The 138,234-nt window shown below is 37.2% G+C and overlaps 1 protein-coding gene across 1 annotated transcript; it reads right to left on the bottom strand.

Moving 5' to 3' along the window:
• Positions 1-16,881: 16,881 nt before the first annotated feature.
• On the bottom strand, positions 16,882-97,204 carry SLC15A5 (solute carrier family 15 member 5). The gene is given in 10 exon segments (XM_028531688.2): positions 16,882-17,308; positions 21,950-22,058; positions 48,889-49,020; positions 56,465-56,653; positions 64,809-64,995; positions 71,220-71,284; positions 71,287-71,433; positions 79,149-79,318; positions 90,616-90,835; positions 96,844-97,204. Coding segments are annotated over 10 exon segments (1,728 nt in total). The 3' UTR covers positions 16,882-17,160.
• Between the last annotated feature and the right edge of the window lie 41,030 nt (positions 97,205-138,234).

Genomic DNA, 138,234 nt, shown 5'->3' with positions numbered 1-138,234 from the left:
TATCCCTGTAACTCCTCGTTCTGAACTAAATCTCAAACTCAGACCTTTTCCTGACCAAATTCATCACTAGAATTAAATTACTGCTAGTGAGTTCCAATCTTGAGTCTAAGATGCTGTCACTGGGGACAGTTGGACACATCTCTTTTTGGCAAAACCAAGCCAGTGAGATCACTCATCAGGAACTTATCTGCACAGTACACCGGTCAACTCTATGTATTCTCCGTCCGGGGAAGTAATTCTTGGAGAAGTGAGTTCTAGGCACCCAAGCTGGCTGTAACTATTAGCATTAATGGTTGAAAGGGTTTTGAATACATATATTGTCTATGATTTCTATTTACCCATTTCCACTCATATCACTGAAAAGCCTGAAAGTGCCTGGCTCTCTGCTCTGATATGTGTGTGGCAGAGCAGAGCACAAAATGGGCAAACTCTTTGGTAAAGCACAAAAGTGTGGCTTCAGCAAGTTGAAAGCCTTCAGAATATAGACTCTAAAAGGTTCTAAGAGAGTAATAATGTCAGAAGCTGCCAAGATACCTAAAGACTCCAACAAGGTTGTCTGGTAGTGGTGTTACCTGAATGGGGTGGTCTTGGGCATGCTGGGAAGCAGGACCCTGACAGTTGGTGGCCTCACTGTGGGTACCTGCTGCAGCTGTGCCAGTAAGAGCCTCCTGAGTGGCTTTTTAGCAGTGTGTGTGTGTTGAGGGTGGGCACAATAATCGGTACTCCACATGGGGTGAAGAAGGCTTTTCCATGAAGAGTTGTAGGCCCCTCAGGGTAAGACTTTGAGTAGAGAAGATGCTCCAACAATCGCAGGTCCAGGGGTGAGTTGGACAAACATGGTATATAACTGGAAATGTGATTTTTATACTCCCTCCTCCACCTCTAACACCTCAGCCTCCTCTCTCTGACCACTTCTCGTCCCACAGCTGAACAACCACTTGGTCAGAAGTAAAATTTCATGAGAAGTCTGAATAGAAGAGAGCTAAAACAGTTGGGGTGCTGGGAACTGCAATATTTGAAAGCAGTTCTTTCCTAAGAGTTAGAAATAGGAAGGGCATTTTGGGGTCCAGGTTAATGTGATAGTAAATGTATGATGATAGTGGTAAGAATGCAAGGAAAACGCAGGGAAGAATGCTAATATTCTGGAACATGAAGATAAGTAAAGAGAGATTAAGGAGAAACAGACATTGAATCCTGATGCAGTCACGAGCTTTCCATAACAGCATATCAAGGGACCAGGACTGGTTTTATGGGTGTAAGTCCTGTGCAGATGCCCAAGGCCCTGTGCTCAGAAGGACTCTGTGTTTGGTTTAATGCTCAGCTGTTGCGATCTTGGAAATCTTAAAAAACTTTTAAAAGAGATTTTATTTATTTATTTATTTTTAGAGAAAGGAAGGGAGTGGGAAAGGGAGGGAGAGAAACATCAATGTGTGGTTGCCCCTCACGCGCCCCCTACTGGGGACCTGGCCCTCAACTAAAGCTTGTGCCCTGACTGGGAATCGAGCTAGCGACCCTTTGGTTTACAGGCCAGCAGTCAATCCACTGAACCACACCAGCTAGGGCATAATCTTGAAAATATTAATACATTTTATTTTTCAACTTGTGGTTTGTAAGTGAAGTTCAATGAGACAACAGAGCACACGTGTGAACAGAGGAGTGTACGTAATATATGTCTGCCATTCCTTGCCACCTCTTCTGCACACAGCATTCACAATGAACCAAAAGCACAGAATTCTAGTGAGCCCCACAATGTGTAGAGGTTCAGTGAGACTGAAAGCAAGAACAAGGTAAGCCTGTCATGTTTATGACTGGGTAAGCAGGGGTGCTGACAGTCCTGAGAGGCCAGGCTTTCCCTTTGAATTGGAATTTACTTTGAATGCTGAAGGAAGGCAGTGGCATTCTAAGAAACACAAACGACCAAAGCACCCTGTCAGATCGTCTCTTACTTGTGTGTTACTCCCCTGTATTAGTCAACCACTTACACTGAAAGTTATGACAGAAGAAAAGAGAAAGAGAGGAGAACCTTTCTTCCTTTTCCTTTCCATCCGTCCATGCTTGTCAATAAATCTAGGCTAGCGAGTGCTGGTAGAATGTGTAGCAAGAAGTGAAATAAACACAGTTAAGTTCATTTCTGCAGTGTTTCCATTGTCCTGGTGAGAATGATGAACATACACATGCATGCACAGGCTACAAAAATCCTAATTGTGCAATATTGGTGATCCTGCATGCGAGTTAAATGTCTCTGCATTTACATTTAAAATTGGCATTGTACAGTGTAGAAATGAATGGTAATCTTCAGGCTAATAATTTAACATTTTAATTTTCTCTTCTTGGAATCACTTAAATGGCAAAACAAAAGACAAAAACATTCAAAACACCCAAACAACAAAACCACCATGATACGTTAGAGGAAGGCTAGAGAAGAAGTGGGGAAAAGCGTAATGTTTCAGCACTTTTAGTAGCAATTTTTATTCCTGCATTTTGAAGCAGAGGCACAACATTTTCATTTTTCACTGGGTTTTGTACGTAATATATTCAGCCCTGCAAGGGACTTGTATTATTTGCCAGGACCGCTATAACAAAACACCTACCAGACTGTGTTACATTAGCAACAGAAATTTATTTTCTGGAGGTGAAAGACCAAGATCAAGGTACTTTCAGGGTTGGCTTCCTCTAAGGCCTCTCTCCTTGGCTTGCAGGTGGCCGCCCGTCTGCTGCCTCTCCACATGGCCATTTTTCTGTGCGTGTGCACCTCTGGTGTCTCTTTATGTGTTCAGATGTCCTCTTCTTAAAAGGACACAAGTTAGATTGCCCATATGACCTGGTTTAACCTTCATCACCTCTTTAAAATTCCCATTTCCACATTCGGTCACATTCTGAGATACTGGGGGTGAAAGCTTGAACATACGAATTTAGAGGTGATATAATTCAGTCCACAGCTAGACTTTTCAATGGCATGAGCCAATACATTAATCTCCCCTTTTTGAAAGATTTTATTTATTTATTTTTAGAGAGAGGGGAAGGGAAGTAGAAAGAAAGGGAAAGAAACATCAATGTGCAGTTGACTCTTACGTGGCCCCCACTGGAGACCTGGCTGCAACCCAGGTGTGTGCCCTGACTGAGAACTGAACTGGCAACCCTCTGGTTCATAGCCTGTGCTCAAACCACTGAACTACACCAGCCAGGGCACATTACTCCCCTTTTTTTAATGCCAAGCATATTGGAAGGCCTGTAGCTGGTGTATTAAATGAAGAGTTTGCAGATTATGACATGCTTGAATGAGGAGTCACAAGCTACCCAAATGGGGTTGGCAGGTAGCTCCCTTAGCATCCAAGCTTCCACTTGGGAGAAGTGAAAACTCCTGTATCATTTTGATTGAAGGTGCAGTTTCAATCACTCATTCAAAGAAAGTAAAATCACAAGGTTTATTAGAGACCCCAGAAATGAGGTGATCTGGGGCAGGGTTGGTAGGTGCAATGAGCCCAGGGAAGGGTCGTCTTTTGTCCCAGGTCATGAATGAGCAGGAGACAGAGAGCAGGGTAGCAAGAACGCATTACTTATAAAGTGGTAAAGGCAGAGGTCACTAACTTTTATTGGGGCCCAATCTTAAGAGGTTATTTTAAAAAGATAAAAAGGATGTGATATACTCGTGTATACACAATGGAATACTACTGGGCCACAAAAAAGAATAAAATCTTACCTTTTGTGACAACATGAATGGACCTAAATGATATTATGCTAAATGAAATAAGTCAGACAATGAAAAACAAACGCCATGTGATTTCACTTAAATGTGGAATCTAAGAAAACAAAACAAACAAACAAAATAGAAACAGATTCATAGATAAAGAGAACAGACTTACGGAGGGGAAGGAAGGTTAGGGGATTGGTTGACAAAGGTGAAGGGATTAAGAGGTATAAACTGGTACTTACAGAATAGTCACAGAGATGCAGAATATAGTCAATAGTCATGGTGGATACATGTGGGGCCAGATGGGAGCTTGAGGTATTGGGGTGGGGTTGGAGGTACCACTCTATGGAGTGCGTGGTTTTCTGGCCACTTGGCTGTGCCTCTGAAGCCGATGCAGAATGGTATTGAACACTAACTGGAATTGAAAATTTAAGAGATAAATATAAAAACAGAACAATGATAGAAGAAAGGTGCCTTGGGAAAACCAAATCAGGAACTTGTTGGGGGAATCCTACACTAAGGTCGTTATCTAAGTGTTCAGACTCGGTGTGCACAGTGTTGTTGCACTGTGAAATGCCTAGGCAGCAATTCAAAATCACTGTTTTCTCATCACGTCAAGTTAGGTTGTTTGTTTGTTTTGATACTGCATCCCAAGTGCAGACTCTCAGCTCCACTCCTTGGTATTCTGCTCTCCATGACAAAACATTTTTAATGCCCTTAAGAGAATTGGAAATAAGGGACAAGGGACTCGTAAAGTAGCCATAAGTGCATCCAGATGCTTATGAAAATATACCTTCACACTTTGAACATAAAGCTCCAAAGATATCAGTGGTAGTGGTGATTAGGTGTGCACTGCTTCATTTTCACAGATAATGGAAGGAAAGCTTGGGGAAGCCAAATTAAATCCAGACAGTTTGGGAAGCAAATACTAGAACCCACATCTTCTGATGTCTAGGATTCTTTCTATAATACTCAATGGTATTTACCTTAATTGTTCAAAGTACAGAAATAAAGAGTATAATTTTGACCCCTGATTAACTCTCCTGTTTGATTAAAACCTCACCTCTCTGTAGAAGCCAAAAAACCTGTACATACAACCCATTGACATGAACTAAAGGCGGGGGGGATGCAGGTGGAAGGGGACGTGCAGGGCAGAGGGGAATAAAAAGGGGAAATGGGACACCTGTAATAGCATAATCAATAAAATATATTGAAAAAACCCCTCACCTCTCAGGTGGTGTTTGTTAATTTCTTTAAACAATGATCATTTGAATGAAATATGCAGTGATGTGCAAAGATTCCTAAATGAATTCATATTAGCAAAATATGTGCTATAGAACAGTGTTTTCTCATTCATAAACAACTTTTAAAATGTATAGAAGTAATGCAAATAAATGCATTTCTCATTCAGGAAAAAAATCACAAATGCTACAATTTAAACAGACCTTTGTAGATGTGACTTCAATTACAGTACGTGAGGGGTAATCAATAATTATAGAAGGCAATTTCTCTGAGGCAGCATTGGACTTCAGAACCAGGATTGAGATTTGAAATGTAGAACACCCTCTACCCATCCCTGGAGTCAATCCACATGCATGTCATAGACTTTGGTCTCAAGAATGAACAAGGAGCAGAAAAACACTATTTTACTTGCATAATTTTCTAAAGAGGAATCACGTACAGGGTGGATGGATATTTTTTATTTATTGAATGTTCTCAGCACATCATATTGGTGTCTCTAAGCAGCAGAACTAAGATCAATAGGAAGGCATAAAGTTGCAAGATGGGAATGAAAAATGAGATTAAGAGCAACGCTCATAAAAATGCAAAGATGCCTGTATGAGAGACAGTGCAGGCTGTAGGACCCAGACTCTCTCTGGCTCTCCTCTGTTCTTATATGACAGCACTTATGCTGTGGCTTTCTTGAAAAAGCTCTTTCCAAAGTGTGGAGAATTATAAGATTCTGGAGACTGAGACAGTGACAGAGAGCATGTGATTTCAAGGGAAATGACCACTCAGTCAAAGTTGAGAAGTTTGTCACTGCCCTAAATATCCATGACTGTAAAATAATGTGGCCATTTTTTCGGATTGTTTCTTGTTTTTCACAAGTATACTAATTCATCCAAATGAATGTTTTCATTCAAAATAGTCATCTTGACAAATATATGTATTGCAAAACAGCAGTCATTGCTTAAAACAACTTTGGGATTGCTTTTATTCTTTGAGTATTATATAGAGTTAATAAACATGATGTGTTTATTGAATTTTGGAAATGGCCTGTGCCAAGCTTTGGCGAATAAATCCATGATTTAAGCAAATCATTCACTTTCTCTTTTTTTTCACTTGCTTTCTTTTATAATTGGTAATCAAACATGGAGAATCAATATAAACTAATGGGATTGATTTCCCTGTATGGCTTATAAAATGATGCTGAAGGCTTAAGAAAGAGTTTGAACAATGACAACATCATAAATAGAACCTCCCAAGGTGGTAATTCTGAAGGGTCCAATGTTCAAGTACATTTGGTTATGTTTGTACACACACACACACACACACACACACACACACACACACACAGCTTGTATACAGATTGTAGTATCTTCAAGTGTCTTCATTGTATTAAAAGAGAAGTTAGCTTTATATATTCAAAAAAATATACATTCAAAGACACCATTATTCCCTGCTTATAAATAACACAATCTAGGTCAGTTCTGCATTTTCTTTATTTCTGGTTTAAATTCCATCAAGTCATAACTTCTCCTTTTTCCTAGGACTAATCTAAGCTGTAATGCATTCATAGTCCTAGAGCAATAGTGAAGAGATAGTACTACTCCTTGGTCTTCACTTGTCCTGCACTGTTTTCTCCCAAGATACACAATTCACCCATTTGGTCCTTCATGCTACTTCCTGCTTCTGTACCCTACCTCATGACTGTAGGGCCCACTGGGCCCTTGTTCTCTCTCTCTCACTCTCACCTTTCTTTCAGAAATTACTTCTGTAACCTGAAAAGAAGGGAGTAAGGGAAAGGTCAGTGTGTCTCCCACATTGTCTGGAGTGCTAGAGACTTGGAGAAATGTTGGGACCTCTGCCCCAGCAATCCCATGAAGATGTCTGACTCCACTGCTGCCTTGCATTAGTGGCTAAAAAGAAAAGTCCTATACAGATGTTCCTGGCACCCAAGGGTCCCTATGAATATCGTTGATTACTGACTGAATGGATGGATGCACATGCTGTTTCTTAGGGTTCTAGAAGGGATGCAGGGGGCCTATTACTTCTTTTGGAGTCCCCAAATTATCCAAGAATTCTATTCTTTTCCCCATTCTTTTTGAAACTAATCCTGGAATGGGAGTGGAGAGAAGAGGATGAGCTCCCTGCCAAGAGACTTTGCAAGAATAATTCTAGGTTTCCAAGGACTTCCTATATCAATGTATTTACTTGAGGAGGCCACCAAATGCCCCATCTTATTGGGTTAAATTATAGCTGTCTTTTAGGGTTTAGATGAGATCTACCTCTTGATTTTTCTCTGGACTGTGTGCCCCATGAGTAGTCTAGTCTTTCCTGTCTCCATCACCTTGGTGTTATTAAGTATTGAGCTTGGTACATAAGCAGTAAGTATATGTCTTTGAAATAATATGAACAGAATAATTGAATTATTTAAATCAAGCTATTTTGACATTTCAGAGGGTTACTGGTGCTTTCCAAGTTTTGCTAGTTTAGTTTTCTCAGAAGACAAGAAGTATTGTCTTGGTCCTGGCTACATCTTTTCAAATCTGAAGATAGGGGCTTAAGAGAGTATTCCCAAGTAAAGATCCCTGACACAGCCCAAACATGGGGAGATGATCTGGTTTTAGGATGTTATTTATTTAACTTTCCAGATAATGGGTCAAAAATTATTTTTGCACACATGTAAGGTCCTATTAGAGTGTTTTGGGAGAACTTGAAAACCGACAAAGGCTGTAATTGTATGTAAATTTTTGGTTATATAACCAACAATCCATTTTTTAGAGTTCAGATTCCTCAGTGACCATAAATGACTTTGAAAGGAAAAGTAATCCTCACCAACCACTACAGGGAAATCTCCAATGGGCAGTTTGCACAGTGAAGATTAAGAATGGCTGGTAAATCTTTAATGGGCAATTGGCTCCACTCTTCCTGGGTTTATGAGAACATCTGCACCAAACTTACTAAATTGAGATGTTTTCTGCATTCTTCTAAGAGAGGTCAACTTTTCTGTCTTTCTTTCCTTTCTCCTTTCTTCTTGTCCTTCCTCCCTTCTTTACTTTCTTTATTTTTACTTTCTCCATTACATTTCCAGCTCCCATGTCTTTAACCTACTTAACTAGATTTGTACATTTAAAGTAATTCTACTTATAATTGGTGTGTGGGGGTAAGAAGAATACTTATTTCCACTTGTTAAACCTCATCCATGTCCAATTCAGCTGTACATAAGAGCGATATAGCCCTGGCTGGCATAGCTCGGTGGATTGAGCGCAGCCTGTGAACCAAAGCATTGCAGGTTCAATTCCCAGTCAGGGCACATGCCTGGGTTGCAGGCCAGGTCCCCAGTGGGGGCCACATGAGAAGCAACCACACATTGATGTTTCTCTCTCTCTTTCTCCCTCCCTTCCCCTCTCTAAAAATAAATAAATAAAATCTTTTAAAAAAAAGAGCTATATATATTTAGGAATGAAGAGTAAAAGCCAAGGAAGATATCAGTAGACTGGGATTTCTTCTGAACATATATATGTCTTCCTTATATCAGGTAGCAAAGACAGAGAGTTATTATATATCTTCAGAGTCAAGACAAAAGTTCATCATGTGCATGTAATATATATTCTTTATTAACTTGTGTTCATCACAGGGAAGCAGCACAGCCAACAGGAAGGATGGAATTAGAAAATGCTCATCTTCTACTTTAGATTAGGGCAGATTATTTAACTATAGTTTTGAAATCTGGAGCTTCTTTCACTAGGTCAAATATACACATTTAATATTTTTTCCTACTTCCCCTTATTTTTGACAGTGGATCTTCCAAACATTAGATGAAAAACACTGGGTTATTAAGAATCCTCTATTAAGTACCTCTATGTCACTGACATACTGATAGCCTTATAACCAGGCACACTTTAAACAAATTGTTTTTGGTATGGAATATTTCAAACACACACAAAAATAGTGAGGGTGGATTACAACTCTTATGCACCTGATACCAACTTCAACATTTATCAACTCATAGCCAAGTTTGATTGATTTCAACTCCTACCACTTTCCCTCACCCTAAATTATTTTGAAGCAAATATTAGACATCATGGTATTACATCCATCAGTATTTCTATGTGGATATGAAAGGATGAGAAGTCTTTGAAGAAAACATAACCACTGTGCCTTCATTACATCTAAAAATTAATAATAATTTGTTAATATTATCAAATATAGTCAGTGTTCAAATTCACTCCCATATTTTGTAGTTTTCAGTATGAGTCTTTCATCTCCTTATTTTTATTTAATTTTGTTGCTATTGTGTATGGGATTCTTTATCTAATTTTATTTTCAGAAAGTTTGTTTTTAGTATATAGAAATGCAACTAATTTTTACTTATCAATTTTGTAACCTGAAAATTTATTGAATTTGTTTATTAGTTATAATAGCTTTTTATGGAGTCTTTGGGATTTTCCACATATAAGATCATATCATCTGCAAACAAGGACAATTTTACCTCTTCCTTTCTTGGTTGCCTTTTATTTCTTTACCTTGCCTACTAGCTATGAGTAGGATTTCCAATACTATGTTGAATAGAAGTGGAGACGGTAGCATCCTTGCCTTGTTCTTGATCTTAGAGGGAAAATCTTTCAGTTTTTCACCATTGAGTTGTTAGCTGTGGGCTTTTCATACATCGTCTTTATTGTGTTGGGGCTATTTTTTTTCTATTTCTAGTTTATTGAGAATTTTTATCATGAAAATGTGTTAAACTTTGTCAAATGATTTTCTTCATGCATTCCGATAATCAGGTGACTTTTATTCTTTTTATTTTGTTAATGCAGTGTGTCAAATTAATCCATTTTCATATTTTGAGCTATCCTTGCATCCCAGGGATAAATCCCACTTGATTTCAGTAATCCTTTTAATGTACTGTTGGATTCAGGTTGCCAATATTTTGTTGAAGATTTTTACATTTATGTTTATGTGGCCATACAGCCCCACCAGCATTTCTAATGAACAACAAAGAAGACCAGTGCTGAAAAATGTTTTCTGGGTAAAGAATTGTATGTCCACAAGGATTTAGAAAACTCTGAATAGCAAATACATTTTTTTAGTGATTCTCAATGTACATAATAAAGTTTCTGTGAAGTCCAGAAGAAATCATACAAAATTGATAGTTAAACCCAGAATTTGACTATGGACACTTTTCTTCTTCCCTGATAATTCTTTGGAGAACCCACACTCTACTAAGCTAAATTGTGAGTAGCAAGTCCTGGAAGCTTTACCAGTTAAACAGGTGTTTATCTATGAATGAGTTGCCTCACCTCTGTCGACCTACGTATCTTCATTTGTAAAATAAAAAATGTGGCTAGATATTCCTTACGGTCTGTTTTAAGTATAAATACTTGATGATTCTGAAGATAGTAATAATTCCAGGATCATAGAGTTAGTGAAAATTATATGAGATGATTAAATCCACAATGGAAATTCAATGAATCGTTTCTTTTTATTTCCCTGCTTTCTCTGAATCTCTTAGGTTCTTCCCCTTTTCCCCATCCACAGTACTGCCATCCTAACCTCAGATCTCACTATCTCTTACCAATATTCATTCTATATCATCATTGACCTGGGTTCACTCTTATCTAGTTCTGTCCAACTTATCCTCTACTTTTTTGAGTGAGTGATCTGTTTGAAACACAAATTTGTCATATTGTTCTGTCCTTGAATTTTGTGCTCCAGTCAAACAACTTTTTGAGTCAGAGGGCCAAATGACTTGCAGCCGTCGGAACGAGCTGTGCTCTTTCACACTTTGCTATTTTGCTTATGTTACTTCCTGATGGTAGTTGAAGAGCTCCTGCCACTGCCCTTTGTCTATCAGATATCTGTTCCTCTTGGAACTTAAAATGCCACAGCAACATTTCTGGTCTTAGCTGACTTGCTAGAATCTTGCTCCTTCTCATCCTGTCATGGAGCCTATTTTCCCTTTCCTTAAATCTAGTCTGGACTTTTTGATTACCTCAAAAAAATAGAATGCAGAAGTGATGTCTTGTATCCCACAAGGCTCAGCCATAAAAGGCAATAGGATTTCTGCCTGGATTTCTTTTGAGGGGGTGATGATTGCCCTGGGATAGCAGCCACCAAGCTCGAAAGAAGCCCAAAGTAGCTCATGTAGAGAGTCAATATGAGAAAGTCCATAGGGAAAGCACAAAGGCTCATAGTCAATAGCCAGCATCAACTACAGACTGGAATTCTCTCTCTCACTGTATATGTATATGTATATGTGTATATATATATTTGTGTAGACATATAGATCCACAAAAATGTCTGCCTTTATGGACCACAAATCCTCTCTAACCTTATGACCATGTGTAGGAAATAAGGATGCTGGAGAAAAAGAGATGTCCTCAGTGAGGCAAGAAGAAAGTATCATTTTAAATGGACTTACTTATTAATGTGAAAAATCATTTACAATTTAGCATAAATTAGAAGAGAAAGCTGGAAGGAGAGAAGCCCTTGGATTTTTTCCACCTGCTCATCTAACCAGTGAACTTCATGGACAGTGATGCATTCAAGCTTCTTTGTAATGTAAGCCCTCTGTGTGCTGCATATGTCGATCTGAGCTAACCGTCTGGGATGTGACTCCTGCTTCAAGAGAAATGATAAAGTTTCTAGCACTCACTGTGGTTGTGGGAAGCAGACTGTTCTTAAAATGTTATTATTAATGAGAATTACTGCTGGACAGCTTGAACTACAGGATAATTTATTCTCCGTGAACTTCTAATTGCAGTAAAATGGTTCATTCACTGCCACACTTGTCCATCTTGTTTGTTCCTGTCGTTCAGGCATGGTTGGCTGCAATGAAATAAGGCAGAATTGCACACGGTGCACGAGAAACAAAAGTCTGCATTTCTGGAGACGCCGTGGAACCTGGTAGGAAAGGTTTAATGCATGTAAGAGAGGCTTGGGGAAATGGCCAAAAGCATTCTGGCATGCTTAAGGCGGAATAATGAATTAATATGAAATGAGGCACCTACTGTGTGCAATGTGTTATGTCAAAATGGGAAGTCAGTGTTTCCAGATGGCCTCTCACTACTCTCTCTTTTGAAGCTCATGCTTTCTCACTAGCATTTCTGATAGAGAGCTCTTTCTCTTATTTTTAAAATATAGCATATCCTCTCCACTGTCTTTATCATTTTGCTTCAAGAGATTGCTTTGGGGAAATGAAAATTGTCTGTGATAACATGTGTGCTTTCTTAGCAGTGTCTTTGATGTTATGGTGTCTTCCCCCTGATTTTTGCCAAATTTCTGCCTCATCTTGATTCAATTTTCCTCTGTCTTTTATGTCCAATAGAACTGTTCCCTGCTCTTTGCATAAATGTCATGTAATGTGCTCCTGACTAGCTGCTACCATGGTAATAGGCACTTGTCATAGGTTATTGACTCATTACTATATTTATATGAGATTTGGTCACTTGTGGTTTAGCAGGCTTAAGAAGCAACCTGATTCGCAGCCAGTAAATGGATTCAAACCTGTCTAAGATGGATGATAGATTGGGGTTTGAATACTATCATTATTTAATAGTTAGTATGGTCTCTGAGTAGACGAGTGACAGTGTAGCACCTTGGGGATGTGATCTTGGCTGTCAAATAGCATACATTCTAGACAACCTTAGTGGGACTCACAGCCAGAGAGAGAGAGAAGGAGGGAGGGATGGAGAAAGAGAAAGAGAGAGAGAGAGAGACAGACAGAGAGAGAGAGAGAGAGAGAGAGAGAGAGACTGAGTCCTGTCATCACTATCCTTGGTTATCTTTGACAATTTTATGCTTACTGGAGAACAGGCCTGGAGGAATTCCAGGGAATGTCTGCGTAGATGCTAAGGAAGCAAAGAGCCTAGTTGGCCTCAGGTTCCCATATTGATTCAATATGATGTTTATTTGAGGAAACATTGGCTAGCCCTGCAATTTAAAGAACACTGGAAAAGTATGCATACAACCATTCTCAGACACACTCACTCCTACGGAACCTGAAATTCTGTCTTTAGAGTCATAAGGTTGACTTTAAGCAGAAGACAGTAATTATTCATGAAATGGGAGGGAGGGGGCACAACCTAAGGGTGTTAAGAATGGAAAAGTGGGGACAATGGTAATTGAACAACAACAAACAAAGAATATTGTTTCAATTGAGTAAATATTAGATGGAAGGAGTCATATTCTTGTTTGTTGGGATAGCAGAAGACTGAAAACTATTGGACCAAGGCACTGTATTCCCTGAATCCCCTTGATGATGTATAAAAACCTATTGTAGACAACAGCTGAACTAGAGGCAGTTATGAAGAAAGGGGTAGCTCCTGGATTTTGCAGCCAGACTCTCTGGGTCCAAATTTTCACTTTGTCCATAATGCCTGTATAGTCTTTGGAAACTTATTAATTCCTCTATGCTTCATGTTTCTCATCTGTAAAATGGGATTAACAATTGTTCTTAGCTCATATGGTTATTGTGATAATTAAATGAGCTGATATATTAAAAACACTTAGAACAGTGTCTCTTAGCAAATGCTTCAGGGGTCATCACAATTATTAATAATATTTTTGGGTAAATTTTTTTTGGCCAAGTTGTCCATTTTAAAGACACTTTGGGCTGATTGTTGCATCTCCAGGGTGTTTTGAGGAAAAGGATGTTTTTGAGCCTGAGATGTCCTCCCCACCCCCCACAGAGCATGGTCAGGTTGAGGGGGTCTCTTCAGTGGGGTGCTTCTGACAGACTTCAGTCCACATGAGGTCAGTGCACAGCCTCCCAGGGAGACTGAGTGAGGGGAAGAGATATTAGGAAGACACTTGTTTTTGTTAATCATTCCATCAAGGTCTCCAAGTCCCAGAGGTCTTTCCTTATGGATAATGTAGACAGTGTTTGGCCTAAGTGTTTGGCCTAAGTGCTTGGGGATGATCCAGTGTTGGTGACACTTTGAGTGCTGTTTGGAGAGGACTGGAGCTTCAGAGACAGACCAACGTTCAGGTCCTGTCTGCGGCATCTACTATCCCTGTAACTCTTGATTTAATGACTTGGAGCTGCAGTTTCTCACAAGATAGGCATGCCAAAATGTACCTACCTCCCAGAGGGTGGTGCTAATCAAAAGTGATATGTGCGACAGCACCTGGTAAACTGTAAGGGGACATTCAAGCAGACCTGAATTTCAGCAGCACCTGTATGCTGTCATCACCTGGCTGTTGATTATATTTGAAGGCTTCACTCATCAGCCTGTGACCAGTCATTGTACTCTCGCTTCTCTTGCAGTGGAGACGGTATTTGCTCATTGCCAGACTGGTTCAGAGCACGAACACTGAAGCTCCGTCCCATAAGACAAGGACACTTGATAGTATTCAGGAGGGGTGATTCTCCCTCCTTCAAATTGTAAGTCACACAGTATTAACAGGAAACTTTGGAATCATGAGCTGTGTTTTGGTGATACCATTAATCTGGTACTAAATAACACACTTTCAGAAACCAAGAGAATTAAAGGTTGGCTAGGGTGGAATGAATGGTTTAAATCAAGATTACCTGGAGGGGATATGAGAGGTTAGGGATTAAGCCAAGTAAAGGGATATAACAAGAAGAAATATCCAAGAGCTTGGAGAAATTTCTGAGGGCAGGTTTCTGAGTGCAATTTAAAAAAATCACTCTGATGAAAACATTTCCATGTAGTAAGAATAGGGTTTTCTTGATTTTTTGTGCACAGGCTCAATGTAGCAACTTCTGGTTGCATTGGATCACAGTGCTACAAGAAAAAAAGAGGAAGAGACGTACGTCTCTGTTAGCTGTGGACAGAATCAGATGGGGTTAGGCCTGTGCTCTGTGGGTCACAGAAGATGTTCTCAAATACCTTGCCTTTCAGGTCTCCATCATGGGCAGAGAGAGCTCACAGAAGGTGCTTTTAGGGAAGGCTTCATTTTCCCAATCTTTCACATCTGAAAAATAGAGCAAATGAGTGGCTGGGTACAGACCCTTGGCACTGAGTGGCTGGGAGTAAATGGAACACTGCAGGGACACAGAACTTTGCCTGCCACTGAGCATATTACCGGAGAAATACAGTACAGACCCAGCAGGCTTCTGCAAACAACGCATCCCTTTAAGTTAATTGGTGTTATATAGAAGCTGAAATGCTCCGCTTATTTACAAAGCTACAGATTTATGTAAAGCAAAACCAATTACACTTAATGCCTAAACTATTCCAGGTGCTCAATGATAATGTTGCTAGGCACTGGAGAAGAAACTGCTGTGTGAATGCATCCCGTTCCGAATGGAAGCATGTGTAGTTACTGCAATTTAGCTAATCACGAGTGTCAACTCCAAAGTGAGAATTCTGAGCTCTTTTGGTGTTTGCTTTGGGTCAGCTTTATAATTCTGTAGCTCTCTTTTCATCTCCAAGGGTGAGTGAAAGCATAACAGGAGCCTTTTTCTATTATGATGTAGAAATTAAGAGAGGAAGGCACATTTGTTGGGGGGGGGGGCATCAAAGTAAGACAGACCCTTTTTCTAATGGTGAGAGAGACTGGTAGATCTCACTTGTATTGAGGTGAGGCATTTAAAGTTTTCTTGATCTTTGGGGTGTTCATTAAACTTAAATTGTAAACTTTGCATTTAACCTTTTGTACCAAAGAAAGCATCTAAGGCATATCAGGGGTTGGCCTTGCTGTTTTGTCAGAGAAAAAATGCTAAAAATAAGAAAAGAGAGAGAAGGATTCTAGAAAGTTACAGGGCAAGACTTTATGTTTATAAGAGCCAGTTTCTTCACTTGTCCTCAAACAAGCCAGCAAAAAAATTACAGTTTGAGTAAGAGAAACACCTGGCACTTTACAGCTGCTCTTCTGCAATTAAAAATGCATATCATACCTAATCAAGATGAATAAATCTTTTATTCTACAGATCTCAAATAATTCAGGCATACACAAGGGAGGCACTTAACAGCAGAATCATCCGCAATCAGTCGATAGACCCTCCTATCCTGTCCTGTCCTATCCTATCCTATTCTATCCTATCCTATCAACAGGAACTGTCCAGAAAGCAGTGGTGCCCAAACTTCAGGGAGCGCAGGACTCAGCCGGGTAAGTCTGCTCACACCACTGATGGCTGGAAGGAGATCTGGGTAAAGGCAGTCTGTGGTATGGGCCAGGAAGTGTACCTGAAGAAGGTGGTCTTCAACCAGACTTTGCTATACAGGTACTGCCACAAAGATACAGGACGTTAGTTTCATTTACTTTTGTTTTTTTTTAGAAAATTAGTTTCCACATTATTTTGATTAAACAGGAAAAATCTCTTTTGGGAGATGATTTTCTGAATGTCTTTGAATGGGTCACAGTAGTGACCCAAAGATATCATTTGGGTTAGTGGATCCTTTAAGCATCTCTATTTGACTTGCCAGTTGCTCTCCTCTCAGCATTCATTTAACCTTCCTTAATTTTCTTCTTTCATTTAACCTCAGTAATTCCACAGTTTAAATGTATTTTACAACTTTCTCAGCATGTGGATATTTGCTCTTTCTTAAGGTCCTCTATTTTAGTAATATTCCTTTTCAATTATGAGAATGTCAATATCAAATCATATGTAGATTTATTCTTTGCTCAGACATAGTATACAATCAAAATTGCATATAAGTGCTCAATAAATATACCAAAAGGAAGAATACAACATACTGTTATTTTGATTCTAATGGCACATTAAAGCTAAAAAAACAACAACCCCAAAACAAACCAATATACAGGGTCCAGCACAAATAATGCCTCCTTTTTTATTATAAAATCTTTTATCACAAAATCATAAATGTGTAATTCTGTAACATAACAATGTCATACTCAAGCACATCATATGACACTTTAGGTGAAATTTTCAAATTAAAACTATAAATTATTTCACCCATATTATTACCTTACCAACCACACTCAAGCAGGTGTTACTTCTGCTGGACACTGTATGTTGCTTTTACTGACCGAAACATTGTAAAAAGTTGTAAAATATTGTGCTGTATTAGGAAACTGTCATTTGGTTTTGCAATCACCTAGACTCTGAAATTGCTTTATAATTTTAATGCATAGCATATTAATGCAAAGGCATAATAGTTTATTAGAGTCATAATTAGTCTCTGTAGATATAGTGCACAAATAGTGCTCAGAAAGCCACTCCTCTACATACTGGCTCAAACTGAAATGCATAAAGTGTTCAGCTGAAGACAACAATGAGTATTTTGCTCATAAGACAGGTGGAGTCAAATACAGTTTCATAGGGCTGTCTCCCAAAGATCGATACTTGAAGAAAATTCCTGTGTACTGCCATAAAATTTCAGAGACTTTTCACGGAGGAGAAGTGTTTCTTCCAGATTACTCCCATTGATGTTCTGAGCATTAAAATGATTTAGAATACAATATCTAAAAAAGAAAGAAAGAAAACTTTTTTTTAGGGCCAGATGTAGATGACTTGATAAATCATTTGCTTTCCTCCTGAGAATGTCTACTTTTTATTATGGGCCCATATATACAGGCCCAACGGTGACGATTATTTAAGAGCACTGCTCACCGCGACAGTCTTTATGAAACAACAAAAGGAGTTGTAGAGTGTATGAAGGTGTCTCATAAGGACCTTTAGATGGCGCTATTTTACAACACACAGTGAGTCTGTTAGTGAGAATGCGAAGTCTGAAACTCGACCGATGTTGTGGATTTCAGGGCGGCCAGGGCTCACAAAAGATTTATCAGACGTGGGGATTTGTAAATTTGGTGCCGAGACTATACGGAAAAAATCATCGTCGAAGAAATCCAAGAATATATTTCTACAATAGAATGTGTACCCTTGCCCCAAGAAAAACCTGCTTTTCCTGAGTGCCCTCTAAGTGCCAAGCACCATGCCGGGGTACAATACTATACTCACCCTAACTTACTGAGTTCTCACTGCAGCCCTGGAAAGATGGGGTCATCCCATTTCACAGGTAGGGAAACAAGTTCTAGGAGGTGAGATAACTTGCTTAGGTTTCATATGGATAGTAGTTGGCAGAGTCTGGGTTTGGATCAGAACTCGCCGATTGCTTGGACTCCTGGCCTTTTCCCTCTGTGACATGCTGCCTCTAAAGACAAACTATTTTGTTGGACACTTCTGAGTAAACTCCGGGGTAGGAGTTTCAGACTGCCTTACTCAAACTGCTGTATTCCTAGTGCCTCGACCAGTACCTGGTACACAGCAGATGTCCAATTTATGTTTGTTGAATGAACAAGTGAATATGGGTTATACGTTCAGTTCTCTCAAGTATATATAAGTCTTTGGGATCAGACATCTATTTTTGAGTTGTGAAGGTTTCCAAAGATGATTTTACCTTCTTTTCCTTCTCAGTATATGGCTAAAAATAACTGCAAGAGAAGACTATGCATAAATAACTGGTCATTTGTATCTGACTTATGTTGCTTTCAACGATTGCTTTGGACTAGGCACAAAAGGTTACTGGTATCATTGACAAAATAAGTGCAATAATACATGCCAGCTCGATAAGATGTGTTTTGCAGCATTGGAGGGACAGTGGGGTTGTGATGAAGCACCTCCCCCCTGGAAACATCTATAATACCTGTTAATATTAGCATTCAGTGAGGACTGTATATTTGGAATAAGTACTAATGAGATGCTTATCTAATACTTTTTCAGCAAGAAAAAGACTTCATTCATACTTTCTTTACCCACAACCTGGAGATCCTCAGGTATGACATGTTCCCATTGCCCTATTCAGATTGGATTGAGAGGAGGACTCTGTACAAAGATTTTTTTTTTTTGTACAAATGAAAGGTAAGCATGGCCTGACATTCACAGATAATTCCTACTTGTACTCAGGTGGTCACTCAGTGACCCAGACAAGACTTGGATGGTTTTAGGACTTATATTACATCAGGATTGCACCATGCTAACATAAACTTGGCAGTGGGAGTGGTGTCTGGTGCTAATACAGACCCAGTGGCACCTATGTATTGATGACTGTGCTTTCTCATAATTAATCCATCATCCTCAAAGTCTTGGGGACACAAATAGCTTGAGACTGTGCTGTTCTTAGATGTGTCACTGTTATCTGGCCCTGAACACCTTTGGGTTTGGTAAAAATTGGATTGTGATGAGAGGTGTAATGCAGCGTGTTGCAGTGTATTGCAATCAAACACTATCTGACTCATAAATAATATTTTCAATAATACTGTTCCTGAGACACCTGTGTTTTCTCCTGTTTCTTTGCATAGTTATTGCTTGCTAGTGCTTGACAATAGCAATCAGTATAGAAAGAAATCAGAATCATACATTCCTCACTGAAGTCACTGATTTTTCCACCTTAAATTCTATACAGTTTCTTGCATAACTCTTCTGAGTCGGCCCATTTCATCCCAATGGGCAACAGATACTCAAGGCAATGGGTACCTTTGCTGTAATAGTTGGTTCTAGCTACTCAATCTCTATAGGTGAAATTTTCAAATTCTCCTTTCTTCTGTTAGCTGATACCCATTCTTTTCCTGTTGAGTGGCTGATTAACAGATGGTGGTGGTTTTAGTTATTTTAACTGAAGGGACTGGTTTCCTCCTTACCTACCAGAGTTAAGGGGTAGTGTGTGTGTGTGTGTGTGTGTGTGTGTGTAAGAGGTGTAGGAGGAGAGAGAGAGCAGGTAGAGGGCTCTTCTATGGAGCTCAGAAGTGGCAGAGTATAGGAAAAGGTGTATGGGCTTTAGACACAAACTTGGGTCTGAATCTCAGTTGTGTGAACTTATTCAATTTACTTATCTCTATTCTCACTTTATTTTTTTTAAGCACAGTGTAGTAGGGAGATGGTAGAGATTAAATGAGATTACTTTTATGTATCTAGCCATGCACATTAAAAATTAATTTTTTTCCTTCTTGCTTTTTTCATCCTCTCTTTTTCCCCTTCCCTCAAAAAGCATGCAGAAAAAAAGAGAACAGACAGTATGTAAAAGATTAGGAAGATTTGGTAAGAATCAGATTCATTTCTAAATAAACCCTATATTATCATTTAGTCCCTTCACATCTTTGGTTTCTCCAGTCTCTGGTGCTTTGTATATTTTTATTCTTGCTTCGTCTGCATCCCACTCCACCATCTCTTACTTCATAGTAACTCATTTGCTTGACAACCACAGAGAAAGAATCACACTTACATATTTTAATTTGAGAACTAAATGTTAGCTTCATGTAGACTGGGACTTTGCTTTATTCAGTTCTACTTTTCTAGTTCCTTGAACAATGCAAAGTATGTTGGTTGAATGAGTGGATGAATGAATAAATGAATGAGTAAATCCCTTAGCTGATAGTTTCTGGTTCCAGCGCTAGTTCTACCTGAACTCAGCTCATAATCGTAGTCATCTTGGCCACACCCACCTCAGCATGAGTCTAGAAGAAGAATACAAAGGAGGAAGAAGGGAGCCTCAGGCAAAGTATGAGGCTATTATTACCAATGTTGCTAACTTTCTGAGCACTTACTCATCTTCACAACTTTATGATACAATTGCTATTTATATTGTTTCCATTTTACAAAGGAAGAATCTGAGATTTAGCAAGGTTAAACAGCTTGCTGAAGTGAGTGCAGCTAAATTGTGGGACTGAATTCAATGGGGCTGACTTCAGGGACTGGCTTTTAAACTACTTCAAAAAAGACAGGGGTCAGATCTTACACTGGGGGAAAAAGTGAAGATTGAGAACTAGTACAAGTTTGTGAGGACTGGCAGATGGGCACCAGTGATGTGTTTGCAGGCAATTGATGGAGGGAGAAGGAACTTGCTTCAGCTTCAGATTTTGTTGCTTACTCTATTTTTACTATAAAGCTGGGGACATTCTTGCTGGATCCTTCTGCAAGACTTTGATATTTTAATTTTATTTTCAATCTAAGGATGAGATAGAAATTTTAGGGGAATTACACATTGTGCAGGGTCAATTTGATAACTTACACACTTTGGCAAGTAAAAATTAGAAAATTCATGTAGCCATTAAGACTTTTTCATTTGTTTTTTGGCTCTTTATATTAATTAAATTAATTGAGGTGACATTCATTAATAAAATTATATAGATTTCAAGTGTACAATTCTACAATATGTCATATGTATGATTTTGTCATTCATCCTGCCTCTCTTATACTGGTCCATAAGCTCTGTGTTAGCAGGATCACATGGGACACTACCCATTATTGACTTACTGACTTTGTATCCTTCTAGCTGACTACGGTACTTATCACATAACTGGGGTTCCAAAAGAAATTTATTAGACGAATAGAAGAATGCTACAGGCAGGAGTGAAGTGGCCATGGATGGGATACATATGAATAAATAGACAAATGAATGGAGAGAAGTGAGAAAAATGAGTATCTCTTTTGTTCCCACTATATGATAGATGTTACTCTTGGCCCTTTATCAAAATTCATCTCCCTAAAGCCCATAAAAGGTTGGTATGCTTGTTTTTATTTAACTGAAAACAGAGGCTCAGAGATGTGAGACAGTTTGTTCGAAAGCACACAGCCATCCAAGAACATGCCAGAGAGAGAGAGGTGCACTGGCAGTGGGTGAATGGCAGATGAAAGATATTAAGTCACCGAATGGTCTCAGGTGACTTGCTAAATGATTTTACCCAGTATATTATTGACCTTGAAATGGTCACTGCTGATTTAAAGGCCTGAATAGAATCGAAATCTTAAGCATCATTAGATTTCTAGCTATTTATTTAATGATATTTGCTTTTAATGATAATGATTCATTCATTTTTATTTCCAATATGGTTATTTCCAATTCTAAAGTGGTACTACATAATGAAGAAAATAAGTTTTCTTTAGACCATGTTTTAGAATCTAGTAAAGCACTGTTTTTATTATAAGGATTGATTGAAAAAGTGAAGTCTAAATGGGAATTTCTTGCCCTGGATATAATGTTAAATTTTTCTAATATGCTAATTTGCTTAGTCATGGCATACGAGATCCCTGTTGACTTGGTGGTGGTTCCCAGGTCAATATTTCATGAACTCAGAAAGTGGTCACCTCACCACACACACACTTACCTTTGTGAAACACTCCAGAATCCCAGGGTGTTCAACAACGTTAATGATGCCAAGAAGAAGAAGAAGCTTTCTAAATTGCCTTTGTTTAATGTGTTTGGAAACCAATTGCCTGTTTGGAACAAATGTAATTGTTATTCAACTGCAGAGTTGTACGTTTCTGAGAATATTTTATCATTCCACGATTCATAGAGCTTTATTCGCTTCAATAATATCCACAAAGCAAAAAGGCTCATCTGAAACTCATTGTCAAAATTTATTTAATTCTGTAAATAACAGTAAAATGACAAGCAAAACACCCCAAGGTCAGAAGAACTTAATTTTCATAACACAATTTAGATGTCGGAAGAGCTGGACTGTAAAAGTCACGCTGGTTATCCTATTAATTTGCAGGAACCATCTTTGTCTTATTCATTTCAAGTGTGTAGAACAATGGCTGGCCTGTAAGAATTGTTTAGTAAATATACATTAAATGAATGAAAAAGACTTACCATGACCAGGTAGTCTGTTTCATATGCTAATTGTAAGGTTAGTAAGATAATATGTGTAGATGCCAGATGTTACATTTATTAGTTTATTACTAATTAATCTAGTGTTATCTTATAATGTTGATCAAATTACTTGCAATCTCTGGTTAACAGGAAGATATTTTTTGAACTGATGATCAATTCCTTCAACTTAATACTTCAAAATACTTCCTTCTGGTGTTGAACTAGTACATATGAAACCATTAAATAAGTATATATGAGACAATTTAGGATTCAAGGTAATTGTTTTTACTTTGCTCCTAAATTTTGACTTTTTCTTTGGGCCTTTGCCATAACTCTCTCTTTCTCTCTCATTCCACATCCAAATCTCTATCTATGTCTTCATCTCTACCTCTATGTCTCTTTCTCTCTGTCTCTGTAATCTCTGTCTCTACCTACCTCATCTATTTTCGTCTATATCAATATCTATATCTGTATATCCTTCTCCATCTCAGCACGCTCAATTCCTTTGGTGGGTTTTGAGATTTAATACATTATATGAAATATATATTATATAACAACACTTATTTTTATGTAATACTTTCAAAATAGCAATGGTATCTTAGTATCAGCTAATATATTACAGATTATATATACGGATATATATGTGTATATATATGTGTATATATATATATAATCTGTTATATATATTATATAATCTCTCTATATTATTATTTTATATATATAGTATTTCAGAATGTTTAAAAGGGCGTTTAAAAGCCAAAATCTCTTTTCATAGAGAGAACTTTAATTCAATTGGAGTTCGGCATGTGCAGAATATTTCCAAATAATGTTATGCATTATGAGAAGAGGAATCGATCATCTTTGAAAAGTCAGATGTCAAGGTACTTGGCATTTTATTTTTCATAGGAGCAGCTCCTGCAATGGGTTGTGGAGAGGCGTGTGGGATCAGAGCAATCAGTCTGTATGCCAATAGACTTGATTTCCAGTGCCATCTTTGGCACATGGGTTGTGGGTTGCTTCCTGAACTAGAAAATGGTTCTTGGCCTCTCCTTTGACAGTGAACACTTTTAAATGGGATTTGAATTAAATGCTCTGTTCAAGGTTGATAGTCAGCAAGTGCGTAAGTATGACAGTTGTGATTAATTGTGCCACTTCCCATTTAAAGCTGTTTCTCCTCTGTCATTTAGCTTCTCAATGACCATTATTATGGATCAACCATGAAAATAAGCTTTTGTCCATTATAGTCTTGGACCTATAAATGAAACATGGTATTGAGTTTAAAGCTATTTTGTAAGTTCTACTTTCCCATTTTATTAATTTGTGTTTCATTACAATAGAAATTTATGGTTTTATTGCTGTGTTGACATGATGCCTTCATCGGCTATTTAGGAGCAGTTTCACTGAATGTTTCCCTCTGTGTCTGGCTATTGAATATTTTGTAACCCTCTTAATGTGCGTGTGTGTGTGTGTGTGTGTGTAGAAACTAAACACTTAATTGTGCTTAAATGGGAGGGAGTTGGGGGCAGAAGCCAAAATAAATTGAGATAATATCACACATTTTCAGAAAGAGTTAAACCATCTGGTTAAGCCAGTTCAAACAGTCCTATTTTCTTATTAGTCTTGAATTAATATCCCAATCATATTTCTGCCCTTTTCATTTCACATCAGCACTTTGCATGTCATACAATTGTATCATTTGATCACTGTGTGTCTCTGACTAGAGTAAGAGGAGTTTGCACAGAATATGCGAAGCCTCAGAATTAACATGACATTAATTCTTGGAGCATGAATTTTGGTCCATAATAAGTAATAGAAAAGACCATTTTCATATTATAACAAAGTCAGATGAGAGAAAAGAATATAAATTCTGTAAGCTCTTTAAAGGTAAAACATAATATTTCTAAGAAAGTGTGCACTTACAGCAAATACTAGCCTATTGGGAGACAGCACCAGGCCCCCTGGGCATGCCTGTGTGCCTGCCTCTATCATTGGGGACACTGCGGTGGGCACAAAGGAGAAGCACAGTGACTTGGTATTATGGGCATGGGGGGTGACAGAAGAATGTCTTACTAGAAATGTTAGAAGAAGGCAGAGGAAATTTATAAGTAACACAAAACATTTTGTGAGTGGAGTTATTTAAAATTAAAATGAAAGCTTGCCATATCACCTATTTAAACTCTTGTAACACTCACATTCCTTCTGAAATATCGTTTTTAGAGTTCAGCTTTCTTTCTAATGCTGATCTTCACTTTAGCCCTATATTTTTCCTTACTTAGCAATAATTTAACATTCTTTGTGTAGCTAATTTACATGGAAAGCTACGCGGTAAAGAGAGCCATCTCCTGAATTGATAGTGTGGAATAGACACTAGCAGCAAGTTAGGAAGAGAGATTCTTTAGAAAACCTAAAATTTGCTTTATTTATATAGAGATTATCTATGTATGCAAAGAGATAGCACTGGGTACAAGAAACTATAGAAAGAGTCTGGGCTGTGGAATCAGAGAGACTTTTGATGTCAAACATTGTCTCCATTATTTAACAGTTTTGTTGGGTTTTAGCCCAACTCGACCACGTTAGCCTTGATTTCCCTTCTCCAAAATGAAAACAAACCTCTCTCACTGAGCTGTTATGGGAAGTAAAAGAGATAATAAAATCAACAGTTGGACACGGAGGAAGTAATCCATGGACATTAGATTACCGTTTCCCCATCCTTACTTTTAAGTTAGCTCACCCAAAATCATGTAGCCTGAGTTCAAGCTTCGGCCCATCAAGATCAAGCTCAGATATTTCCTGTCAGATATTTCTTCATGTTCCGTGTGCTACTTTTTTTTCTCTCTTATCATTATCCCAGGACTGGTTGTAAAATGTTCCATTTAACATTGTCAGTTGACTCAGCTCTTAGGTACTATAATTTTATTTTAGGAGCTTATAAAAATTATAAACTTTTATTGTCATAATTCACATTTGTGCCATTTCTCATCTGACACTTCTAACAGCTGATTGAAATAAGGAGTATCCTTGTAGAAGCAGATAAAGAGAACACTTTGGATCCAGAATGGGACTAACTAAACTCCAAATTGTAGGTGGGATGGACAGGACGGTTTACAGCATAAGAAGAAAATGCGCCACATGAAGAGCCTGGGGATCACTAAGTGACATTCACTAATGTTCACAGTGAAATTTAATTAATTAAACACTTTAATGGTATAACCAGCTGGTAAATAATGAGTTTAGGTCATTGAGATAATACAACCCACAAAATATTTGGACTTGATTAGAGGTCCCCCAAATATTTCTTGTTCAGCTGTCGTTGTTTGTTCATTTTCAAATCATTGAAGGAATGTTCATGTACTAGGAAATGGACATTTCAAGTAGCTCAAGAAAAGAAACTCACAGATTAACAGGGGAGATACACAAACAAGGGATTACTCTGGAGTATTAGACTTTATAGATACTAAATATAATATTCCTACTTAAATTATCATGATCATTTTAGAAACAAAAGGACTGTAGATTATCTAGACTAGTTCTGGTATTTTACAGATTAAAGGGGGAAGGTACAGAGAGGTAAAGTGAAGCATCTCTCAGTAGAACGCTCAACTTCTTAACTGTTATAACTGTAACACTTTTATGACTTTTCTTAGCATCTTCTCAACAGTTTAGGAATGTTTGGACAGCAGACTTTGAAATAGCTTACCCCAAATATCCTCTAAAATACTTAAGACAACATTTCCACCTAAATCCCAGGATTGACATTCAACCTATTGTGAAAGTCTTAGAGTCATTTACACTAAGTTTAAAGCTTTTGAAATTGGATTGAGAAACATATGGTGACTTACACAGGCTGTGGTACTATTATATAAACAGCACAGAGTTGCTAATATGAAAGAGGAATATACTTTATTCCTGTACCACATTATGCCCTATATTGTAAGGCCCAAAAGTTCACATCCTACCTTTATGTCTTTGAACTTCACAGGGCCTCAAATGCCTAACCTTGTTATGTCCCTGCTCTCATCAGATATGCTTCCCATCCAGTGGGAAATTCTGTCCCCTGGCTAGTTTCCTTATTAGCCAGACCAGCTGCTCTCTAGCCAGTCCGTCCTCAACCTAAGAGCTTTCACTTCCCTGCCAGACTTGTTATTCAACAACAATCACATGCTCCTGCAGGAAACAGGGGGTCATCTCATTGCTTTGTTACCACAAAGTTTGCCTTTTACAGATGCTGCTTATTCAGTCTTCTCCCCAGTGCAACCCCCATGTCAGTTCTAGACAGAATATTAGTAGCTGCTGTTGCACTAATGCAATCTTCTTCTTGCTGCAGCTTGGGTTTTGATGGCGGCACTTTCACAGAAGACTTTAGCAAAGACATAGAAAGACTATGGACAGAAGACTATGGGCTAAGGGAACCCACACACATTCTCAGTTGGTAAATACTACCTCTCAGCAAATCTCTTCTTTTGAGGATGAGTAAATAGAAAAAAGGCCAATATGAGGAAGAAAAAGTGACCATAATACGTATTATATTGGGTTGGTCAAAGAGTCTGTATTTTTTTTCATACAATAAAAGACATTTTTTTCATTTTCACCAATAACTTTATCGATTTGAATATCTTGAGTATGTTGACTATCTCCGCTGTAGTAGAATGTTGATTGTTCTCAGTTAATGTCTTGATTTAATCACTATTAACTTCCGCAGGTCTACCGACCAGGAGTATTGTCCAGTGAGAAATCTCCAGTGTGAAACTTTGCAAACCACTTTTGACACATCTGATCAGTCAGAGTGCCTCCTCCGTATACTGCACAGATCTTTTTTTTGCATTTCAGTTGTGTTTTTACCTTTCTTGAAATAATTAAGCATAATATTTTGGAGATCAAACCCTTGTCCAAGGTATCATTTGCAAATATATTTTTCCATATGGATGGAACTGGGGTGCATTATGCTAAGTGAAATTAGCCAGACTGTAAAAGACAAATACTATATCATCTCACCTATAAGTGGAACCTAATCAACAAAACAAACAAATGAGCAAAATATAGCCAGAGACATGGAAATAAAGAACAAACTGACAATAACCACAGGGAAGTGGGGAGAGGGATAGTAAAGGAAAATAGGGAAGGCTCATCAAAGAACATGTATAAAGGACACATAGACAAAGCCAAAGGGGTAGGTCTGAGGGTTGGAGGAGGAGATGGGTGAGGCTGGGCGATGTGGTGGGAGCAAAATGGAGACAATTGTACTTGAATGACAATAAAAAATAAATAAAAAAGAAAGCATAATATACTAAAAATGTTGTGTCATGTTCTTCCATCTTCAATATTAAAATGACTACAGAAAAATTCACCAATTTTGATGTCTCTTTTAAAAACATAAACCGATATGACAGCCATCACAATACAATCTAAGAAAATTGTTTTGAGTGAAGTTAAAGACACCTAAGCACTATTAGAGTCATCTTATGAAGAAAAACAAAAGAACTTTTTGGCCAACCCAATAATGGTTGCTTACCAAAACCACATCTAAAACAAGACGACAAAGGCAATAATAATAATAATAATAGAATTAGGAACAGATAAGGAAATGACAAAAATAAAATAGATAGTATTTATTTTAGGCAAAGGTGAATTTGTAGGGAAAACTATGTCAAAGGGGCACTGAGTATCTTTATATAAAGATAATGTTTCCAACATAAAATCTGTTGGAAACACAAGAACAAAAACAGGGTAAACAATTCTGGCGAATAATTATATCACACTTTGATCAGTTTTTGATAAAACTGTTAAAAAATAAAATGTAGGGAATTAGAATAATATGATTGATAATAGTTTAATAAAGATTACATTGTTTAGTACAAAAAGAGAATATACTCTTTTATAGAGCTTCAAATATTGGGTTGGCCAAAAAGTCATTTGTTTTTTTCCATAAGATGACTCTAGTAGTGCTTAGGTGGCTAACTTCATTTGAAATAATTTTGTTAGATAGTATTGCGACAGCTGTCATATTAGTATGCATTTAAAAAAATATCAAAATTGGTGAATTTTTGTGTAGCCATTTTAATATTGAAGATAGAAGAAAACATACCACATTTTTGGCTTATTATGCTTTATTATTTCAAGAAAGGTAAAAACACAACTGAAATGCAAAATAAAGATTTGTGTAGTGTATGGAGTGGGCACTCTGACTGAATCAGATGTGTCAAAAGTGGTTTGCAAAGTTTCATGCTGGAGATTTCTGAGTAGACAATGCTCCTGGTCAGTATGTTACAAGGTGCAGCTAAGAGGGGGGCCCCAAAAAAGGGATTTGGAGTGGGGTCCAGAACTCAAGGTGTCCAGGAAATATTAAGATGCCCTCCCCCTTCCCCCCACACAGGTGTCAGTTGGGGGAAGGGACAAATGGAGCAGGGCCATTGAGAGCTGTGTTGTATAGCAACAGCTTTGCAGCTAACCTCTGGCATGGTCATTTAACATATCTATAACATTTAACTGGTTATTTAGATATGTTAAATAGCTGTGGCTGTGCTCTGAGGCAGGGGGATGGAAGTAACTTTGCCCCTAAGATGTAACTGGGAGGCAACTCCCCCTGGTTACAGCACCTGCATGAGAGCTTGGAGATGATTGGCTCCATGCTATGGGGCCATGCCTGCCCAGACTCACGATAGCAGCCCAGAAAAGCTGGAAGGAAATGAGAGTGCTGGCAAGTGTAGCCAATTCTGGGAGGAGTTGGAAATGGGGCTACAGAGGATGATTGGCATGGGGATTTAAACCCAGATGCGGCAGCCATTGGGGTGAGGACCACAGCCAGTGCAGGAGGGAGAACCACTTGGTCTTTAGCAGAGTGAGGACTCCTGCAGCCCTATGAGAGAGAATCACCATGCAGCTTTAGCAGAGAACCCACCTCCTCACAGCCATTGCAGAGAGAGGACTACAGCCCTGGAAAGGAAAACTATGAGGCTTTGCCAAAGTGGGGACTCCCATGGCCACACGGCTATAGCATTTCAGAGAATCATGTGGCTGTGGCAATAGAAATGAGAGCCATGTGGCTTTGCCAGAGTGGGGACACCCACAGCTTTAGTAGGGGGAACCACCATGTGGCTTTAGCAGAGGACTACCACTCAGCTTTAGATGGAGATCCTGGCGACACAGCTGATGGTGCCGGGAACCGAGGGAGGTCTGCCAGCCAAGCAAGGATTACTGGGAAGAACCGGGGGCTGCCTGAGCCACGGACTTCTGTTTCTTTTCCTGAGATATGGTACCCCTGACTGGGCAAAGGGGGAAAGGAAGGACTTTGTGTGTTTGTGGGTGTTTTAAGGGACTTTGGGATTTTGATGAAGACACTAGGTCACTACGTTAAGTCTGTACAGCTTTAAATAAACATTTCCTTTCCTTTTCATGAATCTCTGGCATTGAGAGATGTCTTTCCTATAAGGTGGCGGACATAATGAACCTGGGAGGTTCCTTTTAGTAATAGTATATTGCCCTTTGGCCCCCTATGTTCTGTAACAGGTAGGCCAGTTGAAGTTGGTAGTGATCAAATCAAGACATTAACTGAGAACAATCAACATTCTACCACATGGGAGAAGCCGACATACTAAAATATTCAAATCAATAAGGTTATTGGTGAAAATGAAAAATGTATGTTTTATTTTATGGAAAAAACCATACAAACTTTTTGGCCAACCCAATAACATCAATAACGAACCAAATCTCCTAGAAATTAAAGATACTGCCTCTAATACTGTTGGTCCCTGAACAACGTGGGCATTATAGATGCTGACTCCTTTTTCAGCCAAAAATCCACGTATAATTTTTTGAACTCCCCCAACATTTAACTGCAGTTGGCTCCAGATATCCATGGTGATTATTTCCATGATCCCCGTGGATACCAAAGTCCATGGATACTCAAATCCCTTATATAAAATGGCATAGAATAGCACACGCAGCAGGCCCTCTGTGTCTTTGGGTTCCCAATCGCAGGTGAAAAATATTATTTTGTATCCACAGTTGGTTGAATCTGCAGGTGCAAAACCAACAAATAGGGAGGGCCAACTGTGTTCATAAAAAAAAAATCATGTATAAGTTGACCAGTGCAGTTCATACCTGTGGTGTTCAAGGATCAATTATAGTTGGCCAAAGAGGAAATAAAACCAATTGCAAAGTGTTTAGAAAATAAAGAAAGTGAGGAAATTGCATTTACGAGTTTAGGGGTACAGATGTAAATTCTACTCAGAGGCACATATAAAGCACATATGTTTGTAATTTTAAAGTAAGGATTGTTAAACACACACACGTACACACACAAAACCCCAAGAGACCCAACATGGAGCTACTTGCCCCAGATCAACAAACCAAAACTTAATTTGGTTCTCTTAGGAATTTGACCTTTAACCAGTCAGTCAACCAGCAATTTCCTGACCAGCATTAGGTAATCTGCATGATAGCCTCCTACCCTTCCTCCAAAAGAAGACTTTGTCTGAACCGATCTTTTCTTTTGCTAATAACTTTCTTGTCCCACCCCCTTCTAAGAAAGGCATATATTTTGAACAACTCCTTAGAGTTTCTTTCTGTGTACTAGATGGGATCTGCCTGATTCATGAATCATTGAATAAAGCAAATTAGATATCCACATTTACTCATTGAGTCTTGTTTTTCAACAGATTGAAAATAAATGGACTCCACATTAAACACACAAAAAATTAGAAAACAAATAAAACAAGTCTAAGGGAAATAAAATGAAAGGAAATAAAGATGAGAGAGGAAAGTCAATATATTAAGGTATATTAGATTGAATAGTTCTAAAAGCTGATTTGTTACAGAAAAAGTGTAACAATGAAAGCCCTTGACAAATCTATTTAGAATACATAACAAAAGTGTTTAGCTGTGAGCATTGTATATTAGTGTCAAACATCTTATAGAAATGGGATAATTACCTAGAAAAACATTAATTTCCAAAACTGAATGAAGAAGAAATAAAAAATATTAGTGGCAAGAAATAATGGGGAAAAGTTTCACAGAATTATCTTCAAAACAGACATTAGGTCCTGAATGTACCTTTTAATTTTCATGAAAGAAGTGAACCTTTCCTAGATCTTTCCAGAGTGTAGCAAAAAAAAAGATCATCAAGTATTGATGCTGTCAAGTATTATTTATTCCTTGTAGGTAAAGATGATTTAATATTGAAACATCTATTAATTAAATATACTATAATGTCAGGAGCAGTAAGAAAATCAAACAGCTCTTGAGAAGCTGTTTAAGAAGCATTCAATAAGATTTAACCTGATTTGTTTAAATCTCAGATAACAAGAAATAGAAATTTTCTTATGCTAAAGAATATCCTTTAAAATTATCTTTACAAATCTACAAATATGCTTCATAGGAAAATAAGAGAGGTCTTAATTATGACCAAGATAAAATGTGATTGTCTTCTGGTATTACAATTGCCCTAGAAGTTCTGTGTCATGATAAAAGCACAAAACATAAGAGTTAATATTAGAAATATGGATAATAAATTATATTTAAGATCAAATAATTTTGCTTTTAGTTTAAAAGATTAACTGAAATACTCTCATAAATTTGCTCAGGAAGTTTAAAAAGTTCAATGCAAGATGAAGACAAACATTAATAATCTTCTTATATAATAGTGATTATCTCATGAGTTGTAATGAAGGGAAATGATTCAGTTCACAACAGCAGAAAGAAAATGTTCCTACAATAACTCTGACAAGAAATGTTCAGGATACATACAAAGAGAAGAAAATCTTGTTGAACTGAATTTTTATTGACTAAATAAAAAGTTATGTCATAGATATAGATGGTGCACTAAGTATTGTAAAAGTTTTATTTCCTATAATTAACAAGTTTTACTTATTAGAAATAAGATTGGGGAAAACTTATATAATCATTCTAAAATTCATCTGGAAATATAAACTATAGGAAATATTATCTTTATTACTAAAGAATAAACCATAAGGAGAAGTACAATTGGTAATAACTGATATGTAATTTAAATCACCAAAATGTAATACTTACAAAGAGGGTGATACTAAGTGAAAATCAAGAGGCAGCTGAAAGGAATAAGATAAAAATAGCTCCACAGAAGTCCTAAGATCACCTGAGAACTGAGAATGTGTTAAAATACACATCATTAACTGATTGGTTTCATTCCATACCTTTCATGTTTGAGTAATATTTTTGGTTTAACTAACTTTTCACAACCTACATCAAATTATGTTGTAAAACTTGGTTACCTGAAGCAAATAAATTCTTTCCTTGCTTTACACAAAATAAAGTACACATGGATAAGAAAATTATATTCAAAATATTAAACTACTAAAATTCCACAACCATAGATAAATGTACTAAAATTAATTACAATGAAAATGGTTCATAGATTTGATGACACAGATCAGCAAAATTGTGTAAGACAAACTCAGCTATAAAATTATAAGGTGAGTTAAAAGTTGAAAAATATTAGAAATAAATAGGACTAACTGATAATATCCTTAATGTGTAAATAATAAGTACATAAATAAGAAAAAACATGGTGAAGAAATAGAAAAAAGGGAATCCTTGTATACTGTTGGTGGGAATGCAAACAAATGCAGCCACTCTGGAAAACAGTACGGTCCTCAAAAAATTAGAATTACCTATGACTCAGCACTTTTATTTCTAGGTGCTTAGCAACTCAAAAAGATATATGCACCCCTAAGAAATCCAAAACAGCAACTCTAAAAGATATATGTACCCCTGTGTTTATTACAGCATTATTTACAGTAGCCAAGATAGGGAAACAACCTAAGTGCCCGTTGATGACACATGGGTAAAGTAGAAGTGGTACATATATACAATGAATATTACTCAGCCATAAAAAATAATGAAACCTTGCCATTTGTGGTAATATGGGTGGGCCTAGAGGGTGTTATGCTAAGTGAACTAAGTCAGACAGAGAAGGACCCATGCTCTATGCTTTCACTTATATCTGGAACCTAAAAAATAAAATAAATGCATAAGCAAAAGTGAAATAAGCTTATAGAGAATGAATGGATGGTTGCCAGATGGGAGGGAGTTTACAGGTATGAGTAAAAAAGGTGAAGGATAAGAGGTACAAATTAGTAGCCACAAAAATAGTCATGGGGATGTAAAGTATAGCACAGGGAATAGAGCCAATAATAATCTAATAGCTGTGTATGGTGTCAGGCAGGTATCAGACTTCTCACAGTGATCACTTTGTAAGTTATATTAATGTCTAATCACTATGTTGTAAACCTGAAACTAATATAATAATTTATGTCAACTGTTATTAAAATAATAACATTATTAAGAAGTAAACAACTACCACCAAAAATAAAACAAAGCAAAAAAGTATCCCCAGAACAAATACAAGTCTACCAAAGGAAAAATGGGCAAGGAATATGCTTAACCATTCCATCAATGGAAGAAAAGTAAAAACGTTTATGACATTCCAAATTTCAATTTCCTGTTCAAAAAATACAAGTTAGCTCTGGCTAGTGTGGCTCCAGTGAGTTGTGTATGTGGTCAGTTAGTTCTTGGGATTTTGTGTGTTCCTGGGGGTGAGGGGTTGTCTTCAAGGTTTCTGGTGCCAAATTTGCACTCGCCTTCTGTTTGCGGGGGGGGGGGGGGGGGGGATCTTGTTCAGAATATGGTCTTTTCAGAAGTGTCATGGTTTTTGTGCCCCTCAAACTCCCTTCTATTTGTGGTGTCAATTTTCATTATAATGATAATAAACTGAGCTTTAGCATCATTCTCTTTCCTTCATCTTGGATTAGTCTAAACTAACTGGTTTTTGTTATCTAGCTCCCTGACAATGATGATTTAAACCATCTGCTCTTATGCATCTTCAGTTAGGGAGGATAGGGTCTTGTGATTTATTAGTTGCCTATTAATTGCTTAGCCTTTTGGCTGTTGGGAACTGACCTGACTGGTATCAGAAGCTGAAACCCCCACCTAGGCCAGGGCTAAGGGAACGCCCTTGGAACCGTAAGCCAGCAAGGAGACAAAAGCTTATCTCCCTGGCAGGAATGCTGCTTCTGCTGCTTTATTCATAACTGAACCCCAAAAAGCTTGGTCGGTTAGCCAAAGACGGGTAAGATTCCCCACGGGGGGGAACGACCTAAGACAGGCACGATCACTTTGGGAGGCCCCCCAAAACAAGGACTTGGGGGGCTGCAGCAAAAGGGGGTGATGGACCCTCGCTCCTCTGCTTTGACATAGCCTGAGTTCTCATCGTCTGGGAGAAAATCTCCTTATCTCTTGGTTGCCTTAGTTCCCTTGCTCCACCTAAGCCTGAAACAATGACAGGGTGGTGCAGCTCTATGTTGAAAAGGGCAGATTCCCCGGGTGATCAGGCCTAAGAAAGAATATGTAAATTACTGTGAAACCTTCTTTGTTTAGAATGCTCTCAGTTGAATGAGAAGGGTCCAAGGAGGAAGTTAGTTTGTTCCTCAAAGTCTTACAGCTCTTTGACCCCGACTCAAAATAGACGGGCAGAGTTCCTTGTTTTCTATAGTTCCTTACTTCCCCTGATGAGTACTGTACTTTACCTGAATTATTATGCAAAATGAGCCCAATAAAAGCAGGTATGGATGGTAAATCGGCATGCTCCCCACTAGGGGGGGTGGCCATTTCATCCCTACTTCCCTACAGAAACTAGTTTGTCTCTGTGCATGTTTGTTTCTCACGTGTTTTTCGACAAGCCATCCACAGCGTTCCGTGATCACTGCTGGCCGGTGACCCACACGTATCATTTGGCCATTAGTCAAACATTTGTCTCAGTTTCCTCATTCCACTTGCCAGGGAATTTTCCTAGTTTCTTACTAACTTGCCTCAGAAAAAACAATCCCATTTCCAGGATTTATTTCAAGGGGAAAATAAAGGATGTATTTAAAGATTATACAAAAGAATGATAGTAATTCATAATATTTATAGCATTGAAAAATTGGGTAGTGTGGAACAAAAAAGAAAAAGAAAATTGGGAACATCCTAAACATTTCTTAAGAAGAAAAAGGCAAATTATTATTATTATTTTAACAGATTTTATTTATTTATGTTTCTAGAGAGGGGAAGGAAGGGAGAAAGAGAAGGAGAGGAACATCAATGTGTGGTTGCCTCTCGTTCGTCCCAGCTGGGGACCTGACCTGCAACCCAGGCATGTGCCCTGATTGGGAATGGAACCAGTGACCTATGGTTTCACAGGATGGCACTCAATCCACTGAGTCACACCAGCCAGGATGGAAGAAGCAAAGTCAATTAAAATATATATCCATGCAATAAAATAAACCATATAATTGTTAAAAGTGAGCTGCTTTTTTTTTTAGAAGAATTTCAAATGGTATGAAAATATGTTCACAATATTATTTAAAGGAAGAAATAAGGTAGATACTTGATACAAATTTGATTATTAAACATTCAGTAGGGTTTGTTCAGACCCTAATTTAGCATAAAATCCATATATATATATAAATTTAATACCTACACATGTGCACACAAATGGAAAAATACTGTAAAAAATTAAACAATAATTGTTATCACCTTTTTGAAGTCTTCCCCCCTCTCCTTTATAGTCTAATGTATTTCATCATTTACAGCAAAAAAATAAAAGAATATTTTAAGATCACTTCATCAAACATACTTTTGAAAATATTTGATTTTTAAAAATCATTTCTGACTTCCTGTAAAACTTCAGAAAAGGGTGGTTTTCCATCAAAACCAATTCTTCTTCAGCAATTGAAGTCCTGAATTACAACCTGAACACTGTAATTTGGAAGTTTTATGCTATTTATGAAACTGTCCTAAGATGTTCTTTTGGACATCACGATACGACAAAGTAACAGCAACAGTTGATTCTCAACCCTAAGATTCACTCACTTCAGTATACTGTGTGCTCACCTCAAGCACACATGTCATTATTTTCAGTGCTAGGGTATATCGCTTTTGATTCAAGACAGATTTCTGCCATCTCTTTTTAGAGGAAAAATAATACTTCCTCTTTTTTACTAATTACTGTTTTATTTTTAATCTAATGGAAATTTGAAAATCTTAAAATGTGCCTTTTGGAATTTTTCAAATAATAATAGTTGGGCATAGTAAGCAATTCTTTTCCTCAGACTTCATTAGTATTCTTTTCTTTAAAGTTATTTTTCATGGTGCTGGTATTTATCAACAATCCAAAATTGTGGAGACAAAATTGAAATGGATTTTATACTTGCTTTATTGTAGACACAGCTATGCTTTTAGGGTGGGAGTGAAAAAGTAGACAATTAGAAAGATGTAACAGTCGCTGCCTGGGGCGGCTGTGCCTGTGTGTCATGGGAAATCGACACTGGGCAGTGAGAAGAGCTTTGGTCTTGGGAATCCACCACGGCTACATGATTTAGGCAACTTATATAACTTTCTGAGCTCACTGTCCTCTCATATGTATGATAGGGCTACAAATATCTACCATCAAAGAACCGCTGTAAAGATTTAATGAAATAATATCTTTGTGAAATGCATACAGCAAGGTCTGCATATAACTGACACTTAACAAATGTTAATTTCTTTCCTTCCTCCTTTCAGTAACCTGATTTAAATGCTTCATTTGAGATTCATAGCTCTCCTACCTGAGTTAATTTTTAAAACACATTAATTTTCATGATACCTGAAGGAAATAATACTTAACAACTATTTCTACTTTGACTTTCTATCATCTTTTATATTTATCTAAGAAGTACTCAGATTATCATCTGCAATTTACAGACAAGGAAACAGAGGCACAGAAAGGCGGGGGCTGTATTCTGAAAGTCCTGTAAAGGAGGCAGAATAAATATGTATTGAATAAAATGGGTGAACTGAGATTGAGCCCCAAATTTGCAGGAGCTCAATACTCTCCTCTCATAACAATGTCTGTGTGGAGACTTTAATTTGCATTTCCACTTCTTGGGAATTGTGGATTAAAGTAAAGTCAAGTTGCTGTTTCTGGGAAGGGACACTGTGCCTTTCAAAACTGTAGAGAAATTGCTATGCATTGTTCACCTGAACTGTACAGAGAAAGGGCATCGGTAATATTTGGGATAATAAGCTTTCTTACCCCGTGAGTTCCTTCTCTGGAAGAGCACTGGGAGGTAAAAACCCATCAAGATAGTGTGTTCTCGTGATGGTTTCAATGAATTATCATGGAAATGAGTTTTAGAAGAGAGGTAATGCTTTGTGATAATAGCCTGATAATGTCATTAGCTATGAACTGTAATTGTAATAGCATTAGTCAAATGAATATATCTGATATTAATTTGAGTGTCAACTATTTCTATAAGGTTCTCCTTGTTAATTAAACATCAGGTTTGGTATTAATTCAGTACTTGCACATAGTAGGGACCCAGTATGTACTTGTGAAGTGAATTAATAAGTCAATCTTTAAGTGGAGCTACTTAAAATAGTAAAATATTTAATTTAAATCACATAATGGATATAGCAGGAACTGATTAGTCTGTTCTCTTATTGCAACTCCAGGTAGACAATAGTGTAAACTTATTTATTTCAGAATTTGAGAAGTTTTCTCATTTTTTTTGCATATTTGGAAAGAAATGACCTATAAGATTTATCCAAAATTACTTTAATTTAAGAGTAAAATTAGTACCTTTCTTCCTGTGTCTTATAGTCTTTAAAAATCTACCAGGCAGCTTCACACCTGCCTTGAGCACTTGAATATCCCCAGGCAAAATCACGCTTCAGGTAGTTTGGTATTATTCTTCATGATCACCAGCATTAACCGGACCCTCAACACTGCCACCAATCTTACCATTTCTCCTCTAAATCAGCTTTGCTCACTTTTATGATAAGTCAGTTCATATTCCCCTGTTCTTCCTATTCCTTTGTATCGTAATCCCCTTTTGCTCTCAAAGAAAATTGGGAGCTTTGAAAGGAAGGGTCCAACATCTTTCCCAAACGAGAACAACACATCTACTCACACCCACACCTTCCTCTCCTTTCTGTTTCAGTGTAGAAAAGAAGTATCCGTTCTTTGAGAAGTCAATTTTCCTTCTTTAACTTGCATTTTTAACTTCCCCAGATATTTTCATCACTCACATATGCCCAAGATCTCTCAAAATAAGAAGCTATCTTGAACCCACATCTAAGCTTCCCTGATCAAATACATGATTCACAGTTACATTTGAATTTCAGAACAATAAATTATTTTTTAAGATAAGCATGCCCTGAATATTGCACAAATAATTCCATGTTTATAGTATGTTCACCATATTGTATGGAACAAACACAAAAAATTGTTCACTGTCTACCTGAAATTCAATGTAACTGGGCATCCTGTGTTTTTATCCAGCCGCCATTTTATCTCTCAAATCTTCAGTGCCAAGTTCTTCAGAAGAGGTGTTTAAACACAATGCCTTTATTTCCTCACTTCATAGATGTTTTTTGCCCAACTCCAATTTAGTTTTCAGTCCTTTCTTACCACTGAAGTGACTCTTACTAAAGTTATTAGTGATCATAAGGTTGCTAAATCTATGACTGCTTTCCATTATTTTATTTGATCTCACAGTGGTATTTAACACAATTCATCACTTCTTACTTGAAATAACCTCTTAAGCTTCAGTGAAACATATGCATCTGCATACACACGTACATGTGTACATGAATGCACACACATATGTGTGTGATCTAAATTTTTCTCCCACATCTCTGGCTGCTAATTATCATTCTTTGGCAGACCATTTCTCCTCTATCTAACCTCTAATATTGAGGTTTCTCAGGTCTAGGTCCTGGGTTCTTTTTTCTTCTCATTCTTAATATTTACACGAGGTAATTTCATTCATTTCTATGGGTTCAAATGCTATTTTTGTGTCAAAGATACGTACTTATATATCTGACCCAGATCTTTTTCCTGAGCTCCAGATATTTCTATTTGGATGTCAAACAAGTACATCAAATTTAATGTGCTAAAAATGAATGGGTAAGATGCATGGCGGCAGCAGAGTAAGTGGAAAATACACTCACCTCCTCCCAGGACCAAACTGGAATTACAGCTAAATTATAGATCAATTATCCTGAATAACCAACTGGGGAGCAGATGAAGAGGAGTCTGATAACCAAAGATTTACTGAATGGATAAGAAAACAAGACCCATAGTTATGGTGTCTACAAGAGACCCACCTCCTAATGAAAGATATACATAGACTAAAAGTAAAGGAAGGAAAAAATACCTCATGCAGATAGAAAGGAAAAAAATCTGGGGTAGCAATACTTATATCTGAAAAAATAGACTTTATAAGAAAGGCTATAGTAAGTGACAAAGAAGGACACTGTATAATGGTAGAGAGAGCAGTCCAACAAGAAGACATAACCTTTGTAAACATTTATGCACCCAACATAGGAGCACCTAAATATGTAAAGCAAATCTTGATGGGCGTAAAGGGAAAGATTGAGGATAATACAGCTATAGTAGTGGTTTTAGGACCCCACTGACATCAATGAATAAATCTCCCAGACACAAAGTCAATAAGAAAATGGTGACCTTAAATAACACATTAGATCAGATGGATTTAATAGATATATTCAGAGCATTTCAACCCAAATGAATAGAATATACATTCTTTTCAAGTGAACATGAAACATTTTTTAGGAGAAACTACACATTAAGACACAAAAGAACCTCAATAAATTTAAAAAGCTTAAAATCATATCAAACATCTAGGAATAAAATACCTAGGAATAAATTTCACCACAGATAGAAATGAACTATACTAAGAAAATTATAAGGCACTGAGGAAGAAAACTGAAGAAGATAGAAATAAGTGGAAGCATATACCATATTCATGGGTGGGAAGAATTAACATTATTAAAATGTCCATACTACCCAAAGCAATCTATAAGTTCAACACAATTACTGTCAAGATACCAATGTCATATTTTACAGAACTAGAACTAAATATTCCAAAAATTTATATGGAACCACAAAAGTCCCTGAATAGCCACAGTGATACTGAGAAAAAAAGGACAAAGTTTGAGGGATCACACTACCTGATTTCAAAGTATAGTACAACACTCTGGTGATCAAAACAGCATAGTACTGGCATAAAAACAGACATATAGATCAGTAGAACAGAATAGAAACCCCAGAAATAAACCCACACCTTTATAGTCAATTAATATTTGACAAAGAAACTAAAAACACACAATGTGGAAAATATAGTCTATGCAATAAATGTTGTTGGGAAAATTGGACAGATATGTACAAAAAATGAAACTAGTCCACCTTCTTACACAACACACAAGAACAAACTCAAAATGGATTAAAGACTTGAATGTTAGACTTGAAACCATAAAAATCCTAGAAGAAAAAATAGACAATAAAATTTCAGACATTTCTTATAGCAATATTTTATCTGACATATCTCCTTGGGCAAGGGAAACAAAATAAAAAAAAATAAACAAATGGGACTACATGGAAACTTCAACAAAATGAAAAGACAGCCCACTGAATGGGGGAACATATTTGCCAATGACACATTTGGTAAAGGGTTAATATCCAAAATTTATAAAACTCAACATCAAAAAAACAAACCATCCAATTAAAAAATGGGCAAAGGACCTATGCACTTCTTCAAAGAGGACATAGAGATGGTAATAGACATATGAAAGGATGTTCAATGTTACTTATCATCAGAGAAATATATATTAAAACCACAATGAAATATCCATTCTATTGTATTCTCACACCTGTCAGAATGGCTATCATCAACAAACCAACAAATATGCACTGTTGGTAGTAATGCAGATTGGTGCAGGCCCTGTGGAAAGCAGTATGGAGTTATCTAAAAAATTAAAAATGGAACTGCCTTATGGCTCACCATTTCATTTTTGGGAATATATATGAAGAAATCCAAAACACTAATTAAAAAACATATATGGACTCCTATGTTCATTGCACCATTATTTACTATAGCAAGGTTTGGAAGCAGCTCAAGTGCCCATCAATAGATGAGCAGATAAAAAACTCTGATACATTCACATAACGGGGATGAACCTGGACAGTACTATGCTAAGTGAAATAAGTCAGCTAGAGAAAAACAAATAGCATGTGATTTCATTCATATGTGGAATCTAATGAACAAAATAAACTAACAAAAAATAGAAAGAGACTCAGATACAGAGAACAGATTGACAACTGTCAGAGGGGAGGGGTGTTGCAGGGTTAGGTGAAAAGATGAAGGGATTAAGCAAAAAATAATAATAGCCCTCATCAACAGATAGCTGGTTGGTGATTACCAGAGGGAAAGTGGGTATAGGGAGGTAAAAGAGGGCATAGGGGTTGTACATGGTGATGGAGGAGACTTGTCCTAGGGTGGTGAACACACAATACAATGTACAGCCAGTGTATTATAGAATTGTACATCTGAAACTTACATAATACTACTGACTAATGTCACCTTGATAAATTCAATAAAAATATGAATGCGTGACAAGTTTTTTAATCCAGTCATCTTCTAGTGTTCTTCACTTAAAAAATAGAAGCTTTGCCTACCCAGTTGCTCTTGGCAGAATCTGGGATGCCTTCTTGATACCTGTCTTTTTCTTGCCCCCTCGCTCTATCAACACAATCACAGAGGACTTGATTCTACCCTTAAAATCAAGATTACATCCATTCATTTCTCTCCATCTGAGTCCTTCCTCTTTAGTTCATTACTATCTAGATTTTCCTGGGTGACTTTCATTGTATTCTTTTTGCTTCTCCCAAACCATTCATTTTCCATTCCAAATGACATTGCCTCCACAGTGATCCTAAAACCAAATTGATCATGTCACTAGCCTGATGCCTGTGTGATTTCTTATTACCTTCAAATTAAATGAAGTCCTATAAGCCAAGCTGACTTCATGTGATTCTCTCCTCATATTCTCTGTTCAGAAAATGTTTGGTGAGTATTTTCAGGTTACTGGTCTTTGTGTTCTTCTGATATACCCCATGGTTCTCTACTTCCAAGCCTTGATATATGTGCTCCCTATAAGAAATACTTTGCTCCTATGCTCAACAGGCCAAATACCACCCATTCTTTCATCACGTTTCCAAGCACTCAGTGTGAATATGGATGTGATTCTAACTCTACCTAGACTTTGAAGTTTGTCATGCAAAGGAAGCTGCACTAGTGACATGGGTCCATGGGACCAAGAAGAATCTCAGAGCACTGATTTATTTCATCTCACCCCAATGTAGACCTGAAATTGAAGTTCAATAGGACAACTGAGCTCTGTATTTATAGAACACACTCTTTTCTGCAGAATTACTAAAGTGTCTTCCCAGAATAGCATATCTATGATAAACCTTGTGCACTCAGAAATTATTGCGCTCTCCCTCAAATTACAATGACAACAAAAATCCCTTTTTTGTGCTTTTATTTATCTGGTGCTTTATATTTATTTCTTCTTGTCCTCCTAGAATTCTTGGAAGTTATTAGTGACATTCTAGAGGAGGAGAAACTGACACTCAGAAAAGTTATATAATGTGCTCAAGACCTCACAGTTTTTTAAGAGCTGAGTTGAGTTTACATTCAGATTTGTCTGACTCAAAGTTGTGCCCTTTATATCTGTTGTGAGCCAATAGAAATGAGCAGTTGTTTTCTGTAGCCTACGGGGTAATTAGGGCTCTTCCCGGATACTGTTATGAAATCTAAGGCCTCTGAGTAGCATCAAGGGTTTTTTTGTGGAGCCAAAGGTTGAGGGTGTAGAGTAAATTGTTTCTGAAATATGTAACCCTGTTGTACAAGGAGGACTCAGTATCTAAGCCTGACTGAGGACCATAAACAGGGTTTGCCTGTAGGAGCTGCTAGGGGCATGCCTAGTTAGCCACAGGAATTCTGGCACTAAAGTAGTTCATACAGTAGAGTATTGGCTGACTGAAAGTTTTCAGGAACATCTCTAAAGGGCACCTGGGCAAAACCAAAGGGGGTTGGGATGAAGGGTAGGAAGTGTGGATGGCTGGGGTGGAGGGGGGAGTGGTGAGGGGAAATGAAGACAACTGTACTTGAATAATAAAAAAGTTTAAAAAATAAACACTGCATATATATTTTAAAAATAAAGATAGGTTATGGGGTAGTGGGCCACTTCTTTTTCCCTTAGGATTTAAAAATCTGCCATCTGAAAACCCATGCAAAGTTGGACCTGAGGCTTTGATCTGAATTTGAAGAAACATATCTCTTGGAAAATAAGCATGGGCCTTTGAAATCCAGGTGAACACCTTTCCAGATGCATAAATATTTTCTTCCACGTTTACTGCAACTGCAAACTCCTATTTCAAGAGCAACTAGGTGATTCATGCTGATGTGGCTGTCAGTGGCCTCAGTTCCCACAGGCATTTAACTGGGTTTAAAAGATCACATTTTTTAATCTAAAATGATCTTGCTTCTTTCCAGAATTCTGTGGAGGGAGGACTAGCAGGGACACAAAGAGGTACACTCTGACCTCTTCATTCTGTCCAACTACACTTCCTCCCTTGGACGTTTTGCTTTGGATCTTTCAATCACCTGCACCTCCGTAACAAAGATGTCATTTTTCACTGAATGCTATTTTGTTATTTTTGTCAAAAAGTAAGCTCGAACTCAGGAGTGTGAGAAAATTGATCTGGTTGCTAATGGGATATAGTTGAAATAAGCAGTTTGACTGACTTCTTCACTTCTTTATATTAGCATTGCTACTTTTAGATAAACTATTCCTGAAATGATTAGTGTAGGAGGATGGGTTTAGTCTTGTATCTTCTCTTTTAAAGCAGTCAGAGTTAGAGATCCCAGAAGGATCAGTTTTCTCACTTGTACTGAAAATGTCACTCTAACAGTTATCTGTCTGCACAGTCAAGTTTTGAGAAATCTTTTGAATTTACCGCATTCACACCATTCTCCATCATGGTGCTAAAAATGACTAATGCAGCTTGGAGACTGGGAGACTGTGATAGCTGATTATCTTTTCCAATCATGCACTAACACTTACACACACGCTCACATACACACATGCTCAGCTGACATGAATCCTTAAAGGTTTAAAATATCCTATGTGCTAAATGGAATGTGGAGGCGTGTGGGATGCTTAAGCACATAGTAATAGTGAATAGTGCTGGTTTCGTTGTGGTCTGCTCAGTGACAAAACTGGTCTGATTGTTTGACTAAATAGAGTGATTTTTTTTTTAAACCAAATGGACCATTATAATATATGACTTAATTTTGTATTTAAGATAATCTCTGACATTAAACTTTTCAAAAGCCTTATTTAATTTTATCCTTTTATCATCTCTGAGCAAAGTGAAGTGTGGCATTTCCTCTTATAAATAAGAGGGAACAGTCTTAGAAACAGGATGAGTTACCCAAAATCAGGCATAAGGTCAAAGGATCCCTCTCTTTTAAACGGCCTTAATTAGTCACTATAAGTCAGTAGAAGGTCACTAGAACCAAATTATGTAGATGAACTTCATTTCCTTTCTTGGCGAATGCTATTCTGATGACTAAAAGGACTGTCACAAACACAGCCATATCCTGTTCAGAGAAAAACATATGACAACGTGTTCTGTGTACATCAGGGAATGATGGAGAAGTATGTGGGCTGAATATAGTGATTAAATGCAGTGGGACCTGATTAAATCCAAAAGGGAAAGTTTAGTTGATTGTCATTAACTTGCAGTGAGGTCTTTAAGAATTTTCCATAGGCTCTATTTTTGGTTGTATCCAATTCAACAATTTATCCATTGCCTGGAAGATGTAGAGGTACTTGCTTACTAAATTTACAGATGACACAGAGTTAATAAAGAAGTGAAGATTAGTAATTCAATGGATGACAGAATCAAGTTTTAAAAGGTGTTATTTAGGATGATAGGCTGACATTTATTAAGGATAATGATAAATTCCTGCATTTAATTAGAAAAAAATTGTGATGAGGGGAACTAAATGGAGGGAGGCTGCTAAAAATAGGGAAAAACTTAAAGTTTTAATTGACCATAAGCATGATGCAACTACTTAAAAAGTCCACAGAATCCCTATTGGCATTCAGAGAGAAGGACAGGGAGATGGGGAAGAAGAAGAGAGAGGGGCTAATCAAAGTGACATATCTATCCACCTTGAGTATTGTGTTTGATTCTGGACACCATATTTTAAGAAAGATACTGACAAATTGTTGCTTGTTTAATGAGTGGAGGGACTTTTATAGTAAAAAATCCATGTAGTCACGCAATGTTAGAAAACTGGGGTGGTTTGTCTATAGCATCATAATATTTATCTTTATTGAGCACTTACCATGTATATTAATTGCTTAAACCTTAGAACATGCTGAATTATTTATTGTCATTATTGGCATGGAAACTGAGGACACGTAGCTAGACTATCTGGATTCAACTCCAGAACGTGCTTTCTTAACCCTATGCCACATTATTTCTCTGAATATTTATTAAATGTTTCGAGAGTTGCTATGTAGGTAGAAAATTAGACTTATTCTGTGGCACATAGTTCTCAACAGATGGGCAGACTCAGGTTATATCTCAAAGTAAGGTCTTTTTCTAGGTACTAGCAGATTGGAGTACATCTACTTTTGGGTACAGTGTTAGACTAGATGACCTCTAAAGTAACAATAGGATTCTAACTTACTGGAATCTGATTTGATACAAAGAGATTATTATGAACAGGAAAACTCTTCAGATAAGAAGTAAATGAAATTAACTAGTGGTAATTTACTCGGTGTTCTCCTAACACAAGTTTAGAGTGTCCGTCCCACTGCACATCTGGTGTGGCTAAGATGTCCTCGCCATATGTCCTTAGTAAACCTCCCTTCAGACTCTGCCAGAATTACATAAACTTTCGTTTATCTAGCTTTTCCTTTATCTAGAACATTATCAATGACATGTTATATGCAGACCCCCATCTGAGGTAGTCCTAATAGCTGTTCGGTGTGTTGTGGTCAATGCTGGCATTGGTTTCAGAACCCTGACAGGGTCAGAGCTGTCCAATTCTGGTTGAGATAACTGGAGCATTTCACTTTCTTTCTGCCTTAATTGTTACATTTTAAAACAAAGACCATAGTATCACCTTTACAAGATTGTTGTAATTAATGCAATAATGTGTGCAACAGCTCCTCCCATCTTTTGCAAATTCTCAATCAATATTTAGGCTTTGAGTGACATCGTTATATGTAGTAAAGAATTTGCTTGGCCTTGTCCCTGGTCCCTAGGATGTAAATTCTAAACCTCTTGCATTTCCTGAGTGATTGGAGTGTCTTTATTATTCGTGGTGAGCCTCCCAAACCTCACCTGATGCTAAATAGATGACTGAGAATGGAGGCTGGCCAGCCAGGAAGACCAATCATGTGATTAGAGGATTGCGGCTCTGAGACACACCATATTGGCCCAACCTTTGCGGTGGGAAAAGATGCTGGGAATTAAATTTAACCATATAGCTAGTGATTCAATCAACTCTGCTTATATAATAAAGACTTGATAAAAGCGCTGGAGCTCAGATGAGTTTCCCCAGTTGGTAGCACTCTGCATGCTGTCACACTGACGTGCCCGTTAGGTACTGACTGTGTCCCTGAGGGTGAAGAAAGTTCTACTTTTGGAACCTTTTCAGACCTTGTTCTAGGTGTCTCTCCCTTTGGCTCATTTTGATTTCTATTCTTTTCCTCTCATAAAAATGTAATCGAAGTATTGTGTTTTTCTGAGTTCTGTGAGTTCTGTGCTTTTCCTGAGTTCTAGAAAATTAGGAAACCTGAAGGAGTCTGTGGGGACCTCCAAATTTACAGCCAGCTTATAGAAGTGATGGCGGTCGTGGGATCTCTGAACTTGAGGTTAGTGTCTCATGAGGACAGTCTTGTGGAGAACTTAACCAGTGAGGTTTGGACTCACTCTGCGTAAGTTGCTTAAGCATGCAAATGAAAAATTTAGATTTATATAAAAGATAAACTGATATTAATATTTGACTATAGTTCTAGAGCATATCAAATATGGTTTGATAATAGAAATTTACATTTTTAGCAAGAAACATCTTCGTTGTGTAATGTGAAGAAAAAGCCACGCATTCTTTCTACCTAATATGTTTCAGGTAGAAATATAGATAAGAACTTTTCCAGTCTATTATAAAATTCTAATAACAACGCTTTATTCCTTGTTTACATATAAAGAATCTAATCACCAGAAAAGTTAACAACTTGCATTGTTCATACAGTTGGTTATGACAGTTTGGATTTGAGCTCTTTGAGGACTGGAACTGTATCTCACAAAATTCAATGTAGTACAGGACCTGGCACACAGTAAGTATTCAATACATGTTTTTGCTTAACTTGCTCAGTTAACTGGGACCAGGGCAGGGTGTGATCTTGTTAATCAGTCATGGATTGTATATTTGTTTCCTACAACTCTATTGATTGCATTTATCACTGTTGATTTTATTGTTTCCTTACAAACCTAGAAATTTTATGAGAGTTTGGAAGTATTTATTCTGCTTGCTACAGTATCATCAGTGCCCATTTTGGTGCCTGAAAGAAAGAGGGTCCTGGATAAATATTTTTTGAATAGAGACCTACTGTTAAAAGGAGTTTCTCATTTATAGCAGTTATTTTTTTCTGTAGTTCAAAAGTAATTAAATTAGATTTGTTGGTTACAAGACTACACAAATTCACTTTTTTGAATTATTTTAAGTGTACAACATAATTATTTTTTAAAGTAAAAAAGAATAAAGTTTGTGGTTATTTTCCATAAAATAAGCAAAAGTAAATTAAAAAATTAAACTATGTTAACATTTTAGAACAAATAAAGGAAAAAGTTTGTGGATTTAAAATATAGCCTACAACATTTCACTGTGACAGCTAATCATTATTTGTATCATGTCTGATTTTTCTATCAGGACATAGAAGAAGAGTACTTTTTATGTTTGCATGTGATTTTTTGTTTTGTTTTGTTTTCTTCTGACCAAAGTTTGCATGGGAAAGAATTTCCAAGATCATTTGTATTCATGCACAATTTCTCTTTTGTTGCACATGCCAGACTTCTGGCAAATTGCCAAATCACCCCCCAAAGAGATAATCCAGATATTTCTATTTACACAGAATTTACCTTTTCTGAGGGTTATCTATGCCAGTTCTGAAACACTACTGAATAAGGCCTAATAAGATTATAATGACTAGTTTGTTTTAAAATACACTAGAGAAAGACAGCAGGTGGGGTCTCATGATAAGTGACATTCTGTAATTACCTCTTCCTATATATATAAAAAGAACAATTCTCAGAAATTAGTGAATATAGCAAGAGTCTATTTCCTACCTTAATTGCAAAAGTGGATCAATTGAAAAAGAAAGACTACACTGGCAAAACCCCTCTTAAGGTTTTGTCTCCCAATTCTCTAGTCACCAAGTGTGTGTGTGTGTGTGTGTGTGTATGTGTATGTGTGTGTGTGTATATATATATGCATAACATAAACCTGTTTTTACCTTCTGAGATGAGATATACAAATTCGACCAGCAGTTCCCCCATGAAGTAAACAAATCCATTGAACAGGATAAAAAAATTCGTAAGGTTTCCTCTGACGGTACTTGGAACAAATCTGTACGATATTATAGAAACTGAGAGGAAAAGAAGTCAGAACTTAGAACAGTCTTTCTAACATACTTTCATAGATACTATTCAAATTAGTGTTGCTTATATTTCAAAGAAAGTATACTGGTACAGTTAAAATTTTGGTTAGACTTTGTTAATATTACTATAGTAAGATATATTATGATCCTAAAATTTATATATGTCTAAAAATTAAAATATGGGAAAATATATCTTGTATAGCCACAAGAAAAATTTGATTGATTAGTGGTTGGGTGTCCCAATATACTGCTCAGCCATAAAAAAGAATGAAAAATTGCCATTTGTTACAACCTGCATGGACCTTGAGGGTATTATGTTAAGTAAAATAAGTGAGACGGAGAAAGACAAATGTATATGATTTTACTTATATGTGGAATCAGAAAAATAAAGCACAATTTATAGATATAGAGAACAGAATGGTGGTTTCCAGAAGGGGAAAGGTATCGGTGGGTAGGTAGAATTGGTGCAGGGTGTTGAGAGGTACAAACTTTCATTATAAAATAAATAATAGGGATGTAATGCACAGCAAGATGACTGTAGCCAGTAATTTTGTAGTGCATGTTTGAAAGTTGCCAAGAGAGTTGTTTTAAAAGTTCTCATCATACACACACAAAAAACCCCCACCAAAATTTGTAATTTTGTAAGGTGACTTATGGTAACTAGACTTACTGTGGTTACACTAGATTATTTTGCAGTGTATACAAATATTTAATCATTAGGTCATATACCTGAAACTAATATGTTATATGTCAATTATCAATTATACCTCAATGAAAAAATTCAATTAAAATAATTTTTGATATCAGAAATTGATGAAAATAAGTATATATGACTTTATGCATACCATATTAACATAACTCCTAAAATATGCATGGTAATCTTAGGCACATATGCTAAAATATTTACAATATTTATTATAATATATCTGGGATGTGCTTCAACATTGCACCACAAGGAGGAAGTGGGTGTGCAAACAAGGGTAGAGATAAAACACGTTTGGATTTGAGTCAAAAATTTTTGGAGCCGGAATGTGGGTACACCAGAATGGCAAAAATTTAAAAGAAAATACATCGAATAACAGAAACAGTTTTAGCCTAGAGTGCTTGAATTACTGGATCTATAATTTTTCTTCTCCTTGCTCTTTTGTGCTTCACAAATTTTTCTACAATGAGCGATCATAAATAAACATTAAAGCTCATTTTAAAAAGTGGTGATAGAAAACCGATATACTGTGACCACTAAACCTTTAGTTTCCTTGTCTATAAGGAGAAAGAGATCTTATCGCCTCCCTACTTTACTCCTGGAAATATATTTGGCTCTTTTAAGCCAACTTACTAATACATAATGTAAATGCACTAATGTTCTTTCCTGCATTCATTTAACATTTCTGTTTTGCTTTCTGCATGTCTTCCACATGTTTTTACTTATCATCCAATAAATTTTGAAAGGTGTCTCTCTATCTGTGCCCTAGGAAATGTGCTGAGTGCCGGGGCGGAGGGTGGGAAAAGGCATGGGTACCTCCTTCCTGGGTTTTAAACTCTGAGAGGGCAGAGAGCAAAGATATGCACAATATATTAAGGGCAGTGCTAACCAGGCACTTAATACCACAAATACTTATTGGAGATAAAGATAATAATGGTGATAAATACAATACTGTGGAGAAGGGCTTCACGTATCAGCGGCCAGGGGCTGTGGGTACCCCAGGTTTCTTGGGCTGTGCCAGTTACCAGCAGGAGCCTGACACCAAGTTGCAGGTATTTTCAGGAAGATTCAAAGGTGGGGAATGAGGGAAACGCTAGAGAGGCATTGGAAGAAAGCATTCACAGTTATAAAAAGGACTTGGCTTATGAACTTTCCTCACTATAAATATAAGGAGACAAACAATGGGCAGGAAGACTAAGTTGGCTGATTTCTTTCACAGAGAAAAAGCGGAATGTAGGAGCCTATTATTACTCTGCTAGTTAATTATTAATCCTACGCTTTTCTCTTGCTAGAACTTCTGGTGCTGTATATAATTCATGAACACACTTTGCCAGCCTCTGCCTGCTGGTTAATCTCTCTTTGGTGTCATTTTAGTTGTTTTGAAAGCCTCTTGTTCCCTTTCACAAGACTTCGCTTTTCAAGTCCTTGGCTCTTCATATTCAGGCACCTTCTTGCATGCTCTGATCTTTTTTGACTTTAGTGATCATCGACTTGATTTTTTGTACTCCACAATGCTCCTTTTAGCACATTATGCTATAGATATAATCAACAAGTCTTCCCCTACTCTAAAATTCTCATTTTACTACAAAGACACAGGAAAAATTACTCAAGTGTATGTAAAAGCTGGTTTTCTTGCCAATGATAGCTGAAATGTGCCTCCAGGTGGAGGCTGATTAGTGTTTGCAAAGATGTCCCATCACAGCATCTGCAGAACCTACAAACTCTGGGGCCATAACCACCTTCCCGAGGCCCCTGGTACTGGGGACTCATTGCTAGAAATCACTTTTACTCCAATTGTTCTTAAACAGTTAAGGTGTGTTGACTGTGTTTGGTGAGAAGTTATTTTGGCCATGCAGAGAAATGCCACAGTCCAGAAACTGGAACTCTATCTGATTACCACTTTCAGATCTTTATTACTTTCTCATGCCTAAAAAGCTTCAGATCTGAACCTCAAATTATCTGATTACATGACCTAGTACTTACCTTTTGTGTTATCATCTGCCAATTTTTAAACCATTTTCCTCCATTATCTAGTTATCAGCTCATTTCTCACCATCACACCCTCCAGTACTACTCCTGCCTTAATTCTGGGCACTTTTAACATATATAAAGAGGTCATCCTTTCAACCTTCCATTCCGCCAAATCTTGGTTTCTCATTCCCTGACCTCCTGTCCAATCTCCTGTCCTCCACTCTACTTTGACCATTGGTCACATTCTGAACTTTGTACCCCAGACCAGGAGTTGGTGAACTATGGTCAGGCAAGATCCAGCTTGACACATTTATAAGTACAGTTTTATTAGAACATAGCCACATCCATTCACTATGTCCACAACTGCTTGTGTATGACAGAGTTGAGTAGTTGCAACAGACTGGTGTGCAAAACATAACTATTTATTATCTGACACTTTTCAGTAAAAGTTTGCCAACCCATGCCTTAGACCAATAACTGTGAGTACTCCATAATCTCCACTTTGTGCACTCCCCTTTGACTACCAGCTCTGGCCTTCCCAGCTTCCTCTACACTACGTCCGTACAAACTGTGGTACTCCTCCAGGGACTCCACTCCGTCACTCCTTTTATTACTTTCACCTCTTTCGTGCCCTTATGCCCTCACTACTCTTTTTGCCCAAGTTAAGGTTCATGGTCAATTGTTATCATCACAATCATTTACAATACTCTCATTCCCTTGTCTATCTCTTGCTTTCTAGAACTTCATTGGCAAAACAATTCACTGTCTGTCATTTCTGCTTCTATATCCATACAGCTTGATGTGTCTGAAGAAAATTCCGTAACCATGTTGTCCAGCTCATTTTAAATTCCTGCCCCAAACCTCAAATGGCCTCCTAATGCTCCCAGAAAACATTTCATATCTCCCTAATTTGTTCACTCTCCCATTGTCCTAGACAACAATTTCATACCTCTGCATCCTACTTCACGGAAAAAATTGAGTCAGCCAGAAGAGAATTTCCACAGAATCTTCACGCTATATTTATGCACACATGAGTTTCTGAACCTACATACTCTGCCTTCCAAACTGTTACTGTTGATCAAGTATACTTGCTACTATTTAAAACCAAATTCTCAGCTTGTAAATTCGATCTCAGCCTCTTTCTCTCCAGTATTTCCCCTCTCCCTGGCACCATTAATGTCCCTTCCCTGTAGAATTATTCCCACAACATACTGTATGATTTCATTATCTTTCCTTCCTTAAAAACAAAATTAAAAAAACAAACCTTTGCTAACCTTATTTCTTTGTCAGCTACTTTTCCATTTCTTTGTTTCCCTTTGAAACAAAATCCTTTGAATGAATTGTCTCCAATTCTTCCTTCCCAGAGTCTCTTAAGTTTATTCTAATTAGGCTTTTGCACATCCCTATATTCCACATGAGAAAGCTTTTGTCAAAATCACCAATAACCCAGAAGTTGCTTAATCTGATGGTCAATTCTCAGTCCTCATGCTGATTGACCTAACAGCTGCATTTGACAAGGTTGATTGCTCCCTCTTCCCCAATACCTTTTCTACATTTGACCTCTAAGATAGTACTCTTGGTTTTCTTCTTTTCACACCAGTCACTTCTTTCCCCCCACCAACTGTTAACATTATTGTTCTCACAAAAAAACACACCTCAAATATTATTTATGGTGAAATTGTGATGTACAAAAGTGTTTCATAGCTATGTTTGACTTGGGAAAATTGCTCAGCCTCTCTGAACTAAAGACTTTTCTTTAAAATTTTTAATTGAATTTATTGAGGTGACATTGGCTAATAAAATTATATAAATTTTAAGTGTACATTTCTATGATATATCATCTATATATTGCATGGTATGTCTACCACCCAAAGTCAAATCTCCTTTCATCACCCTATATCTGACCTCCTTTACATTTCATTACCTCCTTCCTACCATCCTTTCCTTCTGGTAAGTACCATACCATTGTCTGTGTCCATAAATTTTTGTTTATTTGTTTGTCAATTTATTCATGTGTTGCTTTCAGTTTTATATCTCACATATGAGTGAAGTCATATGGTTCTTGACTTTTTCCATCTGACTTATTTCACTTAGCATGATATTCTCAAGGTCAGTCTGTGTTGTTGCAAATAGCAGTAGTTCCTCTTTTCTTATGGCTGAGCATTGTATGTTTGTACCGTATCTTCTTTAAGTCACTTATTTTTTATCTCCTTTGCACATTTCTCATCTTCTCTGGAGTGTCTTAATGATGGAGTGCCTTAGGGCTCAGGTTTTTAATTTACTTCTCTGTCTACTCAGACTTCCTATGTACCCTAATTCCTTTGGTGATCTCAACCAGCTTTAAATACTATGGGTATGCTTATGACTCTCAAATTTACATCTATCCCTTATTTCAATACCAAATTACAGACTTGGATATGCAATCCCTATTTGATATCTCTATTTGACATTTTATTCTCAATATGTCTAAAACTAAACTTATGATCTTCTTCCCAAAACTTGCTCCACCTGTAGCCTGTTATTGCTCTGTAGATGGCAACTTCCTCCTTCCTGTCACTTAGGTCATAAACTTTGATGTTGTTATTAACTCCTCTTTTTCTCATACCCTATTGGTTCTGTCTTCGAAATAAAAATAAGCTTTTACTATATCTCACCAAGCACCCTGCTGTTTCCCTCCTCTGAAACCCTTGTTTGTCTTCCTTGGATAGTAATAGTCTCAACTCCTTTAGCCTTTTCCTCATTATTGTGCATTCTCCACACACAAAGAGGGGTCCATTTAAAGTGTAAGTTATATCATGTCGCTCCTTTTTATCATTTCCTCCAGAGCCCAACTCAAAGTCTTTATAATGGCCTTCTACCTCTTCTTTCATTATTTTTTCCTTCCTCACTTTCCTCCAACTGCACATGACTCCTTGCACTTTCTTGCCAAACACACTTCCTCTTTGTATGTATTGACTCCTCCACCGGCAATGATTTTCTTTACAGATATCCTTGTGGCTGACTCCCTCAACTTTCTCCAGTCTCAGCTCAAAAATTACCTTTCATTGAGGTTTATCCCGACCAATCTCTTAATGTTACAACTTTCTACCTTCTATGCATGGCAATCCTAATTCCCTTCTCTGGCCCTACTTTTTTTTTTCCTAAAGTACTCATCACCTTTTAACATGCTGTAAATTCCACAGTGACAGATCTACTTTAAACTGATGTGTCTTAAGCATCTAGAGCAGTATCAGGCATATTGAAGATACCCACACAGTATTTTTGGAATAAGTAAACAAGCACACGTTTTGAAATAGTTGGTCTACATACTGCTATAATTAAGACTTAATTTGAAAGATTTGTTTTTTTTCTTGTAGATCATATCCAATATGTGTGACATCATGTGATCTGCCTCTTGTGTATTGACCCAGTGTTGCTAAGTTGTTAAGGAATTTTCTGACTGTATTCACCTACCACCTTTATTCACTCCCTTTCTTCCTACATAGACTACAAACTTTTGGCTGACTACTTCCAACAATTTTCTGGAAACAACATCAGGAAAGTCACAAACATTTATGTAGTGGTATTTTTTATACTTTTTTTTATTCCACACAGTGTCAAATTACATCCACATCTTAGACTCTCATAAAATAATTTATTTACTCAAATATAGGCAATGAGGTGATTTAAAATTATAAAAAAGTCTCACACATATGGCTATAATTATACAAACTTAATTTTATTTTGACATTTCTCAATGAATTGCTTTGGTATATATGTATGTATGTACATATATTTATATACATATATCTTTATTAAATACATCTAGTTAAGAAATTTGAAAATAACTCTGAAGATAATAGAGTAGTTAAAGTTTTAGACATAATTGAAATGATTAGAATTATCATTTAGTATGATTACTGTAAAGGTTGTGTGCTGAGTGGATAGAATGTGAGAGATATTGAAAGTGGGAAGATAAGAAATTATAAAAATAATCTTGGTAAAGTATAATTGGGCTTGAGTTACAATCAGAGTTCTCACTTCAGGGAAATATAAAGAAAGTAGAAATATAAGACAATATATTACACAGATAAATATACTTAGACATACACACACATTACTGTATTTCAAGAAGTCACTGAAATATTTTGATGAATTTTAAAGTGCTATCTTAGTTAATAACAGCAATCTAGACAATCCAGACAACTCTTGATATTTAATAAAGTTATTTTGAACCTGTCTTACGAAACTCTACTGATCATACTTAATTTAGTGTAATTTAATTTAAAGACACTGAGTTGTCTGGAAAATTGCCTCACATTTTCATTTCATTTGCATGTTCATAGACTCCCAAAGTACATTATAAGTGTCATTTTTGGAGGGAGTATATATGTGAATTCAGCTATGAGTGAGAGGGAGGGAGGTGAGAGGAGGGAAGGTAGAAGAGAAGGGTTTTCATCTGAGTGTATTGGAGTTTTCTTTTAGGTTTTAGCAAGATTTTTTTTCCCCCTCCTCTCATGTATCTGACCAAATAGTTACTGCTTTTAATGAGGTTAGTAAATCTTTCATTTTATTTACTTTTGGTAGAACTAATAATTGTTCTGTATGTGATAGAGGAATGAAGAACAATTAAACATTAAAAAAGGAGGGTGATAAATATGCTTGTTTTGAAATATGGGCAATTTTCAGTCAGTGAATAGATTGCCAGCAGCTTGAGGAGGTGTGTTCTGTGTAAAGACTCAGTGTGTTCTAACACAAGGCAATAAAATCGTAACTCATGTGCTGGGTGGACCCGTGTTTCAGCCACTCCCAGTAACGTGTACCGAAGAACCAGGTAGAGACAGGGTGTGGAGGAAACAGTGAGAACTTTGCCTGGAAGAGGCTGCTCCACTGGAGGGAAGTGCTTTCCGTGTATTTCAAAGAAGCCAGCTACCATCACAGACAAGGCATCAGATAGATTTCCAGAGACTGAAGGAAAAGAGTGCAAAAGGAAAAAAAAAAAGAGAGCCCCAAATCAGTGTAAGTGGCCATAGGATTTCTTACACATTGACTCTAGGGAATGTTTATTTCCTCAACATTTTTTTTTTGTCCTGAACATATTCAGGTGCCAACTAATTGTGTTGTATGACTGTCCTTTGCTTAGGCCGTGGTAGGCTGTGGCTGCATTGCCCCCCTATTTCCCTACATAGTGGTTATGTGACCTCAGGCAAGTTTTTTAATCTCATTGTCACTTTCCTCAGCTCTAAGGTAGGGTTAATGACTCTTACTTTGTAGGGTGGTTGTGAGATTTAAATAAGATAATGTACTGGTATTATTATAACCAGTCCTGTTAGTAACCAGTAGCAATTATTATTAAAGATAAAGCAATAGTTTCTAACTTTTATCCTGAGATATGTCATTTTTTATCACTTTTTTAGCTATATAGGAATCAAAAATAATTTGTGGGGCATTTAAAATAAAATTATGTCTTCATAAGATTTTAAGAGTTATTTTAAAAATGGTTTTGAAATAACCCGTAGGCATTATCAGTCTTCAGTTGTCTTACATTCTCTAATCTTTGCAGAAAAAGTAAAGCAGCTATTAGAGAATTAAAGACTAGAAACTTCTCTATAGGAAAAAAATATTAAAGGTGAATTAACTAGGTAAAGTGTATAAATGGAAGCAATTGTTCAAATGGTGGTCCAGCTCTCTCTTTTACTGTTAAAAAACTATCTAGGGAATTTTGGTTGAAAATGAGTAGGGGTTTTGTTACAGTCTTGTTACAGTTTATAACTACTGCAACGATTCCATTTCTCCTTCATATTACTGGAATTAATCCTGTCGTTAAAGCATAGGCAAAATTTAGTTTGATGAAATTCAGTTGAAATTTAGAGATAGTCACATTTTGCTAATTTGCATGATATTTCAAATAAGACAAAGTTTTTAATTCAGAAAAAACAACTTAATTATTAAATAGTATAGTGTTTGTCTTGGGTTAATAGATAAATTGGTAGGTAAAAATTTTTAAATTATATCTCAGTATTTAAATGTATCCACAAAGTCTGTTCTTTAATGAGTTCCCAAGAAATAGAAGGTGTAAAAATAAGGAGGAAATCTGCATAACAGTTAGACAATTTGGGGGATTATTTATTTATTATTGTTTTATATTAAGTTTCATAAAGGCCCATTTAGAGTGAAGTAGAGATTTTGATTTTGTAAACAGCTCATATAAAAAACATGAATTTCAATATTATCTACTTTTAAGCTTAAATTCCATTACATAATTGCATTTATCTAGATTACTTGGCACATTATAGACTCATCAGAAAGAGAGCCAGTAGGTCAATTCAATGTAATATTTACTCTGTTTTTGCTATAGACAAGGTATTATGCTAGGTGCAGTGGGGGATATATGGTAGGATGAAAAATACCTGTCTTCTGTCAGTGCAGACCTACAGTCTATTGGGGAAAATAAGAAGATGAACTTATTTCAGGTTGGAGAGGTGAGAAGAATCATTTTATGCTTTAAAGGAGGAAGGCTTCAATATGAAGAGGTGAAGGCAGCACAAACCACGTGAGCAAAAGCACAATTGTGAACATCAGACAAATTTTCAGGATGGTGAGAAACTCAAGTTATTGGGAATCTTGGGAGAAGATAGTTTGAAATCAGATTATCAGTCATTTAGTATATTTTTGAGGGATTTTGAAATTATTCTGAAGATAATGGAATCGTTGAAAATATTAGATACAGATAAAATTATTAGAATTGTCATTTAAAATGGTTACTCTAAAGGCCACGTGCTGGTTGATAGAATGGGAGATATTGGAGGATGGATGATAGGAAGTTAAAAAATAGCCTGGTGAAGTATAATGGGGCTGTAATTACTATCAGGGCACCCACTCCCAGGAAACACAGAGGGTATAAACACAAGATACAACAGATTCCACTGACAAAACCATAGCACCTGAAGCAAGTAACAAGGAGGCCACAGATGTCAATGTTGACTATGAGTTCAGGTGATTGAGAAGGTGGTAGTGGCAACCATATAAATGAGACCCACAGTAGGCATGGAGAAAATGGATTTGCTTTTGAGTTGAGTTAGAGGTACAAAAGGTTAGATGAAAAGTTAGTCTGTGACAATCTTCTATGATACTCCTCATTCTAACTAATTTAGGGTAATCTAGATAAAAAAAATCATGGTCACTCACCCCCCCTTTTGTTTTTGTTTATCATATGCAGTGTGTAAAAAGGCTTATGTTTTATTCAGGAAATAGCATTAGAGGCAATACTTTAGACAACAGATCAGCAAAAAAATTTTTTCTGTAAAAGGCCAGTAACAAACATTTCAGTTCTATGGAACAAAGACAAATTTTGAAGATACGTAGGTATTTACGTAACAAGAGATAGAATAAAGTTCTATAATTTTTTTGACTGAATTCAATCATTCAATTGGTGTTCAAAGTTATTATTTCTTATCATCAAATTGCCAACATTCATCTCTTAAAAATTTCTTAGCTTGCAGGCAGCACCAAAGCCAATGGCTGACCAGACTTGGCCCACGAGTGCAGTGGTTAAGCCATCAGCTTCTACTGCCTACTCTTGAATCTTAGCTCTGACCTGATGAGAAGTTGTGGTATCTTTATGTGGGTCATGACTGCCTGCACATAGGTATGAGATGTGAGAGAACCATCTTTTCCTTTTCCTCTGTCCTCGATATAAAGTGTAGTCCCTGAGCAGTAGCATAAGTATCACCTGGGAGATGGCTGGCCAGGCAGATTTTCAACCTCCACTGCAGGAGGACTGAGTCAGATTTGCATTTAAACAAGATCACTGGAAGATTCCTATTCACATTAAACCCTGAGAAGTATTGCTCAAGCATAGATCACCCAGAGAACTGATCTAGCAAAATCCAGTGAAAGACAGTTCTCCAGACAATTTCAAGCAAAGCACAAATATTTAACTTATTTACCCAGATGTTTTAAGGCAAAGCATATTTTACCTGAAGGGTCTAGATAACCACATTTGTGTTTTATTTGCTACTGCACTCTGGTGCCAGTGAAAAATGACTTTTTTGAAATTCAAAACAAAGTGTGATTCCAACCCAAATTTAATCTGCTCCATTTTTATTCTTAACTTCTATGAGATCATAACTCATCCAAAGCAGAGTGCATTTTATCAGAATGTACACATTTTAAACCTCTAGCGGACCTGTATTTACAAGATAAAGCACATGGTTCCAAAGGAGATATTATACTCAGATAAATAATGTATGTTTTAATATTGGCTGTGTAGTTGTAGACAAGTCCATAAGAGTATTGAAGCTCTTACAGTTTATTCTATCCTACCATGTAATAATTTTCCAAATTAGACCACAATTAAAGAAAAGAAAGTTAGAATTTACTCAAACATCAAAGTTGCACTTGCTATTTCATGCTGAAGCAAAATCTCATACTAAAAAATAAAAATGTTAAGATTCTTCAGTTACTGGTTAAATTACTGAGAAAAGTATGGGTTTTTTTTATGGGTAGGCTGATGTATGAGTCTGTGATATGTAACACAACCATAATATGAAAATTCTATTGAGTTCTTGAGAAATTGTCCTTGGATCCATGATTTTGGCAAATTTCCAGAATAAGAAATTTGCTCATGTGAGAACATCCATAAACCGCTCTCATAGAGACAGCGATATTGTTATTGTTTTATGTATCTGCTGCCTTTGTGGAAGGTATTTCTTACCAACTGTTAGAATGGCATATGTTTTTTACTTTTATTGTTTCTATGGTTAGTGATGTATTTCTCTGTTTGAACTGAGCTATCCATGTCCTGTCTCTCATTTCTCTTTAGACTACTGGAACTCATCTTAGGAGATTCAACTTGTGTTTTAATTTCTGAAAAATGGAACAGGTAACTCATGTATTTATGTGAGATCAGATACATGAATGTATCTATAAGCCATCAATTATTGTTTCAGATGGTGTACTGCATAGTCTACTTCACCTCAAATATAATAACAGTATTGGTCAACTTTAAGAATAAGAACCTGCCCTGGCCAGTGTGGCTCAGTTGGTTGGGGAGTTGTCCCATAAACTGAAAGGTCACATGCCTAGGTTGCTGGTTGGGTCTCCATTTAGGACACATACAAGGCAACCAATCAATGTTTCTTTCTCACATTGATGTTTCTCTCCCTCTGTCTCTCCTTCCCTTCCTCTTTTTCTCTCTAAAATCAATAAGCATGTCCTTGGGTGAGGATTTTTTTAAAAAAAGAACATGAGAATATTAATGTGTTTTTATTAAAACAAATTAACAATTGAGAAAATGAATTATTCAGACTAGTTATTCACACATGCTTTCTTTTAGTGTTCACACAGTTCCTCCCATCCAGTATGTACTTGCAATGGGTATATACTATGGTATTTCCTGGAAAAAAATCTATCAGTTTGGAAACTATAATAGAGAAAAAGTAGTTTTGCTGAAGCAATCCTATTTGCAGTGAAGATGATTGCATCCCTGACTCGATTTTTAGTTTATCAGGCAACTTGGATCCTACCAAAAAAGAAAGTTTGTTTTACTGCCAACTATTAGAACTAGTAGAAGTTACTGGTTATGTAACGATGGAGCAACACCTTGGTTGTAGCTACATCATAAAAGACTTAGTTTAAGAATTTGAATTTTCAAGTTTTTATTTTAAAGAGGAAGGTCTGGCAGATATTCAAATGTACTTCATCCACATTTCAATTTAAATGTCATTTAAAAGGCAAGATAATTGCTACCTACTGTGTTGTACACTTCTGCTTTGTGTAAGGCTTAATAACAATCTTAATTAGGCTAATTTTAGTCAGATTAATACTTGTGTGTGTCAGCACTAACTACTAAATGCCACATACTACAGGATCTTAATTAATGATAAAGAAAGGAAATACTCATGATGTAAACATTTTTTAACAGAAAATGGCTAAAATGAAGTATATCCAATTATGACATACAGATTAATGAAAATGGTCTCACTGATTCTAAATATTTGGTGAATTAAGGTTGACTTTTAAATAGATAGATCCCCTCATATGTAATGTTACAAAAAAATACAGTCTTGATAAAACACTGCCTGCACATCAAGCCTTTGTCTTTCACAGTTCTGGAAGTCTTGGAGATTTTTGAAAAATAGTTGGTACTGTTATACACTCCTTGATTTCTTTAGCTGATTAAACTTACGAATGGCATGCCTGGAATCAGAAACCCTTCTTTTGTTACATTATTTATAAGATAGATAAAAAGAAGTACATTTATTTTTTCCTTTCTTAAATTTTTACTTTGACCAGCTGAATGAGATTTCCCCATTCCTCACTCACGCGTGGCCTGGGCTGTGACTGTGATGTCCTACATGAGGCGTTGACTCTGTCTGCACCATCTGGCTCCTTGAACATCATGGTCCCTGGAGGGACAATGACTGAACTTGGACGGGGTGGCCGTCTAAGGAGTAACTATCCCTTGTGGTGGCAAAATAATTTTTTTTTATTAACTTCAGGGTCTTATTTAGAAATAACAGTAAGGATACCAAATTAACACTGATAATTTAACTTATATAACCTAAGCCCTGGCAGGGTGACTCAACTGGTGAGAGCATCATCTTGTACACCAAAAAAGGTTGCGGGTTTGACCCTTGGTCAATTCTCAGGAAGGATTTCTTCTTATTCTCAGGATGGATTTCTAAAGTAATTCTTTCAGCCATGTTGTATAGCATATTTTCATAAAGTACCCAAGCTAAGATTTTTTTCTGTAATCAAGCACAATTGGAAGCCCAGACTGGATTTTCATGGTATTGCACAAGACTGCAAAAGTTTTGGCATTTTGCTATAGATCTGCTTCCATTTAGTCCCGCATTTATTCTGTTTTAGTAGAGTACTTGCTGATGGCATGTACATCTTCAAATAATGCTGGACATGCACTAAATACTGGTTTTGGGATTCCTACATTGGCACACACAAATGCTCTTTAAGATTTAAGGATCCTTAAAACCTACTAATATTTATAGTTCACCTAAACCCATTACAATAAATAGTATCAGGGTTTGGCTTAGAAAATGAATCAGAAAAGTTTATGTACTGAAGGCCTCTATCACTGAAGACAACAAGATAATATAAACCAAGTCGAGTTTAGTCGCTTTGAGTTCTTTCCAAAAAGAAGTCTGCCCTGGGATGTGATCTGGTGTAATTTGTTGATGGCCTTTTTTAGTAGCAGGAAGCACACACAGTGCAGTGTAATTTCTATAAGCAGAGAGATAGCAAAAAAATATAATAGTGGTTACTGGAAGACTCCATGGTCTCCACAGATCTCTAAAAAAGGAGGATTAAGAACTAAAACAGGTTAATAAAGAGAAGAGAACCTTTGAAATGCCTGGCCCTGACTGTTTTGATGAAATTATTTCTCAAGCAGACAATAAGACATCAGGTTATCATCACCCTGGGTGGTGTGCCCAGTGGATTAAGTTCCGACCCACGAACCAAAGGGTTGCTAGTTCAATTCCCAGTCAGGGCCTGTGCCTAGGTTGTGGGCCAGGTCCCCTGTTGGGGGTGTGTGAGAGGCAATCAGACATTGATGTTTCTCTCCGTCCCTTTTCCCTCCCCCTAAAAAGAAATAAATATATTTTTTAAAAAGCATCTTTAAAAAAAGACATCATGTTACCATTATGTGATATTTCTTAATAGTTTCCAACTCCGATTACTTTCTGTTTATGCTTACCAAACAATTGCAAATGATGACTCAATACTTAGCCAATGTTTACAGGGCTTTCACTGTGTGTCAGGACCATGCTCCAGGCACTGGCATCATCCTGAGTGATTTCAAAAACCTTACAGAACAGAGGGACCTACAGTTTATCGAGGGTATGCCTCTCAATGAAGATAATGAGAGAATTAGAAGACAAGAAGAGTGGCTTTTCAAAGTTACCCAATGGCACCTGAGTGGCAGAACAAGGGCTAAGGCACAGCACTTGGATTCCTTTAGACTGACCTGGTTTTACCAGACCAGCACCTGTCCTCTTGCTCCATGTCAGGACCAGGGGTCCACAGCGAAGGAGAGGCAAGGAGAATGTGATCAGAATAGACTTCAGCTCCTCCTGTCTCATTTTAATCAGACAAAAGTTATTTTATGGTCCATTAATTGTGTTCTAAGTAAGACAAACTAAATATTTTTTAAATAAAACAATGAGAGTAGAGCTTTAAAAGATTTTATTTATTTATTTTCAGAGGGAGGAGCAGGGAAGGAGAGAGAGAGGGAGAAACAGAGGGAGAGAAACATCGATGTGCAAGAGAAACATCAATAGGTTGCCTCTTGCATGGGCCTGGGGACCTGGCCCAGTAACCCAGGCATGTGCCCTGACATGGAATCTTACCAGTGGCCTGTCGTTTTACAGGCCGGCACTGGGTCCACTAAGCCACACCAGCCAGGGCACAAGTAGCGCTTTAATGCTCCCAGTCACAACAATGACAACAACAATAATGATAACAACAACAACAAAGTGATCATTATGTGTGGTATGGTATGTGTTAATTAACTTTTCCCTGGTAGACATCTTGCAAAATGTGTACCAAATTATCACATCCTATGCCTTAAACTTACACAATGTTTTATGCCCATTATAGCTCAATAAAGCTAGAAAATTTTTTGAAAATTATTGCTATATACCTTACTACTTGAAAAAGTACTATTCTGAACCTGTTAATAAAAGTACTAATTTTTAATAAATGTTGCTACTAGTTCAGAAGTTAATGCCTCCCAAGTACAGCCTCACATTATTTTTTTAGGTTCATTACTTGTGTTAATTTTTAAGGGCATACTCAATATTGACTTAGGAGTGAGGACCACCTTACCTGAAGAAGAATAAGCCATTTGGTGCTGAAAGTTTCACCATGTCTTTCTAACAGGTGTGTCTGCTGAGGAAGCATAGAAGCATGGGAAGAAAATGGCACACTGATGTCTGCATGGAGACTCGGGAGGCTGAATGCTATCACTCTCAAATTCACCTTCCTCCCAATTTGTCAAAATTGAACTTGCTGTAGAGCCTATCACTAGCTTAGATCTTAGTAGGGTGTATTTTTATTCTAAAAGGTTGCAAATCATTCACTTGTGATGGTAAATTGTACTTACTAATGCATGCCAATAGAAATGATCCATCTCTGTTAGCAGAAAATAAGCAGGTCCTGAGATATTCCATACAAGGAGCCAGAATTAATAGTGGTAGGGTGTTAATGACATTCATTATTGCAATTGGCAGAAGAAATCCATCCAAGTTGAGGTTGGAGTTCATGGTCTGCAGGTAATATCCTGAAGGAACCTATATTTCAGGGGCAAGGGAGTCATGCATTAGGACAGTGGTTTAACTTGAGAGAGAGTCCTGCAGCAGATACCTCGTTTCTCGCACAGAGTCTCTGACAGGCGGTGCGGTGTTTCCCAGGTCTTCATGGCCCCACTTATGAGCTGTCAAAAGGCAGTGGGAGCTTTGCCTACTAATTCTTTACAGAGGCATCTTTTGTCGTCTAGTCTAGCTTTTAAATTTTCCTATGAAAAGTAAAAGTGGCCCTAATTTTGTGCTTAGGATGACATATAAGAAATCAAATAATTTTTGAATTTTGCATGTAGCTTTTTATGAACAATAAAGCAAACGCCAGTAGAAAGTATTAAGGATGTTTGTTTACACTCTGATAAAAGAAGAAAAAAAAAGGTCGGGGCTAGAATAGATTCTTTAAATAGCATCTAGTTCAGTGGCATGTTTTTGTTTTTGTTTTTCCTAAAGAAGAGCAGCCCAGGGTGGAAACACGTTACTTGTTGGAGGCTTGTTTGTGGGCTCCCTGGATTGGCCCTGTTTCTAACACGAGCCACGCAACATGAGAAAAAACAAGACATACTTGTGTCTATACTCTCTTTTTAAATCAATCATGTAGAAAAGGGAACTACATGAAGAAGGTTTGCAAAATAAAGTAGCAGATAAGAAATGAAAAAACAAACAAACAAAAAACTTCTGTCCCAGTCCAAGTCCTCAAAGTCATGTTAGAATTTCATTTTTAAAATAACTCGAATACTGACTAAAACTCCAAGCCTAACTGGGAGCCTCTTCATATATTTCAAACCTGTTTTTAGGTTTTAATGTCAGAACTAAAGTCTATTGTCACAAAAATTGGGTCTCTCTTCACTTTTCTAGTTTTTGAGCTTTGTTGGAATAATCACGTCTTTATCATTATTAGCAGCATGGAGCATTTCTTTAATCCCCAGTGGCGCGTGAAGCTACTAACTGTCTAAGAGAAAAAGTCAACCTGAGCCTTGCCCTTGAGGAAGGTATTCTCCAATTTTTCTTAACAGCGTGTGAACTACCTTAAGGTTCCTGCCTTCCCACCATCCTGAGAGAGCAGCCTTGCTTAAACATCCGGAGGATAACTTCTTATTTGAGACCTCAACTAACCCCTTCTCTATGATCAATTATACAATTTGAGAAGGTATAGGAGAATCAAAGTCATAACTCAGTACAGCTGTTAACGAGCCCACTGGTTGTAAAATGAGCCTATTGCTCTGTTAACTGCTTAAACCCAGGAACGGATTTAATCTCACATTCTCCATGAGATTTTTTTCTATCTATATGAAACATGGCCAGATGATAATTTACCTTCCAATCTTTAATTTGAGCCATGGGGTTATAAAAGAGGGTTGTGTTGGTTGGGTACGGATAGCAAGAGTGAAGGGAGCATTAGCTAGTTCTGCCCTAGTTTGAAAAAAATTATTAGGTATGTATCACCCAATCAGAGCAAAAATGAATGATCTTTTTAAAAAAGTGCTGGCAGCAGACCCACAGCAAGACTGAAAGTCTTCGAGCACAACCTGGAAGTTTCTGTTACTGATTTCAAGTGAGAATTATTGTTAATAGAAATAAAGTTATTATCAGCATGAATCACAGACATAGAAATCTGTTAACTTAATAATGTGGCAAATGTACTATTAATCTTTAGTGAAGCAATATTAATATATTGCCTAATCTAAAAAAGGCTCCAGTGTCTTGAAAGCTTGAAATCATTTCTGCTTCTGCCTCAAGTTCTGAAATCATCCACTTTTAAAATTTTAAATACTTTTACTTCAGACAAGCCTCCAAGTATTCAGAAATAATTGCTGTCAATAGAGATTCATTTTCACCTTTGAATGCCCAGTAATGTCAAGTGGCAACATCATCAGCCTTAATGTCAACATATTTTAAATGTATGTCTTGGAAGTGAAGGTCAATAATGGCCACTAAATTTGAAATATGGAATTCTATGATGCTTTATTCTTGGTTCTTTGATTACTTTTATACTGGTGATTATTTCTTCTGGAGGCAAAAATCTAATTCCAGCCTATCTCAGTGGAAGTTCCCTTTGCTTCTCTTGAGAAGTACATTCTGTGAAGTCATTTTCTTTAAAGTTTCTGGCAAACATGACTGTATATACTTTGGAACCTATAGAGTCTGTATCAGGGATTTTTAACCCAGCTGCAGGAGAAGCATTGTGGGTAACAGCAGAGTGTTGGTGTTGATACCAGCCCTGAGCTGGGATGGCTTCTCCGCCACACACTGGTAGGGTGACCTCAAGCTTTGTAGGCTCACTATGGGGATTAAATGAGATACTGCGAAGTCATCTTCCAGAAGCTATGACACATATAGGTTATAAGTATTAGTTTTTTTCTTTGTAATAAAATGGGGCATCTAGATTTGATGAGATGCTTACAAATTAGTTTATCAGAATTTATTGTAATTTATGTCAAATTAAAAAATATATGACATTTTTTCAGAGAATGCTCAGTCGAAAGAAATATCAGGTATTACTACCTATGAAGATAAAGAATCAGTAATTTGTGTTATTTGCACAGAAAATTCAAGGCTAGCTATGAATCACTTAATAATTTTGTACTCATTAATTTCTTCATTCTAAAACATTTTTATAATATTAATTATTATATACATAGGTAATATTTGGGGGGTTTTGTCCCAACTACTATTGTGGAATCAGGAGGGAGTATGAATCTGCTAAGTGGTCCTAGCTTTCACACATTGTTTAGAGTAAGGATTACCAAACTTTCTTTAAAGGATCCAATAGAAAATATTTCCACATATGGATTTTACTGCAAATGCTCAATTCTTCTGTTTTTATGCATAAGTAGAACATAGCATGACAAGCAAGCAAGAATGGCTGTGTTCTAATAAAACTTTATTTATGGACACTGAATTTTGAATTTCATATAATTTTTATGTGCCACAAAATGTTCTTCTTCTCTTGATTTTTTCAACTAAGTAAAACCCTTTTTACTTTACAGAACATGTTTTAAAAAAAGACAGTGGGCTGGGTATGACCTATAAGGTGTAATTTGCTGACCCTGGGTTTAGAGAAACAAACATTATACTAAGAGTCAGAAGGTATATTCTGCTGTTCCTTTTGCTATTGTCAGTTGTGTGACCTACTCACCCCCTCCAAAATCACTTAATTTTTCTGGGCCTTAGTTTCCTCTTCAATAAATGAAGCCATTGAGTAAGTTAATTTGTAAGTTTCTGTTCAGCTGTGTTGCTCTGTGATATATAAATACAACTCACTCATTAGCCACCCAAATTACAAGTTGGGGTTGCAACAAAGTCCCAAATATCTTCAATGACTTTTGTGATCATTTGGTATATGATCATAATATTTCTTCAAGACTACTAGTCAAGATGGAGGCATAGGTGAACACATTTTGCCTCCTTGCACAACCATAAGAAATCACAGCTACCTTCAAAGCAAAAATCATGCAGAGCTGCTAGAAAATTGAACTGTATGGAGTTTGAAAAGCAAGGATTTAAAGAAGCCATATTCATCCAGACAGGTAGGAAGGGTAGAGATGGGGAGCCAGGGCAGAGAAGATGAGGTGTGGTGGCGGCAAGGCAACAGTGGCAGTGGCTGGCAGAATGGGTGGTCCCATATTCAGGTGTGGGAGATAAAAACCAGGACAGACCTTGGGAGCAAGCAATCCCAGCCCCAGCCAGACCATACAGCCCAGGGTTCCAGTGCCAGGAAGATAAATCTCCATAACTTCTGATTGTAAAAAACAGTGGGGGTTCGGGCAGTGGAAGAAACTGCTGGATTTTCAGGAAACTTTGCTTAAAGGGCCCATGTAGTCTTAAAATATATGCAAACCCACCCACTCTGAGGTTCAACACCAGGGTCACACTGGGATGATGCCAGTTGCATATAGGGAGTGGGTGAAGTGACTGGAAAAGGGTCGAGGGCCAGGCAAACCCTCAGAAGACAAGCATTGTCATAGTCCCCTTTCTAAGCCCTCCCCCGATACAAAGCCACAAAGTGATGAAGCAGGTTGTTCTCCCCTGATGATTACCTAAGGCTCCTCCCCACACAACTTACAGGTGACTTCTATAGAGACTCAGAGCAGCTCTACCTAATACACAGAAACAAACACTGGGAGGCAGTCAAATCAAGGAGATAAAGAAATATGGCCTAGGTGAAAGAACAGAACCAAAAACCAGAAAAAGAATTGAAGGAAATGGAGATAACCAACCTATCAGATACAGAGTTTAAAACACTGGTGATAAGGATACTTAGAGAATTCACTGAGTATACCAAAAGCATAAGGTAAGGAATAAAGGCTACACTAAGTAAAATAAAGAAAAATCCATAGGGAACCAACAGTGAAAGGAAGGAAGCTAAAGTTCAAACCAATGATTTGGAACATAAGGAAAAAATAAACAATCAACCAGAATAGAATGGAGAAAAAAGAATTAAAAAAATGAGGCGAGAATAAGAAGACCCTGGGACATCTCTGAAAGTGCCAACATCTGAATCATAGGGGTGCCAGAAGGAGAAGAGGAAGAGCAAGAAATTGAAAACTTATTTGAAAAAATAATGAAGGAGAACTTCATTAATTTGATGAAGCAAATAGACATGCAAGTCCAGGAAGCACAGAGAGTCTCAAACAAGTTGGACCCAAAGAGGACCACACCAAGACCCAACATAACTAAAATGCCAAAGGTTAAATATAAAGAGAGAATCATAAAAGCATCAAGAGGAAAGCAGAGAGTTACCTATAAAGGAGTTCCCCTAAGACTAGCAGCTAATTTCTCAAAAGAAACTTTGCAGACAAGAAGGGACTGGAAACAAGCATTCAAAGTGATGAAAAACAAGCACCTACAACCAAGATTATTCAGCAAAGCTATCATATATTTATTTATTTATTTTAAAAGATTTTATCTATTTATTTATTTTAAATTTTAGTTACAGGGGAAAGGAAGGAGAAAGAGAGGGAGAGAAACATCAATGTGTTGTTGGCTCTGGCACGTCCCCTACCGGGGACGTGGCCCGCAACCCAGGCAGGTGCCCTAGACTGGGAATAGAACTGGTGACCCTTTGATTCACAAGCCGGAACTCAACCACTGAGCCATACCAGCCAAGCTATCATTTAGAATGGAAGGGCAGATAAAGTGCTTCCCAGACAAGGTAAAGCTAAAGGAGTTGATCATCACAATGACCTCTTTATATAAAATGTTAAAGGGACTTAAGAAAAAGAAGATCAAAACCATGAAAATTAAAATGACAACAAACTCTATCAACAACTTAATGTAAAAAACAAAAACAAAACAAATTAAGGAAACCACCAGAATAAGAACAGAATTATAGATATGGGGATCATTTGGAAGGTTATCAGCTGGGAGGGAGCAGTGGGTGATTGGGGGAAAAGGTACAGGGAATAAGAAGCATAATTGGTAGGTACAAAATAGACAGTGGAGGTTAAGAACAGAATAGGAAATGGGGAAGCCAAAGAAATATACATGACCTATGGATATGAACTAAGGAGTAGGATTGCTAGAGGGTAGGGGTACTGGGCAGAGGGGTGTAAAGAGGGAAAATTGGAACAACTGTAATATTTTCATGGGGCAAATCAATAAAATATACTTAAAATAATATTTCTTCATAAATAATTTAATCTTTGAGCAATGATGCATCAAAAATTGTTTAAATCACATTTATTTATAAAGGATACTTTGGATGTAGTGTTTTTCCTCTGATTTCTCTGCAGCATAGGGACTGATTCATCAGGGAACTAAGAGTGGGTAGGGAGAGAATCACTTGCTCATTAGTACTTAAGAGTACAGTGGGGGCGGTACTCAAATCAGTCAGTTTAACTACTTGTTAGCACCAATTTTTAAAGGCTTAATGAGGGAGGAAGGCAAAACCTTTAGTGAAATGGAGGTTGGGTAATTGCTCTTAGATCTCATATTTTCATTTACTGCTCTTATGCCTCATAACTATGCACTCTGAAGTATTGCCCTCACCTACTCAAAGACATTTATAGTTCTACAGGAGAAACAACATACCAAGATATGCCTCCACCTGACCCCACTTAACTCTTGAAATTAAAGCCTGTAATGATTAGAAGCTTTTATAGTTTAACTGCCTGACAAAGTGTATGGGAAGCACTTATTGGGATAAAAAAGTGTTTATTTGTTAACATGCAATTATTTCATTGGTCTTGGGGGTAGTATTAATTACCCTTTCTTACCTGCATAATGCATATTTTATAAAGAAGCTGAAAAATGAAGAGAGGGAAAAGGGTGAAGAAAAATTTGTGTCTTCCACATGGAGCTCACTGTAGCGGCCGCCATTTTTCTCCTTGGCATGGTCTAACCAGTTTGTCAGATCTTCATGAAGCAGTCACAGACAGAACATTTTCAGTGCATTGACAAACACCCCAGAGGTTGTCAGGAGGGAGCAACCTGCAAATAATTGGAGATAGTATGTGTTTGTAAAAGAACTGTTCATCTGTTTTCTAAGATGTTGGTCAGAAAGATGACAAATGCATGAATGAAGGGCAGTCAAGTGACTGAGAAGGGTTCAGCACCCAAGGGGTTGAATTCAAAGGAACAAGCTCTGACAAGGGCTCTGGCATCCTGGTGACCAGCCCAAGGTGGTGCCTGACAGCTGATGTAAAACATGAAAAAGTTAAGATCAGTGGGAACATATTAAAAAGGGAAAAAAGGAGACAAAACACCAAAGTAAAAAATTTAGAATCTCTCAGAAGTCTCTAACTTTAACTTGTTAATGAATAAGACAACCTGAACTTTTCCTTTACAGCTCTAACACAAAGAACCGGTGCAATTTTTCAAATAAAAAATGCTATATAAATAATCCTCACTTTACTTGTCATGGAGAAGGTGGTTTCTTATTTTGACATGGAGATGAAGGGAAATGTGTTCTCTGCTTTGACTTTATCCTTGAATCTCAGACATAAGGTTAAACTCTGAACTCTTCAAATGCTTTTATACATGTTGATAGTGTCACTAAAAGTTCAGATTGGATTAGCTGGTTTTTGACTTTTGCAATAGTTTCCTCTGGGTTTAGATGGCTGTCTGTTGCTTTAGTATCAGAAGCATTTTATTGCTTTAGATATTTGCAGTCCTCACTGCTAATGATTTGTAACCACATTGTTGGTTCTTTTATGACTCAGATTCCACTTTTTCTTTGCCTCCATTAAAACTTCCTGATACAAAGACTGATAAGAGACCCCTGTTTATTTAATAGTTTAGTTGTGCCATCCTGATTGATTGTTAAAAGTTTTTACATAACCCCTGTGACCAGATAAATCCTTCCACAAATTACATAGACACCAAACTGTAGTTTTGGGATAAATGGTAAAGTAAATGTGAAAACATTTGAATTTTTCCAAAGCAGGCTGCTATAGAAAGTCCAAATATAGTTTGGTTGTCATTTTGATTATGTTTGAGTTTCCTATATTAAAATTCTAGATAAAATGCATTCTAACCAAGTTCATTTAAATGCGATAGAGTTTTGAATTTTATATTTAAATAAAGTATATTAACATTTCTTTTTAAGGTTAAATAGTGATTATATTGATTTGATCTGGCCTTTTCTTTAAGAGTTGTAATAGACCTATTATGTCAGTCTTTGATTAATTGAGAAAGCTCAGGGCTTGGTAATTGAATATGGAGCCTTTTACCTCTAAGTCACTGAATCAAATCCAGTCAGTCGTTAGTGACCAGGAAAGATTACAGCAGTGGCTCTTTGGTGGCCTCTGTGAAGTGTGTTGAGGTCAAGTGGAAGTATGTTGGGTAATTGCTGACAGGAGATGGGCTCTTAGTCGCCATTGCCTCTTTTTTGTCAGTATTTCCAGACACAAATAAAAGGCCGGGGGACTGAGAAGGCCAAAGGAACAGAAGCACCTGGGGGTGGCCAACGTTTGTATCTCTTAGGAAAAAAGTAATGGGAAGAACTATTATTGCAGAAAGAACTGCTCTGTTATGAGACTTTCAATTAGCTACTTCAATTAGTTTACTTAAGGTTTTAGTAAGATGAGAGCTGAGGATGTCTTGGTGAACAGTCCAGAGACTGAATTTGAACAGGTCTGGCCTAGGAGGCTCAACTTCCTGACATTTCCTTAGGATCTTGTCTCTGTTTCTAACCAACCTGTTCTCTGCTCAACTCTTGCAAAACAGTGCTGCATAGATAGTAGGGTTAGTACTGGCATTGATCCAACTTACTCTATGCTTTAAAATAGGCTTTATTATTAAATGATAACTATTTGCAAGATGAAAGACTATTTCCAAAGATATCGTCTTCAATTTTCTTCCTATATTTCAAATTCAAGAACTTTATTGAATATATGTTTCAAACTTACTATTTACTGGGTGGGGGGTTGAAATGGGAGGGAGGTGGGAGAGATGGATGGGTGGGCTGGGATGGGAGTAAAAGACAGAAAAGTATACTTGAACAATGATTAAAATAAAATTTTAAAAAACTTACTATTTTTTGTATAGTAAGTTTTGTATATTATACAATTTGTATAAACAAATTAGTATTTCTTGCATAATAAATTGATACCTGCAATTTTATTAAACAGTTAAATACCACTATCTTACTATTTCTAAAGAGAGTTAGCTTAGATTAGTGTATCTTAAACTAGCTGTGTGAAAGATCAATTTTTCCAAAAACAAATTCTCAACTATCATGGTCAATACATTTGCAAAATGCAATAAAAATGAGATACCAAGAGAATAAAATAAGAAACAAAAACCATACAAAATATGTCCTTATATTTTTATTAGTAGATTCAACAGACATAAAATGCAACTTTTCATAAATACCTCATGTTTTCTCTCAGTCTCTGTATTTATTTTGTTGCATACCAGTAACAAACAATTGATTGGTCAGCTCTGCTCCGTGGATCAGGCTTTGAGTAGAACTGGCTTCAACTGAATACACACTTTGAAAAATGAATTTATTTAAACAGGTAAAATTGTATCTGATGTGGTAATATAAAACAACAAAAACAAAATGGTTAAGAACAAGAAATGACTAACCATTAATGAGGTCTAAAGTTTTAGCCAACACTGTGAGTGCTCATAATTGATGCCAGACAAATGAGAATGTAAGTATTTATTCATTTAACATGTATATTAAGTAACTACTGTGTGCTAGGGACTTTTCTAGGCCTTAAGAATATAGCAGTGAAGCCCTGGCTGGCGTAACTCAGTGGATTGAGCGCGGGCTGCGAACCAAAGTGTCACAGGTTCGATTCCCAGTCAGGCCACATACCTAGGTTGCAGGCCACAGCCCCCAGCAACCGCACATTGATGTTTCTCTCTCTCCCTCCCTTCCCTCTCTAAAAATAAATAAATAAAATCTTAAAAAAAAGAATATAGCAGTGAACAAGACCTACAAACCCCTGAGTTTTCTTTCTGGTAGAGATGACTGTAAACAAGCAGGAAAATATTAGGCAAATTCAATAATAAAAATAAATAGATAAGATAGAGGCTTACTGTGGGGTTTTGTGTAGAGATTTTAAAAGTTGAAAATTGTGCTGAGGGTTGAACAGACTGGAAGTAGGCAAAAAGCCTTGGAGGAAGTGTATGCCAGGCATGTCTTGAGCTGGGGGAGGTTCAGGGACAGTGCAGACCACCAAGGCAGTAGCTCGGTTAGTGAGAAAACTGGGAGGAAATAAAGTCCAAGAACTGTTCAAGGGTCAGACTTTAGGTCAAAGTAAGAAGCTCTTAAATTTTATCCTCAGTGTTATTTATGGAGACCAGTGAGAGTTTTATGCAGAGTAAAGATATCTTATGATATACATTTTTAAAAATCCTACTGTGAAACTCAGTAGCTGTATTGATAAAGATTTTAGTGAATAGAGGGGAAGCTGGGAGATAGGCAAGAAGTGGTGGTGATTTGGACATACAGTAATTGCAATGAAGAGAAATGAACAGGATGGGATGTGTTTTTGAACAATCAGTAGGATTTTCTGATGTGAAGAAAGTTTGAAGAAATGAGAAAATTGAAGAAGGTTACTTATTTCCCCCTGAAACAACTGAGTGTTGGTGACTTACACTGAGATAGAAAAGACAAGAAATAAGCCAGTTTGAAGTTGGAAGAATTGAGAGTTGAGTATTCGTCAGGTTAAGTTTGGGGCTATTAGATAACTAAATAAAAATGTTGAATAGGAAGTTAGATATATGAGTTTTAAAGTGATAAGGGAAATCACTATGAAATTGAGTAGTGCTTTGTCTACAGTTAGCATTAAAAACTATGGAACTAGTTAATGAGACTTAAAGAAAGTGTGTGGGAAGAAAAGAACCAGGGTCCCTACAATAATCCCAGGGCTCTGCATCAACTGGCAGGAGAGCTTAGTTGCATCAACTGAAGGAGATGGAGGAATAATGAACAACGTTCTTAGTAAGTCAGAAGGGAGAAGTAATAACCTAAATTGATCAGCTGGACTAGAGGGAACAAATAAGCTAGTTAGAGAGGGCAAGCAAAGGAAACGTACAGTAATATGCCTGACCCATCAAACCATAGAGTTATCACCAAATGGTGGAAGTTGAAAACATCTACATCTGCGCATCACACTGCCTCCTTGGATTAATCCATTAGGTTTAATAGAAAACTCATGCCTCTGTACAAATAATTTTGGGTGTCATGTAGACTCAGCCTTTAAAAAAATCCATTGTCATTATAATTCTCAAATTACTTTTCTGCACCAGGAGCAGAAAAGGGAAGTTGGAAAAAAACTGGAATGAAAATGCAACTGAGACTTCAAGCTCCTATTTAATGTGCAAGCACACCAGGCGTGCACATTTTAAAATAAAACAGATGAGCTATTTAAAATGTTTTATTGCAAAACTTAAAGATTGTCACCATTACTATTAAAAAAACTTTAGAAAGCAATTTTTCTGTTCTTTGTACCTTTAAGTCCTTGGCTCTGATGTTCTGCTCCTCTGACCTTGATCTAATCTTGAATATCTATGCTACTTAATTATAATAAAAAAGCCTACATTGCACTCTGGATGGTAGATGCACATTTTTTTCTTCTTTGGTCACCTGCCAGTTCTCAAAATTATAGCAGTGGGAAGAAATGCAAATGAAGGCCGTGCTTGACAGCTAAACATAATGGAATGCATGGTCCACATTTGAAAAGTTACCTTAAAATAAAAGGTAGCACATAAAAAATCATTTCTTTAAGGTCACATATGGCTTTGAATTATGGCTTTGAGGAATTTCCAATTTAGTCATCAGAGAGTAAAAAGCCAAAATAAAGATTATGTACTTTGCTACAGAGAAGACAGAGTTTTACTTCATCCGAGTTGGATGATCTTATAACTTGGAAACATAACACAAAACAAAACAAAAGAAAAAAACTCCAGAATATTCATTTGATAGAGTATTGTGTAAAGTAAACCACTGATGAACATTTTCTATTAAAATTTTACTCTATTAAATGTTTTTATAAATGTCCAAAGAAAGCCTACCTTATCACATGTGAAAAAATGTAACATGTAGACTAGAATAGGCTGGCAGTTAATTACATACATCTATATAACTTGAAGAATTGTATTTCTTTAGATGAATATATTTTCAAATAGGAGATTAAAAAGCAAAGGGATTGACATTAAATTGTTATTTAGAAAATTTGAATCTGAAAATTGTATGTATGTATGTATGTATCTACTGTATTTTGTCATGTATGATGTATATTTTTTGTTCAAATTATTGAGGGAAATATAAGGATGTGCATTATACATGGTAGTACTAATTCCAGATCTCTATAAACATTTTTAATTCTTTTATTTATGCTTATGCATTAAAAGGATAATGCTGGAAATCGATAATGATATCTGCATGCAAAATAATACCCTGGAATTCAATAACTGGTTTTGTTCTAAATATAAATAAATAAATAATTGGATTAAAAATATAAAAGGAAAGATTTTTTTTCCTGAAAGTTGGGCCAAAAACATGGGTGTACATTATACACGGGAGCACAATATATATACATATGGACACAAATCAGAATTATTTGATAATTACACATTCCAGGAGACATTAGAGTGGTCTTTCAATAAAAGTTTATACTTCAATTTTTGTTTCTTTGTGCTGAGAAAGAGGATGTTTCAGAGACCCTCCTGAATGGTGAACTCACTTTAGACTACCAGGAGGTCGTGTGCTGCTTAGCTGTGATCCACAGACCGCAGAGCTCTGAGAAACAGGGCCAGAGGCTTCTGTGGGTGCTGTTTCCTATGTTTCACTGCTTCTGTATGTGGTGTAACAAAATGAGGCTGCAAAAAATAAGGCCTGCGTTTTGGTTCCACTTTAGCCATTTCTGTGAGGTCTTGGGTAAGCCATTTAACTAAATTTTGTCTCAGTTCTGTATTCAGTTTAACAGTAACAAAGACTGAGCATTTATATTATTTCAAGTATGCATGTAATACAGGAATTTCTAGTTGTATTAAAAAAACAGGTCATTTCAATATAATGTGGTAGATGAAATCATAGAGATATGTGTAGGGTGCTACAGGAGCAGAGGCAAAGTATACAGAGTCTCATCTGTAAAAAGATACTTGGTACCCTTCCTGCCACTCACACATATGTAGTAAAAATGAAGTAACACTGGTGAATGTATTTGATTTTTAAAATACATCTCATTGTATTGTGATTAGTGGTAGTTGTATAGATAAGTAGTAGAGACAGTGATAGTAGTTAAAGTAGTACTAAAAGTAAAATATATTAGAAACTGAGGTCATAGTTAGACAAGATAGATAAATAGATCAACCAAAGGAGGAAAATAGAAACCGTAGAAAATGTAAATGACAGTATACATGAAGGTGACGTCTCAAATTAGGAAAATGCAGACTTTTTAGTAAACAAGGCTGATAACTTTATAGTCATATGGAAAAAAAGGTAAATTGACCCTTCAAACCCATTCTAATAAAATTTCTAAATAGGTCACAGATGTAATTTTAGAAATAATAACGTGAGTACCCCCCAAAAATGAATGAATTCCTTTATCATCTGAGATTTAGGAAAACTTTTCACCATGCTTCTAAATCTGAATCTAATTAAGTATCTAAGTCTATCAAGCAATTTATGGGAAATAGGGAAGAGGAAAAACCTGTTGGACGATACCATGAGGATGTGATCAGCAAAAGATGACGTGAAATACTGTATTAAATGTTCAGGTTTCTTAAAAAATTGTTTTGAGAAGAAAAAGACAGAGACATGGGAGAATATATGTGGCTGAAGACATATCATTGTTTGGACTGTATGAATGAGCCTTATTTAATTTTTTTTGAATTAAGTATAAAACAATACATACCAATTCAAAAAATGGAAACACTTAGAGACATTTTACAGTGACCAGGTATTTGATGATATTGAGAAATTCTCTGTGTGTGTATGCATGCGTGTGAGATAAGTTTTGATTATGTGGAACAGAATGACAGCTTTCAGAGGGAAGGAAGGAAAGTGGAACTGGATGAAAGAAGGTGAAGGGATTAGCCAGGAGCATATATGCATGACCCACAGACACAGACAACAGTGTGGGGATGACCAGGGGGAAGGTGGGGGGTGGGTGCTGAGCAGGAGGTGGGCAAAGGCAGGGGAAAACAGGGATATCTATAATAGTGTCAACAATAAAAATACACTTAAAAAAAATCAACCCTGACAACGTCTTTATCTTGGACTTCTAGCCTCCAAGGCTGTGAGAAAATAAATTTCTGTTGTTTAAGACAGAAAACAAACAAATAAAAAAATCACATGATATATATGTTGTATACACACATACACAAATTTAATGCTCTAATATTTAATTTTTGCTTCAAAATTGCCAGGAGGGATGGGAAAAAAACAAGTAAAGATAAATTGTAATTGCTGAAGCTGAGAGCTAGATAGACGTGGTTCATTAATATTTTTTTCTACTTCTGTTTGTTTAAAAATTCCATTATTAAAACTATTTTAACAAGGAAAAACTGAAAGAAGATAGAGATTATTGATATTCTTGCAGACTCTGTTGCTCCCAAGTGTAATAACTGGCAGAATCTGCAAATTCTGAGAGTTGAAAGAGAACTTACAGGGAATTGAGGAGGAAGGAGATAAGTCAAAAAAATCTTAAAACCCCAAAAGTTAATATAAAGCGTGATTTACTTACATTTTTCCGGCTGGTAAATCAGGTTATAATGCACCATATGAAGAGTTATCAGAGCCATAAGTGTAGACATAAAAGGGATAAGTGAAACCAGGGCCCAAGCCCCTGAGTGCTGAATGTAAGATCTTCCCAGCAAGACAACAGTTGCACTTAGGTTCCTGATCCAATAAAACCTGAGGTCTACAGACAGACAAAAACAAAAATACTGTGGAGTTACTTCAGATAACAGTTTTGAATTTTAATGCTTTTACATAAATGGGAGCTGTAAAGTAACAGTATGTTAGCTGAACTACATTTTGCAAATATTTTTTTATTAGATTTCTAAATAAGTTTATACTTACCAGCTGTCTTAACAGTTTCCTTATCTTTGTTTCATTCCTGTTCAGAAGAGGTGTAGAAGGAGCGTGTTCTGTTTTCTCTAAAGCAGAAGCCGGCAGATATTTTCTGTAAAGGGCTTGACAGTAAATATTTTAGGCTTGGCAGGTCATGAGGTTTGCGGCAGCTACTCAACTCTTTTGAGAAGCTCAAGGAGCCGTAGTGGAATATACCCAGTGAACCAGGTTACATGGTGAAAAAGTTGAATCTTTTTATTTATTCCTGGGAACACTCAGGCACACTCCGGTAATACAGAGACTATGCATTAAATGAAAGGAATGTGTGCCATTTGAATAAAACTTTCACGGTCTCCTCCTTGTGAATAGTATTACAAACAAATACCTATCATCTGATTTGCAGGTTGTAGGGAAATCATCTGTATCTCTCAGCCTTTCACTGGATCTAAATCCTGCTGTTAGAATCCCATTGCAGGGGAGGAACTCTAAAAAATTATTGAGGTTAAATTAATTATAATACCATTCACCTATTTAGGTATATAGTTGATGCATTTTGATAAATGTTTTAGTTGTGCAAACGCTAATAGAACTAAGTTTTAAAACACATTATCACTAAAATTTAAAGGTCTTTATCTGATTAGATACAGCCCACCCAGGATACCAGGATTATCTTCCCTTTGAGTAACTCAAAAGTCACTGATTAGACCTTAATTACATTACAAAATCCCTTCACCCTTTGTCATTTAATAGAACGGAAACATCAGGTGGCACCTGCTCATCTTTGCCATATTTTATTGGGTGGAGACAGGTTACAGGTTATTCCCACAGTCAGGGGATGGGTTTGTCAAAAGGGTCATCCTGTGGGGTTTCCTGTACATCTTCTAATTGATGGAGAGAGAAAATGAAGCAGAATTAGGTTGTTAACTACCTAAAGAGCGACCTCCTTACCCTACCTCATTCCACTAGCTGGCTGAGGACGGAGGCTCGGCTCCCTGCTGTGCCCAGCTGGTGCTACCCAGCAGGGTGAATTGGAGCACTGCCTGTTTCTGCTGGGCAGGGGACAGAAGACCAGCTCCTCTGTGGGCCACACTAACACCGCCCAGACTGGGGAATCAGTGCCCCTGCCTGCTTCTGCTCAAGTGTGTTGAAAATGTTAGATTACTGTTTTCTGCTGCAACTATGGGGCCAGAGGAGGTGGGGGTGGGGTGGCAATTTTTCTGTAGTACTCAGCTGAAGTAGGGCAGGAAGTATCAACAAGATTTTCTTTATTTAGTAGTTTTATGGTCTGAGGTCTTATGTTAGGACAATGATCTACTTTGAATTACTGTACGGTATGATGAGTAATTTTTTCTATATGATATAGTTATTGCAGCACAATTTATTTAAAAGATAATCTTTTCCCATTGCATTTTTCAGCACCATTGTTGAAAATCAATTGACCATATAAATATGATTCTTTTCCATTCTTTTTAGTTCTGTTCCACCAATCTATCCTTATGCCAATATCATATTGTCATTATTACCATTGTTTTCTTCTTATGCTTTTTTAAAGAAACAGCTTTACTGATATAAATGACATACAGTAAACTGCATGTGTTTAAAGGGCACAATTTGATAAGTTTTGAAAATGCATGTGCCCATGACATGATCACCACATTCCAGGCAATGAACAGATCCGTCACTCCCCGAAGTCCCCTTGTGCTCCTTGGTCATCCCGCCCTGCTGCCACCCATCCCTTTCTCCAGGAACTACTGATCTTTTTTCTGTCACTGCATATTAGTTTTCAATGGAAAGATTTTTTTTGTAAGTGGAATTATCAAATATATAGTCTTTATCTGGCTTCTTTCACTCAGCATAATTATTTTCAGATTCTTTTATGTTGTTGTCTTTATTAGTAGTTGATTCTTTTTTGTTCCCAAGGACTGTTCCTTTATATAAGTGTACCACATTTTATTTATCCACTTATCTGTTGATGGACACTTTCCCCAGCTTGTGGCTAATTACAAATAATGCTGTTTTGTACACTCATACACAAGTCTCTGCACAGGCACAGATTTTCATTTCTCTTGGGTGAAAACACAGGAGTGGAATAGCAGGGTGATATGTTAGAGGTATATTTAACATTAAGAAATTTTTCCAAATGGTTTTTAAGTAATTGCAACATCTTTATGTCACTACATCCTATATATCAGAGTTCTAATACCTCTGTATCTTGGGCAATACTTGGTATCGTCAGTCTTTAATTTTAGCCATTTTAAAAGATGTGCTGTTTAATTTTACATTCCCCTAATGGCCAGCGATACTGAGCATCTTTTCATGTGCTTTTGGCCATCTGTATATCTTTTTTGATAAAGTCTCTATTCAAATCTTTTGTCCATTTTAAAAAAATAGGTTATTTTCCTATTATTTAGTTTTAAGAGTTCTTTATATATCCTGGATATGTGCTTTATCAAATATGTGATTTAGATTTTTTCAGCTTGTATTTTGTCTTTTTGTTCTTTTAATACTGTCTTTGAAAAGGACAAATTCTTAATTTTAATGAAGTCTGGTGATCATATTTTTTCTGTCATGGATCATAATTTTAGTGTTGTATCTAGGAAATCTCTGCTCATCTCAAGGTCATAAATATTTTCTTTTTCTTCTTCTGAGAAGAAATATGAGAATCAGAAACTGATTTACCCAAAACCTCAGAGCTGTATTGTTGCAGACTCACGAGCAGAAACCACCCATTCTGGTGCAGCCTCAAAAAGAGGCTGCCTGGGCGAGATGTCTTTTCTGTACTTCCTTCCAGGTCTTTCCAGTTACAGCTTTCATGACACCGCCATTTCCTCATTAATTGCCTTTCACTCATGCCTCTTAACATGTTTTATATACCATTAATTATAAATATTGTCCTTTCTCTTTGGAATGGTTGGCAGAAGACTTGAGTTTGAATTACACCTCTGGTAATCAGATGATCTATGACATTAGGCTTTCTGGCATTCTGGGTCTTTATCTTTAAAATAAGGATCATACCCTTTGCACAGAATTTTTGTAAAGGCTGAATGAAGAACACATGTAGTTGCTGTTCATTTTTTTCCAATCTTGATTTCAGGAGCAAAAAGAGCAGTGCAGCTAGAGCATAGTGAGAAAAGAACATAATGTTAGGGGAAGAGGTGAAGCAGTTAACTGTAGTCTAGATCTTTTAGGTCCTTGAAGTTCAAGGTAAGGAGTTTGGATTTTATTTCTAGTGCATTGGGGAGGCATTTGAAAGGAATTAAGCAGAGGACTAAAATGATCTGGTTTTAAATGGGGATTAAAAAACCCAGGTTCTTGTGTCAGCTCTGTGAATTGCAGATAGGGCTTGGTAAGGAAACCAATCAAGGAGATACTGTAATAGTCTGGATGAGAACTAAGTGTGAACTGGACCAGAGTGGTAGCAAAGGAAAGAGAGAGAAGTGGATAGATGTGTGGCATCGATTTGGAAAGATGTGTCCAGGTACACCACCCTCCTCCCTGTCCTGTAAACACACCTGCTCATTTTCACCCCTGTGACTTTTCATTTCTTTGGCTTGCCCTGTCTCACTTTCAAAGTCCCATATCAAATGTCTTTTTCTTCGTTCATTTTTTTCTCTTGAATATTTCACTTGTTCTTTTCTCTGAATTTCTAATGCAAATATTCACCGTCCAATTTTCACTTTCTCAGTTTTGTCTTCTTACTTATAGATCATCAAGATCTCGGACAGCAACATCCTATACTTTATATCCACATCTCCATGGGACCTAGCAAAGTTCTAGCTCCATAATAAATGGGCAATAAATAACTAAGTGGTTAGTAACATGACATCTCTTCCAGAAATTCAAACAGCCAATCAAACAACAACATTAGAAATCCAAATTTTTAATAATTGACCTAGGAAAGTAATCACACATCAAAAACAGCCATGCTGAGGAAACTGCCTTAGTGTAATCCACTAATAGAATCTTAACAAAATGTAGGTGAGGTACAAAGTGAGCCTTTTCTAAGACAACTGGACAGAGTCCCTAGGCTCAGCCTCGGGTCATCCTTTCATGCGGTTGCGAGCTGCATATTTGAGTTGTGGCTGCGGCAACTGAGAGAAGCTGAAGCTGAAAGCAATGCTATATTTCTTTCAATTTTTAGAAATTATATTTTTATGTTAAGTATTTCTGAGAAAATCCAAGAGGACACTGTGTGACTCTTCAGTATACCATATGGTGATGCAAATTGAATTCTCTAAAGAGGGTCAAGGAGAATGACAAACATTCTGAGACTTAAATCTTGCGAAAGGTAGTTAGAAACCAAAGAATTATAGGCTGAATATCTATGCATAGAAAGAGATTTCACATAAAGTACTAAATGTATTTGAACAAATGCCACCCAACTTATTTAATTGTCTAATTTTCTGGAAGAATTACCTAGTACAGGCATGTTTTATGTGTGTCTTTGTTGATCCATGAACAGGACAAGCTATAGATAATTAAGGGTGAAATTGTATATATATCAATTGTAAAAAAAATTAAGAGAAATAAAAATCCACAGTCTTCAAACTTACCATTAAGACTCCTTTCATCTCATAGCTCACTAGCAAATTGAATATATAAAGCACCTTTCACACAGAAAGTCAGAGAGCAAAGCACTAAAGCAAAACAAATACCAGTGATTAAGGAAAATTGAAAGCAGCAGTAAAAATATGTTTCTTTAGTCTACTTTTAAGTACAGACTTGGAACTGCAAATAACCGGAGTATATATAAGAGGTAATTATTTCTTGTCTTCATGATTTTATGGTGTTGAATATAAATGAGTAAAAAATTCTTGTTGCTGCAAAAGTCAGCAATATTTTTGATATTATTTATTTTAAATATTTACCTTAATTTATTTAGCAATCATGTTAAAGCTCATTGAAATATTTTGCCATTTCTTAGACTAAACAATTTTGACATGCTAGATTGATTTTCATTGATTTTAAGAGAAATGGTTTAAAATAGTCTTTCCTAACCTGAGAAGTAGCAAACTTTCAGGTCTTTATAGTATTAGCAGACAATTTAAACATTTCAAATTTAATATTTTATTCTGCATTGAACAATATTTAGATAATTTATCAGGGAATTTAAAGCTCTTCAATGGGATTAAACAGCTGTGTAGAAGACTCAGTGAAACACTTGGGTGCTGATTTTGTGGTGAATAGCTGTTGTCAGTCCTTGCTCCTTTCAGCATAACTGTGGGCCCACTGAGATGCTTCACAGAACACTGGGGCCACCATGAATTTGGAGAAAGAAAGAGCAAATGGAAATTTTACTGTTTTTACTTTTTATCTATAATATTTTCAAGAGTGCTGTTAAAGAAACAGCAGTCTAATAAAGAAAGATAATTAATTTTGGAGAATAGACAGCAAGATTAAAGGAAAAGGTGTGTTTTTGTCAGAAAATGTGGGGGCATGCAATTACTCTCTTCCCCTCGCTCTCACTGCCTCTCTTACTCCTTTGGCCACTCTCCTTCTCTCTTTGTGCCCTTTTCTTTCCTTCCTTCCTTCCTTCCTTCCTCCCTTCCTTCCTTCCTTCATCTTTTTTATTCTTATATCATTGTATTATTTTCTTTTTTAATTGAATTTACTGGGGGTAACAAGGTTCACAAAACCATGCAGATTTTAAATGTACAACTCAACAAACCATCATCTGCACACTGCACTGGGTGCTCATTGCCCCATGCAAAGTCTCTTCCCTCTTTGCCCACCTTTGCCTACCCCCAACCTTTCCTTCTGGGTAACACCATGCTATTGTCTCTCTACATATCCACTCATCTACTGATGGGCACAGATATTGGCTATTATAAATAACACTGCAATGAACATAGCAATGTATATAGTCTTTCAAATAGTGTTTGCCAATATACCAATCTTAACAGTTGTTTATGGGCCTCATTTTCTCATTTTCTGAGTTTAAGATCTTTAAACCACTTCATGTTTTCTGATGAACATAAATCCCTACTCACACACCTATCCAACTTAAAACTACCAAGTAGAGCTTAAGGAAAAGCAGGAGGCATCGGGAGCAACAAAAATATAAGGAATTAGTCTTTTTCCCCACCTCCATATTCTTTGGTTTCTGGAGTCATATGTTGGAGAAAAATTCTGAGTGTATTTCCGGAGAGCTTATAATTTTGGCAGAAATAAAGAAGGAGGTGTCTTTTGTTATTAGGGTGAGTGAGCATTTGTCAAACTTGGCTAGAGCCCATGCAAATAGAATTTTGGAAGGCCTACTGATTTTTTAAAGCTATTTATAGACTATTCCTCATTATGCTGCTCAGAGGATATTTTGACTATTAATGAGTATAATAAGATTATTCCACGAATTACTTCGATTTTGTTGGCCAAAGTGTACCTTATCAATTATGACTTCAATACTGCAGAATGTATGCAGATTTATATTTCATTTTTTTCTCAAGGATTATGTCGAATTTCTCAATGAGGTCAATTTCAAAATGTGAATATTGCTATGAATTAGCAAAGTTCCAAAGTTGTCTGGCACACATTAGGTGTGTTCAGTGTGTTTAGTGCCATTTTTTTTTCCAAAATATCTCTAGACTACATTTGGAATCCCCATTCCTTATGTCTCATGATATTTTCAAAATCCTGAAGCACTGGCTAAAAATGTACATTTTTTAGGAATGCTTCCAGAAAATTCTTATGTAGAAGGGTGGGGGTGAGGATCTCAAACAAAACTCAAGTTAATATTACAACAGCTTTTGGAAAAATGTTGTAGTATAATAAATTTTGCCTCTAGTGTCTCCCTATGATAAAAGATATTATGTTTGAGTAAATAGTATTAAAATCAGAACATTTTAATATGAGACAGATATCATATAGGGTTAATATCAGTACTTAGACATTCAGAATTTCTGGAATTAAGTCTCTATACTTTTTCAAGATCTTTATTCTATTTGGCCCTTTAAATTATGTGCAATTCATTCTGATAACTACTTAGTAACAGACTATGATATGCAGATGTGATGTAAATTAACAGGTGAAATAAATAAGAAATGTGGAAGAAAGGTTTGAGGTTAATTGTGGTAGAATTTAATATGATGGTCATGAACAGACTTAATTATCCACCTTCTTTTTGTTTTCAGAAAAGATTTTGCCAAATAAAATAGAAACAGACTCATAAATACAGAGAACAGACTGGCAGCTGTCAGATGGGAGGGGATAGGAAGAATGGGTGATAAAAGTGAAGAGATTAAGCAAAAATAAAATAAAATAAAATAAAATAAAATAAAATAAAAAACAAACTCACAGACAACAGTATGGTAATTACCACAGGGAAAGGGGGCTGGGGAAGGTAGGAGAGAGTTAAGTGAGGGGGATAAATGGTGATGGAAGGAGATTTGGCTTGAGGTGGTAAACACACAGTACAGATGATGCATGACGTCTGTGTGGACAGAGTCCAACCATCGTTAATATAATGAGAATGGTTTGCCTGACATCGATGTAACCCAGCAGCTGAGGAGAGTGGACTGGAATGCATGTGTGTGAACAATGACAACTTCACTGTATTAGTCATTGGGGCTGGTAGATGCAGTTGAATGAGCATGGGTACTGTGTGGCTGTCACATTCAAAATGACTGAGTGAGTACAGCAACAAATATGTATCAAATTTTGCATTAAGCTTGAACATTCCTCTGTAGAAACTATTTGAATGATTCAGAAGGCCACAGCTATGGGAAACTGGTGATTAGCAGCTTCATCCCAACAATGCACCTACTCATGCATCATATCTCATGCAGAGTTTTTTGACAAAACGTGAAATCACCTGGGGGACTCAGCCCTCTACAGTCCAGATTTGGCACCCTGTGACTTCTGGCTTTTACCAAAACTAAAATCACCTTTGAAAGGGAAGAGATTTCAGACCATCAATGAGATTCAGAAAACTATGACAGGGCAACTAATGGCAACTGGGAGAACTGTGCGAGGTCCCAAGGTGCCTACTTTGAAGGGGACTGAGATGTCATTGTTCTATGTACAATGTTTCTTGTATCTTGTATTTTTTTCAATAAATGTCTCTACTTTTCATATTATATGGTTGGATATCTTCTAGACAGACCTTGTATTATAGAATTCTATTCCTGAAACTTATACAATTTTTAACCAATGTTACCCCAATAAACTCAATTAAAAAAGATTCTGCACAGGTGTACAATATTTACCTAGATCATCTGCAGTATGGTGACTCTTAATTGTACACCTCAGATTTTGGAAAATGCTGAAAGAGCCAGGTTTCGATCTGGATAATGGTGCAAGGATGTTGGCAGATTATTATGCCTCTTGATTTTATGGAGGTTAGCTTCATTCTTTCTATGAGGTACATAGTTGAGGAAGATCCAGTACCAGATGGTGATGTTGGCTGGGAGTGGTTTTACTCACCTATATTTGGCAGCTCTACTCAGAAATGGTTCTTTCAATGCCTGAAACTTCCAATCTACATCATTTAACACGGTCATTAGGAAGCTTTAGGTGGTATAGATACAATGACATATCTCAGTAAAGATCTTGTAACTATGAACATCTGACATCTGTGCTGAAAACAGAACTGGATGCAGCCTTCGAGTAGTTATGAATTCAAGCGGTATGTTGTTTTTTAAGGACTACTGAAATTCATTATATTAACAAGGCTTGTAATTTCCAGCGGCATTTTTCACTCAGAGAAATAGATTATGAGTGAATGGGCTGCCTATTTGAAGGATAGCCTCCTCTTAAATGAGTTCCTTCTCTTTCAGAATTTAGACAATGATTTTAGCTGATGACTTATTTGTCATTTAATAATGATAGTAATAGCTATCCTGATTTGAATACTTGTAATGTGCTAGGATAGTTTATATATAAGCTGTACAACAGCCTTCCAAGCTGTTCCCATTTTGTGGATGAGACCTAGGTCTCTGAGAGGTTACAGAACTTGCTGAAGACCATGAAACTCCTAAGCGACAGAGCCACGATGCTGCCAGCTGTCTGGCTGCCCAGTGGGTCTCTGTCAGTCTTGCCACCAACTCCTGCAGCATGTACAGGAATAATTAACATTCATTTCTATAAACTGCAACAAGCAGCTGTTCATAAAAGTTACCCTGCAGTTTAGTGTTTAGACTGAAAAAAATATTCTTTAAAATGGAAACAACCAGATTCAGCCTTTAAGAAGCTTATTATTCCAATAATCTTTTTCAACAATAATAAACAACACCCCCATTCTTTATTAACATTTCTAGGTGCTTTAACTTTAGGTTTTAAAAATACTGCATAGGTCTTCTTGTTAGAGATTTTAATGAAATTAGAAAAGGATAGGCAACCAAATCGAAGTGTGTTCATTCTAAATTTGGTCTGGCTCCTCACAGCTGCAGAAACTCATTTTCACCCCATTCCCCACCCCCTTTTACAAAGTCCTAAAGCACAAAACCATTGAGAGTCCCCTCCATTTCCCAAAGGAAATATTTCATTCATATAATGTCTCCTTTGTAATCAACACTGAGAAGTGTCACTTTGATTAAACACAACTCAATGACTAAGACCACAGTACAATAAATTCTCCAGAGCTATCTTTCAGAACAACTGATTGCTCTCCAGTCTTAATCCTCCAGAGTCTTATTTAATCAAAATGATGTTGCTAATTAAGGATTAAAACTTCCGAATAGAATAAAAAAGAAGGATTTTTCTTTCTCCTTTGGGCAGGTCAAGGAGGCAGAATTTGCTATAAAGAAGTGAAGAGTCCCTTCCACCTTTGGTGAAACTGCATTATTCTCTGACATTTGGACTTAATCCAAAATAGGCCTGAGTGCTTTGTAATATTAATATAATTGGAGAGAGAGAGGGGGGAAGAGAGAGAGAAACTGCCTTGGATAGCTACATGTACTTAACTAACATTTTTTCATTTAATGATTTTAATATAAATTTTCTTAAAACATTTTGTCTGATATTCTCTGTGCATTGCTTTATCTGTTGCTAACATTACTCATTGTTAACATTGGAAAGACAGACTATTTTAGAAAAATGTTGGCAACCCATTTCACAGAGAAGTGTGAACAAAAAACTTAATGGCCCTGGCCAGGTAGCTCAGTTGTTTAGAGTGTTATTCTGATAACACTAAGGTTGTAGGTTCGATCCCTGGTCAGGGCACATACAAGAATCAACCAATGAATGCTTAAATAAGTAAAACAACAAAACTGATGTTTTCTCTCTTCCTTCTCCCTTTATCTAAAATCAATTAAGAAGAGGCAACATATCTCACATCTGTTTGACATCCACCGATGAATAACAATAAAAACAACAAAATTCTCTATTAAATTGAAATGCTCTGCCTTAAAAATCAAAATTTCATTTTTTGAAAATTAATTTTTGATCATAAAAATTGATTCCTTAAAACCACATAAGATTGAATAAAAACTCATTGGAAAAGGAAAAGATCCACAGAAAGGTGGTTTGGTTTTCAGGGAATAGAAATTTTTAGAAGATGGGGTAAAGTTGGGTGATGTTTTTAAAAATTGTACAATATTTCTGTCCTTCCCATCTTCTCTCTGTATTGCCCTCTGAATGTATAATTTCTGCCAAAATACTGTAGTTCTATTTAATAACTAATAACAATAACTACCACTTATTGATCACCAACTATGTATGAGGCTCTCTGCTGGCAATACACACATTATTACCTCTAAGAGAAGCCAAGAAGTATTATTATAACCCTTTAGAAATGATTACACTGAAGCTTATAAAGAATAAATGACTTGACCAAGGTCAGGTGGTTTGTGTTAAATAGAGTTGAGACTTCCACCTAGGCCTGCTTGGCTCCAAAGACACATTGTGTTCCCTATGTGAAGCCATTTCACATCTGTTCATTTGGAGGACAAAAGTATCAATGTGTTTCCAGAAGGTGCTGGTAAGTTGCATCAATATATATATCAATATATATCTGACTCATTTTTCCTTACGGTTAGTGACTGAATCATTGCCACAGGTATGGTCACACTGTGAATTACCTAGCCCAATCAATGATGAAGACTGAACTACTACCTTCAGAATAGCATCAGAGAACAAACAAGGAGAAATCATAAAGGGAGAGGAATGTCAGAAACCTTGGTTTTCTCCCAACCAGTGCAACCTACCAGTTAAAAAAAGACATTTGTTTCTGTGATGCATGCTCCTGAAGGCTGTAAGCACCCAGTGGGCAAACGATGGCTCTTATTCCCCCTGTGCCGAGGCAGATGGTCAACAGGGCTACATAAAACAGCCTGGTCTTCTTTTTTGGTATGTTGTTGATCATATGGTGACTCCCTATATAGAAATTTCGCAAGGGGGAAACAACCACAGATAACAAAGCATTGCCTGTAAACAGAGGACAAAAGGAGATAAATATGGCATAAACTAATGAAATCACCAAGCCACATCATAAATAAGGTTTTTCCTCTGAAAGTAGAATAATTATGTGATTGTCTTATTAAAATACATTGACCATTGCCATCCTGGAGATAGAGTGATTTTTCTAAATGTGGAGATTTCCTTCAATATATATTTTATCTGACCCAGAGTCCTCATTCTGCCTCCCGTTATGTTTAAACTATTTTTTTTCTCAGAATGTATATACAAATCCTGCCCATTTTAATAAAATTAAAATAATTCAGAAATATATTATGAAAGAAACTGAAGGTGCCTGTAATCTCATTCTCAGAAAAACCACTGTTAACAAGGGTTATTTGTTCTTAATCAATAGAGTGATAAAAATTGTCATGATCTCAGACATCTCAGAAGCCTATTAAGTAAAATGCTTTAAGAATAACATCATTGTAGTTAGAGGAGAACATAGGCTCTCTTTTCCTCTTATACTTCTCTTTCTCCTTTGAATGCCCTTCTTTCTCACATTGCTCACACAGTGGGTGGTATCTTCTTTGTAGCACACAGAAGCAAGCAGCCTGGAGAGAAAGGTGTGAGGTGGGTGATGCAGTTCAAGCTGGGAGGAGGGGAGGACAGATAGTGACAAAGGAGGGTTGAGCACTCCTCACAGTGGCCACACTTGAAGACTTTCCTCGTCTAGTAGAAATTACAATTCACTTCTATACTTTTAATAACCTCTTTATAGCCTGAGAAAGCATTTTTATTTACTATATTATTCCCTCTTGGAAAAACTTTGTGATGTCAGAGAATAGATTTTCTAATTTCAATTTTGCAAAAAAAAAAAAAAAAAAGAAGAAGAAGAAGAAATAAAAGAATGAAGGGAGAAAGAAAGAAAAAAAGAGTAAGTTTTAGTGAGGTTAAATGATGTTCTGAGTGCTACCAAGTTATTCAGATGTAGTTTTCCTTTTCTTGGAATTCCTGTTGTCAAGTGGTCAAATTTTTAAATGAACTATCAATTTTGAAATGAATTCGATTAGTGAAAAGTGGTTTCTTCATGTTAGTTTTTGTCCTCCATTTTATTAATTTACCATTCATATTTTTGGTATAAATTTTACATGGTTAATTTTCTCAATTAGACTACAAGCTTCTTAAAGACACAAAATGGTTCTAACAATTCTGTGCCTTTCACAATGTGAGGAACAGTTATTTGGTAACAGACTGATTTATCGTGAGGATAGGCCCTTCAAACAATTGACTTTAAAATATTTCCTATCGTGGCTAGCCAGATAGACATGAAACCAACTGCTTTCTCTCTGCCACTTAATGCTCATCTCTGGAAGGGTGCAATGAAGCCTGGCTAGGCTAAGGTTATCCATAGAGGATGGAGAGAGGAGTTACTTCTTGCAGCAACCATTAATTTAAAGACAAAGCACTTTTAGTTTTATCATTGTGTGAGAAAGGCACTTCCATCTTTTGATAGCATGTCACAATATACTGATTTCATTAGCTCAAAACTTTATTTCTATCTGCTACAAATTGATGTAATGAAAGTATAAATCTATGACATCTATGATGTGTGCTATTGTGCACTGCATAGTCAACACACTTGAACTTGGTAGCTTTGCATAAAGCCCCAGGATATGTCATATTCCCTGCTAGGAGGCAGGATTGAGGGGGCACTGGCTCTTTTCTTAAAGAGCAAATCCAAGACAAGGCAGACGTGCAGGTGGAGCATTATATTGTGATGTGGTAAATGCACTCATATAGGTACAATCAGAGTGTGGTAGAGCACAAAGAAATGAGCAATAAACATTACATAGGACTTGAAGTAAGAGCAGGAGTATTTGAGCATTGGATATGGGGTGAAAAGATAAAGGAAGGTTGACCATTTTGGCCATGAGAAAGAGCATGTTTCAGATTAGGAAAACAGGGAACTAGGCAAGGAGAAGTTTAGCATGGTTGTGGTTGTATATAAAGACAGAAGTCTGGAATTCCAGTCAAGATGGAGGCATAGGTAGACATACTTTACCTACTTGTATAACCACAAAATGAATTACAGCTAAATCTCAAAACAAATAACACCCAGAGCTGTCAGAAAATTGAGCTGTATGGAAGTCTGACAACCAAGGATTTAAAGAAGCCACATTAATCCAGACTGGTGTAGGGGGGCTGTGATGTGGAGATAGGGTGGAGAGGTGAGGAGACGTGGCATGGTGCAGAGAGATAGTGGCAGTGGTGGAATTGGCACAGGCTGTCCCACATTCACATGTGGTGGATAAATATCAGGAGGGATACCCTGGAAGCAAATAATCCCAGTCCCAGGACAGACCACACAGCCAAGAGTTTCAGTGTTGGGAAGACAAATCCTCATAACTTTTGGCTGTAAAAACCAGTGGGGGTTGGGGCAGTGGAAGAAACTGCTGGATTTTTAGGAAACTTCTCTTAAAGGGCCCACATAGTCTTAAAATGTATGCAAACCCACCCACTCTGGGATTCAACACCAGGGCCACAGCTGGGATGGTGCCAGTTGCATACAGGGAATGGGTGAAGTGACTGGAAAAGGGGTGAATGCAGGGCAAACTTCCAGAAGACAAGCAGTGGCACAGTCCCCTCCCTGAACACTCCCCCCACACAGACCACAAAACAGTATAACACGTTGTCCCAGTCTGTGATTACCTAAGGCTCTGTCCCACACAATTTACAGGTGCCTTTTATAGAGACTCAGAGCAGCTATACCTAATACACAGAAACAAACACAGGGAGGCTGCCAAATTGAGGAGACAAAGAAATATGACCCAAATGAAAGAACAAAACACCAGAAAAAGAACGGAAGGAGGTGAAGATAGCCAAGCTATCCAATGCAGAGTTCAAAACACTGGTGAACAAGATGCTCAAAAAACTCACTGAGTAGGGCAACAATATAAAGGAAGAAATGAAGGTTACAGTAAGTGAAATAAAGAAGAATTTATAGGGAACTAACGGTGAAGGGAAGGAAGCTGGAGTTCAAATCAAAGATTTGCAACATAAGGAAGAAATAAACAATCAACCAGAGCAATGAAAATGAAAAAATAAGAATTCAAAAAATGAGGAGAGTTTAAGAAGACTCTGGGATATCCCCAAATGTGCCAACATCCAAATCATAGGGATGCCAGAAGGAAAAAAGGAAGAACAAAACAAAAACATTTGAAAAATAATAAAAGAAAACCTCCCTAATTTTGTGAAGGAAATAAACATACAAGTCCAGGAAGCACAGAGAGTCCCAAACAAGTTGGACTCAAAGAGGACCACATTAAAATCCATCATAATTAAAATGCCAAAGGTCAAATATAAAGAGAGAATCTTAAAAGCAGCAAGAGAAAAGCAGAGAGTTACCTATAAAGGAGTACACATAAGGCTATCAGCTGATTTCTCAAAAGAAATCTTACAGGCAAGAAGGGGCTGGAAAGAAGTATTCAAAGTCATGAAAAGCATGGACCTCAACTTAGATAACTCTGTCAAGCAAAGCAATCATTTGGAATGGATAGAGAAGGATAGAGAAAGTGCTTCCCAGACAAGGTAAAGCTAAAGGAGTTCATCATCACCAAACCATTATTATATGAAATGTTAAAGGGATTGATTTAAGAAAAAGAGGAAGATCAAAGCTGTGAACATTAAAATGACAACAAATTCCCAACTATCAAAAACTGAATCTAAAAAGAAAAAAAAAATAAAAACTAAGCAAACAATCAAAACAGGAACAGAATCACAGGCATTGAGATTATTTGGATGGTTATCAGCTGAGAGGGTTATCAGCTGGATGGGAAGGGGCCGAATAGGGGAAATGGTGCAGGGATTGAAAAACATAATTACTAGGTACAAAATAGACAGGGTGATGTTAAGAACAGTATAGGAAATGGAGAAGCCAAAGAACTTATATGTATGACCCATTGACATGAACTAAGCAGGGGGGAGGAATGCTGGAGGGAAGCAGGGTACTGAGCAGAGGGAGGGCAAAGGGGGGAAATTGGGATAACTATAATAACATAATTAATAAAATATACTTTAAAAAGACAGAAGTCTGGACAGGTAAATTCAGGACAGATTGTAAAGATTATATATAAAGTCAGATTTTATTTTTTAGATAATAGAGCCAATATATAGATTTATTCTTTCAGGAAGTCAGTGTTGTTGATGGAAAGATGTATGCACTAGAGTCACACTGACAGCCAAGCCCAGTAAATGGGCGATCGTGTGGTCAAGTAAAAAGCTGCACTTCTGAGCAATTCAAGCAGAAGACACATTTTTGATAGAACCTGTGATATTTAGTAACTAATTGGAAAATTGATGGAGGGCATGAGTGCGTGACACAAGGAAATAATTTTTAGTTAAAAAAAAGAATGGACATGGAATTTAACTTAGGTGTTTTGTCTACCAAATTACAGAGTTTGAAGTTCAGTCCTAGTCTGATGATTTATACAGGAATTTAGACTAAAAGAATTTGCCATGTTAACTGTTACCAAGTTAAAAGTAAACCATTCAGGTTCTTGCTTAAATTTCTCATTATCAGAAAACATTCCCTGCTACAGATTAGCAACCTTGTCACTGTCTAGTCCATCCTGTCCCCTTACCTAGCATATTTTGTCATCATGACACTCATTGACACCTGACATAGTGTGTATTCATTTATTTCATCTCTCCTTGTACCAGAAAGTCAACTTGGGGAGAGAAGAGAATGTTTTCTTCTCTGTTACACTTCCAGATTCTAGAACAATGCCTGGGACAGAGTATCAATGAGAAATATATGTTGAATGAATATTTGCTATTCAGTGATTTAGTTTTTATTTCCCAGAACTGAAGCAGTAAAGGAGCTTACAAGTTTATATCACACTCTAATCGATTCAGTAAGCATTAATTTACCACCTGCTGGAAACTGTGTGATATGTTGTATGTCTGCTACCCATCCCTTCCTCATTCATCTCTCTCATCATTTCCTCAAACATGTACTTCTTCATATTGCTGAACAGCATATGCACTACCTTCCAAAGGTCCTCAGCTAAGGAGCTTGGAGCTTGGAGCTTATTTTTGTTCCTTCATCATGTTTATGTCCCTATTTAGTTGCCTAGTTTTTATGGTTTTTTTTTTCCCACCTTCTGTTCTGGATTGACACTTCTCCATTGCCTAGATCATCATCCTGAGATTTTTCTGATCTCTCTCTCTATTTAACTGTGGTTGCCCATCCTATTTATTGAAAAAAAAAAACACAAACCATTTCCCAAATGTTTTCATCATGTTATCAGTGACTCCTTGTTGGCTAGAAGAACAACTTGAACTTTTCAGCCTGTAATTCTAAGCTGTTTATCAACTTGCTCTCTATACCTCAAACAGTCTTGATATTTCCCTAACATTTCTTGCAATCACATTACTCCCAAACTTTAGATATATTTATTTTTCTCTTTGTAAAGAGGCACAATGTAGTGTTTGAATTCATTAATTTTTTAGCATACAACCATATTTCATGATATAAAAACCACATCTTCCTATGCAATCTTAATTGCTATATGACTAATTAAAAGACAGCCATTTGATGAAAACATTCCTCATTTTCTCTACATGAACTTCAAAAACACTTTAAGCACATTTAATCTTAGTTTTGAAGTAAATGAACTACATGCTTCACGTAATATTTTTCATGAATTTGGACTTGAGGTAGGAAGGGGGGTAGGAAGGAGGCATTCTAAGGGGTACACAAGGCAGAAATATAAAGAGGTAATTGTTATAAAACAACCAGTGCAACCAGATAATATCAAAGCATCCTTGACACACACGTGCACACACACACACTCACACACACATACACACTAACATCCCTCAAATAATACAGAAGGTGGAATAAAAAACAACATTCTTACTTCATTGATCGCATTTTACTGTAAGAGCAGAGCAGAAATAATATAAACTAAAAATTCTAACAACAATCTATTTGATTAAGATGCAAAACAATCGAGTCAAAAGAGGGCACTTACCCAGAAAATGTAGAAATAAGCACATATATACGAGTTTTTTTCTTTCTACACAGACATCAGCAAACCACCCCACGAACACGGGGGTAATTATTGAAGTTCCGATAAAACACAAGTTCAAAATGGCTGGCTGGTAATTGTGATAGGCAAGCTGGACAGTGCAAAAGGGGATCATATTGCAGACGACTTCAAACAAAGTGAACTTCTCACACAGCTCCACCAGAAGCAAATGGATTCCAACTTGATTTTTTTTCATGGAGTACGATGAAGAATAGTGACCAATATGTCTTATGTTTTTCTCCTTCTCAGTGCTGTGATTTAAGGGCATTTTCTCCTCAGTTATTTTAAAGCCTACAACAGACATGACTACCCTCCTTGAATACAACTTGTATCAGTGGTTTGAACCTGGTGATATTTTTTACCCCTACCCCTCTAATGAAAAAATAAATAAGATCTTTGCTTTGAATTTCACAATTCCATGCTAAAGTTTCATAAGGTTTTTCACACATTAATGTTGTTCGTTTTAATGATCCAGGAGCACAGGAAAGAAGAGAGGAGTATTTAGATGTTCATGGTAACCCAGTGTAGCCAAATCTGATTTGTTTGCCTAATTACTCAGAGACTAAATTAGGCTCTTCCCCCAAAATTATATTGAATTATCTGAATCAGGTTGCATACATGTGGAAACTCATCTGCCACACACTGATAAAGGTTTAAATGCTGAGGCAGAAGAAGCAGTTTTTCAGGAGAATTTGAGCACTAGATCAAGAAATAATTTGAGTCTAATAATTTCTGATACTTTAATTAAACAAGCCAGAACAGTACCAAGAGATAAAGTGTGAAAGGAAATCTGTTTTGAGGGGGCAGGATGCCTTATCATTATTACATTTCTTGTTATTTTTGGTTGGACTTCTGATAAGAAAGCTAATTAGGTAACAAAAGTGCTAGTACATTTAGGTAACAAGCAGAGTTTGCAAGAAAGTAATTTAAGTGCACTAATGAAAGGAGAAAATATTAAACAAAAACCCTCTTCCTTTAAGTTGACCCCAAGCTCATGGAGCAGCCTCTCGGAGGAAATCAGAATCAAAAGGCGCTATTTGACTCATTACTAGTCAGCAGCAGGGGTACAGCAACCATCCAGCACATGCTTTGGGGAATATTGGATCTGGTATCACCCTGACCCTCCAGCTGGGTGAATGGATGTTAGCATTCTATTTTGGAAAGCAGGAGGGCACCAATTAAGCTAAAAAAGCAGCAGTAAAAGAGAACACTTTAACATTCAGGGGTTTAGCTGCAAGGACATACAAAGACAAGGCAATGGAACTATTGGGTCAAAGTCATAATGATTCAACACAGAGAGAGTGAGGAGAGGAATGTTATTTTCATGTTGGAGTCAGAAGCAAAAGACTGATAAGGGCTTTTGACTCTGATTCTTATCTTTTGACCTGAACCATTGGAGCAAAACACTTTGTTTTGACCCCTGCTAATAGTCGCATTGTAATGGTAGCTATTTTCATCTGCTCAGCATCACTTCCCCCTCTTTGGTAACAATGCCTTATTTTTCCTTTGTGTAGAGTGATAATGCAATTTATTATCCAAACTTGGACACTTTTGTGAGTAAAAGTGATTCTATTTATAGCTATTCTTGAAAAATAGTTATAAATTGGGACTGTCTAGGGCAAACCCCAACATGTGGTCATGCTACTTTCGGGGAATGAATTCCATCTACTACATGAGATCCTGGTGGGGCAGTTATTCAGGGTATCTCTTTCCTTCTGGCCAACCTATCAGCACATGGTCAAAGGCAGTCCTTTCACATCCCCCCCCCCCCCCCCCCCCCAGGAATTTGAATCATGAGCAGAGGACTCAAGACTGGTCACTGTGGAGAATTCAGCCTCTTGGGTTCTTTTCCTCCAGGAGGCAGATTAGTTTTTCTTTCTGTGAAGGTCTTAATCTCCAGTCAACTTTGATTTGATCAAGTTAGTGACCTTTGGTTTCTGTGGCTGATGAAGAACCTCAAGTGATACTTTATGTCTGCCCCAGATACAAGGGGCAGTTTTTCTGCAGCCACAAGCTGATATGTTTATCCAGCATCTGACAAGGAGCTCCTGGAATGTTATTTCACATTCAAAATTATGCTGCCCCTCCCAGAGCCCAATGGTGGTTATGTTTGAACTCCTTGTCTCCTCTGTGTATCTTTGCCTAAGAACAGGCCACAGGTGGTAGCAGCCTGTGGTTTTGGGGTAGTTGAATTAGGGAGAGTAACATTTGCTGAGTGGAGTTGAAGCAATAAGGAAAACACTGCTTTCTTAGTATTTCTCAATGCCAAGCTCAGCCCGAACTCAAAGAACAAATACCAAGCCTGCTTGAGAACACTTGACAGGGAAAATTGAATGTCACCATCTTTATCAGCAAGCTTGAAACCTTGAGTGGGGACTAACACATACTTTAGTTTTACGCAACTCTCCCCACACCCAGGCTTATTTTCTGTCTCTCTCCGTCCTTCTCCTGACCCCTATAAATACAGTGACATTTTTCCTCCATTATAGAAGCAATAGATACAATTTGGAAACTATCTAAAGATACAAAAGAGAAAAACAAACAGTGAACGGTTTTGGAGCATTTATTTTGATGTTTTTCCCTCCATGACTATTTTTTATTAGTAGGTTTTAAATATTTAAATTATATAATTGTATACAATTACTGTATAATACATTTTTTACTCCTTTTGTAGGTAATGTTATAAGCACTTTAACATGCTATTACGAACTGTTTGTAAATATAAACTTTTGTGGTTGCATTAATAGATGTATTATTTACTTAACTATTCCTCCATTTTCAGTAACCTTTGTCTCAGGTGAATTATAAGCAGTTTTTCTTTAACTTTTGACCATGAACCCACATTTAAAAGAAAAAACACTTTTATTAAAAATGCTAGAATGAATATATGTGCATAAAGCTTCCCCCTGTGCCCATATTATATTTTTAGGCTAGTATTTTAGAGACAATTTTACTGAGTTAAAGTGCAGGAAAGTTTTTAGGTGTCTTAATACATAATGTCAAATAACACTACAAACGTTAGACTTTATTTTTTTAATTGAAAAGTCTTTTTAGATTGTTTTTGGAATGCAGGGACTATACTTAACAGAGAGCATGCTCTTTAGAATACAGACCAAGTTTTTCTCGAAGGGCCTAAAGAAGTTGTTTTCACTGGTTCAAGGCAGGAGCATTCCAAAGGACAAGACCAGAGAGCTGCAGGGATGTGGGAAGAAATGAGTGATGAAGCTGAAGAGAAAGGAAAAAGCCAGATCACAAATGGCTTCATAAGACAGAATTCTGATTGGTTTTTGAAGTCATTCCTCTTTTATATGCTGGACCTGTCCAAATAAATTGACTTTCTACAATAAAGCAAGGGGTAAAGGATGAAAGTCTTTCATAACAAATCATTTTTTTCTATTCAAGATCAGAAGTTTGAGTACCAGTTAAAGAGGCATTGACAAGACTTACTCATCCTTAGCTACTTATTTTACTAAGACCATCACCTAGAATACTAGTGTAGTAGTTGACACAAAAATGAATGAGAAAAAAAAGTACCAGAATCTGGAAGAAAATTCGAGGCAGAATTTTGAGGACTAATTGGATATGTAGCATGAGGAAGACATCAGGGATGACGTGCAGGTCTCTAGTGTAGACACCTCAGTGGACAGTGATGATATTCAGTGCAAAGGAACAGATCTGGGGTAAAGTAAGACGACTTTACTATTTGACATGTTGTGTTTGAGACACCTATGGCACATCCAGTAGGTGATGAAATCAAACTCCCTTTCTTGTGTGTGTGTGGGAAGTGTTTCTTTTTGCTTTGGCTAGAGGTGAAGCATAACCTCTAAAAACTCTTTGCATAACACATTAAACATTTTCAAGGCAAAGGCAGCTTAGGACATTACTATTTAATCACCTCTCCCGAATACCATTTGAATTTCATGAGATTTTATGAAGATACTATGCTGATCCTATGCAAAACAACCAGACAAACCTGTAGGAGACCATAACCAATGCCAAACATAAACTGTAAAACAACAATGAACTTTTTGGAAAAAAGTTAGGTTTTATTAAAACAAGAAAATGGATGTTTTAATTGTCTTGAAATGAATTACCAAATACTAATCTGATTCCATTTTAATTTGAACTTCTTTGAGTAATTAAAAAAATTTCTTAGAGTAAACTAAAAAATTTGGCTGTGACTTTAACACTAGATTATATTTTAAAAAAGAAACACATAAGCATTTGGATCATGCTCTATTAATGTGAAGGTAATGTTATTTCACTGCCATTCATTTAAGATTTTGGATTTGCCTATAGTGATTTTAGGAAAGATATGTAGGAGGAAACAATTAACCATTATAGTACTGGTCTTAAAAATGTTGATGAATATTGAAGCATCCACTTTTAAACCAATCATTTGCTTAGATATGGGCTAGACCAGTTTAGAGGCATGTTTTAAAGGAATGGTGGTTTCCTTGAGGAAGGCATCTTGCCATGGGGGAGGTAGGATTGGAGATGCTGAATTCAAAGGTGGCACCTGATTTTAAAAATTCATAATTTTAGACCAGCTGCTCCTTAATTTCAAAATGACACAATCTTAGATCTGAAAGAAGGCATTTTGGAGAAACCCCTTGTTTTATGGTGTTTTACAGCTGAAGATCTGAGAGTTAAGGTGACTGGTCTACGCTAACTTAGCTAATTAACAGCTTGTCTTGCAATAAAATTTAAGCCCCTTTGCTGCCAGACCAATTGTATTTATATAACATTGTAGTTGGGTAAAAGCCTGTCTTAGAGCTTTTAGGTTTGAGTATCTAAAACCTAGAGTATTTTAGGTTTGAAAATTAGAAATTGACCGGAGCCAACAGAACTTAAGCTGAATCAAATGCATACTGTCGTGGAAATGCTTTTAGAGTCAGTTCTATCTCCACAAATTTCTACAATGACCTTAATACATTAGGGCCTCAAGTTCCTTACACAGTTGACTAAGGACTTTAGACTAGAAGGTATTTAAGGCCCTTTCTAGTTCTTTGATTCTAATTTCCCTTCCTAAAGACCCTGAAAATTTATAAGAAATATATTCATTTCACAGTAGTAATAGAATTGAATTCCTATAAACTTTGCTTTTCCTATATGTAAACTATGCAGAAGGGATAAGACTTAACTATTTTAAAAGTTTCCATTACTATGGTTATGGTGCGATTTCTACCTGTGTAGTACTGTCCCCGTGGATCCAGTATGAGAGGTGGGGAAGGTGGAAAGCACAGAAGGATATGTATTATTCTCCCTCTCTGGATCCTAGAGTTAAAAATTTATCTTTGGCCTTTCAAAATTTATACAGGAGGGAAAACAAAAATTTAAAAAATATGGTTATAAATAGCACTTTGGTTCTGATTTCATTGTTTCTTCAAACTCTGCAAATTTTATTCTGGGGACTTTATTTAAACACATGTAATTATCTAAGCTAAGCAGTTTTTCATACTTTTAAAGCTCTTGCATTATTGCACCTGTACGACGGCTTTATAATTCAGTAGTAATTGAACAGCAATTATTTTTCATGATGCATGTACATTTTTATATCAGATTGTTGGCAGATATTCTTTATGATGAAGTCGATTTCACTAATGAGGAAATTAGAGTGAGTTATCTCAGGGTGAGACGTCTTTTTCTGACTCATTTCCTAGCTCTTGACTTAGATTTTAGAAAAGTTTTTGTACTGTAAAACAGCATAATCAGATAATATTGTAAATATTGTCTCTGAATCCATGGTGGGTAGAGAAAGTGGTAAACTATTTTATTTACCTAGTAAGATTTTGTCTGTCTCATCCATATGATGGGCTCTGATATTAAACATATACACAAGCACCTATGTATATATTTAGATTGTAGAGTTCCGAGAGGACAAAGACCAGAACCTTTAGGCTTTTCATTGTGCTCTGCCCAATATGAGTCCTCAAATGACAGGCTAACTTACTCGAAGGTTTGGCATAGGACAAGAGAACAGAGGGCTGGCATGGTTTTCTAATGAGCTGAGGCACCAGATCAACTCAATCTAGGCCATTTAGGATCAATAAAAATGCAACATTCATTGAGCACCTTTTGTATGTCAGGCACTCTCCTTGATGCTAGGGATTCAATGGTGACTAAGCTCTGACCTTTAACTTTTAATTTCCACCAGTAAGTACATTGTGTATTTTAGATATGCCATACATATGTATATACATATAATTATGATAAGATTACTTTATTCATTCAACAAATATTTATTTGCTGTGTACTAGGAAATGTAATAAGGAGGAAGGACTGAGAGAAAAAGACACAGATTTGAATTTGAAGGAATTCATAGTCTGATAGTAGAGATCGAAATAAAAATATAATTAGGAAGTAGTGGCAATTGTTCTTATAGAAGTACACACAGGGCACTATGGAATAACAGATGAAGTACACTGTGATGAAACTGTAGAGAAAAGACTTTCTGGAGGAGGTAATGCCTCAGTGAAATCTTGATGAGAAGCAAAGGGTTTTCCAGGTCAAGAAGGAAGGGAGGTGCATTCTGGGAAGAGGGAGAAGTGGGCCACAGGCAATGATGTGTGAAACAAAAGGTGAGCTTGAGAACTGCAGATATTTTGTTAGTCCTAGAGCACAATGTAAAGAGGAGTGGAGAGAGGAGTTAGATGAGATCAAACTGTGGAGAGTCTTGTGTTATGATAAATAGTTTAGATGTTATTCTGAACTCAGTAGCAAGTAATTCAAAGTGTTCCTCTGTGAATGAGGGAGTAAGAACCATATTCTGAGAGCAATGAGAAACATTTTTCTGGAAGCAATGGGAAAAAGGGACAGGGGACCACAGAAACTGGCTAGTACAGAAGTAATATGTGTGATAAGTGATGAGATATATTTACATGTGTTTAGTGGGGATAGAAAATAAGGTACAGATTAGTGAGTCATTAAAGAGAGAAACTTTACAAAAGTTTTTGGCTGATCTAAATATCTGTGATGGAGTAGGGAAATCAGTCTTGGCACCTAGGTTTCTGGTTGTAGAAATTTCACAGTGTTGTTGCCTGAGACACAGGTTAGTGGAGGGGGTTTGTAGTGGGAGACCAGATGAGGCTGATGGAGCTAATGAACTAAGTTTTATATTCCTTTGAGAAGCCTGTGGGACATACAGAAAGCGATGTGCAGAATATTCATATCTGAAGTTGAGGAGACAAACTTGCACCCAAGCTATAGATTGAGTTGTCTGATTGCTGATGTTAGATGAAACTGTAACAGTGACTGAAGCCATTCAAGGAGTGTGGGGAGAGTAAAAGAGAGGCAAAACAAGGCATCTGGGAGGATTTCAATATTTAAGACAGCAAAAAAGATGGCTTATGTGTAAACATGGGAAGAAAATGGGAGTGGCAACAAGGGTGGATTCCTCGGGAGATTTAGGAAGAACTGAATAGTCAATGGTCAAGTTAGGTAAGACATAAAATGTACTTTTGTCATTTAATAATAAACAAGATATTAATATCTTTGTTGAGGGACCAGTTTCATTGGTACATTGAGTGCTATCTACTGAAGATGTTTTCCAAGTGCTCAGAGCATGTTACTTGATGCCTCTATGAGAAGGAGGGATTAATTCCCCTAAGCTGAGGAGACATTCAGATGATACTTGAGCTGGGCCTGAGGAAGGTGGGAATTTGTTTTGTGTGAAAAGTGAAAAACTGAATTTTATTCAGACAAACAGTATGAGTGAAACCCTGAAGCCTGATAAACATGCAGTGCTTGGGTCCCTGTGTGACTGGGAATAACCTGACACCCCCACCCTTCTCCAGGCCTTCAATTTTCCACAGGTCTTCCCCCTTCCTTGTTGATCAAATTGAAGTAGAAGCTACTTGCTAAGGAAGTTTCCGAAACAGAATCTCCACAGGTCAGCCTTCAGTGATATAGAGCAAAGCAGGTGGAAGGCCAGGTATGGCCTGAGGGGAAGTGATACCGGAAATGGACAGAAAAAGATAGGTATTGATACCTAAATATGCTGATTGGTTGGAATGAGGCAGGGATACTGGTCATAGGAAGATGTATAAAAGGTGACTTCATACCCATTCCCCAGGACCCCACCCACATTTGGATGAATGATGTTTAACTAGGATGGAGAATGCAGGAGAAAAAGCAGGTTGGGGTCTGATGTTTAGCTTGAATGTGAGCATATGGTTGAAGTTACCAGGAAACATTCCAATATTGACAGAAATATGGGCCTGGGGCACAGGATATGAGCCATAATGACATTGATTTGGGAATCACCAATGTATAATCACTAGAGCCAGTAGAATAGGTGAGGTCATCAAAGAAAAGTGTATGTGGTAAGAAAAGAAGGGCATGAAGGACACAGATCTGTAGGGGACTCAGCAATTCTGGACTGGATGTTTATAATATCTGTTTTCAACAATCACCCTTCCAGATTCTGAAGTTGCCACTGAGGAGTATCCCTGGTAAGTAGGTAAGTGATGTGGAAAATTGAGGTTATTCTAATATTGCTAAGTAGCCTGTTATTTCTTTTTAAAAAGAACTACTACTGAGAGAAAGTAAAGCTTGGATTGTTAAATTCTTTACTTTTTTGTATTTTTATTCTTTTTAACAAAATAATCACAGTGAGCATTTGGGTTCACTCCATTTCATCATTTAATTTCTAAACATTTCCTTTTTTTTTTTGACTTGTGTCCTTATAACCAAATCTGCTTTAAGAAAATATGCTTTGGGCCTTCCTTTGGCCACCTCTACTGAGAGAAATCAATGACGATTTCTCCAATCTTTTTGTGCTTTGCTGACAGTCTCCATTTAGCACCCAGAGAGCACAGAACATTTAGTTGTTGCATTCCCTTACATTTGCAATTCATTTTCTGTGTCAATTCATGTGGTTGATATTATAAAAATCATTTTAAACCTAGTTTAACTTTTCTTTTTTAACGTTTGGCTTATTCATAATTTTATGAGCTATAAATTTTATTGCATTGTGAATTGCCTTTCCCATCTGCAGATAACTCTGAGGAAGTCCTTGGAGGGATTGCTTTGGAGGTGGTGAAAATGAAAAGAAAGGGACTTTTTTGTGATTTGGTACATGTTAGGCCAAAATATATTCTTGAGTAGAAAATGACCAGGGAGGAAAGATTTGGAGCTCTGTAAACCTGGTTTTATTTGAAGTGTACAACTAGCTGAATAGGTAAAGACTGTTCACAACATGCAAAATAAATATGAAATTTAATGCAATTGCATGGTTTGCTAAAACAATAGTTCTAACTAATTCATATAAGGTCCTTCTCAGCTAGATTCTTTTTACTGAATTATCCAGAAAACCTCTCAACAAGAACCAAAATAATGAGAAAACAGAAGTTTCTGGGTTGTGTGTGTGTGCGTGTGAAATGTTTACTTTGTGTTGCTACAGATTAAGGTTGAAGTTATTAGAGTCATACCAAATACTTATTGAATACTTTAGGATTCCCACACCTATATTTTGTTGTGAAGGCAAAAGGCAGAAATATGCAGAAGAAAAATTGTATTATTGGTCTCATGTTGGGTTTATTTATGTTGGCAAAGTCTAAATGACTCCAAGGGTATTAAAGAAGAGCTGCAACAGATTCTGGGTCCAGATTCTGGTTTGCTGATTCACTATTTAAACCTACTGTTTTTATACTTCTAATAATATGTAATTATCCCCCTAGAGAGTTTTGAGAGGTCCAATATCAGAGTATTAAGACATGGAAGATCCTGGATTTATCCATTCATTATTTAAAGCGACTGTTTTTTATATTTCTAATAATGCATAATTATTCCCCTAGAGACGTTGGAGAGGTCCAATATCACAGTATTAAGAAGTAGAAGATCCTGGATTTAAATACTGCTCTCCTGAATCAAACCTTAGTATTTTAATTTTGCTGCCTTGTAAGCATAGTCTGTCTGAGAGATATTTTCATGATGTCCATATATACCACACATATCCCCGGTGTAGAGAGCCTTTTCCTAAGTTCTTTCCTCTGTCTAGAATGCTTTTCCTGAGATATACTCATGGCCAACTTCTTCATCTCTATCAAGACTTTACTCAGAAATCATCTTCTCAACAGGCCTACACCAAGCTTCCTCTTTAAAATTGTTTACTGCATCTCTGCTTCACACTTGTCCTGGTTTTCATGAGACTTTCCTGGTTTTAACACTACAGATCTCACATCCCAGGAAACCTCTGTCCAATATCCCTAACTCTGACCAAGTTCATTATCTATCTGTCTATCTATCTATCTATCTATCTATCTATCTATCATCTATCCACCCATCCATCCATCTACACATATAAAACCCCTTCCATTCCACACACACACTTAATTAAATGTTTCCCTGTAGTTGAATTAAATTCCATAATAGCAGGAATTTTTGCTGTTGTTTTCTTTTTACAGAAACATTTAAGGACCTCAAAAGAGTGTCCAATGAATGCTTGTTAAGTGAATAAAATATTTTATATGTCATGGCAGAATAGTAAAAATCAGAACAGAAAAGCCATGTTGATATTCCATCTGTCCAAATAGCTACCAGAATTATGTTTTGATTTTTATCATTTCTTAACTCATATATACAGGTCAACTTGAATGAGTCAGAGATTCTAAATGGCAGGAAATAAAATGCCATATAACTGGTAGCTTGAGCTGAAAATTGAGATTTTATGTAATGAAAATGCTGATTCATATCAGAATTGTGCTGCAGGATGATTACATTGGATAGAAACTTTCAGTTGTGTCTCAGTCCATTGGAGACACTGGCAGAAAAATAAAGAAAAGAGAAGGAAATGATGGGCCTAATTAGGCAAAGGCATTATAAAACCAGCTTGGCATCTGACTTACAGAAGGCATGGCACAACACATACAAGCTGAGTTAGGTTCAAATTCAATCAACCGAAATGTGCTTAGACATTTTTGTATCTAGCATACAGATATATATTATATGTTGAAAAAAACAAAAAACAAATATAATAGACCTGGATATGTTATTAGGTGGCCTCAAACCAAGTATTCCAAGGAAAATGAGGACATTTCTTCATGAAATGGCGTAATTTAACAGGATTACTCAGATACTCTGCCTCTTTCTACACGTCTTTATTATGGTTTCTTTTAGCTTATTTCCCAGACCTATGGCTAGGTGTGGTTACCTTTCATTATCTCCTTTCCTTTTTTTTTCATTTAAACTTCTGAGGTTCCAGATATTTCTTTTCTTTTACTATCTTCCACATCCCATCATGCATCAGGCTACACCCATTTTTATCTTCAGATATTTTCAAATTGTCTTCTCTTATCTACCCTTAGTGTTCCTTATTCAAGCCCTCATTATACCTTGTCATAATTATTGCAGTAGATTTCCTACTGATTACTCGCCCCCCACCTTTCGGACATTCCAATCCCTTCTCCGTTCACCTGCCACAGTCCTCTATTTACCGTATCCCTCTCCAGAATGAAGCCTTGTTCCTTGAGAAGACTCCCTTTGTTTCCATCTGTTTTTCAGTCTTCAACACTCTCTCTGCTTCAGCACTGAGCGACTGGTAGCTCCCAACACAACTCCGGCCTCAGTTTTTCCCTTCGGCCTGTGCAGCCTCCTATTGCATCAATTCTCTCCTCTTGAGGTGGCCAAGTTTTATTCATCTTTCAAAATTTATTTCAGGTATCCTGTCCTCCAGGAAGATGTGCTTGTGCTTTAGTCCATGGCAGGTGATATGTTCTTTGTCCATGATTCTATAACACTGTGTTTCAAGGTTTTACATTATAATTGTCTATTTATATCTCCAAAATGCTTGGTTATAGAGCAACTGTTTGTGGGATGATTGAATACTTGAATGAATGTTTATATGACTTCACTGTTATCAGCATTATATTGATGGATGCATTCAAGCCATTCATTGGTCAGCAAAGAGCTTCCTTTAAACTTTTCAAAAGTTTCTGTTCTGTTTCTCTCACGGAGAATCCTTTTACTCCACACCTGACAAATGAGTCACACCTCAGTTGTAATGAAATTTTCCTCCTACTGCTAATTCTCTGTTCCTGATGAAAGGATCCATGTTAAAACTTTTTATTTTATTCCCTTCAGACTATTATAATGGTCTTTTGGCTGGTTTCCCAGTACACATAATTAACAGACTTCAGTTGGTATGAAATGTTGCTGCTAAAATCCAATCCAACATTAGATCAAATAAGCACATAACTCTGGTTTTCATGTCATCAGAATCAGAGATGGAAAATTATTATTAGTTCCACATACACCCTGCTCCTCTAGGGAGTTAAGGCAAAGTTATTCCTCTCTGGTGTTTTGTCCACTGAGTTTAAGTGATGCAAGCAACAGGTCCTCTCCTAGCTCCCTCGGGGCAGTCTTTCACTGTCAAATAAAAGTGATTAAAAAAAAGAAAAAAAAGGAAAAGAAGAAAAAAAACCCCTTCAACTTATATCAAGTTTTTTTTTTACTATTTTTCATTTTTTCCCTGTCATTTTTTTCATTATCTGTGTATATCAGGCTTTCTTAACTGGTTTCTTTCTAGCCTCTGCTCAGTTGAATTCTGAAGCATCTGCACATGACATAGTGAATCCTTTGGCCTTTTGGTTCCTTTTCCTTGGTGATGCTTTTTGAGGGCTTTGCCTTTATAATGACCCATTTAATTCCAGTCACTTGGAAATGAGTTAAATACTACCTCCTTCACACAATCTAAATTGGTTTAACATCTTTCAATGCAAGTAGTTTGTGTTAATTCTCTGCACACGCTAATGTATACAACTCAATCTGACTACCTAGACATCAGGTCCAAACAAATGATTTCAGGGGCCCAGGAGCGAATTACTGTATTGATCTATTAAATAGACCTAAAACGCTTGTTTGGATTGGAAGTCACTTGCAATCAGCAGCACTTTTGTGAAAGGCTTAGGCTGGGCCTGACCTAGGAGTAGGAGGCAGAGCCGTGTTGCTTAACTACCTAAAGGGATTGATATTCCAAGAAGATTCCCAAAAGGCTATCGCTGCTAGCAGGCTTTGCTATGAGGCTTGATGTCTGTTTTCTCCATTAAAATAATCCTGGAAATTAGATTATGGGCATACAGGAGATTTTTCCCATTCTAACTCTCCACAGTCACATACAATGCAGTCAGGATTTTAACACAGGGGAAAGTAAGCTTGCTGGAATTTGAAGGCTGATGGGCTTCTATTCAAATACTGATTCTCCCTCCCTCTAAATGTTTCTTCGCCGTCTGTGAAACATTTAAAGAATTATTTGCTTTTCAAAATCTCTGATTTCCCACTTATAAATTGGGGTGGATAGTATAATACTCATGATTGTTGTGGGAATTAAATGAAATAATGTATAAAATGGGCCTTGGAACATGGTAAAAACTCAATAAAATTTTTATTTCTTTCTTCTGTCCCTTTTGCCAGGAAGACTACTCTACTACACATATTGGTGAGGGTGTGTTGGGAAATGTAGATGAACATCTGGAATGAATTTAATATGCATTTTATAGGAATAGGAAATCAAGGTACATTTTCTATTTAATTATTAATAAATTACCACTACTTACAATAAATATAAAGTTTCATATAAATTCAAGACACTGCTGCTACTGCTAATAATTATTATCTACTTAGTGATCAGTCACATCCCCTTAATAGCTCCCACTTGACCTATAAAGTCCTTTAAACTTTTTCCAATATATCTTTCTGTCCTTGAGTACTATTTGGGGCACCTCAATCTTTTTTGTTTGTGTCAATGTCATGTGAGTATTTCATTAAAAATTATTTCATACACTCTGGAAGACTTTTTTCTCTCTTGTTTACAATTAATTGGTCAACAATATTAGTTAAGTTCTGAGAGCAAGCAGTGTGTGTGTGTGCATGTGTGCTTGTGGGGGCGGGAGGGAGTGTTGAGCAAAAAGTGAAAGAAGCTTTTTGCCATTTGACTTCAGCCCATCTCCCAAGCTTCCATGATCCTCCAGGCTGAGTTTTTAGGCCCTTAAAGCTTTTGTATTTGTTTTTTTATTACTGTATGTCCTACTTGGTTGCCTAAATAATTACTTGAATCTTTGGATTGAGGATGTGGATATAGCATAGGGGTCAAGCAGGAGGGCTCCAGCTTCACACCACAGGACGGATTTCTTGCTGGTCCCAGCTAAGCCTGTAGGAAGCCACCTTGATCAAGGTCCCACAGGAAACCCAGGAGAAGATGAGCTTGCTGCTTGGATTGTAGTCTTGGGTAGAATAGCTGTAAAAAAGTTGGCAGTAACAAAATTTCTAAATTGTTTCAAGCTAAGTTATGATTGAGTGAAAAGAATCCAACCTTTTCTTTTTGCTCTCTTATTTGTTTTATCGAGTTTTTTTCTGTTACCTTAGCATTTAAGTTGCATAATTTACTTTAAGAGGCTTTTTAATCTTTTAAAAACAATTCTCTGTGAAACAGATCAAAATCAACCCTGGCTGAAGAAAATCGGTTTTTAAAGGTGGATGTTTACTGTAACTTGTTTCTATTTGGAACCAGGCTCCGGTTCTATTCAAAAAGTGTCAGAGGAATATTCATTTGGTTACTTTTACATAAATCTGCATTAATAGCCAAGAGACCCTACTACAGGTATACAAATAAAATAGACATTAAGTAATTTGTGCTACCTCTGTCAACTATACTGAAGCTCAAGATTCCTAGTGTGAAAAGAGGCTGAAATACATAAAGTATTTAAACCAATCAGTGCTAATTCATGCTTAGAGGAAACATATGAAGGAAGTTTTCAGATATATACACATAAAGAAGGATTTCACATACAGACACCCTCATATTTGTAGCTGGAAACAACTCTCCACACCCCTCAAAACCTGCCACAAATAACAACAAACACACATAGGCCAAAGGGATAGAAGTCCTTTGTCAATAACCTAATCAAATCTCCGTGCATCGTTTTTCAAATTTTATTATTATTGTAGTTTTTAGATATGACCACTCTCAAAAATAAGGTATAGAATTAAATGTAAGGGTAGGGGTGGAGAGAGCTGAACTGTTCCCCATCAGTAAATTGGGAGGTGGGAGTTTGAGGGAGAGCAACAGAGAAGGGAAGAAGACTGTGGGGAGGAGGGGCAAAAACAAAAGTCTGATCAATGAAGGTAGAATTGCTGCGGTGGCCGACTCTGTGCTTTGACTCATCAGGGCAGATAATATTACACAAGGAAAAATTGTAGAACAAGAAAAAGACAAAACTTTGGGGAGAACAGAAGTTTATGAAGAAGAAAGGAAGTACCAATGAAAAAGATATAAAACTAGTTTCTCTTCCCCCAAATCTGCTCCATCTTTTTAATTTTTTATGCAGGCATAGTATGTAGCCAGGGCAAGGTTATCTCCATCCTGGACTACCACTATTCTCTGAACTTTGGAGAAAAATTGAAAGCAACCTATATTCACCAACATGGGAATTAATAAATATCTTGCATTGTATTCACATATGAATACTATACAGCAGGTACACTGGGTGAGCTAGAGCTACATGTATTAACAAGGAAAAACTCAAAACCATAAGAATGAATGGAAAAAATGTGCACAAGTGATGCATGCAGTATGATGCTATGCATATAAAGTTTACAACTCTAAAAAATCAACAATTGTCATGTATACACACATATGAATGGTGATGATAAATAGCAAACACAGGTTGGAGATGATCTTCAGAAAGAGTGTGAAGGGAATGATATTGAGTAGTTGTGGTTACATGGGCTACATCTCTGTCTTCCATATCATATCACTCTTTTCTTTACAATAGCAGAACTTTTTGCCTGAGTTTCAAAGAGCCATGGTTGCCTAGCTAAACATTGCAATTTTCAGTCTTCCTTGCAGCTGTTGTATGCTCATGTGACTAAATTCTTCCCAAGGTGGTGTGATTAGAAGAGATGTCTCTGACTTCCCGGTCACTTTCTTAGCGGAGATCGATTGTCTTTGTATCTTCTCCTTCCCCGCACGCTGGAATGCGGATGTACTATCAGTAGTCCAGTCCTCATCCTGAGCTCATGGACAGTGCTCCAGGGCAGGGATCATGGTCCTTGGGCCAGTGGCCTTGCATGATGCTTATAACGAAAATTCATTGACCTTCACTCTTAGGTCTTATTTATAGTCTGAATACACCATGGTTACCCATTGTCCTGTTGATAGATATTTAGATAATTTCTTGTTTGGTGTTATTAAGAGTATTCTTATACAAGTCTCCTTCCTTCAGAGAATAGAATTTATCCATGGTATTCTCTTAGTCTATTTGGGCTACTGTATCAAAAATATCATAAAGTATGCAGCTTATAAACAGACATTTATTTCTCAAGAGGCTGGGGAGCCCGAGCTCAAGACACCAGCAGACCCAGTGTCTGATGAGGACCCACTTCCTAGACGGCCCCTTTTTCGCTGCATCCTCACATGGCAGGAAAGGCAAGGAGGTCTTTCAGGCTGCTTTTTCTTAAAAAAATTTTAATATAGTTCATGTATAATATTATATATGCTTCAAGTGTAAAATATAGTGATTTGACATTTATATACCTTGTGATATGATCACTGTAATGTCTAGTAACTGTCACCATACACAGTTATGATGATATTATTGAGTATATTTCCTGTGTTGTGCATTACATCCCCATGGTTTATTTATTTTATAACTAGAAGTTTGTGCCTTCTACTTCCTTGTACCATTTTCACGCATCAGCCCATCCCCTCACCTCTGGCAACCATTTGTTTGTTTCCTGTATCTTGGAGTCTCTGTTTTGTTTAGTTTGCTCATTTGTTTAGTTTTTTTCAGATTCCACTTTTACATAAAAATTATAAAAAAAGACTCTGCCTTTTAAAGGGCTCCCTGAGGGCTCTACACTCATGATCTAATCACTTCCTAACTGTGGGGGTTAGGTTTCAACATAGAAATTTTGAGGGACACACACATTTAGACATAGCACATGTATGAGGAATGGAACTGCTGAGTCATAGGGTGTGTTCATGTTTAACTTTCCTCAGCATTGTAAGTATAAACATTTTTCCAAGTGGCTGTAACAATTTAAGTCATTACCAGCAGTGTGTTAGAGACTCTCACCTTATTTTGATTGAATTCTGAATTTTTTATCCTTTTAATATTCAAAAAGCAATTATTTATTTTTCACTGTGATTTTAATTTACATTTTTCTGATTACCAGTGAGGACAGTCATCTTTTCACATGCTTAGGGATACTTGTCTTGCTTTTGCTGTGAAATGCCCGTTTCCATTTTTGTTTGTTTTTCTATTGTGTTTTCTTTTTCTTATTTATTCTACATATAAAAATATACATAACAAAACCCCCCAACTCCATGATTTGTCTTTTTAACTCCTCATGTCTTTTGATGAATGCAAGATTTTAGTTTTAATGTAGTGATCTACCTACCTTTTACTTTATGGTGTGCAGGTTTTATTATTGTTTAAAAACTTCTCTGCTCTCTGAGGTTGCAAAGATGTTCTATATTTTATTTTATAATTTCTATAGTTTCACCTTTCATATTTGTTTTCAATCTATGGCTAGTAAATGATTTTTGGATATGATATGGTTTAAGAATAAAATTTAATTAATTTCCTTATGGATAACCAATTTTCCCAGATCCACTGACTGAATAATTATTATTTTCTTTCCCTCTTCTCAGCACACTGATCTCTAATTCCTGCTCTGTATTATTTGTGTGAGATTATTTTAGGGCTCTTTTTCCATTATTCTGTTATTAACACCATGCAAATGCCATATTGTCCTAGTGTAGGTTTAATAAAAAATATTGGTGTTAGATAAGCTGATGTTCCACTCTTCCTTGTTCTTCTTATCGAAGATTATCTTGGATAATCTTGTTACTTTGCAATTCTATTTTACCTTCAGAATGAGATTGTCTTTTGTTCGACTCTACTTGTAGAGTCCATTGCTTTTATAGATTAATCTAGGGGAAATTTCCAGGTCTAGTCCTTTTTCTTTTGATGTTTACTTAAACACATTTCTTTTATATAAGTTTCTTATAAGCCTGTTTTTTATACATTTTTTTGTTTTACATGTATTGTAATTTCAGTTCAACATTAAAGAGAAAGTAAAGAGATAATTGATATATAATTATTTTTAAAAGGAAGAGGTTTTTTGTTGTTGCTTAAAAAAGAAATTTATACATTCAGAAAAAAACCTTTAGATGGAAACAGTAAAAATACACAATATAAAAGATGAGAGTGTGTGGAGCAAAAAGCTTGCCTGCTCTTGAGCACAGTGCGGATGTGAAGGCTGTGTTGGCTACCAGCTGGCCCAAGTTGGCTTAGGACAACTAACTGAGTTCTGGAGCACTCCCTGAGAGAGAGAGAGCAGAGCATTCTGAGGTAAATACTGAGGGTGGAATAAAATGAGTTCATTATGTAAATAATAGTTGCAAGCCAGATGTTCATAGCTTGGGTATACCTTACTTGCCTCAGGCACGTGTACAATGCATTTTGAGTGAGTTTTCATATCCTCAGGGGCCTTGCTATCAAATTCCAAAATTACTCCCTCTCCTCAGACAGCTTTTCTGGCAACTGCTGAAAAAAGAAACTGTTAGGAAGGTCTCGCATTGAGGAAATGTAGGTAAAGTGCCTTACATACAAGCAGGAAGAGAGTGGGACTTCAGCAATTCAGTTAATTACTGTTATGAATGCTGGACCATGTGAACAAGAGAAAAAATTTTCTCTTTAATGTTTACACTGAAGTAGATAAAGTGAAAAAAGGAGGACATAGAGTTAATTTAAAAAAAAAAACTAAGCAGGCTTTTAGCTATTCAGATCTCATATAAATCAAAAGGACGAATGTGACTTAAACTTGTTTTACTGAAACAAATTTTCAGAATCTGGCATTTAAATTGAGCTTTGGGGTGCTCCAGTAATCCCACAGGCATGTAAAATCTGATACTGAATCTGCATCTAAGCTTTCTGCTCTGGGATTTGGAATCCCAATTGGCAACCTGGGAAAACCATATTACTTACAGTACTCAAATAGTCTAATTAGTTCTTCTGACCCTCTTGTATACTAATAAATGGCCCATTACAAAACATTAAAACTGAATTCTTTCCATTAAAAATGATTTTCTTGCTAATGAACATGATCTAGGTTTAATGTACAATGTTGATTAACATTAGATTGTTCTAATGTACAGTGAATGCTTTCCAGTATGAAGTGATTGTAGCACTAATTAGACTTTCTGGTTCAGTCAGTTAGCTGAGAGGAGGATGAGTCTTCCAACAGCGGTCTAAATATTGCTTATATTCTTAGTTTGTTTTTGGTCTATTACTTTTTGATCTAAAGAGCTGAAAACTCTAATGTGAAATTGTATAATGAGCCTTGGAAAATTATGAGCCTAAAGAGACTTTTAGATCACCTCATCAGGTCAATTTTCAAGTTTTATCTGGCCAGTGGTATGAAAAAGCTGATGCGATTGGGACTTCTTTCGGGATTCTGGCACACTCCGCACACCGTCCGAGGCTCCCTTGGTACCTAGCACAGCGTCGCACATAGTATGTGCCCATGTGCCCATGCTAGCTTAATGTTGCAAAATGCTTCTGAGTTACTGGTAATTAATATTTCTGAAATGGTTGTCCAATGAATCAATAAACACATTTATTGAGCATCTATATGTGACCAGACTTGGATGTGACAAGCCCCAAGGAAAATTTAAAAGCTGCATGAAATATGGCTCTATGAAACAGTATCATAGAGACTGGATTTTTAAATTTATTTTAAACAAGTGAGGGATCCCCAGAAAACCTGTGCCATAGGCTCACTAACTGCATGTTATTCCAAATGTGGAATAGGAGGTCAGGAAAGTTTTACCATAACAATCAAGGGTTTTTTTTTTTTTTTTTCTCCTTCTCCCTCCACCCCACCCCACCCCCGCCGGGTCCATATGGCGGGAATTTCACTCATTAAACTACTATCTATTAAACATGTGGGGAATGCCAGGTGTCCTGCTAGGCCCGAGGCACGTAGACAAGGCATTATGACTACCATTCAGAGGAGCATGGTCAGGTGGGAAAGAGGGGACATGCAAACAAATATTACGGTAACATGGAGTAAGCATTACAAAAGCTGTTATTAGAAGTTTAGACAGACCGACCCCATCTCCCTGCTGAGCTGAGCTTTGCCTCTCCAGATGGAGAGGAAAGAATCCTATGACTACACAGGGATACCAGGTGAGGCCACAGGAATTGGTCAAGGATGTTGAAGAAATAGAAACATAAAGGGGGTAGAAGTGTGGAAGAAGAGGTATTTATTAGATGGCATGAAGTCTGGTGGAGCTTTGGGGACTTGGTTGGTACCCAGTTTTGTAAGAGCTTCTTCCTAACAGCTTTCTATTTTCTGCCTAAACTCATTATCAAGTAAATTTTCTTCAAAATATAACACATATATGCCTCCTCCCAACAGTCTCCCAATTTTTAAAGAAAATAAACTCTGACTCATTTTATTTTTGCATCATTCTTTAATTTTTTTGTCAATTGCAATTGACATTCAGTATTATTTTGTATTAGTTTCAGGTGTATAGCATAGTGATTAGATAATCATATACTTAACAAAGTGCTCTCCTCTTATTTCCAGTACCCACCTGGCACCATACATAGTTATCATAATATTATTGACCGTATTTCCTCCACTGTACTCTATATCCCTGTTACTATTTTGTAGCTACCAATTTGTGCTTCTCAATCCCTTCACTTTTTTCACCAGTCCCCCTACACCATCCTCTCTGGAAACTGTAAGTCTTTCCTCTGCATCTCTGCAGATTCCTTATTTTGCCACTTGAGATCTTCTACAGTTTGGGCCCAACATACAGTTCTGACCTGCACAAACAACATTTTGTTATGTTTCAACCACATAACTTTGTCTCCCTGATCCACAAATATACTCAAGTTCAGTCAAGCTTGATTCCTTTAATGTTCCTGTGTATTTTTAAAGAAATTCTGCTCATTGCTAAAAGCCTTTTCTAATACTGTTTCTCTAGGAAGCTCTTCCTTGTTCCCCTCCACCCCCATCCACAGTTGGATTTCTTTCCCACCTCAACACACACTGTAATTTATTTCTTTCTATAGTGTCTTCAGTCTTAAAATTATTTATATACACATGTTTTCAACCTCCTTCATTATAAAAGATTCTTATTGTACTCACCATCTGGTCTTTTATCTCACTACTCTTACAGCAGCTAGCATAATGTGAGACCAAAAATAACAGTTACCAAGAACAAAAGTAAATGCTTGATAGAGTCGATAGTGAGACACTTGAAAATTTAGGGCCAAAGGGAAGCGTAAGGAGATATGTTGAATTTTGATCTGCTGGAGGACTGATTGAAGGGTCTTCTTCTCTCTTACTTTCTCTGATATTTGTGTTTGAAGGTTTTCTAAATATTTAAATTAAGATTAGGAAGTATCTGTTAAAAGTGTTAATAGTTTGTGTATGCATAACCACTATATGCTTCTTTTTTGAATTATATTTTATTGTTTATGCTATTACAATTGTCACAAATTTCCCCCCTTTGTCCCCCTTCACCCAGCCCCGCCCCACTCTCTCATGCCACCTCCACACTGATGTCCATGTCTATGGGTCCCGCATATATGTTCTTTGGCAACTTTCTTCCCTGTGCTGTACATTACATTCTCATGATTATTCTGTAACTAACACTTTGTGCATCTTAGGCCCTTCACTTTTTTCACCCATCCTCTAATCCCCTCCCATCTGGCAACCACCAAAATGTTCTCTGCATCTCTGATTTTGTTTCTGGTCTGCTTGTGTGTTTGTTTTGGTTTTTAGATTCAATTATTGAATAGATATGTATTTATTGCCATTTTATTGTTGAAAGATTTTATCTTCTTTTTTTCCTTCTTAAAGGATATACTTTAGCATTTCATGTAATACTGGTTTGGTGGTGATGAACTCCTTTAGCTTTTTCTTGTCTGGGAAGCTCTTTATCTGTCCTCCGAGTCTAAATGATAGCTTTGCCAGGTAGAGTAATCTTGGTAGTAGGTCCTAGCTTTCATCACTTTGAATATTTCTTGCCAATCCCTTCTTGCCTGCAAAGTTTCTTGTGAGAAATCAGCTGACGTTCTTGGGGACCTCCCTTGTAAGTAACTAATTGTTTTCTCTTGCTTTTAAGATTCTGTCTTTATATTTAACCTTTGGCATTTTAATTTGATGTGTCATGGAGTAGGCCTGCTAGTGTCCATCTTGTTTAGGACTCTCTGTGCTTCCTGTACTTGCATGTCTCTTTCCTTCACCAAGTAAAGGAAGTTTTCTTCATTATTTTTTAAATAGATTTCCAATTTGTTGTTCTTTCTCTTCTGGCATTCCTACAATGTGGATGTTGGAATGCTTGAAGTTGTCACAAAGGCTGCTTACACTATCCTTGTTGGGTTTTTTTTAGATTCTTTTTTATTCTTGTTCTTTTGATTGGTTGTTTTTTGCTTCCTTATGTTCCAAATCATTGATTTGATTCTCAGCTTTATCCACTGTACTGTTGTTTCCCCATAACTTTTTCTCTAGTTCAATTCATGTATCCTTCATTTCTGACTGTTTTTTTATGCTGTTGAAGTCCTCACTAAGTTCCTCGAGTATCTTTATAACTAGTGTTTTGAATTCTGCATCTGATAGATTGCTTTTCTCCATTTTGTTTAATTCTTCTTCTGGAGACTTATTCTGTTATTTCATTTGGCCTATGTTTCTAGTCTCATTTTTGACAGCCTCCCTGTGTTTGCTTCTGTGTATTAGATAGAGATACTATTTCTCCCAGGCTTGATAGAGTGGCTTAATGGTAGTAGGTGTCCTGTAGGGCCCAGTGGCAAAGCTTCCTCTATTATCCAAGCTGGGTATTCAAGGTGCACCCTTCATGTGGGCTGTATACTCCCTCCCACTGTAATTGAGTCTTCATTGCTTTTGGTATGTTGAATCTCAGTCACTGCCTGGGTTCTGTTCTGAGTCATACAGCATAAGCTACCAAGCAATCTGAAGATGGGCTACTTGTGCTGGGCTTCAAGGTATCCAGGAGAGGACAAATTGTGAACCAAGGCCTGCTGCTGCTAGTGCTGGGCCTGGGGCCACTTAGCAAGAGGTCCAGGGCTCACTGGAGGTAGATGCATCTCATTTGAGAGAATTTAGGAAAATCTGAAGCAGAAGTCAACACAAGTGATTTATATGGAAAAGCCACTGGGCACAGCTTGGGTGGGTCTGAAAGTGAGGCCAGGCAGGACCTCAGGGAATCACCAGGGTAGGGCAAACAGTGTGAACCAGGTGATAGAGTCTGAGATATGTCACCCACCTGCTGGCTCTGTAGGAGGAGGACTCAGAAAAGGAACAACGGCCTCTTTCAGCACTTCTGTTAGGGGGAAAGCTGTTCCACAGCTCTTGTACTAATGCTGAACAATTCAGTTCCTCTCCCTATGTTTCTGATGTTTTTCAAGCTGTTATTCTGGTGCTGGAGCTCAGACGGAGTGAGTCTGAATAAGTCTGTGCATGAACCCTTTAAGATGAACTGCCTGGGTTTCCAGTAGTTTCTGCCTTCCATTGCCTCCATTCCCACTGGTTTTTACAGCCAGAAGTTATAGAGATTTATCTCCCTGGCACTATAACCCCCGGTTGGGGGCCCCAGTGTGGGGCTGGGACCCCTTGCCCCTGAGATATCCCTCCTGACTTTTATCTGCTACACATGAGTGTGGAACCAATCCATTCCATGTCTCTACACCTCCTACCAGTTTTGATGTGGTTTCTTCTTTAATTCCATAGTTGTAGAACTTCCATTTAGCTTAATTTCTTGTTTAGATTTAATCTTTATTATTTTTTCTCCATTACCATGTAGTCCCTTTATACTCCCATTCCCCTAGCAATTACCACACTGTTGTCCATGCCCATGAGCCCTTCTCCCTTTTTGCTTAATCCCCTTACCCCCTCACCTCCAACCTACTACTAGCTGTCATCCTGCTCTCCATTAATGAGTCTGTCTGCATTTTCCTTGTTAGTTCAGTTTGTTCATTAGATTCCACATATGAGTGAAATCATATGGTATTTGTCTTTCTTTACCTGCCTTATTTCACTTAGCATAATGTTCTCCAGATCCATCCATACCATTGAAAAGAGTAAAATTTTCTTTTTTTAATGTCAAGTGTATTACATTGTTTAAATGTCCCAGAGCTGTTTTATCTATTCATTTACTGAAGGTCACTTGGGCTGCTGCTATATCTTTGCAATTGTAAATTATGCTGTATGAACATAGGGGTGCTTATATTCTTTTGAATTAGTATTTTTGGTTCCTTCAGATATATTCCCAGAAACAGGATTGCTGGGTCAAAAGGCAGATCCATTCTTAATTTTTAAAGATATCTCCATACTGCTTTCCACAGTAGTTGTACCAGTCTGCATTCCCACTAATAGTATAAGAGTGTTCCCCTTTCTCCACATACTCACAAGCACTTGTTGTTTGTTGACTTATTGTTGATAGCCATTCTGACAAGTGTTTGATGATTTCTCATTCTGGTTTTAATTTGCATCTCTGATGACTAGTGATGTTGATCATCCTTTCATGTGTCTATGGGCCATCTGTATGTTCTCCTTGAAAAAGTGTCTGTTCAAGTCCTTTGCCCATTTTTTAAATTGAATTTTTTGTTTTTTGGTGTTGCATTTGTAAATTCTTTATAAATTTTGGATATTAACCCCTTATCAGATGTACTGGTGAATAAGTTCTCCCATTCTGTGTGTTGTCTTTTTATTTTGTTGATGATTTTCTTCACTGTGAAAAAAACTTTTTAGATTGATGTATTCCCATTTGTGTATTTTTTCTTTTGGTTCACTTACTGGGCAGATTTGGCCGATATAATATTGCTATGAGTAATGTCTGAGATTTTGCTGCCTATGTTTTCTTCTATGATTTTTATGGTTTCAGGTGTAAATTTTAAGTCTTTGGCTCACTTTGAATTTATTCTTGTGTGTGGTGTAAGAAGGTGGTCTAGTTTCATTTTTCTGCACATATATGTCCAGTTCCCCCAACACCATTTTTGGAGTAAACTTTCTTTTGCCCATTGTATGTACCTGCTTCCTCTGTCAAATATTGACTGTAAAAGTGGGGGTTTATTTCTGGGCTCTCTTGTCTGTTTTTATGCTAGTACCATGATGTTTTGATTAGTATAGACTTACAGTATAGTTTGATATATGTAGTGTGAGTCTTCCAACTGTTTTCTTCTTTCTCAGGATTGCTGTTGTTGTGTGGGGCCTTTTGTGGTTCTGTATAAATCTGTTCCATGGTTGTTAAACTAGTCAATGATATAGCCTCAAGCTATAATCAGCAACCCAGCCTAAGTACCACAGGGTGGGGCAGACTAATTCATTTGGGCAGGGCTATTGCTTCTCCTCAAGCTGATGCCACTTAGAGAGAAGTGCTCTGCCTGAGAAAGATGGCTTCTGCAGTATGGAGAATGACTCAGCACAGGCATCCAGGTGGCTGTTTCTTCACTTCTCTCCCCAGAGCCACCAACCTGACTCTCCTCAAGCTTCTCTAGTCCAATCTTCCCTCCCCCTGCTGGAGCCCAGGGTAAGTAACTGCAAACAAAATTTTGTGAGTTGGCTTTTAAAGAGTTTTTCTGTATCTCCAGCTGACTGTCCTTGACAGATAGGAACCCTGCTGTTTTTCACAGCTGGATGTTATCTGGGTTCCTTTCTGGCTGTGGTGCTGTAGGCTGGGGAGCCCAGCTTGGGGTTCAGACCCCATACTTCTCACGGGGAACTCCCCAGATGCTGATATAGCCCTCCAGAACTTCAGCCACTGCCCTTGGGAGCTCAGCCAGCTCTCTTGCACCTTCAGTGCACTCCCTACCAAACTCATGGTAAGTGGTTTCTTCTGTCTGTCCTTGGTTACAAGGCTTTTCTCCAACTAGTGTTCAGTTGGTTATTCAGGATGATCTCTCTACAATTTAGTTGTAATTCCAGATTGGTTTTGGGAGGAGGTTAGTGTAGCTTCTATTTACTCCTCTGCCATCTTGGATCTCAATTTCTGATGGTTCTGAATGATGGTTGTTATATAGTTTAGTTGTAATTTTGATGTGGTTGTGCAAGTAGGTGAGTCATGTTTACCTATGCTTCCATCTTCTATTCTTATTTATAGTATAACAAGATTGAGAACCTCATTTAAATGCTGAGGATAATGCAAACTATACAACTTTGTTGGGGATTCCCATGTACAAGTTTTTCAACAGCTTCAATGGATAAATACAAAGTATTTTCAATGCCAACTATTTCTGAGAATGATTTGACCCCACTTGCATAAAATAATTTTTATGAAGAAACATTATACTTTTAAAAAGAAATTTATTCAGGAGTGGTGCAGAATATCTGTGGATATAGATAGATACTTTTAATTCAGTACTTTTATAACAATGGTAAGAATCAAAAAAGTAAAAGGAAACAAATTTGGAATAGAAAAGCCCATACATTCCAATATATGGTGCTAAGCTGCCTTGGCTAACATGTTTCCAGATATAGCTAGCTTGTCACTCAGGGTGTTTTTCTCATACTTACTCATAGGAGATTAAACAATTTTTCCAATGTGGAAGTGGGGGCTTAGAAGGATCATGTAATATGCTTGAATTTTCTTTCCTTCTTGCTCTAGGTTTTGCTTTCTCTCCTTTCACCATTGAAAGAGAAACTCCTTACTATTGAGGAACTCTTTATTCTATACTCTTTTTATATTTCATACTCTTGCTCTATTCTATGTGCTGGCCAACCTTTTAACCCCAGATTCTTCTCCAAAATAGTGAGTTTGTTCAAATGCAACTTTCTTTCCTAATTGTTAAACAAAATTCCTTCTGTTCTGATCGCTTGTCTTTCTCTGCTATTTCATCTAGCAGCTTTAAATCATTACTGCTAGTCTTCAGTAAAGCTAGGTCTTACACCTGTATTATTATTCCCGTGTTTCTGATAAAAAGAATGAGGCCCAGAAAATTTATGAGACTTCCCCAAAGTCATTGGGATTCTGGGGTTACCAGTTGAATTGTGTCCCACTCTCACCCCCAAATTTATAAGCTGCAGTTCTAAGTCTCAGCACTTCAGAATGTGACCTTATTTGGAAATATAAGGTCATTGTAGATGTAATTAGTTGAGATAAGGTAAGTTGGTAAGTGGAGTAGGATAGGTTCCTAATCCAACATCACTGGTGTTCTTATTAAAATAGGGAATTGGAGACAGACACACACAATGAAAACACCATGTGAAGATAAAGGAAGAGTTCAGGCTGATGCTTCTACAAACCACAGGAGTCCAAAGATTATCAGCAAACCCCCAGAAGCAAGGAGAGAGGCATGGCATAGATTCTACTTCACAGTATTCAGAAGGACCCGACTCTGCCCACATCTTGATTTTGGACTTCCAGCTTCCAGAATCGTGAGACAATACATTTCTGTCTTTCAAGCATGCACTGATGGCACTATGTCATGGCGGCCCTGGAATGCAAATACAGCTCCAGCTGAAGCACTGAGGTCCTGTGCTCTTTCTAGATGTCTCTTTGACTTGGGTCTTTTAAGGTCCAGGTTTTTGATGCAAGGTTATTGGGAAATACAGAAGAGGAATTGATTTCTTCTACCTGGGTGTTTTAGCCTAGAAGGTTTTATTGAGAAGTTATCATTTTTTTTTAGGAGACTTGACCAAAGGGCTGGAATCTATCAGAAACAGGCAGATTCTCACCCTTTGAAACAACACGTCTTTCATTCAAAGATAAGAAAGGGGGAGCATAATAGATAAGAAAAAATTAGGAAAAGTGGATAGATTAGGAAAAAGTCCCAGAACTTCCTTGGCATTTAGTATTTATTTATTTATTTGTTTGTTTGTTTGTTTTATCCTCTTTCAAGGACAGGCTTGTTGATTTTAGAGAGGGGGAAGAGAGAGAGTGAGAAAAACATCAGTGTGAGAGAAACACTGGTTGTTTGCCTCTCTTATGTGCCTGGGCTGGGGGGCTGAATCCATAACCTAGGTATGTGCCCTGGCTAGGAATCAAACCCTTGACCTTTTGGTTTACTGAACAACAGTTCGAACAGGTGAGTCACATGGGCCAGGGCCTTTTTCGGCATTTTGACGAAGTGAGAGAAGGCTCAGGGAGGTGGGACTGTTTTGTTAGCTGAGATTTGGTAGCTTTGTTAGGTAAGATTCATCATTTGACTATGGTCCCGGGGAGGGCCTTGGCAGGGAAGTGAAAGAGAGGATATTTTCTTCACTAAGGCGATAAGGAATTCACTAAGGAGGAAGATGTGAAAATCTGAAAGATACTTTCTGGTTGCTGTTCTCTGAAGGCTGGGGTTGACAGTAAAATATGCCATGGAATTAAACTCTCTATTATCTGTCAGGATATAGAGATTCCAGAATGCCAGGGACCAGGTGGCAGCACTTAACCACATCAGAGATAAGATGGATTTAATTACAGAATAGGAAGTGAGTAAATGTAGCAAATCAACTCTGACAATCAGGGTTTGTTTACCTTCAAGACTCTGTGGCAAAGGCCAATAGGTCATGGTAGTCCTGACAGTGAGATATAGAAAGAGCTAACTAAGGTATTGCCCAATTTATGTAATAAAAAAATAAAATTAAAAACAGAGCTGGCAAGTGGAAATTAGTTGCAATAATGGAGAACTGAAGCCCCTCATTTGGTTTCCAAATCTAAGTCAGTACACTGACGTAGATCACAGTGATCGAAGAGGAAGCTGAATCCCTCTGAGGAAAAGACCTCACAGCACCACCTCAAGTATATTCAGTAAATATTCTCTGAGCCTTCAGAAAAGCCCATGTGCCCATTTACCTACCGCAGAACAGTGAAAGGGAAATACAAAACCTTTCTCAAGGATATTAAATTTGTGATGTGATATTTCATTATAGTCCTTTAGTTAGAATGAGGGCTTATAGAGGTGATAATTAAATTGCTGGCTTCATAGTGGATTCTGTGGGTCTATGGTTTCAATCTGTGGTCATCTTCCCATTTTCCTAAAGTATAATTGGTATAGATATGCTTAACTGCTAGCAGAACTCTCTCATAGGTTCTCTGATCTGTGGAAGGTCCATTATGATAGAAAGGACCAAGCAGAAATCCCCATGACAGCCTCCATTTCTCAGATAACATAGTGAATCCGAAACGATATAACATTCCAGGAGGGATGACAGAGATGGTGGCTCCATTATTTTCCTGCTCAACTCATCTGCCTGGCCTCTGCAATAACTTGATAGATGATGACAGGTTCACCATAAACTTGTAGCCCCAACTGCAGAGTCATATGTAGATTTTTTTTACTGCAGCGATCAACATAACCTTGGGACATGGTACTCGGCTGTTGATTTGATACCTGGAGGCTCCGACTTCTCCAGCGGCTACCCAGAGAGACCCAGTAACCAAGATGGAAGTGTGGGGGACTTAAAGCCCCAAGGGCTGTACTTTGAGCAATGAGACAAGGAAGACAGGACCATCAGGTAATCTGTTTATCCTTTTTTTCCCAGCAGTGCATTTGTCCTGTCATGTGGAAGTGAGGAACTGGCTGGATTTCTTTGAAAAGCTGTATTAATTCAGTACCTGATCATCTTGTATTTGCTTTTCCTTCTTCTCTATCTCACTTTTTCTTTGCCCTCACTCTTGTGCTCACTCAAAGGCTAGCAATTAGGCTTTGCCTTAAACTCTGCATGTTAGAAAACCTGAGATAAGATATTGCACTTGAGACAAATTGAAAACTTGAACTCTAGGAGTCACACTGCAGATAGTAAAGAGGGGTAGATGTGTGAGATGATTAGGAGAAGTTTCTGTATTTGCTATTGCACTGGATTAGAATTGGAGAGTTGAGTGAGGGTAAGGAGGCAATTATGAAAACTTGGAAGTTCATAGCATTGGCAAACGGCTGAAATGATGCATTAACTGAGATTTCATATATGAAAACTTTAGAGAGAAGGTAATGAGCTGAATTTTGAATATATTCTGCTCGATATAGCTGTGGGACATCCAGGTGTTGAAGTCTCCAAGGAAGTTGGAAATGTGTTCTTCGAGCTAAGATGGTGGCTTAGTAAATAAAAGGTTGAGGTCAGCCTGCTACAGTGTAAATTTTTTATATACATAGATTTTTTTACGGCCACATTTCTGGCAGACATGTAGGTGTGTTTCAGCAGTGAATATAACACCTTTTGGAAAATAAATCATCCAATAGCATTTATTTGAATGTCTCTTGCCCTAAAACATTTTTACACTCCTGCCATTTATTTCTTCTAAATCATCCATCATTTATCCTTTCTTGGCTAAGGCCACATTTATCCACAGGGCCGGATCTGATGTATCTGAGGCATCTCTAAGGTAGCTCTGTCTCAGGAAGTATCTATTCTACTGCCCTGCTCAAGCTTGATTTTCACAATTAGTGGTTCTACTATTGAAATGAAGGATGTAATTTGCCAAACTAGGTAGGTCAGTAGGGGTTTTGTAGAGGCTGAGAGTAATGGATTCTCCCTGAGGAGAGATTTGTATTATAAAGAGAGGTATGTGTATATGTGTGTGTGTGTCTGTGTATGAGAGAGAGAGACAGACAGACAGAAGGAGAGGGAGAGATGGGAGGTGCTGTCAATGGTGTGCAATGGTGGTTCTACATAGTAGTAGTTAAGGGCTCCAGCTCTTGTGTCAGACACCTGTGTTCGATCCTAGCTGTGTGTCCCTTGCCTCTATCACCTTGGGAAAGTTACTTCACAGAGATGCATTTCACTACATCGGTAAAAATGAGCATAATCATAGTAAATGCAGATAGGGTTGTTGTTTGAATTAAAGGAGAAAATGAATGAAGGGCACTTCGTTTCTGTAAGTGCTCAAAATTATTAACAACATGTTTTATTAGAGTATGGATTGTGATACCAAAGACGAATATTGCCTACCTCATAATTATGTCTGGAAAAGGCATTTTTGATCATGTATAATTATTTGCAGGTAAATTTAGATTTGAGATCCAATTTTTAATTTAATTTATTTACTTTAGAATTTAAACAAATAGATTGGTTCCAAGTTCCCTCCTCCTTCACTCCTACGAAAATCTCATCAACCTGCCTCACTTCTTGGCTCACTGAGAAAGCAGCTTCTCTGTGTTACAGTACTCACACATTTTCTTGGAAGGTGTACTTTCTGCCTTATCTCTAAAATATACCTTAAGTTGTCCACCCCTCAACACCTATGTGGCCTTGACAATGGCAGCAATTTCCGGATGGGCCTCCAACTTTCATCCTGCTCCTAAAATGTTCTCCTTTTAACACAGAGACCATATTCAGAAACTTTAATTTGAGTCCTCTTTCAATTAGAGTAAATTCAAACTTCTAACCATGGTCTCCAAGGCCTTCCATTAGTAGTACTCCCACTGGGTACATAACACAGAGTAGGTGCTCAATAAATATTTGTTTAGTGAATGCACCTAAGGCAGTATTAATGTCCATCCACATCTCCGTGGTGTCAGAAAATGAGGTAGCAAAGAAGACCACCCATATGACAATAATATGCAAGGTGTATCTGTGCCTATAGGTAGTTAAAATAAATATGAAGGATTTAACAGTTGAAAAAGCAGCACATGATATAAAAAGCACATTGCTTTTGTTTATTGGTTAGGGATTATACCAAGAAATTTAGCCATATTAACTCATTCAACTCTCACTATCATCCCACAAAGTAGAAGCAGTTACTAATATTCTTATTTTGTAGATAAGGAATTATGATGCTCAAGATCACACAGTTAGGAAAGGTCAGGGCAGGGTGCAAATCCAAGCTGTCTAGTGCCAAAGCCTACAAACATGACCACCTCCCTCTGTGGCTCTAAAACAGCCTAACTGGCTCATCAACATGACCTTGATCCTAGATGTTGAAATCAAGAACTATACCTTATCCATGTTTATATACACACAGCAATGAATCCATTGCCTTACCTGTGATAGTCATGTATCAAACTGAATCAGACATTGAAGTTCCTGGAAAAATCAGCAGGGTAGGTGAGGAAAGAAAGGTACTAAAGTAGATGTTAAAAATCAACAAGTCAGTTGGGAGAATGCCCAGAGATTGACGGGAAGACATGATGATTCAATTAAAATGGGGAGCATGGTGATAACAAATACAACCTTAATAAGGTTCTTACGGAACCCAGGAAAAAAGTAGGGTAAGAATGATGTGTTTCCAGGGGAAAAGTGCTGTTCCAGAGGAGGAGGGCAGCTTGACTGGGGAACACAAATATATGATTAAACTGGCAAACACAGCCTTTTTCTGGAGAAGAATGACTCATTGGCTTCAGAGCTTGATGAAAATATCATCTCTTGAGGCCACACAATTTTCATTTCTCTGATTCCATATTTACCAAGCAACCTTCGAAATTAAATTCAGTTTCTCAGTGTTTTCCTATCAGGATAGGAAAGCACTAAGAAACAAAAACCCAAAACCACAGTCAAGCTGTCTGTTTTAAAGCAGATTTTTCATGGGAAACTATTAAATTTTACTCTCTTATCAATTTAAGCAATGCTACTTGTCACGTAAGCTGTACGAGGAACTCTTCCAGGCTGTGGGGTGGTACAAAGCTGACTGGAGCTTAATCCCTGTTCTCAGCTTGCTTACAAGTTGGGAGGGCCGATTGTGTTTGTTTTTGGTATAAATGTGAGCTTTATTAAATACCCAGAGGAGCTGACCATTAAATTCCTTGACCTGTAGCGGTGGGGGATCAAATTTAGACCCGTATTGCCTTGTATTAATATGTCTACACCTTAAATACTTCTATTTCCAGGCTATAAACATTCCCATTCAGAGAATTTTCTCACTTATTTCAACTTCAATTCCTGCTCCTCCTGTATCCTGTGAACTCGTTCTGACTTGGTGTCAAGCAATAGACATTTACCCAACTAAAAACTGAGATAATACACAGCCTTCCATGGTGGTAGCACCATCATATTGAGGCCGTTACCCCCTTTTTAGTTGTGGACTTGGGAAAACTTAAGAGACAAAGGTTGTGTGATCTTCACACTAACTTAAAAATTTTAAATTATTTACTCACATCAGAAAACCACAGAGGAATGAAACATGAAAGCATGTTTTAAGAGTGTTCATTTTCAATCAAGAATTATGTAGCTTGGTAATTTGGTCATACACATGTGCGTGTGCATGCACATAGAGACACACACACAGAGACACCCACAGCCTTCTCTCTGAGCATACCATTATATAATCTCCCCATTTGATTATACCCCCAACCGGGGCTAGAAGCACACAAATCACATGGAGTGATGATTTGGTAAAAGAGCATGGAGATAGCGTAATCTTGAAAGACATGAATGAATTTGTTTACCACTGTGACCTTCACCCTTTGTCCTGCTTGTGGCTCCTGACAACGTGCAATTTTCAGCATTAACTCACGAGTGTGGTGCATGGTCTCTCCCAAGGCTAATGTTAGTAAGTCGACACGAAATACTCACAATTACATGGATCTTAAATATCAACTTGGATGAAGATAAAACACATTCTAAGACAAAGGGAGTGGAGTTTATCACACAATGACTCAGTTTCACAGATAAGGAATGTAGGCTCAATGGGTTTTGCACTGCTTTTTACTCTAGTATACATGACCTTTTCCCCTAGGCTTATGTGTCAAGGCCTTAAATTGTCCCTTAGCCTTGATTTGGGTCAGTCTAAACTAAATATGAGGGGTTTTTTCCCTCCCACCCCATTTTCTGCTCCATTCCACATCTTTTTCATAGTTAATATCTATGTGGAACTAACTCACTGCACTGTTTTTCAATTCGTACTCCCCGAAGCCTCCTCTGGAGTCATAAAACCATGAATAAGAGGAATTAGCAAACAGAAAGCCTGTGATTTTAGAGTATCTGGGGTAAATGGGAATATAATTAGGCTAGTGCTGGTTTACAATCAGGAGAGGGATTATATCTGCCTTTACTCTCTATCTACCAAGGTAACCTGGAGAAATATGACTAATTTAGGGGAGAATTATTACGTTAGCCCATTGCTCTAGGTCAGCCTGTCTCTCCCCCAGCTGTGGTAACCCTACGGGCCCTTCTTACAGAGAAAGCACCAACTACCACCCCTGCTGCTTTCTAAATGCCCTCTTCAACCCAAAGGGATTGTGCTCACAGCAAAGTGCAATTTTCATTTAGAAATGGGCTTCCAATTGTGTTGACACACCTCATTAGCTAAGCCCACCTTTTTAGTCAGGGACTTTCATACAGGTGTTAAGTACTGGAGGGAAAAAAATATAAGTAAATGAAGAAAAGCTTCATTCTTCACTTAAATAAATAAGGGGGGACAGCGTTCCTTATTTCAAGTCTCTTGTACCACGTAATTTTGTTTATTTTTGTTGTAGTTGCTATTGGTTTATTTTATTTTTTTCTTAACTCTAGTGTAGGAAGTTACATGATCTGCAGATGATGAGGGTGAGGTTAGATATGGATTGGGCTCTTTAGAATTATAGAAAAATTGCTCAATATTGTTTTTCTGTCTATAGCTTTCCCTACTGTGCATTCTTTCATTGTCAGGTGTGCCATTTGGAAGCATTCAGTTAAATTTATTTAAATGTTTTATTTTATCAGCTTCTGCTGAGGGCATATTTGGCACTTGATTTTACTTATTGGTTTATCCAAAGACTTGTTTTTCAGCTGTCTAAGGGGATATATGTACTGATAACTGAAGCAGGTGTTTAAGCGTTTGGCAGGGTTTGGCACTTGGAAGAGAACCAACCCAGCTTGGGCCATGTCCTGTGGTAGTACATTTCAGCTCCACTCCAGGTTTCTCTTGCTCATCGATGATTTACATGTGAGGAAGAGCTTCTAGGATGTTCTATTGACTTAGGTGACTCTGCCATCCTCAGAAATATTTAATGAGTCAATTCCCATTATTAGACCAGGCTGGAGACAATTGCTCATCTGTTTTGTTCTTTTTCTTCCTGCTTCTTTCTAAGTGCTTTCCTGAGAAAGAGAATTGCATCATAAACCTGCTGTGTGCAATTAATATGTGATACTTGCCTTTTTCTGGACCCCTTTTTATGTTTCATGATCCGCTTTTGCTAACAGCAGAAATGGAGAGAGAATGTTGAGAGAGAGAAGTTATTGAAAAGACTCCATGTGGCAAACCATATTGTCACACATTTCCCCCCCCAAAAAACACGGCAACAGAAAGGTGGCAATGCATAGGGCAAGAAGCACCGATGGCCACCTCAGATAACAACGTAGGTTTAATTTCTTTAAGTTCTTTACTCACAGGTTATGGCTCTGAAAAGCATGTTCTGGAATGCTATTTGAGTAAATTGATAGGTTTTAGAACTCTAACATATTTCTGGGCAAACTCAGTGCCCCCTGTCTAGATTTCATGGAATTATTTTGTGAATGCTCTCATTCTATGTCCTTTCCAGTTGGCCTATTTGTAAACTATAATTTTGCTTCATTCTAAAATTGGTTGTCTCTAATGATGTTTCTAAATATATCAAAGAACAATTCTACTTTTGAACTGCACCACGTCACCTAAGACAACGAGCAGGTTGCCCACCACCTGAAACACATATCCCATTTTGTGCATTACACATTGCCTATGATTCAGGGGTTGTGTTAATGTCTTTACTTACTCATTTGAGAAATGGAGATATACAACAATTCTTATCAAAATTATTTTGGGGGGAAATGCCCCAGTGCAGTATTTCCAAAGTGTAAGAATCATCTTGAAAATACAGATTCTAGCCTGAAACTACATGGATTTGAATTAGAAACTTCAAAAGAAAGGGCCCCCAAATCTGTAATTTTGACAAAAGCTTACTCTTACTATCAGACAAGTTTGGGAAACACCTCTCTACATTTATGAGCTTTGAGATAAAGGAAAGAGAATGGTCTATGAAGACAGACAGACATGGGCTTGAGTTTCTGCTTTTTCACTTACTAATTATAAGGCTTTTGGCAAGTAAACATCCACAAGCTTTACTGGTCTAATCTGTAGATAAAGGATAATATTCAGGGGCTGATAGTGAGACGTTTGATAGTAAAAATGGCACAGCAGCAGCCGATCACCACTGGCCAGAGCACTGTGTTGGGCATTAGCCTCTTAAATGCTAGATCATGGGGAGAGGGAGGGCAGGTGGTAGCAGGAGAGCCTGGGTAGCTGGGGAGTCTAGTGAGGACACTTGGAAGACCAAGGTGGGGGCTATTTACTAACCCATAAGAAAGTGTTACAATATTTTCAAAATTGGGAAGGCTATATCCATAGGCTTATCAGCAGACTATGGGCCCTGCAGAAATTAAAAGGTGGTTGTGACTATTAAAATAATGCTTGAAAACATGGGGTCCAGTACTTTGCAAGTATTCAACAAATAGAAATTACTATTTTCATTAATGCTTTTTTATTACTTATGTGGCATCTGTTATACTTGGGGTATGGAGCTGAATCAGATCAAAGAAGTTCAGAATCAAGAGTCCATAGACACCTCAGGGCTTCTAAAATTGGCTTGTAACTAGATTATTGATCTCGCCTTGGGAGGAAAGGATGTGACTCTAGAAAGGGAATATAAAATTGGGATATGATGCCAAGAGAAAAGAACAGTCTGCATATGAACCAAGGTTAGAGTGAATCACATGTGTCACTTGAAGCAGAGTTGTCGCAGGCAGTTATTACAGTGTCTACAGAGACCCTAGCTCTATAGAGAGGCCTGGCAGAGACCCAAAAAGAGGTATTCAGAAATTCAGTAGATGTCAAAAACCTACATTCAGGGATGGGGCACAAAGTAGGTGACGGATCAGGTACTAACAAAAAGGAACCCGAACTTGCAGAAACTTGTTTGCACTAGTCACAGTGTCATGAAAGTAAACAAATTGATTTCACCTGGAGATAAATCATCTTGAATGTGAATGTTTAAATTCCTCTGCCTAAAGACTGGACTGATTGCATTGTATGGGCAAGTCTTAGCTTATCAGTGGACATTTTTCCTAGCAATAATCTGATCTATGTGGCAAGAGCCACTCACATTGTTGCAGACTCTGGGGAGTTACTGAGAAAGGAGTAGGTGAGAGTCAGTGGCAGTGATTTGCCGAGGGGCACTCCCGGGAAACGGGAGAAGTCAGCGGGCGTGGAAGATGTCCCTTGGTGACAAACCAGTCTTTTTCTTCCCACGCTCACCAGCTCTCTCTGCCTCTAGCCCGTTTTCCTCTCACCTATTTACATTTGAACCCCAAATAACGTGATTGTGTGGAAGCATATCTCCATTGCCCTAGGAAAGTATTATATACCTGTATTAAATGGAAACAGAACTATTAGTAAAATGCTTAACTGTTTTTTTCTGAATTGCATTTTTTAATTAATAGAGTATTTTAGAGCAGTTTTAGGTTTACAGAAATATTAACCAGAATGTATAGAGTTCCCATACACCCCCCTTTCCTTTTCTTACACATTTCTCTATTACTAACATGTTGCATTGTTGTGGTAAGTTTATTACAATGGATGGACTGATGCATATTATTAACTAAAGTCCATAGTTTATATTAGGGCTCTCTCTTTATGTTTTATTTATTTTTATTTTTGTAACCACTTTAAAAAATTTTCAGTTAAAGTTGACATACAATATTACGTTAGTTTCAGCTGTACACTTCAGTGATTATATAACTTACTAAGTGATCATTACCATATATTTTGTACCCACCTGACACCATTAATAGTTATTTGAATATTATTGACTTCATTTCCTGTACTGTGTTTTACATCCCCATGACTATTCTGTAACTATCAATTTGTACTTCTTTATCCCTTCACCTTTTCCATCTAGTCCCCCAAGTCCCCTCTCATCTGGCAATCATCAAAATGTTCTCTGTATCTATGAATCTGTTTCTGTTTTGCTTGTTTGCTGTCTTGTTTAATTGAAAATACTATTCTAAAAAAAAAAAAGAGAAAGAAAATACTACTCTTATGATAGTGACAGCAGCGTGGCCTGCAACCCTGTCACTGAATTGTGACCGGAAGGCAGAACCCAGCTGCCGGTGCCTCCATGGGGCTGGGAGAGCCACCAGAGCCAGCAGTGAGGAACCTGTGTTTTGTAACCCACAGCAGTATTGATTATTCTCTCCTGCCTTCTGTGGGAACCAGAAATCAGGAGTAGCAGAAGGGTGGCCAGGGGCAGGCAGGAAAAGGAGTTTTCAAGTAGTCCAGGAAGCAGCAGGAAGGGGAGCATCGACGGAATTAGACCTCTGGGACCCAGGCTGCCTTTTGTAACCTGCATCTACCTCCATTTTCCTTTGGTCAGTGTTGATGTGGAGTAATCAGGGCCTTACTTCACTCTGTTATTAGCAAACTCCAAAGAGAAGTTTTACCAAACTCTCCTGGTTGCTCTCATTTCTAAATTTTGAGCTGGTGATTAGAGTTACTTATGAGATGGGTATCTTATACCCAATGACTTAAATAATGCATATTTATTTATATCTTTAAATAAGTTTCTTTAGACACCTACTGTTCTAAGAAGTGTCACAATTAAGCTGAAGGGGTTGAGTTCACGTTGGAGAGACAGTTTCTGTTTCTTGAGTTTAAATTACATCCTTGACATTATAAAACATTACAGATGCATTACCATTGTCGATTGTGTACTGTTTGTATATTTTGGCTACTGCATTATTCAGAATTAAGTTAAAAATTCTTTTTATTGTGTCTTAATATTTCTAGGATGTGGACAGATCAATATTTCTAGCCTGTGCACATGCTACCTGAGGGCTATGAGTCATATTTGCTTTGAAAGAAATACCACTTAAGGCCTGTCAGTCAAGTCAGTTGTAAGAAACACAGAACTCTTTAAGAATTACTCTGCCTCCTCCTCACATCTAAATATAGCTAACTGGTTGGAGTGTCTAAGAAAGATGGCTTCACAGTTTTTTAAAAATGGTGCAATTGCAATTAATCAATGCAAATAAAAAGCTCAAGGACTTTTTACCTATATATTAAATATATAATCTTTATTAAATTAAAAACTGTATAACAATATGCATAAGGAATGTGTGTAAGGAAATGGCCCAGTTGCTAAAGTCATTTATATAACAATATTATACTATTTTGTTTTAATAAGTCTATATGTCCAAGTGGGAAAGTCCTGGGCAGCGTGTGGAAAATGGGATTCTAGTCTCCAGCTAGCCACTGCACAACCTTTAAAAACTACTGCCTTCATCTCTTCCTTCCCAAGATCTTAGTGTCTTTTCAGACTACAAGGTAAGGACTACACATTAAGAATTAATTGTATATTTTCAGATGTACTCTCTGTGTGTATGTGAGAGGCTAGATTAATATCAGTACAGTCCAATACAGAAGAAATCCTCTATTAACACTAAAATGGGCTTGCCTAATTAATACTCGTTTACTGTTCCTAAAAGTAAATAAAAGTAAAATTGTCCCTGTGGTATCTAATGTGCTAACAATATGACAACTATTTGCCCACTGACTACTTTATTCTCATCACTATGCTAGCTATATATATATATATATTTAATCTTCTCACTGTATAAGGTCTCATTTACCTATCCCATAATTTATATTTGCAAAGTGATATTTGGATTTTTCTGGCATGTTACTGTCAAGGGTGCCAATAAAAGAAACATACTGTCCCCTAATATCCCTGATTATATTTGTATCAATGTCTGTAGAGGTTGTGTCAGCAGACAGAAGATTGGACTGTACCATTAAATTAGCACAATTTTACGGCACTGCCTGGCAGAAGCTCACACTTAATCCAAGAGGTTATTCAACCCTATCCAATATGATTACTCTATAAATATTTGCCCAAGCTCAGCACCAGCCATTATATCACTAATCACACACAGGTTTGTTATAGCAAAGACCCCCAGTGTCAGCAATTTGAAAAACAAAGCTAATTAGTTTTGATTTAGAGATGGGAAGACATTAAGTTGAAGTGAACAGTTCACATAGTATAGTAGCTATTTAGAGCACATATGAATATGAAGAAGATTCACAATTGTTTGTGCAGGATTTTGAGAAGGAATGGGAACATTGATGGCTAAGAATACAGACATACGTGACAGCCAGTGACAGCGACCAGTGAGGGCTGGATTGGGGATGGGACAATAGAACAACCCCCTTAAAAATACCACCCCCAATAAATATATACTAAGCAAGCACTGTTCTTTCTATGCAACCAGCTTTAGGACCAGTCCCTGGCTTTGCCTTCCAAACAGATCACTTTCCTAAACTCCTCCAATATATTGAAAATTCTGGTACCAATAGTGGTATTGGCCTATATGATTTGATTTGGGGGAGGGTAGTGAAGGAGCCCCTTACCCCTAGATCCCTCTAGTCTACTGTGTTACTTGAAGTACTATTATTATTATTCTAGTGTCTGTATCCTTTAAAAATGCTTTGGATGGTGAGTACACAATGCAAAACACAGATCATGTGTCGTAGAAATCTACACTTGAAACCTATGTAATCTTATTAACCAATGTCATCCCAATAAATGTAATAAAAATGAAAATCATTTGCAAAAAATATACTTAGTAACATATATCTTTATTAGCACCAAATAATATAGTATTACTTATTTTAGTCTTTGAAAAGCACTATCTTTCAACAAAAATACCTCTACTCTGAGACATGAAGGGAAAAAAAACAAGCTAACATTAAGTCCTCAAATTGGGCCAAACACTGTGCTAGCCTCTTTAAATATGTTCTCCTTTAATTGAATGTTCAACAATCCCATTTGATAGAACTCACGATTTCCCCTTTAAAGATGAGGGGACTGAGACGAGTGGGGTTAAATAACTCAGCTCTGGTCATCTCACACTCTCTCCCATTGACAACCAGACTCTTCTACTCACAGGTGATATCCCAGGTAAGTTGTTTCTTTCTTTTGGATCATTTGCCCCCTCTGCAAAGTAAGAGGAACAGGCAAGATCACTGGTCTCTCAACTTAAAAAAAATTATATTACCCTATTAGTGAAAAAAATCTTTGATTTTTACCCTGTAGTGTATATATATTATAAGTCATATAAGATCTGTACAGAAAAAGTCCAGCCATTGTGAATATAGCAAGAACAGTTTTCATGACATTGATGTAACCGGGCAGCCAAGGAGTGGACCAGAAGGCACATGTGTGAACAATGATGACTTCACTGTACCAGTCAGTGGGCGTGGCAGACACCATTGAGTGAGCATGCGGACTGAGTGGCCATTGCATTAAAAATGACTGAGAGAGTAGAGCAACAAATCTGCATCAAATTTTGCTTTAAGCTTGAACATTGCTACACAGAAACTATTTGGATGAATCAGAAGGCTGCAGCTACGGGCAACTGGTGATTGGCAGCTTC

The sequence above is a fragment of the Phyllostomus discolor genome, chromosome 2, assembly GCF_004126475.2.
Source record: "Phyllostomus discolor isolate MPI-MPIP mPhyDis1 chromosome 2, mPhyDis1.pri.v3, whole genome shotgun sequence".
In the NCBI taxonomy this organism is placed as follows: domain Eukaryota; kingdom Metazoa; phylum Chordata; class Mammalia; order Chiroptera; family Phyllostomidae; genus Phyllostomus; species Phyllostomus discolor.
This window is presented reverse-complemented; position numbering and strand designations above follow the sequence as displayed.